Below are 137,215 nucleotides of genomic sequence, written 5' to 3' on the forward strand. Positions count from 1 at the left end.
TGGAGTTTATGTACCAGAAGCGCTGATACGAGTTAAGGAGGGCACTTGCATAACAAGTGCACTAAACACAACGGATGAGAGAATATCTACGAAGCGTCCAGTATTAGTGACAGAGAAAGTGCCACCTGAGGAGGTGTATAAGGTATGGCAAGTGAAGAGAGAAAAGCCTGAAGTCACGGGCTAGTAAGTTAAAGGAAAACCTGAGGGTTGAACATTTAAATAGCGAAGAAAGGAATGCCATTTTAGAAATATGCATGGCATATAACGATATCTTCCTCTTGCCAGGAGATAAATTAACATATACAGACGTTACTAAACATGAAATTAAATTAATACCGAAGCAGAAGGGCGAACAGTATGTTCAAGGCCCTACAGAATACCGCAGGCGCAAAAAGAGGTCTTGCAAGAGGAAACTGATAAAATGTTGCAAGACGATATTATAGTTCCAAGCAAGAGTGCGTGGAATTTCCCATTATTGATGATTCCTAAGAAAATGGATGCTAGTGGAAAATAGAAATGGCGAATTGTAGCCGATTATATGCGCCTGAATGAGATCTCAATTAATATTGTGTATCCTCTTCCAAGAACAGACAAGATCTTAGACAGACTAGGAAAGGCAAGATACTTTTCGACACTTGATTTAGCTAAAGGGTACTATCAAGTGCTATTAGATGAGCGAGATCAAGAGAAAACGGCGTTTAGTACGCCCTACGAGCATTATAAGAGGATGCCAATGGGTCTAAAAACAGCCCCAAATACGTTTCAAAAACTAATGAATTTAGTCTTAATGGGACTGCAGGGAGAAAAGGTATTTACAGATCTAGATAATGTAGTAATATTTGGATCCACACTGAAATAACTGAAGAAACATTTGAAAGACTCAGGAAATATAAGTTAAAATTACAAGTCGACAACAGCGTGTTCTTACGTAAAGAAGTGACATTTTTGGGGCGTATTCTTACAGCAGAAGGATTAAGGCCAGGTCCGAAAAAGATCGAAGCAGTGAGACAATATCCGCAGCCAAAGACTACTACACAGTTAAAAGGTTTCCTCGGACTCAGTGGGTATTATAGGCGTTTTATAAGTAATTAAAGTAAAATTGCAAAACCCCTTTACGAAGTGCTGAGGAAAGGAGTAGTATATAATTGGGGAATGGAACAGGAGGAAGCATTTCAACAGTTGAAGGAAAAACTGATAAATCCCCCAATATTGCAGTATCCATATTTTGGACAGGAATTTATAGTAACCACAGATGCTAGCCAAAGTTCCATCGGAGCCGTTTTGAGTACACGCAAAATCGGTAATGATTTACCTGTAGCATATATCTGAATAACATTGAGTAAGGCTGAGCGCTCATATAGCACCATAGAGAGAGAAATGTCAGCTCTATGTTGGGCAGTGAAATATTTTCGACTGTACTTGTTTGGTCGAAAATTCACAATTTGCACAGACCATAAGCCATTAACGTGGGTAAGCAGCGTTACCGATCCGTCGTCAAAGTTAATGAAATTCAGACTGAAACTAGAAGAATATGACTACCAAACTCTGTACAAAAGTGGTAATAGAAACCAGGTAGCAGATTCTCTATCCAGAATACGAAGTTTCAGGGCAACGACCGAGGTAGATGACGACAGAGACGCAACGGAAAGGAGTCAGGAACAGATAATCGGAACAGCTGAAACAGCTGTGGTGAACAGTAATTTAGAAGCGGTCTCTGAGGTCGTAAGTGGTGACGTAAAAGAGCCAGCTGCAGGAGGGGAGATGAGCAGGTCCAAACGCTCAGGCCATGTGGAAGGCAAAGATACACAGGCCGTCACGAAAAAGGCAGCCGTGCAGGAATCGGCCGCTAATTTGAGTTTAGAGGAGGAGAATACAGTCCTCAAACAGTTTCATGATTCACCAATTGGTGGTCATCAGGGGATAGGAAGAACTTATGAAAGAATAAAAAAACATTGTACATGGGAAGGCATGAAAGCCAATATAGAGCAGTATATTCGCAAATGCGAAATCTGCCAAAGGAATAAAATTACACAGAACAAAACTAATAAAGTGCCCATAGAAATTACGACTACCTCTGAGCATATATTTGAAAAGTGTGACATTGACATTGTTGGTCCAGTGGCCCCCACAGACAAGAGCAATAAGTACATCCTTACTTTTCGAGATGCACTAATAAAATTTCTAGTCGCGGAACCTGTTGAGAAACAAGATTCCGAAACAGTAGCAAGAGTGTTAGTAGAAAAGATCATTTTGAAGTTTGGCATACCATCCATATTAGTAAGTGATATGGGCAGCATCTTCGTGAGTGAAACAATGCGAATAGTATGCAAATTGTTGCGCATAGATAAAATTCAAACCACTTGCAACTATCTGCAGATTAATGGAGCTCTAAAAAGAACACACAGAACCTTAACTGAAACGCTCCGCCATTACATAGATCGAGCACAAACCGATTGGGATAAATGGATCCCATAAGCGGTCTTTGTATTCAATACAACACCGCATAGTGCAACTGGATAAACACCTCACGAGTTGTTCTTCGGGAGGTTGTGTAATGTACCGGGAGTACTACAAAAGAATCCAGCAGAAGTAACATATAATTATGACGATTACGTGCTCGAACTAAAAGAGCAGGTGCAGGCTATACACCAGTGTGCGGGAAGCTATAATGCCCAAATTAAATTGAAAAACAAGGAGCATCCGAAAGAGTTCCAATTCGGAGACAAAGTCCTCCTGTATGATGAAAGTGTTAGAAGTGGAAGTTCAAGGAAATTAGATAGTCAATGGCGAGGCCCATACATAGTAACACACTCCTGGAAATGGAAAAAAGAACACATTGACACCGGTGTGTCAGACCCACCATACTTGCTCCGGACACTGCGAGAGGGCTGTACAAGCAATGATCACACGCACGGCACAGCGGACACACCAGGAACCGCGGTGTTGGCCGTCGAATGGCGCTAGCTGCGCAGCATTTGTGCACCGCTGCCGTCAGTGTCAGCCAGTTTGCCGTGGCATACGGAGCTCCATCGCAGTCTTTAACACTGGTAGCATGCCGCGACAGCGTGGATGTGAACCGTATGTGCAGTTGACGGACTTTGAGCGAGGGCGTATAGTGGGCATGTGGGAGGCCGGGTGGACGTACCGCCGAATTGCTCAACACGTGGGGCATGAGGTCTCCACAGTAAATCGATGTTGTCGCCAGTGGTCGGCGGAAGCTGCACGTGCCCGTCGACCTGGGACCGGACCGCAGCGACGCACAGATGCACGCCAAGACCGTAGGACCCTACGCAGTGCCGTAGGGGACCGCACCGCCACTTCCCAGCAAATTAGGGACACTGTTGCTCCTGGGGTATCGGCGAGGACCATTCGCAACCGTCTCCATGAAGCTGGGCTACGGTCCCGCACACCGTTAGGCCGTCTTCCGCTCACGCCCCAACATCGTGCAGCCCGCCTCCAGTGGTGTCGCGACAGGCGTGAATGGAGGGACGAATGGAGACGTGTCGTCTTCAGCGATGAGAGTCGCTTCTGCCTTGGTGCCAATGATGGTCGTATGCGTGTTTGGCGCCGTGCAGGTGAGCGCCACAATCAGGACTGCATATGACCGAGGCACACAGGGCCAACACCCGGCATCATGGTGTGGGGAGCGATCTCCTACACTGGCCGTACACCACTGGTGATCGTCGAGGGGACACTGAATAGTGCACGGTACATCCAAACCGTCATCGAACCCATCGTTCTACCATTCCTAGACCGGCAAGGGAACTTGCTGTTCCAACAGGACAATGCACGTCCGCATGTATCCCGTGCCACCCAACGTGCTCTAGAAGGTGTAAGTCAACTACCCTGGCCAGCAAGATCTCCGGATCTGTCCCCCATTGGGCATGTTTGGGACTGGATGAAGCGCCGTCTCACGCGGTCTGCACGTCCAGCACGAACGCTGGTCCAACTGAGGCGCCAGGTGGAAATGGCATGGCAAGCCATTCCACAGGACTACATCCAGCATCTCTACGATCGTCTCCATGGGAGAATAGCAGCCTGCATTGCTGCGAAAGGTGGATATACACTGTACTAGTGCCGACATTGTGCATGCTCTGTTGCCTGTGTCTATGTGCCTGTGGTTCTGTCAGTGTGATCATGTGATGTATTTGACCCCAGGAATGTGTCAATAAAGTTTCCCCTTCCTGGGACAATGAATTCACGGTGTTCTTATTTCAATTTCCAGGAGTGTAGAAACTAAATGACCAATTGTGGTCATACAGATAAGAAAGAATAAGTACCTGATGGTACAAGCCAATGCTTGAAAGAATTTTTCTAATTACCAGATGGCGATGACACAGCTGATAATTGGACTGGCCATATTAGCCTTCAGGATTACTTCGGTCCAAACAGTGGTTCTTCATCCGGATTTTCACCTTACAAAATTCCAGTCATCACCAGGACTGTATTATGACAACAAGGGGAAGGTCAGTGTCGATAGTAAGACATGGAGAATTGTAAGTTATTTTAACTTGCTAGAGTTACAAAAGAAATTTGAAAACACCGAAACATTAACTACCAGAGCTGTGACATCCTGTCAGAGAAGACTCACTTTACTTAATATGAGTGCATCAGAATGTGCCAGTGTGAAACATGCATTAGAATGGCACATCGGAAAAATAGAAAAATCTCAAAGTCTAATCGGACAGTTAGCTCACCGTGAAGTGAGAATACGAAAACGGGGAATACTAAATTTTGTTGGAGAAATAAGTGAAGTTTATTTGTAACTCTAGAAGTATATGATGCATCATATTTCAAGTCAAAATTGATGTTTAAAGAGAGAACAGAAACAGCTGTTAAGATTAAGCCGAGAGCAAGTCACAATAATAAAGGCCACATTAACGAGTTTTAATTAAACTGTCACCTCAATAGCCAGAAATGAACAGGTAATTACTCAAGGAATGAAAAGGCTTAGTCAGAACGTTATACAGTTCGAAAATAGCACTGATAAGTGGCTACAGAGAGCAGTTATTTTGATAACCATTAATGAGCAGCTGATTCAGCTATTGTCTATTTTCAGTGAGCTTGAACAGGAATATGATTTGTTAATCACAGCAATTGTAAACACACAGAAAGGTATTTTAGAACCTCATTTGATTAATCCTGTGCAAGTAGTAAGATATTTGGAATTAATAAAGATGATATAAAAGACAAATGGTTATTAGTTACTTACAGTAATTGACTTTGATGTTTTTGTAGCTGGTAACATATTAAGTTATGTATTAAATATTCCCCTGGTAGACAGCAGTTTATTTGATATGTATAAAATGTGCCCCCCTACCAGTTGAAGTAGACGCCAAGAAACAATTGTTTACATATATATATATATATATATATATATATATATATATATATATCCAAAGAAAGAGATATTATTAATAGATGATGCGGAAAGTCAATATGTGAAGTTAAACTAAGAGCAATTGTTATGTAAAAAATTAGACCAAGTTCACAGAATATATAAGCAAACATTTGTTCTATTGTCTATTTACAGTCATGAGATGTGTGAGGCTAGAATGCTACAAACGGTTACCAAGATACCGAAAGACTGTAACCAGAGGTATATATGATTTAATGAAAGCATATGGACGCAAATCAGAGGTAACGAATGGTTATTTGCAGCACCTAAAGATGAAGGTCTTACAGTGTTATGTAGTGATAATGAACCCAGAGATGTAGTTGTTCATAGTACAGGCAAGTTAAAATTTCTTGAAAAATGTAAAGGTTATGGTGCTCAAATATTCATACAATCTGAGCACATAATTAAACAAATGTACCAAACGATGATATTGTTTAAATCTGAATTTGGAGATAGATTGTTGCATTGTTAACGAAGAAAACCAAAATATAACAGAGGTTACCTTAAATTTGCCAGTCGAACATGTTGTAAGACAGTTAGACGAATTAAATGCAGCTGGACATAAGTTAGATGAATTGGACACTGAAATTTTATACCAGCATACGACCACCTTCAGCGGATTTTCACTAAGCAGTATGTCCATCTGGAGTTATATGGGCCCAAGAATTGTAATTGTAATAATCCTTTTATGTATTTGCAGATACTGTAAATGTTGTAGAAAATGCTACAAATTTACGTTTAAGAGTATGAGAGACAATTGTTGTAAAAAGATTTGTGTAAGAAATAAAATTATAAATCAGTACCCAAGTAGAGAAATGGTTAGGTACCAACCTGCTCATAGGGAAGTTGGAGAAAATGATGAAATTATTTTAGAAAGAATGCCCATCAGATATGAGACAAGAGATAGGGCCATGTGAGTTATGAAAGAAGAATAATACCAACAAGATATTCGGAAGATATCGAAAGACGATGACCAGTAATGTTAATGTCAAGATTGGACAAGAGATAAAAGACTATGATTATATTAACATAATAATGGTATGATATGATGTGTGCCTCAAGATGTAATTATTTGTGTGCCCTTGAAAAGAGAGAAATTATTATGTGCACATGATTTGTATAGATACAAATGTATACAGAAAGTAAAATTTTCTGTTGTGTTAAGAATAGATATTGTGTGTACCCTTGAGAAAATATTGTTTGTGTGCCCCTTCAGAACAAAGAAATTATGATGTGCCATGGTTGTACAGAAAGTAGAAATTTCTAGTGTATTAAGACTAGATAATGTGTATGTCCTTGTGATAGTAATGTTCATGTGTTCCTTGAAAAGCAAAAACAAAAAATTGTGTCAATTAATTGTATACAAAGAGAGTAAATAATTGTGATGTGGAGACTAAATAACTATGTGTAAACTTGAAGATGATTTTGAATTGCTGTTGAAAAGAAAGGGATAATTGTATTAATGAATTTGTATATTCATAATAGGATTCTGTAAAATACCATTGAAACGTAAAAGTATCAGGAGCCTTTTGTTCAACAAATGTTTTTAAGAGACTTGAATGCACTTTAAAGAAAATTATGTAAATGTATAAAGAAAATGTAAATTTACAATTTAATAAAAAAGTCGAATGCTAGAGGCATAAGCTAACACATTGATAGCAAAATTTTTCAGTCTCTGAAGACAGAGAATACAACGTTTTCCCTCGGGGAGGGAGATGACGCGAATGGGTCGTGGATGTGAGTAGAAATGCATAAGATTGCATAAGATGAACCTGTAGGAAAGCAACCTAACGTCAGCCAGGGCGCTGGGAAGCAGGAGAGGCTGCGTCTTATAAGCAAGAGACGCTGGAGCTTTGTGACCAACTACCACAGAATGTTCTGGAAGGACGACAGGACACGGGAGACGCGCGTGATAGCGGGGGATTGCATCAGACGAGCCTATATAAGCAGGGCTGCTGGTGTTGCTAGGGGATTCCCTTGACAGTTGCCTCAGATGCTGGAGCTGAGATACTTTTCCCTCGGGATGGGACTTAGTTTCCTGTGGCACTTAACTGCACAGGGTACATGCAGGACTCCACAACTTACATTCAATGTGTTGATGCATCTTAGGGTTCGACAGTGGTATTATCCTACCCCGTGTTTCGTCTCAGTTGTTTCATCAGAAGGATACGTCCTTTATCCCACCGAGTTCCCTTATCTGCAAAGAATTTCCAGCTTGTGTTCCAGCACCAGGACTTCGAGTTGGACCAGCCACCTCATTATTGGATTTAGCGACCAGCTCCCATCCTGATCCGCTCGCAGGAAACTACAGACTCGAAAAGTATTTGATCAATATATTCTACCTGTGCTGATGTAAGATTGCGAGACACGGACACTGAACTCGTTTACAAAAGGGAAACTTCGGACAGCACAGAGAGCCATGGAAAGATCAATTCTGGGCTACACTAGAAAGGATAAGAAAAGGGAGATGACATCCAGTGCATGATGAAGGTTAAGGACATCTTAGTGGGCTCCTTGAAATGGCAGTGGGCTGGCCACATCGTGAGAAGAAAATGCAGAAGATGGACGAAGCTAGTACTGGAGTGAAGTCGAGAGACCGTCGGAGGCCTAGAGGGAGACCACCGGACAGATGGGACAAAGAGCTCACGAAGATTGCTGGTAGCACCTGGCGGAGAACTGTCCAAGACCGTTCCACTTGGAGAGGACTGCTTACGTGAATCCATGACTCGAAAAGACCACTTCAATTAATGATTGAATTGACTGATGATGATGACGATGATGAATTCCACTATCCAAACATTACCAACTACATCCATCCACATTTTGCAATGCATGTCCTACCAACACGGAGTTTCCATGAAGGACACATATCCAAGCCATCCGTTCACTAACTGGTAACTGCTAGTCCATCCAACCACAGAGTCTCTTACTGAGAACACAGAGCGCTGTCAGCGATATTAATACAATCCATAGCACTGCCAACATACAAACATATAAACAGGCTACTTACAAATTGAATTGCTTTAAATTCTCTCTTGATTTACTGGTCCCAGTGACCCAAGACACTTATTTACAACAGTTCTGTTCTCTAACTGCAAGGTGAGCCGTGCATGGCTCGTGTTTCCGCCATCACGCATCACTTTACATCCTGTTTTTAACGTTCTTCCACCGCACTACATTAATTTATATAATTACTACTGTCACTGAGTTGCTGCCTTGCCTGAGTGCGACCCGGGCTAGCAGCGAATATCGATATATCCCCTCTTCTAGTATCTTTGCTCGACTGCTATTACTTCCCAGTCGTTGTCTATCGTAAGGAGTTCGTCGCGAGATCGGTTCCGCTAGTTAGTTGGAACGAGTCTGGAGCGCAGTCCGGACCTGCCAGTCGGGGAGTTTCAATGCGGCACTAGTGCAGTCAAGTTGAAGCAGCAGTGATGTCTGCGTCGACATGGCTTGCCGGACCATTGCCACAACGCATCACTTGAGCCGGGCCACGGTCTTGGTGGATCGTCGGTCGTTCGTCCTACCGGACGACGTGTTTTGACTCGCCGATCATTCATGAGTCGGCTCTGTGTGTGCATCGACTCCCGATTTGTCTTCATGTGTGCTTAGTTACTGTTGGGTATCGCTCTGGTCTCTGTCCAAGTGTTTGTCAGGTTGTGTGTATGTGGCGTGATTTACTTTGACTATTTATTTTAAATTTTGTCGGCGTATTGGCTCTGAGAGGGCGGTTGTCTCATCGAATGATGTGTAACTGGTTCTCTGAGGGCTTTTGGGCCCCTTCAATTACCGTCTTGTGGAACTTGGGTCGGTCCTTTCCAGGTGCAGGGATGTCGTTTAGCCAGTGGACATGTTTCCTCTGCATGGTTGGGTCCGAGTCAGTATTTCCACCGTCATGTGTCTGGAAGTGAGTCGGAGACTCACCAGCAGTGCAGTCGCGACAGAGCAGCAGTCACGGACGGGTCAGCAGGCAGTCGGCCGGTTGGTGCGGACCAGGGAGAACATCTCCATGCGGTGCAGTCGCCTGGATCCGTTGCCAGTCCTGCACAGTGTTGGAGCGTGTGTGGAGCTGTCCAATCGCTACGAACTTCGTGGTTCACCGACCCACGACGTCAAAGTTGAGTAGAAGTTTCAACTACCCAAACCACGTCCATTAATGCCGTGTGCTTTGTAACTTTTGTGTGTTTGAGTTCTCACATACCGATTGGTGGCAAGCAAGTCGTTGTGTCGGTCGGTCCATGGCTGTCCCCTGGTTGGGTTCCGACACATCAAGTGTAGTTGGGCTCACCACCTGTCTCACCTAAGTGAATGAGGGCAGACCAACCTCCCTGGACGCTTCTGAGTGCCACCGGTGTTTAGTTATCTGTTGTCAGTTACTTTAAATTTAAGGCTAATGGTTCTTTTTTATTTTCTTAAAAATTTTTGCAAAATTAATTTTCAAATTCATCTTTCCAGGTAAACATTGCGGCCTTCTGCTTTTAAAAGATTATGGTAATATATTTTAAAATTTTGAAACTTAATTGTGGCCTTCAGCCATAGGTATTGCATCTTGCATATGTATGTTCAATCTGCTTAGCCTTAAGGCTTTCCATGTAGGCATGATACTTTTTTATTTATTTGATTTGCCTCTTTAATTGCATTTTAATCTTGTATATTTTTAAGATTTCTTGTTGTTGAACATTCTGGCCTTCTGCCTTTAAAAGTATATGGTAATATATTCTAAAATTTTGAAATTTTATTGTGGCCCTCAGCCATTTGTATTGCACTTTGCGTATGTTTGCTGGTTTTTTAAAATTATTTTATTGCTATCTTAATTGGATTTTTATCTTGTTGGTTTGCTAAGATCTCTTGTTTGGAGGCCTTCAGCCATGAAAGAGTTGCATTCAGTAAAGGTCTGGCTATGTGCTGCTTTGCTTGTAAAGGTTATTAAATTACAATAAACGATAATTAGAAGGAGAAACTGACCTCAACCTTTGGTCCTTTCCACAATCCTATTACCTGTACTGCCCAGCAGGTTTAGCGGGCTTAGAAGGTACAGTCCATTGAGTGCTTAATGAAATGCTGTATTATGTACTGAGTATACCATATTCCAGTAGAAAAGTTCATCACTCGTTTTCTTTCATCTATGTATTTCAAGCAGCACCACAATGGCAGACTCCAGGCTATAATTCAGACATGCCCCCTAACATTGCTGCAATGGGTTGATAATGTGGGATGTGCGCCATCAGAAAATAGAACACTGACACCCAATCCTGATAAAACACCCACCTGGTGAATGGATTCTTCATCTTCTTCCACCTGCGTATGTCACACAGCAACACAATGTCTGACTGTGACTGTGAGGCAGACACGCCATGTGATGGTGCTGCAGTGGCTGGTTGTACTAGGATGGCTCACAATGTGTTGCAGTTCCTTGTCGCCCTCAGGTCATGTGCACACAGTGCCCACATATTTTTTGACAGTTCCTCACAGCTCCATCAGTGGATCGATGTGAGTGATTCAGTCCAGCCTCCCCATCCAGACACGTGTATCTGAGGTCGCTGACACAGTCAGATTTGCTGAGGTGGGGCCGGTTCAGATAGCAGAAGCCTGATGTCAGGAGAGCTTGGGGCTGACACTCTTCCCTGCCATGTTTCCCAAACTGCCACTGATTGGACACTTCGATTCGCACCCGGCAAGTAACCAGAACTCCCACCTTGTCCTGCCACTATTGGTACTTGACTCAGGCTTCTGTGAGTGCAGTGCTGAATCGTGACAGTTGCAGACTCTTCGAATACTGGACTCGCAGACCAATACACACTGCAGTACATTCACAATGACAAATTACGAAGTCCATTTGGTTTCCCCATGAAGAAACTTTACAAGAGGGTTTTGTAATATAAGCGAATCTTAAAATTACCCTTAATTTGAACAATACACACTAATTTGTCCCAAAGACCTTAAAATATGGGACTCACAGAATGTAAAAATAATTTACATCAGTTATATTTTGAAATTGAATGAAATAACCAGAGAGAAACATTTACTTGCTTAATCGTAAGAAAGGAGACTATTCATTAAAATAATGGCACAGTAAGAATGGCATTCACAACAGTCCACATCCATTCACACAGCAAATCAGACACATTCTCATACAGCATAGGTGATGTTAGTAATAAAATACACACATTTTATACCTTCACTGGCGTCACAATTACCCAAAGATGTAACAAACTGCCTTCCACCACAATGGGCACATATACATAACGGAGTAGACTTATAACACTTACTGCAACGTTTGTCACGTCATTATGTAGTTTATATAGTGACGATAAGATTTTAGTCTAGTCACAAGGGAGCCGAATATAACACTTACTGCCCAACAGCGGGAAAAACCAAATACAACACTATACTGCTCCATTTGTTACACTGGCACATGTATTACCAAATATGGTATTATGTAGCAGTAAATTTTACCCCCTGGGAGGATTTAAGTAAATTGACCCTAAGTTACCTAATGGATTTGCATTAGCGAACGTGAATTTAATATAACAGTAGAAACCAGAACGCTAAAGATTGAAATTTGGAGAATTGCTTAAGCAACCAAGTTTACTTAAATGAAATAAAATACAGTCACCAACCGAATTAGGCACAGTAAAATGAAACATTACTTTTAAGAATCTGGATTAAAGTTTGGTAAAGGAAAGCTACCATTACTACTTTCCCAGAGAAGTGCAATGAACTCTACAATAACCAGACAATGGTACAGTGATGCTAGTAGCTATAAGTAGTATATACAAGTTCTTACAGTAACCGTTAATGCCTTATTTCCTCTCAATAGAAATTACTTTGTTATATATGAATTATGTGGTCACCAAACGTTATGAAAGTCAGTACTAAACCAGAAATTGGACATGTACTTAGTCCTCTTTCAACAGTTACTTTCCAAATAGAACAAATATAATTAAAAGTCACTTGCAATGTGATTTTTACATTCATTAAGAAGTAATATTGTTTCTATTTTTACGGATAAGGGCAATTACATTAACTTTATCTTTCATAGGCAAAGACTTAGGTGGGGGCCCTCAAACTGCCGTGCCAAATTTGACTGCACAAAGCAAACAAAACTATAGAATTTCTTCAAAATACAACTACACTCCTGGAAATGGAAAAAAGAACACATTGACACCGGTGTGTCAGACCCACCATACTTGCTCCGGACACTGCGAGAGGGCTGTACAAGCAATGATCACACACACGGCACAGCGGACACACCAGGAACCGCGGTGTTGGCCGTCGAATGGCGCTAGCTGCGCGGCATTTGTGCACCGCCGCCGTCAGTGTCAGCCAGTTTGCCGTGGCATACGGAGCTCCATCGCAGTCTTTAACACTGGTAGCATGCCGCGAAAGCGTGGACGTGAACCGTATGTGCAGTTGACGGACTTTGAGCGAGGGCGTATAGTGGGCATGCGGGAGGCCGGGAGGACGTACCTCCGAATTGCTCAACACGTGGGGCGTGAGGTCCCTACAGTACATCGATGTTGTCGCCAGTGGTCGGCGGAAGGCGCACGTGCCCGTCGACCTGGGACCGGACCGCAGCGACGCACGGATGCACGCCAAGACCGTAGGATCCTACGCAGTGCCGTAGGGGACCGCACCGCCACTTCCCAGCAAATTAGGGACACTGTTGCTCCTGGGGTATCGGCGAGGACCATTCGCAACCGTCTCCATGAAGCTGGGCTACAGTGCCGCACACCGTTAGGCCGTCTTCCGCTCACGCCCCAACATCGTGCAGCCCGCCTCCAGTGGTGTCGCGACAGGCGTGAATGAAGGGACGAATGGAGACGTGTCGTCTTCAGCGATGAGAGTCGCTTCTGCCTTGGTGCCAATGATGGTCGTATGCGTGTTTGGCGCCGTACAGGTGAGCTTCACAATTAGGACTGCATACGACCGAGGCACACAGGGCCAACACCCGGCATCATGGTGTGGGGAGCGATCTCCTACACTGGCCGTACACCACTGGTGATCGTCGAGGGGACACTGAATAGTGCACGGTACATCCAAACCGTCATCGAACCCATCGTTCTACCATTCCTAGACCGGCAAGGGAACTTGCTGTTCCAACAGGACAATGCACGTCCGCATGTATCCCGTGCCACCCAACGTGCTCTAGAAGGTGTAAGTCAACTACCCTGGCCAGCAAGATCTCCGGATCTGTCCCCCATTGAGCATGTTTGGGACTGGATGAAGCGTCGTCTCACGCGGTCTGCACGTCCAGCACGAACGCTGGTCCAACTGAGGCGCCAGGTGGAAATGGCATGGCAAGCCGTTCCACAGGACTACATCCAGCATCTCTACGATCGTCTCCATGGGAGAATAGCAGCCTGCATTGCTGCGAAAGGTGGATATACACTGTACTAGTGCCGACATTGTGCATGCTCTGTTGCCTGTGTCTATGTGCCTGTGGTTCTGTCAGTGTGATCATGTGATGTATCTGACCCCAGGAATGTGTCAATAAAGTTTCCCCTTCCTGGGACAATGAATTCACGGTGTTCTTATTTCAATTTCCAGGAGTGTAGAAAACTCATTGTTCAAGAATGTTTTCTCATATTAAGCAACATAAAAGTGAGGACCCTTAAACTGTCCATTACCATAAAGCAAACTCAACACACTTTTCTGAGACAAATTGTGAAATGCAAATTTTTGTATTCTTTCACTCATTTTACTCATCCTGCATGACTTTTAAAACAGTTAGTGTCTGTGATCTTATATACAGGTCCTTAAGTATGACTTTAATTCAGTTTACTTTAACTAACCACAAAATAATGTGCTTCCTTTTGTCATCAGCGCACCCAGTAATTTTCATTGACAGAATTAAATGCAGTTAATCTTTGAAGCACAAATACTTTGAACCAAAACAAATCAAACATTATGGAGTTTTTCATAAATGCAATATTAACTACCTCCCTTGATTTCAATGAACCCACAGTATTTCTATATATCTTGTTGCATTCAAAACTAAGCAACACCAACGATCCACTTATATTCAATCGTTTTTCACATACAGGAGACTCAGATGTTAGTAATTGAGTGGAATGGATCGTAAGAGATATGACCAGAGAAACCAATTCAAGGGTCAGACACACTGTTTACCATAATTTGACTTATTATTGCAAATTAAACAACACTTAAATGTACTGGTACATACTTTGACATAAATCTGACCTCCTACATTTGCTGAAGTTATGGCGCAATATTGGTGGCGAGTACATAGTGGCTACCTGGTCTTTCCTCTGGATGTAATTTGTCCTATTATTTTCTTCTCAGTGACGAAATTACCATCTTTAGAGCTTTTTCCAATAATAGAGCACCCTTTTAGAGTCATACACACATCTAAGGTCTTTCCATATTAATCCAGTTAATGGATGCTACCCTCGGCACTTGGGCTGTTCGCTCACTTGATGCTCAGACCTAACTTTCCAGTAGCTAGCTGCTGACTGACTGTGTTCTCTCGCTTGGCGCCCAGACTGAGCGCCACATCCTCCTTTTAGTCCGCACCAATACATTTTGGTGCACGCCAACTCACTTCTGTTTAAATGGGAAGTACTGTTGCTTTTCATTTTATACAATGCAAGTCCCTAGGTATGAACCAGCTTATACATAGTTGCAAGCAAACATATTTAATAAAATCCCAACATTTAAATGCATTAATAAGTCAAAATAAAATAACCACAGTTAAATACTACTTTTCTCCAATTAATGCAAAGAATTTAAATGGTAAAGAGAAAACATTTTACACAACTTTTCACTTCATTAAAATAGATCAAAGACATTACACAGTAAAAAAATACATACTTGACATTAAGCAGAATTAATCAGTGTGAATTATTTACAGAATTAATTACAGTGTTACACATTCCCCATGTTTCATTGAGGTTTCTCATCAGGGATACATCATGGAAACATCCATAACACCTAAACGGTGCTGGCTGTCAAAAAAAATTTATCCATCCAACTTCAGTTGGGTAATAAAAAATTACACATTATAAGCATACAATAAACACACTAAATACTCAAACACTTTATACACAACAGTCTCGTACTATACACATGCAGTATTATTCATTTTTGCATGCACAAAATAATTCATCCTCACATCACTTTAAGAAACAAAAGATCCAATTCATCCTTACTCTACCAAATAATAAACAAACAGTACACAATATAACTTACTTCACTTGAAAAATGGTATAGCATTCTAGAGAGAAGTATATATGCACATACAAGAACATTCATTAACAAAAGCACAAAACATTTTACCCTATCAGAGAATGTTGAAATACTCAAAAAAATTATCTCCAAATATGCCAATATATACAAAAAAATTTCACACGAAACCATCTTACACTGTACACTTCATCAACAGTAATCCAAGTTTTTGTTAATCACATAGCTAAAAAAAACATTTTTCATGAAGGTAGTGTTGTTTTTCACTGTCATCCTTCTAAAATAGATAGTCCACTTTAGTTAACTGCACTGGAATACATACAGCTACTTTGGGCCTAACATCGATTTTCACTGACTTCATTAAGAATAGTCAGCCCATTTTTTGAAAAATCAAACAAAAACGCACAATATTAATCAAGAAAATTCAGGTTATTTTGCTGCCTACAATAGCATTTGACATTGTATGTATGTATATATTTAGATACACTTATATGTAAAACACTCTATTTAAAAGACATTTCAATTGTATTCACTGCCTATTTGTAATTTAGGGCAGTGAATGGTTCACATATATTCTTGCCCCTGGTTGGCAATCCTTTGTTACGGCCTGCTACAGTTGGCAGTCCTCATTCTAGCACATTTTGTACAATACATTGCATTATTTCGTTAAATAGAATCTGAAACTTACAAACAGGTATTAGACACTTTGGTAATAGAGGGTTTCTTTTCATCATGACAATATGAGGTTGTACAAACATCACGAATTTTTAGATTTTCGTCATATTCGTGATAAAGTCATTACTAAGAGTTTACAAGAAAAGTCATCACGCATTAAAAGGTCCCAAAATTGCAATTTTCTCTCCCTAGTTTCTTGTCCAGCAAAGTATTTCCTCTATAGTTACTATTCAAACTTCATTCCTTTACACAAATTTAAGTTATCACATACATTAAGATTAGTACAACATTATTAAACCCATTGCAAGTGATTCCTGCCAACTTCAGTGGCTCTGGAAAAACATCCCACTTCTATCTCATACACATTTAGCATGTACATTTCCCCTGCCTTTGACACAAACATTTTTTCAACGCAATTTCTTACCTAAACACACAAAACTTCTGAACATCAGTTACATTATAGTACTCTTTTAATCTTACTTTCATTATTTTTTTATCATTTCTAATTCCATTTATTTTTCTATTTCATTCCCTTCCTACTGCACCCAGGGAAGAAGGAAAGATGATAGATTGAGTTCAGAGTGACAGAATAGGAAGATTGACAATACGAAAAGAAAAGGAAGTAGTATTGTCAACAACTCGAGCACCTGGTGTTCGACAAACACCTAGCATTGCATAAAGTGCAATGCCCTCTGAGGATTTAACCCATACACATCATATACTAAATTCAAAGAGAATACAAATTTTTGAAATTACTAATATTTTACTTAAGCCAATTAATGTAACACCTTCTGCAGTTTTTCATTATATCCTATAGATATTAAACCAAGGAAAAAGTTTACTATTGAAAATTTTGAACATTACTTATGCCAACAAAGAAAGGTACCTTCAGTATTAGAACAACTGTACTGAAGAAAACAACACATTTGTGGGGAAATGTTATTAAGATTTTATGTGTCTCTTATATTCACTTTATGTACTTCCTCTCTATTTACAAACATCTACTCTAATAGGGAAGAATGAAAGATGATAGCGAAAGTTCCGAATGATGAAGAGTCAGGTTAACAACACGAAATGAAAGGGAAGTAGTATTGCCAACAAGTTGAATACCTGGTGTTCGTCAAACACCTAGCATTGCATGAAGTGCAATGCCCTCTGAGGGTTTGTCAGATCATTCACTCCTATTGACAGATAGATTTAAGTCTACAGTGTTACACACTCCTAACACTTTTCTCGACTTTGGGTACACTAGGAAGCAAGCATTTGCATGTAGAGTTCCTTGCACTTCGAATGGGCCGTTGTAAATATATTTAAATTTAGAAATTTCATTATTAGTCTCACTAGATTTTTCTTCAGTTTTCATTAAAAATAAGTCACCAACTTTGAATTTAGTTATCTTATGTCCCTTATCATGTCTTTTAGATCTGGCATTCGCCTTTTCTTTCATTCTTTTTCTAAACAACTCTTCTTTTTTCATTTATGTCAGTCCCCACAATAGATGGAAATTGTAAAGTTTCTTCAATAACAAATTTACTTTTGTAATTTAACAGAATCTCTTCAGGTGTAAAACATGTGTATTTATGGTTTTCTCAAAATCTGTAATAAACCTGCCCCAGACCTTGTGATTATGATGGGAGTAGGTTCTAAACAACCTGCCTGACTCATGCATGTATCTTGCTACAGGATTACTCGCTGTGTGATAGGTTGAAATATATTTTACTTGCACTTCGTTCTGTTCCATGCCTTCTTTCCATATTTTATATATAAAGTGAGGTCCATTATCGGATAGTACTGCTTTTGGTTTACCAATTGTATTAAAATATTCAGTCATTTTGCTGAAAACTGCTTTCGCAGTAGTTTTTCTGATAGGGAACAGTTTAATAAATTTGGATAAGACTTCCAAAACCACTACAATGTATGTAAAATTTCCAGAAGTTCTTGGAAGAGGTCAATACAAATCTACTGACAACAGGTCAAAAGTATCTTCCAAGACAGTGTTCTCCATATAACCTTGGTTAGTTCAGTTAGCAACTTTTGCTCTTTGACAAACATCACATGACTTAATCCTATCTGTTATTTTCTTACTGGCACCCACATTTATCGTTATTACATCAATGAATTTTTCCATACATTTCTTAGGATCACAATGTCCCAAAGCGAGATGGAAATATCCTATAACTTCAGTTTCAAATTGTAATGGCCAACAAACTTTCCACTCCTCTGTACCTGTATTTTTCCTTCTGTTCAATATTCCATTAAAGATTATATAAAATTTACCAATTTGGGGGAATTTGGGATAACTCAAATTATGTTTACTGATATCCATATTTCGTCTTCATTTTGATGGAAACACATGCCCCTGCAAATTTGTTCAATTTTCTTCTTACCCTGAACTTCTTTAATATATCTCATGTGAAATCTACCATCTTCATCACTTTCTTCTGGTAAATTATTCATGCCTTCAGGCAATCATGACAAAGCATCTGCTACATAGTTATGACTACCTTTAATATACAAGATATCGCAGTCAAACTGTTGTGAGTATAGAGCCCATCGACTTAATCTGCCAGTAAATAGGCAACAGTCTTTCAAGAAAGTTAATACTCTATGGTCAGTATGGATAGTGGTTTTGTGCCCCCATAAATAATTCCGGAATTTCTTTAATCCCCATATAATAGTTAGTGCTTCTTTCTCTGAAATAGTGTAATTCTTTTCAAACTTAGTTAGAGTCCTGCTTGCGAAATCTATCAACTTGTGTTCTTGATTAGTTAATTCTGTATTTTCCTGGAAAATTTCAACTCCGATTCCATATGCACTACTATCTGTAATCATATGGAACGGTTCACTCAAAATGGGGTAATGTAATATAATCCTTCTTACTAATTCAATTTTTAACTCTCCAAAATCCTTTTGACATTCATTTGTCCAAATAAATGCACTGTTTTTCTTTCATAAACCATTTAAATGTAGACTATTAAACGCTTGTCCCTTTGCAAATTTATGGTAAAAACCGCAAAGACCTAGAAATGCTTTCAATTGCTTTTGGTTCTTGGGCAGTGGACATTTTTCTATAGCTTTCAATTTCTCTGCTTCCTTTGCAGTCCCAGTCATAGTTACAATATGTCCTAAACACTTTATTTCTTGTTTAAGAAATTCACGTTTCTTCAACTTCAGAGTCATCCCTCCTGCTTGAAGAGCAGCGAAAGTTTTATTCAACAGCTCGCATTGTTCTTCCCAACTCTCAGTAGTAATTAACAAGTCTTCAACGTAGATAATTAGTCTCGCACAAAGTTCCCTACTGAACACGGAATCCAATACTCTAATAAAAACAGAAACAGAAGTATTTAAACCAAAGGGCTCAACTTTATGTTGATGGCATTTCCCTGCAAATAAGAATGCTGTATATTTCCAGGATTCTTCATGTAGTGGGATCTGTCAGTATTCTGCAGTGGGGTCAAGGAGAGTTAAATACTTTACATTACATTATTTTTGTAATAAATTGTCTAAATTTTCTAGTCAGTCTACTTCTCTCCTGACAGTTTTATTCAGTGTCCGTGCATCAATGACAACACGCACGCCACCATCTTTTTTATTTACTATAATAAGTGGACTATTATATTCACTGTTGCTTCTTACAATCACTCCCCATTCCAACATTCTGTCAGTTTCTGCCTGTACTGCTTCTTTCTTTGCTAGCAGTACTGGATACGGTCTTATAAAAAATGGTTCATGTTCAAGTGCATCGGTACGTTATTCAAAGTACTTAATCATACCAGGATTATCAGAGAACACTTCCTGGTTAATATTTAAAAAGATAAATAAATCATCTTTTTGTTCAGGTGTAAGTTCTGGGTTTCTGACAACAATTTCCCTAAAACTTTCAGTTTTCACTTCATTAGGTACTAAGTTTTTCAAATGGTAAATTTCATACAAGTTGAACAACCCACCATTTCCATGTTCCAATTCTAGCAATATTGACTCTACATTAGTATCATGTTCAGTTTCATTTTCTGCGAATTTAATTTCTAAAGTATTAGGTTCCCTATTAATTTTAACAATTCCTTTCCCAAAACCTAAAAATACTCTTTCTTTGTCCAGCCAGTAAATACCTAGGATCATTTCTGCACTTAATTTAGGTACAACTAAGAAGTTATGTTCAAACTTTTGCCCTTCTATCTCAAATTCAATCAGTACCTGCTAATGAATGGGCTTACTGGATTTGCCAGTTGCTCTTATAATCGTTTCTCCATTCACGGACATTATGACTAATCCTGGTTTATTCGAGATATGCTCAAAACACGACTCTGAAATGGCACTAATTTGAGATCCAGTGTCCAACAGTACTTGTAAAACAATCCCACAATTTTTTATTGGGATAATGGTTTGTTTAATAACCCTATGTTCTGTTTCTTCCTACTCTTCTCACAACAAATCCTGTTCGACCATTATGTCATTCCAGGAAATGCTACCCATGGACCTTCCCTGTACGTCTAGTGGCTTTTTTGGTATCTTGATCTCTATGTCTTTATAGATCTATAGCAGTTTCTGTCCTTCTATAATGATATCAGGCGGTTGTTTTGGTTTCGGAATTTCAAATTTCTTCATAACAGTAAGTAAAGCTTGTCCCAGTATAGTATCTTCTGGAGGTTTCTGCAAATCATTCCCCAAAACTGTATTATTTGGTGGTTCTTTCGGTTTCTGTTCAGTTTCGCTTTCTGGATTTTGTTTCGAAAAAATGTCATCTCTTTTTTCATATCTATTTTTGGTAAAAGTGTATTCATTCTTGTCTGTTTCTATGTGCTCTTCCTCACCTGAACTATCACTGAGTTCTTCTTCATTATCAGATTCGAGTAAGAATGCAACTTTTAAGCAATGAGGTAAATCATCAATAGATGTTTTAATAGCTTCGGTTTTCTGATTACCTTCTACATATAGCGTTTGATTTATGTTCTCATGCACTTCTTCGGTACCGCTTTGAATGACATCTGTTTTTATTTCATATTTTGTATAATTGTCACGTACTTCAGTAACTCACATTCCATCTTTCTCCCCAATATTATTTACAAATAATTGTGCAAGATTCATATCCATTGGTACTTCATCTGTACCATAGAGGATCTCTTCCTCCACACTAAATTTATTTATACTGGCCATGACATTATTTTTCCTGTTACTCCCTTTAATAAAGGTTGCTTTCATGCCTTCCATGGCCTCTTCATTTCTTTATTTTTCTCTGTACTGCACATATACTTTATGCAGCACTTCCCATTTTCCTTTCATTTCTGCTTACCAAATTCTCCCCTTCTCTTACGCCTTCCCCTTCTTAAAGTCATTGGTTGCATAAATATTTCCATTTTCAATCACATCTTCCTGCTCCGTTCCATTCCCTAACAATGCCTTCTTGCACAATCCTGCTTTCTGATTACCCCTGTCAAATGTTGTTGTTGTTGTTCTGGTCTTCAGTCCTGATACTGGTTTGATGCAGCTCTCCATGCTACTCTATCATGTGCAAGCTTCTTCATCTGCCAGTACCTACTGCACCCTACATCCTTTCGAATCCGCTTAGTGTATTCACCTCTTGGTCTCCCTCTACGATTTTACCCTCCACGTGGTCCTCCAATACTAAATTGGTCATCCCTTGATGCCTCAGAACATGTCCTACCAACCGATCCCTTCTTCTAGTCAAGTTGTGACACAAACTCCTCTTCTCCCCAGTTCTATTCAATACCTCCTCATTAGTTATGTGATCCACCCATCCAATCTTCAGCATTCTTCTGTAGTACCACATTCTGAAAGCTTCTATTCTCTTCTTGTCCAAACTATTTATCGCCCACATTTCACTTCCATACACCCCATACAAATGTCATCAGAAACGACTTCCTGACACTTAAATCTATACTCGATGTTAACAAATTTCTATTCTTCAGAAACGCTTTCCTTGCCATTGCCAGTCTACATTTTATATCCTCTCTACTTCGACCATCACCAGTTATTTTGCTTCCCAAATAGCAAAACTCCTTTGCTACTTTAAGTGTCTCATTTCCTAATCTAATTCCCTCAGCATCACCCGACTTAATTCGACTACATTCCATTATCCCTGTTTTGCTTTTGTTGATGTTCATCTAATATCCTCCTTTCAAGACACTGTCCATTCCGTTCAGCTGCTCTTGCAGGTCCTTTGCTGTCTCTGACAGAATTACAATGTCATCGATGAACCTCAAAGTTTTTGTTTCTTCTCCATGGATTTTAATTCCCACTTTTTCTTTTGTTTCCTTTACTGGTTGCTCAATAAACAGATTGAATAACATCAGAGAGAGGCTACAACCCTGTCTCATAACATGTTCATATTGTTCCCAGTTTCGTAGTCATTTACCCTCACAACTGGTCTACTGAATTCCTCGATAGTGTCTGCCCCTTCCGCTACGGCTACCTTGTTTGCACTGTGGTCATTTGTCTGCCCCTCTGAGTGCAATGATCTGTGCTGCGTGGAGCTCAAGATCTAGCGCTTTAATTCGTCACAAGATTCCGACCTGCACACGCCACCGTCTGACGCTCTGTGTGCTCTGACTAATGGTGTGTTTTTACTTTCGGATACTCGTTGCTTGCATTCATTACTCTCATTATATCGGAATGATTTCTTTACCTTGGGACTGAAATCACTACCCGCGTGAATCTGGCCCTTAACACACGCTGTTTTTAGATTTCCAGTTCACCTCTACCTCGAAAATTTCGCGACATGAACCCCCTACCGCGAACCGCAACATTTCCTCTTCCCCTACCACGACCTCTCTGTACTATGTTTACTCGAAACCTTTCGTTTTCTGTTTGTTCCTTACGGTCTTTGTTTTCTCTCGATCGGTTAGTATTGATCGGACGGCACTCACGTTTCCCTTTCCAATGGTCCTCGTCCTCAACTCTTTCTACAAATGCTGAAAATCTTCTGTGGTTACTTCCTACGTATCTTATTGAATCCTCAGGGAGTTTTTCCAAAGTTCCCATACAATTTTGGATTCAGTTCGTCTTGATTTTAAATGATTTAACTTTCGATACCATGCTTCACAAAACTCTTTCATTGAATTTCTTCCCTTGGCATCATGCATCAAAGCCATAATAAATTCCCTCCATAGGTAATCCTGTTTCTGCTCTGGCCAATATTCTCCAATAAAATTTCGTTTGAATTCTTCAAATGACATCTGATTTGCGTCTAAGTTTAACCCCCATCTTTTAGCATCACCAGCTAGAGCACTGATCATTATATTAATATTTCCTGGTCTGTCAGACAATTTGGAAAATTTCTTTCACAGTTTTTCACAAAGTCAAGGGGATACCACCCATTATGCTTTTTAGTGGGTCAAACGTTTCTTAGCCATCTAATAATTTGCTGTAAACTACTTTCTCAGTAACATGATTAGGATTTTCTCTCATTTTTCTTTCCAAGTCATGCACTTTACCTTGGATTTGAGAAACGTTGTGCTCGCACTTCTTTTTGCAAGTAGCAATTTGTCTGCACAATTCCCTGCCTGTTGCTGTCACTGACTGTTTAATTTGGGCAAACTCGGTGTTACATTCTGTTAGTACTTCTGATTTAAGGGCGAACATTTTTTCGTCAACCTTCATTACAACTAGGGGTTCAACTTGGTCTTGAATTTTTAGTATTTCTGAATCAAATCTTTCATTGATGTCGTTAATCTGTCATTGTGTATTAGCAACATTACCGTTGATAGCATCAACTTCAAATTTAAGGTCTCTAATTGCATTACTCACAACACCTACATTCGCATCCACCTTTTCGATTTGCTTACTAATTTTTGTTCCTTGCATTTCGATCTGTTTACCCTGTGTTTGTTTGAGTGTCCTAATCTGTTTATTAATGTCACTGCTCTGTGCTGCAGTCTGTGCAGACAACATTTGGAACAAATTTGTCATATCTAGTGACTTTTCGTTTTTCTATTCTGCTACATATTTCTATTCAAATGCTACTTCTCGTGGCTCAGTTACTTCCCTTTTGACCTTTGGTGAGTCAAACTTGTCCCTTCACTCATTTGCACAACCACTATCTTCAGTTATATAGTCATTCTTATCTTCTTTTATATGTGCTACATTCTTGTTTTGAATATGGTCATTTACATTTGTGTGGTATTCCACATAGGCTTGTTGTCTTCGCGTAGCAGCATTTATGAGTGCACCTTGTGGAACTACTACCAGGCAGCGCCTTTGCCACACTCCCATCCTGCTCGTCTTGGTTCATTTCCAGTTTTTTGTCCATCTTAGTTATTGTTATATTTTTATATCTTTAACTTTCAAACTTAGCAAAATTTCTGTTACTTATTTTTTCTAATATGTTACGGATTCCTGCCACTGGACATTTCTTGTTTGATCTACTTCTGTTTTTCGCGTAATATTTACGTTTTTTACACACTCTAACAGTAAATCTCCAAGTCCTGTCACGCGGCGCCAAATATAACACTTGCTGCAACATTTGTTATATCATTATGCAGTTTATCTACTCATGATAAGATTTTAGTCCTGTCACAAGGGAGCCGAATATAACACTTACTGCCCAACAGATAGTACTGTAGCAGGAAAAACCAAAATGCAACACTATACTGCACCACTTGATACACTGGCACAACATGTATTACTAAATACGATATTACATAGCAGTAAATGTTACCCTCTGAGAGGATTTAAGTAAATTGACCCTGAGTTATATAATGGATTTAGATTAGCGAACCTGAATTTAACATAACAGTAGAAACCAGAACGCTAAAGATTGAAATTTGTTAAATTACTTAAGCAACCAAGTTTACTTAAATGAAATAAAATACAGTCACCAAGCTAATTAGGCATAGTAAAATGAAACATTACTTTTAAGAATCTGGATTAAAGTTTGGTAAAGGAAAGCTACCATTACTTCTTTCCCAGAGAAGTGCAATTAACTCTACCATAACCAGAAAAGTGGTACAGTGATGCTAGCAGCTATAAATAGTATATGGAAGTTCTCACAGAAACGGTTAACGGCTTATTTCCTCTCAATAGTAATTTCTTAGTTATATATGAATTATGTGATCACCAAACGTTATGAAAGTCAGTACTAAACCAGAAATTGGACATGAACTTAGTCCTCTTTCAACAGTTACTTTCCAAATAAAATAAATATAATTAAAAGTCACTTGCAATTAGATTTTTACATTCATTAAGAAGTAATATTGTTTCTATTTTACGGATAAGGGCAATTACATTAACTTTATCTTTCATAGGCAAAGACTTAGGTGGGGGCCCTCGAACTGTCTTGCCAAACTTGACTGCACAAAGCAAACAAAACTATAGAATTTCTTCAAAATGCAATTAGTAAACTCATTGTTCAAGAATGTTTTCTCATATTAAGCAACACAAAAGTGAGGACCCTTAAACTGTCCATTACCATAAGACAAACTAAACACACTTTACTGAGAAAAATCATGAGATGCAAATTTTGGTATTATTCATTCACTAATTTTACTCACTGTGCAGTACTTTTAAAATACTTAATGTCAGTGATCTTTTATACAGGTCCTTAAGTATGACTTTAAATTCAGTTTACTTTAACTTACCACAAAATAACGTGCTTTCTTTTGTCGTCACTTATTTTCAATCGTTTTTCACATACAGGATACTCAGATGTTAGTAATTAAGTGGAATGGATCCTAAGATGTATGATGAGAGGAACTAATTCAAGGGACAGACATACTGTTTAACATAATTTGCCTTATTATTGCAAATTAAACAACACTTAAATGTACTGGTCCATTATTTAGATTAGATCAGATTAGATTTACTTTCATTCCAATTGATCCATAGTGAGGAGGTCCTCCAGGATGTACAACATGTCAGAAAAACAACAATACATGATAAATATTTACAACTCAAACAAATAAGCTAATGTACCATTCCATATATCCCAAGTGGAATAATCGTCATTTTTAATGAACACTATATGAAAGAATCATTTTACAAATACTAATGCACTGAATTTAAAGTAAAAAGTTATTTTTATTTATTTATAAAGTAATGAACATGTAATACAACTACTATAGTAATTATTTACAATGAACACATTACTGTACTGAAATGGTGCAGAAGTTAGATTGTACTTAAACACACACACACACACACACACACACACACACACACACACACACACACACACACACACACACACACACACATAAAACACACACACACATGCACATACACATACACACTTATTTACAATGAACACATTACTGCACTGAATTTGTGCATAAGTTATATTGTACTTATATATATATATATATATATATATATATATATATATATATATATATATATATACAAATCAGTTGGTTCTACTGAGAAATTCATCAATGGAGTAGAAGGAATTGGCCACCAATAAATCCTTTAGGCTTCTCTTAAACTGAATTTCATTGGTTGTCAAGCTTTTTATGGCTGCTGGCAAGTCCTTGAAAATGTGTGTTCCTGAATAATGCACACCTTTTTGTACAAGACGAAGTGACTTTAAATCCTTGTGAAGATTATTCTTATTTCTAGTATTGATTCCGTGAATTGAGCTGTTGGTTTGCAAAAGTGATATATTTTTAATGACAAATTTCATTAAAGAATAAATATATCGGGAAGCAGTAGTTCATATCCCTAGTTCCCTAAACGGGCTTCTGCAGGATGTTCTTGAGTTCACACCACATATAACTCTTACTGCGCGTTTTTGTGCCTGGAAAACTTTAGCTTGGCTTGATGAATTACCCAAAAAAATAATCCCATATTACTTTATGGAATGACAGTAAGTATAGTATCCCAGCTTTTTCATTTTCATATCCCCTATGCCTGACACAATTCACAATGCAAATAGAGATTTGTAAGACGCTTCAGCAGTTCTGTGGTGTGTTTTTCCTTGTTGAATTTATTATCAAGCTGTAATCCCAAGAATTTAACACTGTCCACTTCTTCTAACTGCTTGTCATCATATGTTAGGCATATGCTCATGGGACACCCCTTACAAGTTCTGAACTGCATGTAGTGTGTTTTTTTCAAAGTGTGGTGACAAGTAATTGCCTATGAACCAGTGATTAATGTTCACAAATATTTTATTAGCTCACCTTTCTAAGACTACACTTGATTTGCTATTAATTGAAAGATTTGTATCATTGGCAAACAAAACGAACTTGGTATCTGCAATGTTACTGATGAGAGGTCATTGATCTACACAAGAAAAAGTAAGGGCCCTAAAATGGAACCTTGTGGGACCCCACATGCAATTAGTTCCCAGTTGGATGATGCCTGATAACTTGATACATGTCTCTTTCCTAATAACACCATTTGTTTCCTGCCAGTGATGTAAGATTTGAACCATTTTGCAGCAGCTAGCGGACAGAGCTAGAAATACACACCTGGAAATTGAAATAAGAACACCCTGAATTCATTGTCCCAGGAAGGGGAAACTTTATTGACACATTCCTGGGGTCAGATACATCACATGATCACACTGACAGAACCACAGGCACATAGACACAGGCAACAGAGCATGCACAATGTCGGCACTAGTACAGTGTATATCCACCTTTCGCAGCAATGCAGGCTGCTATTCTCCCATGGAGACGATCGTAGAGATGCTGGATGTAGTCCTGTGGAACGGCTTGCCATGCCATTTCCACCTGGCGCCTCAGTTGGACCAGCGTTCGTGCTGGACGTGCAGACCGCGTGAGACGACGCTTCATCCAGTCCCAAACATGCTCAATGGGGGACAGATCCGGAGATCTTGCTGGCCAGGGTAGTTGACTTACACCTTCTAGAGCACGTTGGGTGGCACGGGATACATGCGGACGTGCATTGTCCTGTTGGAACAGCAAGTTCCCTTGCCGGTCTAGGAATGGTAGAACGATGGGTTCGATGATAGTTTGGATGTACCATGCACTATTCAGTGTCCCCTCGACGATCACCAGTTGGGTACGGCCAGTGTAGGAGATCGCTCCCCACACCATGATGCCGGGTGTTGGCCCTGTGTGCCTCGGTCGTATGCAGTCCTGATTGTGGCGCTCCCCTGCACGGCGCCAAACACGCATACGACCATCATTGGCACCAAGGCAGAAGCGACTCTCATCGCTGAAGACGACACGTCTCCATTCGTCCCTCCATTCACGCCTGTCGCGACACCACTGGAGGCGGGCTGCACGATGTTGGGGCGTGAGCGGAAGACGGCCTAACGGTGTGCAGGACCTTAGCCCAGCTTCATGGAGACGGTTGCGAATGGTCCTCGCCGATACCCCAGGAGCAACAGTGTCCCTAATTTGCTGGGAAGTGGCGGTGCGGTCCCCTACGGCACTGCGTAGGATCCTACGGTCTTGGCGTGCATCCGTGCGTCGCTGCGGTCCGGTCCCAGGTCGACGGGCACGTGCACCTTCCGCCGACCACTGGCGACAACATCGATGTACTGTGGAGACCTCACGCCCCACGTGTTGAGCAATTCGGCGGTACGTCCACCCGGCCTCCCTAATGCGCACTATACGCCCTCGCTCAAAGTCCGTCAACTGCACATACGGTTCACGTCCACGCTGTCGCGGCATGCTACCAGTGTTAAAGACTGCGATGGAGCTCCGTATGCCACGGCAAACTGGCTGACACTGACGGCGGCGGTGCACAAATGCTGCGCAGCTAGCGCCATTCGACGGCCAACACCGCGGTTCCTGGTGTGTCCGCTGTGCCGTGCGTGTGATCATTGCTTGTACAGCCCTCTCGCAGTGTCCGGAGCAAGTATGGTGGGTCTGACACACCGGTGTCAATGTGCTCTTTTTTCCATTTCCAGGAGTGTATTTGTGAACCTGAGTTGCTTGACGCTGAGATGGAACATCTCCACAATGCACTAATGATTAACGGATATTCGAAATAAAACGTGCGTTGAGGCAGCCACGCAGAAATCATACTGAAGTACAGGCTACTGCAAAATCTAAGGTTTTCCTGCCGTTTGTTAAAAATGTAACGGAAAGAATAGGGAGGGTCTTGGCGAAGCGGAATATTACCGTAGTTTGCAAGCCCACAAGGAAGATACAGGAATACCTTAAGCCTGCCAAGGACGCTCGCAAACCATTGGAAAAAGCTGGAGTGTATAGGATCCCATGCAGCTGTGGAGATGTTTATGTGGGTACCACTAAAAGAACTGTTTCTAAACGTTTGGAAGAGCACAAGGGAAATTGTAGAAGAGGAGAAACGGAACGATCAGCTGTTGCGGAGCATGCTTTCCAGCCAGGGAAATATATTCGTTTCGAGGAGACGCAAGTACTAGCGGCCACAAGCGGATATTACGAAAGGCTCTACAGGGAGGCAATCGAAATCGCTAAACACCCAAATAATTTCAACCGAAAGGGGGAGGGCGTGAAATTAAACGGGATATGGATGCCGGTGTTAAAGAAGATGTGTACCACCTGTCCACTACTGGGTGATGGCAACGGCGATCGACGGCGACGGACAGCGGCCAATTGCACTGGCGTTTTCAAAACACATGACGTCACGCCGCTGCGTGGGAGCGCGCGGACACGGAATTTAGCGGCAGTCAGTAGCGAGCCAATGTGTGTGTTGGACCTTCCATCGAGCTACGGACCCACTTGAAGATGTCTCCCACAGTCGGAGACGAAACGTTGGGAGTTAACACAAAATTCATCAGCCGACCACGGCATAACAGCCCGGATAATTATAACGGACACAGCTCCACTGCTACAAAAACTTATGAGAAACCTGACCTGGTACATGTTATTAGCCCAAACAGGTCAACTGGAGCAGAGTCTCGCAATTTACTTGGTATGACTGGATATATAGGCACGGTAAATGATGTAGTGGGTGGCTTGGCCTCCTGAAAAGGGTTTCACACTCTAATAATACACTTTATCCTTTTCAATATGTTCTAGAAATAACATATCTCATGCAGCTTTTGGAAGCGCGTTTTGTCCCAAGCTGTCCATAACTCAGGTGGATATACCAAACTAACCTATTCATCACTTCTGCCAGTATCATTAATAACCACCTTGAGTCTTCTAGATTTCGTCTTCTGAAAAGAATATTATTGTTCTCCAAATAATATTGTCGATTAACCATATGGTTCCTATCCTTCCACCCTTCTTTTACCTCTCTCAGTATTATATCTTTGTCTTGTATGTGACCAACGTTTTGTAAGGAGGTGGTAATAAAATTCTCGAACCCAATACTGAAATCATTCTCCCTAAGGTTCCATCTCCTCCATGAACTAGGCCTAAAAGTGCATGTGAGAGTGCATCCGCGATGTATTATTTTCTCTTGGGATATATTCTTCATTCATGAATCGATATTGCTGAAGGTACAGTGCCCAGCGAGCCGTTCTCTGATGAGTCAATTTCGTCAACTTCGAAAATTTCAGAGTCTAGAGGCCTGCAAACAACCCAGCATTCCTGCCATATAAAAAATACCTGGATTTGGTTAACACCCAAACCACCACGAGAACCTCAAGCGCTGTTACTGAATAGCTTCTTACACAATGAGATAGGACACGACTTGCAAATGATACGGTTTTCCATGTGGAAGGATCACTTCTTTCTTCCACTTGAGACCATTTAACGAGCTGTTCGTCATCAAACAGAAATTCTGATTTAAATCAAGATGTAAATGAATGGGCACATTTACTAACGCATTTGTGAGTTTCACAAATTCGTCTTGTACCTGTGGACCCCAGTTCCAAACTCTATTTTTTCTCTGTCAGAGCACATAAGCATGGCGTGGACAACAAATTTAAATTCACAAATCTTTTATAAAAATTTGTGATGCCTAAGAATCCTCCAAGTTGCTTTTTCATTGTAAGCGTAGGAAATTCGACAATCACTTTAATTTTATTGAGGTCAAGTGAGATTCTGTGTGCCAAGATAATATACCATAAAAACTTTTTTTTTCTTCCTGTCAAACTGGGATTTCTCCAAGTTTATAGTCACACCTTGTCGTTCAAAAGCATCCAATAAACGATTTAGCACATAATTATGTTCCTTCCCGGATTTCGACCGATGATAGAACTTTCGCATCATGGAAGAGCTGCAGCAACTCGTCCAGGCTTTCCAGCCTATCTGTCTCTTGCTTAATAACTGTTTTACCTGCCTAGAGTCTGACACTAACCTCACCAATTCATCTGCTTTTACTTTCTCCTTATACGCTAGTGGTATTGGGAAGGGTTTGACAAAGAATTTTTGATGTTCCCATACCTGGAACTCATGATCAAAACCTTTGATCACACCAGATGCAGCAGAAAATACTTGTTCATCACCCTTCAATATATGACATGGTCTCAATCAGTCAGTCTCTGATGTGTCCTCACACTGACTACACTCTCTTCCATAATTTTAGCAAAAATTTCATTTCTTCCACACACAGTAAACAGAGAACCCACACCAGCTATGTAACTGAAAGGAATCATGGTTCCAGTCGCAATTCTGGTTGAACAAAAATTCTCAGACACCTCAATTCTGACCTGTCCCACAAGATGCAATTATTAAACATTAACTCAACAGGATTTCCCTCGATATTTAAAGTCATAACACCACCACCTAAATCCACAACTGCATTATGGGTACTCATGAAGTCAACTCTCATAATTGCTTCAACATTCATCAGTGGTGAAATTAAGAAATTCACTTCAAACTGACTTCCCTGATACTTAAAAGACATTCAAGTCTGCCATTTGACCTCTAAGCTCTGTCCATAAATTGCCCCCTTCATCTTCATTCCCCACAGTGACAAGGTTGGTCAAGCTCCCGTCTCCTCGCACTTCTGAAATACAGCCTCACTAACGATAAAGGCTACCAGTATCGATAATGCACAGCAGAGATACCTTCCCAATAGAGATAATAACAACAGGGCTAACAGCTAAAATTTTATTATCGTTTGGCTTTTGTAGTAATGTCTCTCTCATATAGTCTGGCAAACGTCCTGCACAGTACATGTCTCTGCTAGTGTTCATTGTCTGACAACACCTTCCTTGACGGGTACCAGTCTTAACTAACGTTGCTCTCTGTTCTCTGATGGATTATTTTGGGGGTCAACCAACCTAATCTCTACATCGACTATAATAACTATCCTACGATTACTGTAATCCTGCTCATCACGATTTTTCTCTCAATTTCTGGTACCACTCCTTTGCCAAGTTTTTACTGTTCTCATAATTTCGTCTAACGTTCTTATCATTCTCATGTCGATTATCGTTTCTCCCATGATTCCTACACATTTATTAAAGTATTCCCCATCTCATGATTTTCGCATTGCCTTTTCCTACGATGCTGTGACTACTACCTAGCTGTCACGCCCCATGATAACCTCGTACCACCTGTGTGTTATTCTGTGGGTACTCCCCAACGTTATGTTCTACCTCCTGTAGTAGCGACTTAAACGCTTCCACATCATTCTTGCACCATTCAGCCAGAATGATATGGCGAAGTTGTGCTGGAAGCTTTATTATACAAATATTAAAGTTTAAGAGAGAAAAGTTTTAAAATATAAGTATAAAAAGATGGTACATATTTAGAATTATCGCATTATTAGCAAAGCATCAAAAATAAGTGGGTGCATGCAGCATATTACTGTAGTCCTAAAAAATACAAGAACAATACAAAATGCGTTAATATGAAAAACGCTCATAACTGCTTACATGTGGATAATAGTGTGTGTATAAAAATTGTACCATGTAAGGAAATCAACCCATAAGTGTAGACATCCACCCACAAGGAGCTAATCAGCTTATGACATGCATTTATTAAGGTTGGTCTGGGGGTAAAAGTTTTGCAAAATTACTTTTGCTTCTCCCCCTTTCTGTGTGATTAAAAGCTTTCCTCCTCCCCCTTACATCCCCCCCCCCACCTTCCACCAGCTCCTCTCCCTTCTACCCTATATCTTTCACATTAGTTCTCTACTACAATTGCAGTGCTTTAAATCATTCTCTGGGGTATAATTAATTTTTCCCCTGGGTACAGGTTGGTAATTATAGGAATATATTGATTTTTGTGGCTATATCATTGACAAGTGTAGCCCTTCTCGTGATTTTCGCATTGCCTTTTCCTACCATGCCTGCAACTACTATCTCACTGTCACTCCACATGATAACCTTGTCCCACCTGTGCATTATTCTGTTACATCTGTTAAGATGTAGTCAGTAGGCTGCAATCAGTATATTACTTTCAATAGTTTCCAGAAAGTTATTATACAGTCACTAATTTGCTATTTACAGCCAGTAAACCATTAGTTGTATTTTGCATACTACAGCCTGGCCATTTACTATTGCAATTAGTTTGTGTTAGTTATCCATATTCAGCTACATTAAAACAGAGTTATCAGCTACATTTAGTCAAACTTCCACTGCTTGGTACATTTGTTGCATATAGTTAGTTTTTATCTTTCTTGCACAGTTTCTTTAGTAAATTATTCAGCAATAGTTACAGATTATCAGTCATCTACAGTTTCAAGTAGTTACCCATTTTCTAATTGTAATTGGGTAGCCAACTACACAGCCAGGCAGTTAAACATTTATTAGTACAGTTACTACATCAACAACAACTTAAAAATTACGATTCATCTTTGCTACAGGTGGCTAGCTATATAAAAACAATGGCCTACTGACATTCTATCATCACAATTACAGGTGCTTTGTATTTATAATTAGTATTTATGGTTAACAAGCTACATTAATCATTCAGCATCAGTTAGTCAAACGTATTGCACTTATTTCATACAATCAGTATGAATGTTGCTAGCTACACTCACTCCACAAAAGTATTAAGAATTTTTTGTACATTTATGAACCAGTTTTTTCACTATTGTATCACTGCTGTATCTCCTTCGATCATGCTACTGACTTCTCTGCACCAGCTCAGTGATGTGTTTTAAACCTTACCATACAGCTGGTATGAATTTCACTGGTTCTAGTCAATTCCATGAGTCGTAATTGTGACCTACATATATTCTTTTACTAGTTGTTTCGCTGTAACAGATGTACAGAATTGTGCCCACACCTCCTTTCCTCTATGGTTACTTTCTTACCCTTGATGTTAGCTACTGATCGAGAATTGATTCTCCACTTACTCCAATCACAGCTTCCGGCCCCATCATAAGCTTCACACTTTGTTTTTGCTGGCAGGTATCTGCTAGCACACTACTGACCTCACTAAATCTGATTACATGCACTTACATTATCGCTTTTGTTTTGTGGCAACAACAGTTGCATAAGTTTATGTTTTATTATTTTAATGTACTTTTCCCCCACACAGAGACTAAATTCTAGATATGCATGTCAGTAGCGGATTAGCTCCACTTCTGGCATAACATCTGCACTTGTTGTTTGCTTTCTTTATACAGTAGCATATTTGTATAAGCATTATTATCCACATATAAGCACTTATAAGCTCTTTTGTGCTAACACATTTTTGTTATATTACACATTGTTCTTGTACTTTTTAGGACTACAACAATATGCTGCATACACCTCTTATTTTTGACACTTGCTAATAATGTGACAATTCCAAATATGTATTATGTTTTTATCTTTAAACTTTTAAACTTTTCTGTCTTAAATTTAGTATTCTTATCTAGCTTATACTGCTTTGTGGAACATTATTTTGTACAGCTGTCCAAAGAAGGACACAAGGTGCCTGAAACAAATAATTGTGTAAGAGGATGCTGATTTTTTCAACAAGTCAGATAAAACTCTCATATCGTTAGGACATGGGTAAAATGAATGAGATGCACAACGAAACATGTATCAAATGGTTTGGCAATAAAAGTGTTCACATGATGTCTTTTTACATTGATGTGGAATCCATAAATGCAGAGAGAAGAAGGTCAGAGAAAGACAAAGAACACATCAATGTTTATCGACCTGATGTTGTTACAGAATACAGTATTTTGGTGGAGCAGACCTTCTGGACATGCTAGTTGCATTGTACAGGATGAATCTAGTGGCAAAAAGATATCTTCAGGTCTTTTTCACTTCACTGTTATTGTGTAATGAATGCTCAGCTTGTTCAAATAACTTACGGGTTTGCTGCCGGGTGACGTCGTCGAACACCATGGATATTTCGACAGGAGCACACCCTGCCATTCTCAAGGCACAAATGCAAGGCAAAAGAAATGTGCAAGCAAATTTAATACCTCAGTTCACAGAGGAAAAACAAGGAAGACACCACACACAGAACAAGTGTCAACACAAACAAAGATAACCAACATCAGAAATGTCGATAGTTACTATTAATCAACAGGTGAGGTAGCACTAATTCTGTCCCTCTGTTTTTTGATGAGAGACAGAGCCGGATTCCAAGCAGCATTTAAACAAAATCCACCATCTCTGTTAATAAGGTTGCTTGACAGTCTGATTTCAACAGCTTCCTTAATAACAATATCCCAATAGCTGGACGTGCAAGCCAGAATCTCTGTGTCATTGTATTCCATAGGATTACTGGTGCCAAGGCAATGTTCTGCAATAGCGGATTTGCTCGGCTGTTGTAAGCGTGAGTGACGCTTATGTTCAATACACCTGTCTTCCAGAGTCCTGATTGTCTGACCAATATACGACATGCCACAACTGCAAGGAAGACGATAGACCCCAGCCTTATGCAAACCAAGATCATCTTTTACGGACGCCAACAGAGCCTTAATCTTAGAAGGTGGTCGAAAAACACATTTCACATTATATTTCCGCAAAATAAGGCCAATCCTGTTGAAAATGCTTCCTGTGTAAGGCAAAAAGGCTGTAGACTTAGGTGCCACTTCGTTGCTATCGTCACTCACCCGTTGCACAGGAGGCTGATGGCGCAACGCACGTTTGATCTGCCTCTCACTATAACCATTCTGACGAAAGGTGACTTCGAGATATGATAGCTCAGCTGCCAAACTTTCAGGGTCTGAGATAACGTGGGCCCTGTGAACCAAGGTGTGAAGTACTCCGTCACGCTGAGCTGGATGGTGACAACTATCAGCTCGCAGATACAAGTCAGTCTGGGTAGGCTTCCTATAAACAGAATGTCCCAACGTACCATCAGTCTTCCTTTTGACCAACACATCAAGGAAGGGAAGGCATCCATTCATTTCCACCTCCATAGTGAACTGAATATTCGGGTGGATTGAATTCAGATGTTCCAAAAACCGGTTTAAATTCTCACTACCATGAGGCCAAACAAAAAAAGTAACGTCTACATATCTGAAAAAACACACAGGTTTCAAGGTAGCTGACTCCAATGCACGTTCCTCAAAGTCCTCCATAAACAAATTGGCCACAATAGGTGACAACGGGCTTCCCATTGCAATTCCATTAGTCTGTTCGTATTACTGACCATTGAGTAAAAAGTAAGTGGAAGTCAGCACATGTCAAAACATACTTTTTAACTCGACACCAAACTTAACCTCAATTAGCTGCAACGAATCAGAGAGAGGAACGCGAGTGAAAAGAGAAACCACATCAAAACTGACTAAAATATCAGTCATTCAAACGCAATCCCTGCAATCGACGTAAGAAATCTGCAGAGTTCTTAATGTGGTGTTCATACCAACCTACTAGTGGGCTCAACAAACTAGCAAGATGTTTAGCTACACGATATGTTGGAACACCAATATTAGAAACAATAGGCCTCAACAGGATAGCCTCCTTATGGACCTCAGGGAGGACATATAATCTAGGTGGTACAGCACAGTAAGAATTAAGACTCTTGATAGTCTCCTGTAACAAAGAACGTTTCTTCAGGAGGTTATTTGTCTTTCTCTCAACACTCTTAGTAGGGTCAGCACCGATTTTGCGATATGCCGAATCAGAAAGTAGACACTGCAACTTTTGAATGTAATCGCGCTTGTTCAACAAAACGGTGGCGTTTCCCTTGTCCGCAGGTAAAATAACAATATCAGGATCCATTCTAAGTGAACGTAAAGCAGCCGCCTTAGCTGCTGTGATGTTACACTTGGGTGGACGGGCCCTAGTCAACACACGACAAGCTTCCCTCCTAAACTCTTCCGCAGCCTTGGAAGGTAGTTTATAAACAGCCTGTTCGATACAACTAATAAAATCAACGACTGGCAAACTCTTAGGCGTCGGTGCGAAGTTCAAACCCTTCCTCAGCACAGACAAAGCTGCGTCGTCAAACGTTGAAATGAAATGTCGTGTGACGAGGGCCTCCCATAGGGTAGACCGTTCGCCTGGTGCAGGTCTTTCGATTTGACGCCACTTCGGCGACCTGCGCGTCGATGGGGATGAAATGATGATGATTAGGACAACACAACACCCAGTCCCTGAGCGGAGAAAATCTCCGACCCAGCCGGGAATGGAACCCGGGCCCTGTCGATTGACAGTCTGTCATGCTGACCACTCAGCTACCGGGGGCGGACGTCAAACGTTTTCTCCGTCAGATTGACCACAGAACGTCGAGAATTAGAATTAGACACTGAGCCAAGGAAACGTTCAAACTTCGCCGAATGACGAGCACTTACAGATTGAAATTCCCAGTCAGGCAGCGACCAAGATGCACCATCCACCCAATCCCAAGAAAATTCAAAAACATTAGACGCCATCATTAAATGAAGCTGAAATAATTCCTTAGAAACAAAATCTAATTGACGGCGAGTATAATGGATCCTTTCACGAACAAGAACTAAACCAGCATGTTGCTTGATGCGATTGGCGGCAAGCGAATTAATATGATGCATATTAGCAAACGTTGGAACCACACTATGATTTCGACACTTTAATAAAAAAAGATAATGCACATTCCAACCTTACTCTACTGCTGCGAAGTTTATCCAACCTCCGCAGGCAACGATACATTTCCTTCCCGTAGAGGTAACATTTGCTTGCACATTTCTTTTGCCTTGCATTTGTGCCTTGGAATAGCAGGGTGTGCTCCTGTCGAAATATCGGCGGTGTTCGACGTCTCCCAGCAGCAAACCCGTATGTTATTTGAACATTCAATTCTCCGGGAAAAGTTAAGGTCTCACAATGCTCAGCTTCTTTATAAGCGACATTGTTTGCAGCTAAAAGAGAAACCCATGCTATTGGTGTATTTCCGACTGCAAAACCTCAATGCATTGCTTCAAGCTGGGAACCTTTTCAAGAGGAAATGCGGTCACACATAAACTGAAGTAGGAACTATGCAACCTACAAGGAAGGGTGTTGACACCTGTCAATGATGTCAGATTCGACTAAATTGGATATTGGCCCATGTTTGATAGTAGCAAACAAAATGTAAATTGTGTGTACAGGCTAAATTACCCATTAGATATTGAAGAACTGTTTTGTAAAATTTCACAGTCAGCAAATAATGTAATTATCAACCAGTGAGGTCCCTTGTTTGTATTGGTTATTGTCATTTTTCTTATTAGTGGATAAAAAAGTATGAGAATAATAGAACAGAAAAGAAGTTTATTGTCTTGTAACATACAATTGCAAGTCATTGACTTAATGTACAGGAGACTCATCAAAACACAAAAACTGGTTTACAATTTTGCTTATAATATCATTAATTTAGTATATTGTATTGGATAATTAAATAATTAGGTAATTAATAATTTTTCTTAGAAAGTAACAAGCTCTTAACAATTAAAAGTCCTAAGTACTTGCTCTCTCCTGCTCAAATTTTCAGGTTGTCATTCATGAATTCATCTACTGAATAGTAACACTTCTGCACTAGTTCCTCATATAACGTTCTTTTCAATACTTATAAATTTATGCTGAGCAATTCTCTTCCTTTGACTTTGTTACAAATTTTCATATCCATATTCTGAGCATAAGGCTTTAAATGACAGATGGGCAGCACAAAATTATTTTAAATTCTGGTGCTGTAATCACGCTGAAAATGATTTGCTACAAATAAATCAGGGTTACTGTGTACAAAGATAACCAACTCCTAGATGTATAGTGAGGGAATGCTTTATATACTTAGATCTTTTTGGAATGGGTGACATGATTTTCTTTGCCCTACATTGTGCATATTTCTAATGATGGTTTTCTGATGTTTTGGTACGCATCCTTATGGTTTGAGTTACCCCAGAATACAATACCATACCTTATTACTGCCTCAAAGTAGCTGTGATGTACTACTTTGCTTACGTCCATACTGGTTGCATTGCGCAATATCCTCATTGCATATGCTAGGTATTTAATTTATTTGGAAGGCACTGTGTATGTGTACTCCATGATTTTTATCCAGTTGCATTCCTTGGGATTCCACACAGCTAGCTCCCTGCAAATCTTGGTTTCTGTGACTGATCTGAATATCATTTAATTTTGCTTGTTTTGTTTTAAACTATGTTAATGGAGTCTTTTCCATGTTTAATTTTAACCCATATAAATCATCTAATTTTTCTGAAGTATTCAATACAGTTTGGGGGCATTTGGTCATTACTGTTACTTTCAATGATTGCAGATGTGTCATCTGCAAGTAAAACTGAGTGACACTCAATAATAAGTGATAAATCATTTATGTAAAACAGAAACAGACAGACAGATGGTTCAAATGGCTCTGGGCAATATGGGACTTAGCAGCTGAGGTCATCAGTCCCCTTGAACTTAGAACTACTTAAACCTAATTAACCTAAGGACATCACACACATCCATGCCCCAGGCAGAATTCGAACCTGCGATAGTAGCGGCTGCGCGGTTCCAGACTGAAACGCCTGGAACTGCTCGGCCACTTCGGCTGGCAAACAGACAGACAGAATCCTGCGGTATTCCTTGTGAAATGGTTTTCCATTTTGAAGTAAGTTCCTCTCAGATGATATAAGCAGTCATTGTCTTCAGTTGGTTATGTGGAATTATACCATTCTAATACAGTGCACCTAAATCCATACGTTTCCATTTTACAGACTAGCAAGGAGTTGTTTGCACTATCAAAGTCCTTTAGTAGGTCACAAAAAAATTCTGTGGCATGCAGTGAGTTGTCTAGAAAGGAGCTAATTTAATCTACAAAATGTTTTATAGCAGGTACTGTGGTTTTGCCTTTCCAAAATCCATACTGATTTTTGGAGATTATTTTAAATGTTTCTATGAAATTTTGAATTTGTATGGTTACTGTTTTAGATAGTGATGGAAGAAGTGAGACAGTTTCCCATGTGTTATTTTATGCTTTTTGAGCAGTGGCTTAACAACTGCATACTTGCTGGAAAACAACATTCTTGGAGAGACTGGTTAACGATTGCAGATAGTGGCTGTGCAATTATTTTGGAGACTGTTTTCAACACTTTTGTTGGTATCCCATCCCATACTGCTCATATTTTATTTTATAGTGGAAATATACCATTTTCTGTATCTTTTTCCAGTAGTTTCAATAAATGTACTGAACACTTTAACTTCAAATTGCTCACTGCAAAGAAATTTACCTTATCTGCGAAATTTTCTACATTGATGTTTGATTTTTTCACATTTATAAATAATCCATTATATAACTCAGAAATTGAGAATATTTCCAATAGTTTTGTCCTCTATCTTGATTTCAGAAATGACATGGCCTCTAGCTGTGGCACCTGTTTCAGCTTTGAGCGTTGATCATAATGCCCTCGATTTATTTTCAGTATCCAAACTAAATATACTATTTGCCAGTTGTTTTACTGCCTTTACAACTCTTTCTAAAAGTATTTTTGTAGTTTTTATACAGGTAACAAAATCAGGACTTTTTCTATGTTTTAGTTCCCTATGTAGCTGTCATTCTCTTGCAGTAGAGATTTTTATTCGTTCAGTAGTACAATTTACTTTATTTCCTACTCTTCTATTATGCACAGAATGGGGACATTTCATTAAAAACGTGTAGGAAGTTTTCTAAGGAAGTAGTAAAATTATCAGAACATGAAATACTACGATCTACAGCCCACTTCACCTTGTTTAATCTATGATGAAAGAAGTTCATATTTTCTTTGTTGAACTGGCGTTTGGTGTAGATTTTGTTTCGTGTGAGGTTTTTTTTGGTATCTCCATAAACAGAGCAAAAGTCCTAAATCTAGACAAAATTTATTTGCGTTATTAAAGGTTGTTGTTGTTGTGGTCTTCAGTCCTGAGACTGGTTTGATGCAGCTCTCCATGCTACTCTATCCTGTGCAAGCTTCTTCATCTCCCAGTACCTACTGCAGCCTACATCCTTCAGAATCTGTTTAGTGTATTCATCTCTTGGTCTCCCTCTACGATTTTTACCCGCCACGCTACCCTCCAATACTAAATTGGTGATCCCTTGATGCCTCTGAATATGCCCTACCAACCGATCTCTCCTTCTACTCAAGTTGTGCCACAAACTCCTCCCAAATTCTATTCAATACCTCCTCATTAGTTATGTGATCTACCCATCTAATCTTTAGCATTCTTCTGTAGCACCACATTTCGAAAGCTTCTATTCTCTTCTTGTCTAAACTATTTATCGTCCGTGTTTCACTTCCATACATGGCTACACTCCATACAAATACTTTCAGAAACGACTCCCTGACACTAAAATCTATACTCGATGTTAACAAATTTCTCTTCTTCAGAAACGCTTTCCTTGTCATTGCCAGTCTACATTTTATATCCTCTCTACTTCGACCATCATCAGTTATTTTGCTCCCCAAATAGCAAAACTCCTTTACTACTTTAAGCATCTCATTTCCTAATGTAATTCCCTCAGCATCACCTGACTTAATTTGACTACATTCCATTATCCTCGTTTTGCTTTTGTTGATGTTCATCTAATATCCTCCTTTCAAGACACTGTCCATTCCGTTCAACTGCTCTTCCAAGTCCTTTGCTGTCTCTGATAGAATTACAATTTCATCGGCGAACCTCAAAGTTTTTATTTCTTCTCCATGGATTTTAATACCTACTCCCAATTTTTCTTTTGTTTCCTTTATTTCTTGCTCAATATACAGATTGAATAGCATCGGGGAGAGGCTACAACCCTGTCTCACTCCCTTCCCAAACACTGCTTCCCTTTCATGCCCCTTGAGTCTTATAAGTGCCATCTGGTTTCTGTGCAAATTGTAAATAGCCTTTCGCTCCCTGTATTTTATCCCTGCCACCTTCAGAATTTGAAAGAGAGTATTCCAGTCAACATTGTCAAAAGCTTCCACGCTCCAGTCCGTACAATTGCTTAAAGTATTACCTATACATGTTGGTGACTTTTGTTTACTAGAGTAAAATAATGAAATTATCACTGAAACCCGACATTTGAATCGCATCTATGAATTTTGTTCAGTTGTTGGCTTCACTAGCTAAATCTGTGTTGAAATCAGCAGTTGTCATGACTCTTTTCTTGGTTTATTTTTAAATTTTTTGCAATAGGCACTGACATTTCGACAAACGGTTTTCCTCATTTCTGCGCCTGGTATTTTATACACAGTCTAAATTACAATATTTTGCCCTTAATTTATGCAGCAGCTTTCAAATATACATTCTCCATTAAGAGAACCGAAATCAATCTTGCTCTATATCCCACTGATCTTTCCACAAGTATGCACGATTCTCCTAGTGCTAAATACTCCAACAAAAGCTTTTGGCAACATAAAAATTATAAAAGTTATTTAAGATCTTGATACTATCGTCTGTAAGCCAGTGTTCATTCAAGCATACAATCTTGACAAAAAAATTCGCAAGTCGGTAAATTTTGTTTCTCTGCCATTTGTGTAGTTTGAACTTAACCTATTTATGTTCAAATGCGTTATGAATGTATTGTTACTTTCTTCAATATTCTTAATGGCATTTGTTTTGAAATGCTGTTTGTGTATTTTCATTTCAACTTCGTTATCAATTTTTACATCCCCATCTCTGCATACTAGTTTCCCTTACTAATTATGATCTTACAAATATCATTGCACATATTGCTGAATGTAGTCGATCCTAGTCTGTTTAGATGCAGCCGATCTTGTTCTAAACATTTATCACCAATAAATTTATTCGAATCTAGGAAAACTACACCAAGTCTGTTGGACTGTTCTCTGACGCGTTTGTTTATCCTGTCTACGTATTTATCACTTATCGATCTTCTGTGCAGGGTACTACTTGTATTCAGCTTTGAGGCTGGGTACACGTTTTTCGCCATCCGGATTAAATATCGTGCTTCGTTTACGATCTCTTCTTCGCTGCTGTTTCGGAGTGAGTTCGCCCCCACGTGAATGAAAACACCTTTATAGTTTTCATTGCGATTTACCAGCGGGAATACATTTTGTTTCGTTTCTACTTGCTCTTGAAGTGATTATTTAATCGATCTATACTTATTAATTTTTGTGTTCGGTACTGCAATGTTTTGTATTGATGAACGCCAGTTATTAAGAGGCCATTTCTGGTCCTTTGTTTGTCACTATCTAGATGCTTTCTTCCTTTGCTTTTTGTAGTTACTGCCAGCCACTGATATTTATTTCTAGGTTCGACATATTTTGTATTTCTTTCTACGCGATCTTCGTCATTATTCTAACTTTTTTGGTTTGTATATGGCTTTTAACACTTTGAATTTGACTGGTTTTGGGACTGATGGCCCTGTAGTTTGGTCCCTCTCTCTCCAAACCAAGGTACCAAACAATTGCTTTTTTTTTCATTTTCCGTCACTGATTCACTGTTTCCACGAATCCATAAAATTTTCATTTAACAGTTTCGCGTTTTCTTACCTCAAGATTACTATTTCTTTTCTGAAAGAACTATTCAGTAACGCGTTAATTTCGTCTTTGGAATTTATCGTGTTGAGAAAATCACGCTCATCTGTAACACAGTTACGACATGACCACCTAATATCGACATTTACGAACTTGAGATACACATTCTCACATTTTTCGTGTAACCAGAAGTTACATTTTACACGGAGGATGCCTTTACTCACAAGTTTTTTACATTCTTTATACAATGAGTTGTTATGAAACTGTTTTTAACTGAGACTGAAGTGTCGCTGCACTGTTCTACCGGCCTAGTTTCTAAAATTATGGTATAAATATTATTGACTGTATTCAGATTCGTGACCTGTATTCACATTCAGTCCTAATTAAAAAATTGAAATCATGTTTAGTATGTTGCTAGAAGTGTGTACGAGGCGTAAATAATGTTTTAATTTTTTACTAACGCAACGTACACTTACTAGCCTGGCGTCTTCCAACATCAAAGATCTTAAGCGAAAACTTCTCCAAAGTACTTGATCAACACCTGTAGAGTGTAGACATGAGCGAGAGATGTCATGTTTGTTATGGCCGTTTGTTGTTAGCGGGTTGTTTGAGTTTTTGTGTATAGCAACATTGAATTCATTAGGCGTGTTATTTCAGGTGGTTTTTGTGTGTCACTCAGTAGACGGCGTAATTTGTTAAACGCAATGCTATAACTGCTTTGTAAAGCTACGTATATGAGGGCCAGGCTTGTTCAGGACAATTATTGCGGGAAAAGGACGATGATGTTAAGAACGTATACACTGCCTGTGCGATATGTTTGTGTGACCGGTTCATAAATAGAAAAACTACTTACAGCCACCTGGAGACAAATATTATTCTTTTAACGAGAATTTACTTAACGTGCAGGCAGCTACCGTTGTGCTGATTTGCGGTTATTGTTACCTAATTGACTTATTTGACATCTTGTCCGAATTGAAAAAGGTTATACTAGCTTCATCTGTATAGATCAGAATGCCACCTCAACGCAAATTAACGCCGCCTGCACTGGAGGAGCTGTGCATGAGTTTAATTTTAAGTCACCTAGAACAAGAAATAAACCTTGTTCAGCATATTCGAACATATCAGACAACCTCTTTAATTTTACGCAGGCGGGGCATCGAGGCAGAAGCCTTACAAGCGGAACTTGCTGCCCAGTTTGATTCCTTGCCACCTTTGATGGGTGAAATTGTGCGTCAGAGTATCACAAACAGGTTGGTTCTCATATATAACTAGTGTATGTTGCATATGCTTTCGGAACAGAATAATATATTGACTGTTATCAATAACAGTAGTACCATTACTGACGTTAAGTAGAAAAATAAAATTACAACCCCACAATTTAGTTTGGTACGCTAATATGACGATCATCAGTGCTATATTACCTATTAAGAGAGAAGTTCGTTTTTGCCATGTCGCAGTTTGGGATAACTTGTGGGTTCAGACTGTGCCTAGTAAAACTAGCCACAGGAGTGAATTGATAAAACATGACCTAAAAGGGCACCCTAGCTCTGCGGTGAGTGAAAGACTGCATTCTATCTTAAGTCATGGCAGAAGCCCATTCTGGTTTGAGTGCCATAGAGTTTACTTTACTTTTGTTATTCATTGGTTTTTGTTGTTGGCAGCAAATGAAAGCAATCACTTTGCTCTGTGCTTAATTTTCATTGTTTTCAAGCTGTGTTTTTAGCATCTCTCCATGCTCTTGAGTTGGCAAATCTTAGTTGCATCCTGATTGTTATCTATTAATTCTCACTTTCTTTATAATTGTGAGGTCAGAAATGTTAATGATACCTTTATCTTCCCCACAACCAAAACGAACCTTACCCATGTGCCACTTATAAACTGCTCAAAAAAAGTTGTGCAGCACCTGCATCTCCACGAATAGCCTATGTGCGAACTTTTATTTAAGGGAAGTTGTGAATTAGGAAATAAATCTTACGAGACATACAAGGACTTAAAGCAAAATAACAACAAAAATAAAGGAACTCTGTTTGAAAGTGCATTTCTTTGCACTGCCGTGAAATCAAAACAAAGTGGTCAAGGCAACACCGCTAAAGCTTAACCCAGTCTGCTGTGCTGCTATTCATGAGCTTGTCTGGAATGTGAAAAGGGTTCTTGTTATGACAAGTCGCAACTGGTCCCCAGCATTTTCAATCAGGTTCATGTTATCAAATACCACAGGTCATTCGGTTCTGTTTTTATGTCTCCTGGAAGGAGGTATCCGCAAGTTGAGCTCAGTATGCTTGTGCATTATTGTCTTGACAGGAAACCCATCAGCAGAATGTTGACTGTGGACCTGGACAAGATGTTGAAGGATCTTCTCCTGGTACTGTGCTGTTCCAAAATTATCCTCAACAGCAATGGGAGTCATCCGACATTGCTCCAAAACGTGTCTGATCCGCTCTTTCCATTTCTCTTCAATAATTCATGTAAAGTGTATAACCACAACTTGTCATTACACTATTCAAACTGATACCATAGCTTTTTCTGTTTCACAGAAAGTTTTTTTTCCTCCACAATTTCTTCATGATAGGCCTCATTCATAAAATATAATCCATCACAGCTGGAAGTGTGACACTTATTAAATTACTCCAGGCTGTTATGATGTGGTCTGATTTATCTTACCATGTCATAATAACCTGGAATATTTTAATAAGTGCAATCTTTAATAATCCCCCATCCAGAAATCCAAATTGAGGTATTTATTTTTAAAATTAAAAAAGAGACATATATTTCGATGAATTTGTTCCAGTAAATCTATAACTGCAGATTATGAAATACAATGGACTAGCCCTCAATTACTGTAGATATTCATTGCACCAAACGCAAGTTTTCAACAAGAAATAATATTGATTAGTCTACAGAGGCTTAAAGTGGATTTAACATTAGTACAGAAAAAATTCATGTATGTGAGTGAACATTAGGGTTACTCAGCTACAGGTAATTCTGCAGTAGGTAAAATTTTGCTGCTTCCATATCTTCATTGTGTCCCACTCAACAAAAAATAAGCCTGTGTAATATTTTAGCTCGATTGGACACCTACTAGGCAACAACCAAGCTCCTTAAAGTTACTATACTAGAAATTAGTGTCCTGCATGGAGAATAATTTTAAGATCTTATTTAAGACTGCAAAGGAAACATCTTAAATGTTTAAGAAGAAATGGCAGTTTTTCATACACCACAGAACTATCAGACAGCTGAAATACTGTAACATTTTGGACTTGAACAACCAAACTGAGCTGAAAAACTGTAGCACTTTGGCTAATTTTGATTGCCTGAACTTCCCCAATGGAACACTTTTATAATGGATATGTATTGCTGTTTTAAAACCTGCTTGGTATAGAAGCATTAAATAATCATTTGTAAATAATTTTAAAATATGTATATTTTAGTTATGCTATTTATACTTCCAGATTTATTTATTTAACCACCACAATGCTGTTTATTCACCACTTTCTATCACAACTTGATTTAAATTTATCGTTAAATCCAGTAATATGATTCCCAATTTCTGTTGTTTACCAAGTAAATTATATTCTGGTCGCCAGGCCCTCTCCATCTTGTGCGTAGTTAGTTTTCATTCATGCTGTGTCCGCTTAGCCCACGTTTGGTTCATATTAGTACCCAAACGTTTTTGACACTGAGTCTGTTATAACAGTTTTGGGGAGTGACATCTTTTCCCTAGGTATTTTATTGGATCATGGGTCTCCGTTGCCACTGGTTCTGTGCTATATGTTCTAATTTGCAGTTAATTGCTCTCATTCTGGAATTATTTTATTGGAGCATGAGTTTTGACAATTTCAATGTTCACCTTATGGTGTTTAAATTCCAAACTTATCCATTTGATGTTATGCAATTGATAGGTTACGGCTGGAACATTGGGAGATAGTTCATTCTCTCTTGCCTTACAAAGTGATAACACTATTAACAGCACCTCCTAATAAAGGGACTTGTGTAACACTAATGCAGCCTTGAAAAAAATTTCACTCTTTTTCAAAAAAATAAATTAGGCCTACAGGATTTTTAAGATTATTTTGGAGAATTTTCGGAAATTTCTGTTCTGCAGCAATGTATAATCCTAACCTATAGTTACCCTGACTACAAAATATCTTTTTCACTTTCATCTATAGTTACCCTGACTACAAAATGTCTTTTTCACTTTCATCTGCTTGCATAATTAGCAACATATTTTGCTTAACTGCTGTCAGAACATTGTCATCAAATTCGGAGAGAGTCATAGTGTCAAGAAGTAAGTACCGGAGGTGGTTCAGAGATTATGTCGTAGCAGCTGTGCTGTTTTCCAGATCAATATTTTGATAATGTATCAGCTAAATTTGTGAACAGGAAATCTTGAGAAGTTTCATTTGATGACAGAATACAGATCTTTACATAAATTAGGACAAGGAAATACATCCCCAAAGGAAATACATGTTCTTGAAGAGTTCTTGTTTTATAACTGAAATTGGTGTTGAATGCAAAAAGTGCACCTGTTATTCATCTGGCAGAACATAGAGCTCTTGGAATATGAAATGATATTGTAGTGTTTGTATTGTGACCAGTGAACTCCAAAAGTTCTTAGTAAGCATTATTCCATTGTTTTGACAAGGAATGATGATGCTCAAGAAATCCAAGAATGGTAGAGTGGACGTTACCAGGGACTTCATTGCTACCAGCATGTAAAATTTCTTGTCAGTTTCATTCAGGGTTCTCAGTGTCTTTTGAAAAGTCGAGACAGCCCCTTCAAAGTATGATTGACACCAAGGAAGATACAACAGATCACCGTTAAACAATTTTTCAAGATTTAATTCACTTATTCCCTACTTTTCTAGTATGTGGTAAATAGCCGAGGTTTCACTTCTCTAGAACATATTGGAACTATAGGGGCTATCAGTATCTGCTCATTACCTTGAAAACTTACAGTCGTTGCCAGTGTATCAACCTTTCCAACATCTTTGAATGCTGCAAGCAGCTTCCCATATCTGTGCAACACTAATTCTTGGCAGACATTAAGGTTAAGTTTGAACCATACTTCCTTTTCTCCCTCCCTCCCTCTCCCTCTCCCCTTTTATTTATTTAATACTTTCTATATGAACATACATAATAGGCTGCCAGATATGTGAGAGTCTCGAAGATTTCTTAACAATTAGAATCCAGTACATGGTCCTCAATGCAGAGTACTCATCAGGGACAAGGATATTGTTGGAGTGCCCTGGGGAAATATGATAGGACAGCTCTTACACTCTAAATACGTAAATGAACTGATGGACAGGGTGAGCGGCAATCTGTGGCTGTTTGCTGATGATACAGTCGTGTATGGGAAGGTATCATCACTGATGTACGGGAAGATGTCGCCATTGAATGACTGTAAGTGTATACATGATGACTCAGACAAAATTTCTAGTTGGTGTGATGCATGGCAGCTCAGTCTAAATGTAGAAAAGCGTAATTTAATTCAGATGAATAAGAAAAGCACTCCTGTAACGTTCTAATACAGCATTAATAGTGTACTACTTGACACTGTCATGTCAATTAAATATCTAGGCATAACAATACAAAGCAATATGAAATGGAATGAGCACGTAAGGACGGGAGTAGGGAAGGCGAATGGTTGACTTCAATTTATTGGTAGTATTGTAGGAAAGTGTGTTTCAGCTGAGTTGCTTCGTGAACTCAAGGCGGAGTTTCTGGGGAGAAGAAGACACCCTTTCCTGAAACATTTTTGAGAAAATTTAGGAAACTGGCATTTGGAGCTGGCTGCAGAACTATTCTACTGCTGTTAATGTATATTTCACGTAAGGACCACAAACATAAGATAAGAGAAATTAGGGCTCGTACGGAGGCACATAAACAATCATTTTTCCCTCACTTTATTTGCGAGTGGAACAGGACAAGAAATAACTAGTGGTACAAGGTAACTTTTGCGATGCACCATTTAGGGGCTTGCAGGATATGTATGTAGACGCAGATGTCTGAAATTTCAGTAGCAATCAAAGATGTAAAACTTATTTGTGTCACTGATTTTGCAGCTATTAATGATTTTAGAGGAAGTGCTTGTAACAAAGTGAAGCATGCTAGAATTGTTGCTGCTGCTGCTTCAGTTGTTGCTGTTGCTGGCCTTTACTGAACAGTAGCCGGTCGCTGTGGCTGAGCGGTTCTAGGCGCTTCAGTCTGGAACCGCTCGACCGCTACGGTCACAGGTTCGATTCCTGCCTGGGGCATGGATGTGTGTAATGTCCTTGGGTTAGTTAGGTTTAAGTAGTTACAGGGGACTGATGACCTCAGATGTTAAGTCCCGTAGTGCTCAGAGCCATTTGAACTGGACAATAGCAAGCAACTTATTACTGTCATCACCGGCAACAGCTTCCACTGCTTGACAGGGAATCGTCTCAGTTTTGATGCACCCCAAGGCGATCATTGATAATACAATTCTTCATAACGCATTTTTCCATTGGAGCCAGAGATCTAATTTCTGATTTACACTGTCTGTCTAGGCCTGTTGTCCTTTTTGCTTTTAAAGCATTAGGAAATTCTTATCCTCTTCCCTTCTTGTCTGTTCCAGAGCAGTTCTGTGAGCTATGTCATTTTGGCAAAATTGTCTCCTTTTCCATTTTGGTTATATGCTGTTATAGTCAATTGCTAATATAAAACTTACGTTTAATAATCATTTCTTAAAACAGTTCAAGAGAAAGTCACGGCAGTACATTGGAAAAGTGACTTTTATAAAATTCAACCATGAAAATCTAGCACCAGCTTCTCCTTCTGAAATTAAGAAAATTATATATTCTCTCAAGAATAAAAGCCCCCCTTAATTTGATGTTGTTTCCTCCAGGGAATTAAATGTTTGTTCCCATATAATAAGCCCTGTCTTACCTGAAATATGTAATGCAATACTAACTCGAGGGATTCTTCCAGAGACATTGAAATATACCATTGTTAAACTCTTGTATAAGTTGAGAGAGACGTCAGTGGCTACTAATCTTTTTAATTATTGACAAAATTTTCCTAAATTTTTGAGAAGTTGATGTATTCTAGAATAACATCCCACATACATCTATATCGATACTTTGTAGTCAACTGTACAGCACTTTGTGGAGGATACCCTGTACTACTGCTAGTCATTTCCTTTCCTGTTCCACTCGCGAATAGAACAAGAGAAAAATGACTCTATATGCCTCCGTATGAGCCGTAATTTCTTGTATCTTATCTTCATGGTCCTTGTGTGCTGGAGACAGCAGAATCATTCTGCAGTCAGTGTAAAATGCCAGTTCTCTAAACTTTTTCAATAATGTTTCTCGAAAAGAATGTCTCCTTCCCTCCAGCAATTCCCAGTTGTGTTCCCAAAGCATCTCCATAATACTTGCATGTTGTACGAACCTACCAGTAACAAATCTAGCAGCTCACTTCTGAATTGCTTTGATGTCTTCCCATAATCCAACCTGGTGCAGGTCCCAAACACTCAAACAGTACTCAATAATGGATCGCACTAATGTCAAATATGCAGTTTCCTTTAGAGATGAACCACACTTGCCCCACCCCTCCCGCCGGAGGTTCGAGCTCTCCCTTGGGCGTGGGTGTGTGTGTTGATCTTAGCATAGGTTAGTTTAAGTAGTGTGTATGTCTAGGGACCGATGACCTAAGCAGTTTGGCCCATTGGGAATTCACACACATTTGAACATTTTTGAACACTTGCCCCAAATTCTGCCGTTAGCTGAAGGTGACCATTCACCATGCCTGCTTTAATCCTTAAATGCTCATTTCATTTTGTTTTGGTTTGCAACATTATGTCTAAATATTTAACTGGCATGACTGTTTCCTGCAGCACACTACTAATGCTGCATCCATACATTATGGGTTTGTTTTTTCTACTCATCTGCATTTAGAACTAGTAGACAAATTCATGACACAACAAGAAATTTTGTCTACGAGGGTTGTTTTTTAAGTAAGGGCCGTTCGCACGTATAGTCCCGTAGTTCGCGCGGATGCCGCAACAAGCCACCGCGCCACTTGCCGGCATCCTTCCCGTTCACACTGATGCAAGTTGCAGCTCTGTAGCTGACGTGTACGCATCGCTGTGCTACTTTATAATGTTTACGATTATTGAATCACCTGCCGCGTGTGAGATACGGTCCGTGATACGTTTTTTGACCGCGAGAAGCCTATCAGCTGCAGAAATTCATCGTCAGTTAACAGAAGTTTATGGCTTGAATGCAATGAGTGAAGGTAAAGTGCGTCAATGGGTTAGAGAGTTTAAAAATGGCCGTCAAAACGACCATGACGAAGAACGCTCAGGCCGGCCCTCTGTGATCACTGTCTGATCACTGATGATTTGGTGGCTGCAGTCGAAACAAAGATACGTGAGGACAGAAGATTCACAATTTCCACTCTTTCTTTGGAATTTCCACAAGTTTCAAGATCGGTTTTGTACAAAATTGGGTCTGAAAACCTAAACTTTAAGAAACTGTGTTCTCGGTGGGTACCCAGACTCCTCACAGAGGACCACAAAGGGAAGAGATTTGCCACTTCATTGGACTTTTTGATTCGTTACAAGGAAGAAGGGGATGACATGTTGAGTCAAATTGTCACTGGAGATGAAACATGGGTATCCCATATCGCTCCCAAAAGCAAGCGACAATCGATGGAATGGCGACACACAACCTCACCCGTCAAGGTCAAAGCCAAACAGACGCTGTCAAAGCGCAAGATTATGGCAACTGGGTTCTGGGACCGGCGCGGTGTTTTGCTAGTGGACTTTATGCCACGAGGAACGACAATCAACTCAGATACCTACTGTGCAACTCTAAAGAAGCTCCGCAGAGCAATTCAAAACAAAAGGCGCGGCATGCTGACAAAAGGAGTTTTGCTCCTGCACGATAACGCTAGGCCTCACACCTCTCAAAAGACTCAGGATTTGATTGATTCTTTTGGCTGGGAAGTTTTGGACGATGCACCATACAGCCCCGACCTTGCTCCTAGCGATTTTCACCTTTTCCAGTACCTGAAACACCTTCTTGGTGGGCAGCGCTTCAATGACGACGACGAAGTGAAAGCGGCCGTGAACTCTTGGCTGTCGGAGCAGGTGGCCGAATTCTTTGAAGAAGGAATTAAAAACTTAGTTGTACGGTATGATAAGTGCTTAAATAAACAAGGCAACTATGTAGAAAAATAGGTAAAAGTGTGTAGAATCAGAAAATAAAAGTTTTGTTACAAAAGTATTTTTATCTTTTTTTTTTTTTAAATAAAAATGGCCCTTACTTAAAAAACAACCCTCGTAAGTCTCAACTTCGACACCTTAGTGTACACCTCAGCAGACAACTGCAGATTGCTGCCCACCCTGTCCACCAGATCATTTATGTACATAGCGAATAATAGTGGTCCTATCACACTTCCCTGAGGCACTCCTTACAATATCCTAGTCTCTGATGAACACTCACCGTCAAATTCTATAATTTAATAAGATGTTTTTTAGCCACTCACATATTTTTGGAGCTATTCCATATGTCCATACCTTCTTTAACAGCCTGCAATGGGGCAACATATCAAATGCTTTCTGGAAATCTAGAAATATGGAATCTGCCTGTTGCCCTTCATCCATTGTTCGCAGTATATCTTGTAAGAAAAGGGCAAGCTGAGTTTCACACTAGCAGTTCTTTCTAAAACCATGCCAGTTTGTGCACATAAGCTTCTCGGTCTCAAGAAAATTTATTATATTTGAACTGAGAATATGTTCAAGGATTCTGCAGCAAACTGATGTTAGGGATATTGGTCTGTAAATTTGCAGGTCTGCTCTTTTGCCCTCCTTATACACAGGAGTCATGTATGCTTTTTTCCAGTGACTTGGGACTTTGCGCTGGGTGAGAGAGTCATGATAAATAGAAGCTGGGTAAGGTACCATTGCCATAGAGTAATCTTTGATAAAGTGAATTGGGATAACATCTGAACCTGGTTGTTTTCAACTCCTTCGGTTGTTTCTCTATGCCAGAGATCCTTACTACTATGTCATTGATACAGGAGTCTGTTCAAATGTCATAGGATGATTTGTTTGTACAGTTCTCCTGCATGAGCGATTTCTTGAATGTCAAATTTAGAACTTCAGCTTAGGTTTTTCTGTCTTCAGCTGTCATATCAGACTGGTCAGCAAGTGACTGGATGGAAGCCCAAGCCTTAGACCCACATAGCTATTTCACATAGGACCAGATTTTTTTTGGGTTCTCTGCTGGATCTTTTGCTGAGGTACAACAGTGTTAGCAGTTGTATGTTTCCGTCATAAATCTTTTCACAGGCGCATGCATCTAACCTTTGCTTGTCATCAGTTACACTCTTTTGAACCGAGAGTTCAGCAGCCTCTACTTCCTCAGCATTTTCTCGTTATTGAACCATGGTGGGTCTTTTCTGTCCTTAATCCGCTTACTAGGTACATAATTCTCCAGACTGCAATTTACAATCTGTTTGAGCTTTGCCCGTAATTCCTCTTCTTCCAACTTACTAGAACTAGCTGATGTCAATTCACTAAGTCAGGTGCTAGCAACTGCTTATCTCCACTTTCTAGCAGAAACACTCATCTAGCCTTCTTAAGTGATTTATGAACTTTTGTAACCATAGTTGCTATAATGACATCATGGTAACTAATCCCCAATTCTATAATGACGTTGTTGATAAGCTCCAGCCTATATGTAGCTGCAGAGTCGAAGACATTTCTATTGCGTGTGGGTTGCCGAAGTAGCCGCTCAAGATAGTTTTCAGAAAACGTGTTCAAAATTACTTTGCACATCTGTCTATCTGTTTCCACTGCAAAGAATCCTTAGACTTCCCAGTCTGTACTTGGGAGGTTAAAGTCCCATCCAACTTGTATTGCATAATTTGGGTATTTACGCTCTACTGACCACAGACATTGTTTGAATGACCCTAGAACTGTCACAGCAGAATCACGCGACCTGCAAAAACATCCAAAAATTCACTTGGTTTCACCTACACCTGTTATATGCGACCAGATAACTTCACTGTCACTCTCAACTTTGACCTCAGTTGACACAATATTTTTGTCAAAAGCAATGAACACTCCCACTCCTATGCCCTCTAATATATCATTCTTATACATCTTCCATGACCCTTTAAATATCTTAGAGCTTTCCACTTCGGATTTCAGCCAGGTCTCGGTCCTGAGAATAATTTGAGCATGAGAACTTTCCTGGAAGGCAGTAAATTCTGGAACTTCGTTATGAATACTCTGACAATTTAGTGATAAAATTTTGACAGTTGACTTGTCTCTACTCTGAATGCCATCTGACTTTGCTCGCTGCGCATCGACTGGCAAGTGTTCAACGGAGTACCTCAAACTACCACGTGGCTTAAAAAGCCTCACCCAACCAATAACGCAGGTCTAGAAATTTGCAGCCAAGACCAGTAGAGAGTTGACAAATCCTTTGGTTGAGACCCTGCACTTGGCTCCAAACCAGAGGACTCCGATCAACTCTAGGAACACTGCTGCAAATTGCGAGGTCTGCTTGCACCCCACGCGTGAGGCCAGTAGTCTTCACCACTTCTGCCAGTCACCTGTATGACTTGAGGGTGGCGTCAGAACCCATGCGACAGGCGTCATTGGTTCTGACACAAGCCACAACTTGCAGTCGGCTGCACCCTCCATGCTTTATAGCCACAGGCAAGGCCATCTCCACATCTCAGATGAGGCCCTCCCTGGCAGTCATACTGAGTGCACATTGGCTTTTTTTCCAGCCCTGAACACTATCTGTCTAAGAGATTCAATAACACGCCCAATGTTGGAGTTCCCAACCACTAGTAAACCCCTCCACCCATGTGTATGCTTGTACCCTGCTGAAGGAATGGCCAACTGTCCTCTCACAGGGTGAATGGGCGAGGCCAGACGAGCAGTCTTCACATTGGCCCTCCACTTTGAGCCACACAAATGCATTACTACCTGCCACTCGCTCTGCTGTGAGGGCAAATCGATTGCGTCGGGAACCCTAGGAGATTCCTCAGTAGCAGAGCCCATGGACAAAACATGGTGTCCCATGTGATGTACCAGATTCTCCACCGTTACACCCCAAGGCAGCAGCCAGAAGGTGACTGACAGTAGCCAAAAGCGCATTCAGCTGTTCACAAGCTGTGGCCAGTTCCTCCTGCATCCGCACACAGCATGCACACATCCTACCCATCCTTGCAAAACTAACTGAAGAAGTAAACTATAAAAGCAGGCAAAATCTTAGATGTGCAACTTGCTACCTCCTGATGTGTCGCAAATGGGCACTGATGCCTCAGTGAGCTATGTAGCTGGCTGAAAACTGTTCTACAGACTGCCTGAATTTACACCTACAAAATGTGAGTCTACACCTCTTAAATGGACACACATGTGAAATTTCAGAAGTATGCTACAAGGAAAAGATAAACACTTAATTTGCCACTCTTTAGATGTATATCAGCTGAGAGCTTGGTCATCACTGCCTGGCTTACTAAATGTACAGATGCTTGTGTTCAGAACAAAACAAAGCAAAAGTAATGCCCTCAGTAAGTCAAAGTTCACATTTCAGAAGAGTTGTTCTACTGAGTATGCCATTTACACATTCAGTCACCAAATTTTACAAGCATTAAGTAATGAAACAGCACCAACTGGTATTTTCTGTGATCTTTCTGAGGCATTTGATTGTGTGAATCACAATTTCTCCTTAATAAGTGGAGATTTAATGGGACTGATGGTGTAGCCAACCAATGGATAATGTCATATCTAATCAAAAGAATGCAGAAAGCTGGACTTAGTAATTCAACCAATGTAATTCGGGAAGAGTCTTGTGACTGGGGAGAAATCATATATGGAGCTTCCAAGGATCAGTCTTAGGTCCGCTGTTGTACCTCATATATATACCGGTAAAAGATCTTCCATCTAATATACAACAACCCCAATTAGTTCTTTTTGCAGATTATGCTAGTATTGTAATCAATCCAAGCATACATACAGCAACAGAAGAAGTGCTAAATGTTGTTCTTGAAAGTATCATTGACTGGTTTTCTGCAAATGCCTCACCCAACTACTATACCAATGATAGCATAACACATGGTGAAGAAATAATAAACATGATAGAAAATTCAAAATTTTAGTTGTTCATATTGATGAAAATTTAAACTTGAAAATGCTTCATTTGGAACTCCTAAAACAACTTATTTCAGCTATGTTTGCATTTAGAATCTTTGCAAATCATGAGAAGAGAGAAACCAATGACATATTTTGTAAATTTTCATTCAGTCGGTAATGTCATATGGAATAATGTTCTGGGGTAATTCATCTTTTAAGAAAAAAGTGTTCATTGCTCAAAAATGTGCTATAAGAAAAATGTGTTACCCACAATCACCTTGTAGACATCATGTTAAGGAGTTTGAGGGATTTGGACTACTGCCTCACAGTATATTTATTTCGTGGTGAAGCTCATTGTAAATAATCCACTGCAGTTAGCTCATTGTAAATAATCCACTGTAGTTCAGAAATAACAATGGGGAAGCATAATTACAACACTAGAAGAAAAAATTACATTATAGCACAAAAAGGGATGCACAATGCTGCACCTAAAATTTTTGATAGGCTAACTTACTCATTGATATAAAATGTCAGACAGGTAGCAAAGTAAAATTTAAAAGCAAACAGAAAGTTTTTTTATTAACAACACCTTATATTATATGTGATTGCAGTCTTTCTCGGCATATTGCACTGATGAATTCTTCTCGAGTTCTAAGGTGATGGGTGTGAAACTCATCAAAACATTGCGACAAGACGACACCACCACTCGGCTGGTAACCTGAGAGGAATTCATCACCTTATATTATGTATATTTTAATATGTGATAAGTGGTGAGTAGAAATTACTACTCATATACATATACCTATAAAAAATGCATATGGCCAGCATGTAGCCATATATACAAAATAATTTGCAGTGCAATTATAAAATAACTCATCACACATCATTACAGTTTATCGTGTAAATGATCCATGGGATGTAAACCTTAACTTTCTCCTCATCATACGGTCTTAGTAACATTAACTCGCGGTCTCCATCCAGTTTGTTTATGTATTTAATTTATCTTTATTTGCCCAAGGATCGTCTCACAGTGATATAGGATCTGTCAAGGTAATACAATCCAAATCAGCAGGCCGAAATATACAACACAGCATACATAACATGCTTTATGAGGATACAACTGGTCATTTATGGGGATAGGACAAGTGAACAGCCATGGCTTTGATTAGGGAACCTTCGTGTGGCATTTGCCTTAGCAGTCTAGGAAAACTGAAATCAGGTTGGCAGAACATGGCAATGCCATCCTCCCGAATAGGTCGTCAGTGTCAACAGCTGCACTGCCTCACTTGGTAAACCCCTGTTGTATAATGTTCCTTGATTTACACAAAATTTGCTCAGATAACCTGTAGTGTAAAACATAGTTTGGCTTTTCATTGCTACACACACTGAGATCACCCAGTGATGACTCTGGAACTGTTTTTGGTTACTGTTTCTGTTTACTTGCAGTGTAAAACGTATCTTCACTACCACACACATTGCGACACCCACTAATGACTCCTGGACTGTGAAGATAATGCTCTGCTCCTTGCATTAACTCCAGACTCATTTCTCTTCATATTCAACTACATGTCACTGTCCACCTGAAAAGCTAAGCTAACAGACATTAGTAACATGTATTTTGCGTCTTGACAAATAATTTCCTTGTAAAAGCACTAAATCGTGTAGAAATGCCACAAGGTGCTGTAGTTTTCCCCTTTTGTTACTGTCCACTAGTCTGAGACCTCTAAGCAATGTCGAATTGTGTAATACGCATTACTTACAAAAAACATTTTAGCTGCCGTTTTAAGCACATGTATTTTAGTAATCATTTGCACTTCCATCGGCAGTTTATTATACTATTTTATATCATAATGTAAAATTTTGTTTTGAGGTTTTTACGTGGGTAAATATAACTCCAAACTAGTTCTTGTTCCACGGGCGTGTATAGAACAGGTAATGCAGCTTTTAGTAATATTTTCCCTGATATACACCACAGATTGGTAGATGAACTCAATTGGTGCAGTAAGGATGCCCAATTTTCTAAATAGCTCTTTTACCATAAGCCCGAGTAATACTTCCAGTTATTATTCTTATGCCTCCTTTCTGTAACTTAAAAACAGTGTCCATGTTGTGTGCCTTCAATCCCCAGAAAAGAATCCCACAGCAAAGAACTGAGTATATGTTGGTGTAGTATGTCATCACAAGACAATGGTTTTTACAGACTAATGCTAACACCCTAAGAGCATAACATAATGATGACATTCATTTTGCCAGCATCTTGGTATGTTCATTCCATGTTAGCTGACAATCAGTGTTGATACCTAAAAACTTTGTGTGCTGTAAAATTTTTAGAGTTATCATGCAAATGATTTGCTTTCCCTCTTTGTGCTGCAGTACGTTCTGTTTGTTTTCTTTATGTTCAACATTAATTTATTCCATATTGTCCAATATTGTAAACATCTGTGAGGGTTTACTTTCTCTAATAGGAGTCTTGCGAGGGCCGATATTGTACTTCTCCCAGATCTGAAGTGTTGTTACTCTTAGATTGTAGGGGGAATGTTTAAAGTTGGTTGGTTTAAAAGTAATTTGGCTATAATGATTTCATAGGAAACATAATCAACAAGAGAGATCTGCAACCATTCTCGTAATTTGTGCGCTGAGCTTCCGGAAGAAATTGATGCCTGTCCATAGGTCTAAGAAGAAAACATGAAGTCCCTTCGCACTGACACCACAAATCGTTTGAAACAATAATTGAAAGACTGTCCAAGAAGAGTAACTTTATTTTTGCTTACAAAATAAGTAAACCAAGAACATTACATACATCATGAAATAAATTTATGTAATTATAATCAAAAAAATGTAATAATATAATAGAAGGAAACATTCCACGTGGGAAAAATTATATATAAAAACAAAGATGAGGTGACTTACCGAACAAAAGCGCTGGCAGGTCGATAGACACACAAACAAACACAAACATACACACAAAATTCAAGCTTTCGCAACAAACTGTTGCCTCATCAGGAAAGAGGGAAGGAGAGGGGAAGACGAAAGGAAGTGGGTTTTAAGGGAGAGGGTAAGGAGTCATTCCAATCCCGGGAGCGGAAAGACTTACTTTAGGGGGAAAAAAGGACAGGTATACACTCGCACACACGCACATATCCATCCACACATACAGACACAAGCAGACAAGCTTGTGTCTGTATGTGTGGATGGATAAGTGCGTGTGTGCCAGTGTATACCTGTCCTTTTTTCCCCCTAAGGTAAGTCTTTCCGCTCCCGGGATTGGAATGACTCCTTACCCTCTCCCTTAAAACCCACTTCCTTTCATCTTCCCCTCTCCTTCCCTCTTTCCTGATGAGGCAACAGTTTGTTGCGAAAGCTTGAATTTTGTGTGTATGTTTGTGTGTCTATCGACCTGCCAGCACTTTTGTTCGGTAAGTCACCTCATCTTTGTTTTTATATAAAAATGTAATAAGTTTGTCTAAAAATATTAGTGAAAAATGCTATAGCATGACACAGCTCGGCAATGGAAATATTTTCTTAAAGGGAAAGGTTTTTTCTGCTGCATTTTTTGGCACTGATTTCAGATAAAATGTTTAGAATGTTCAGACACATTTAGTTTTGACAAAAATTTAGCTCTTTAATTGTTACAATAACACTTGTTTGAAAATATGCAACGGAACCTGCTACAAAAAGATGTTTAACTTCATAGTCTATAATACAGCTATTTATATATTTTGATGATATTGTAATGTTGAGGGCTTTTTTTTTTGTGTATCATTTTTCATGTAAACTTCAGCAATAAGTCATGAACTGACTGGTGCCTGCTTTTGCATATTTCAAGGCTTCAAGAGTTAGTATCATTCCACATCAAACCACATACTAATTCAAGGATTTGTAACCCCCTATCTCAGATTTTCACAAAACTTTGCGCGTTTGCTTATACTTATAACATAAGAACTATTGCAAAATCTTTTTGGTCTCAGAGTACAGCTTTAGTTTATATCAAATTTTAAATGTAGTGATATTCTGATAACTGGGCTCTGCAAGAATGTCAATGCAAAATTATACTTATCTACATAAATGCGCGTAACTCAGGTGTTTATGAAGCTTTTAATTTGGAATTTTTTCAGTGGTTAAGTAAGGCATATAGTTAACAGATATCCAATTATTAAATCAGTAAAGGTACAAGGAAAATTTTAAAAAAATGTTATATATTTTAATTTTCGATTTCAGAAAAATTGCGAGGATGTGGAAAATGCTTATATCACATTTCTCCAACATGCTGGGAACCTAATTTTGGTCTTAAATAATCGCCTAGATTGTGAGCTTTCTATTAAAATAAAAATTTTAATGGGTTTTCTGCTAATTGACTCACATATCTGAAATCAAAATTCTTTGTGCTGTGATGGAAAAGGGTCATGTTAAGTCAGTTCATTCACATGCTGCTTCACCAACTCAGATGCAATGGTATCAAATTAGCATACTTAAGTATAACTCATTCTAGGCAGGAAAGTTAACTTTAAGTGTGAAAATTTATTTCGTTTCATTTGACTAATTCAGTAATTTTTTAAAGATGATTTAATTGTTCAGCCTATCACCTGCTCACAAAGATAAAAAAAGTGTTCATAGACAGCAGTAGCTTGTTTGAAACTTTTATAGGCATAAAAACAATGCAACAATTGCTGAAATTCATTGTTGAGAATAACTGGTATGCAACAATTAGTCTGTTTGGCCTCAGTTCCTCTTTGTCTTTCTGTAAGACAGGTCGTATCTGCTTGTGGTGAGGCGTATCATTCCACTTGTATAAAGTATGTTTTAAGTGAATTAGTGCTCAGTTCCATAAAATTTCAGGCATGCAGCCACGTAAATTCAACTTCTTCTTCTAATATCTCTGCTGAATACTGTCCAGCCATCTCCAGAGTAAGCGGAGGTGACTGATGCTCCAGTGCTTACTCCGTCTTTTTAAACCTGCAGACCGAGAAGAAGAAGTTGAATTTATGCTTCTGCACACCTGAAAATTTTTAGGAATAGTCTTTGCGCCACGAAAATATGTAGATGCGTTTCTAGTGCTCAGTTAATTGCAATGGAAAATGTGAATTCATGCATTGTTGGAAAATTACTAAAAACACCATGTCATTTGACAATCTGTACCTCAGTAAAAACTACAAAAAATAGAAGAGCTGACTGTAGACTAACAAGATTTGAAATTGCTGTGATCTGATATAAGTTTTCCACAAGATCCAGAAAGTGCTACTATCTGTGGATGTCACAAATACTACTACTTAAAAGTTTTTGAAAGTGATCAAAGAATTTGTTGTGATCCTTTCAAAAAACACACACAGTTAAAAATATTTGAGTTCAGTTTGCTTGCCTTTGTCTAAAACATTAAGTGCTAAAAAAATGTATGTAAAACCAGGCCAAAAATTGTGCAGATTGCAGAGCATCTCATAAGATTTGTGAACAGAAAACTGACATCAGTGATAAAATCGAAAGTGATGCAGGTGACCCAGAGGTGACATTTCACGAGTCAGTACTAAAAAATCAAAGTATTGAGGATGCAAATAAAACTTTACATGATTTGGGGTGCTCTCCCTTAAAACTTCACTCCATTCCAAATCACAGCAAGGCTTCACATAGCAAAAAGAAGCTAGAAAAAGTGAAATATGTTTTGGAAGGAGAGCCAGCAATTAGATTGCAGTACTGAAGATTCTGACCGTAAAGAAGAAACATTTGATGATGAAATTGTTAAGAAAGCCAAAGATATTGATGCCATAATATTGTTAATAAAAAAAAGTGGCTAGTGTAAGAGCACCTGAAAAAATTCAAGTTTTAACTGTAGCTCCACCCTGTTGGTCAAAAGAAAACATAATGTCAGAATTCAATGTTAGTGAGTATTTGTTTTGACAAGCAAGGAAACTGAAAAAAGAAAAGGGTATTTTATCAATTCCTAAACCAAAAAGGGGGAAAGTTATTGCTGATGAAGTGGTAAAGTTTGTCACTGATTTCTACCCAAGGGAGACCAAGAGATGAATACACTAAACAGATTCAGAAGGATGTAGGTTGCAGTAGGTACTGGGAGATGAAGAAGCTCGCACAGCGGGCATGCTACTCTATCCTGAGTAGCCTGGAGAGCTGCATCAAACCAGTCTTCGGACTGAAGACCACAACAACAACTCAAATGTTACCAGGAGAAAAAGACAAAGTTAGCATTCAGAAGAACGTGTATATGCAAAAAAGACATCCTTTGCAACTTAAGAGAACTGTACTCTTGTTTTAAATAGGAGAATCCAAACATTTACATTGGTCTTTCTAAATTTGTTCGCTAGGGCCGAAGTGGTGTATTTTAGCTGGTGCTGCCGACACTCATTCAGTGCATGTGTGTGTTACCCACCAAAATGTAAGACTGTTTTTGGATGCGGAACACATTGAAGAAACATACAAAGAACTTATAAAATTTTCATGTATGTGACTCTGAAAACTATGACTGCATGTTTAACACTGTAATAATTGTCCCAGTGATGACAAACTGTCGGAATTGTTAAAACAGAAATTAGCTTACGAAGATGCTGATGATGAAATTGAGTTCAGCCAGTGAATAAACACAGATCATCGGGCAGTATTGGTAAAGCAGTCTGCAACTGTTGGTGATTACATAGGCTTGTTGATGACAAAATTACAGGCACTTAAACCACAGTCATTTATATCTAAGTGTCAGTCAAAATCATTGAAAAACTTGAAAGAAAATCTAACCCCAAAAAAGCAATTCTGTTAGTGAACTTTGCTGAAAACTGCAGTTTTGTAATTCAGAATGAAATTCAGAGTTACAACTGGACAAGAAGCAACTCTACACGCCACGGTAAATCTGTGTATGATGGTTTGGGAGGAACTATAAAATGTATATTGAGAAGAGCTAATCTTCAACTAGTAGATGATGCACAAATAACAGATGCATCTGGTGTTTACAGTTTCTGCGAAGCTAATAGTGACAATTTTTTCCCTACTTTTTAAAGAAAGTAAGTGCAGATTTCCTACGCAAGCACCTCAAAGGAGATCTTTGACAACCCGCACAATACCTTGCATCAGGAATTTTCACTATTGCAAACTACTTTCTTGTGATTCTTTAGAGATAAGAAGAGTAACTTCTTCTGAAACACCTTCCTTGATTTCTTTCATTCAATGAAAATGCCCCACAATGGACATGCACTCATCCTCAACAAAATTCTTTTGGAGCAGCTGTATATGATGACAGGTGGTACTTTGCCTTTGTCAGAAATGTCTGTGATGAGGTTGAACTACTTTTTCTCCACCCACATGGACCAGCATTGTCATTCTTTTGGCCTGAGAAGGAAGACTTGTTTTGTGCCTTTAGAAAACATTTTATGTGCTGCTGGTGTACCTAAATCAATACCATTAGGCAGAATGTATTACTTTAATGAAAAAAAATGTGAAGTTAACAGAATATAATTTGTCACTGTGGATGAAAAACAGAGATGCTCTTAAGAAGTTTTGTTGATAGATTCAAGAATCTGCACTGCTGAACATGTACATTTTAAATTAACATTAGTGTGGCTAGAATAATTGTTGTTTAAAGATGCTAATTTAACACCCTAAATAAAGTTAACCAGTGTAATGAAAATGTTTCAATTTATACCTTTTGTCTCTGTACTTTCATGAGGCAGTATTATTATAGGTTATCAGTTTACATAATATGATTTGAATGATCTTTTGAACAATGATGTGATATGTATTAAATAAACATCCAATGTCTATCAAAACTCAGGGTGCTACTTTTTTTTATCAAAGTTTTGATCAAAATAAATCTTGTATCAGCTGTTGGAAAATGTTTTACATAGTCTTCCCAACACATTCCTCTGTCCATCAGATGTGTGGAATACTGCTAATGTGAGATCATTTCACATCATTGGTTTATTCACCCACTCTCTGTTTTAAAGTCATGCCTGGATGGTTCAAGAAGCTGCCTAAAATGGGTGTTCTTAGTTATGAAATACTGTATTATATTATGTTCTGCTATTCAAAACATTTCGCATATTCAACATTAAATAGTGTTTTTATCATTTACTTCCTAATTGTACAAAAGTAGTGCTTAATCACATAATTTTAAATGCTTCGTGCCCATTATTATTTTTATAATTTTGCCAGTGTACTAATTTGTTAGATTTGAAGATGAATTATGTCTTTCTGAAATAAATCAATATTTAGTTATTTATCTTCTAGATGTACAAGTCACCGTATAGTGTGTGGTGGAAGGTACTTAATGGCAGCCCTAACATTTCCCACCTTTCCTGTTCCATTCAGAAATGTATGTAGGAAAAAAAACTGTTGGTAAGCCTCTGTATGAACTCCAATTTCTCTGGTTTTTGTTTTTTTTTTTTTCCATGGTCAGTTTGTGAGATGTATGTGAAAGGAAGTAGTACCCATATGCTGCCTGATCTTGGAACATACAGACCCAAAATTTCAACAGTCAGCCTCTTATTCACTGTAATGCATAATGCTTTTCTTGTTGCATTTGCCACTGGATTTTGTTGAGTATCTTTGTTGTAATACTCACATGCTTACTAAATTATGCTGTGGTGAAACATACCACTTTTTATGGATCACCCCTACATCATTTATTAGTCTAACGTGATAAGGCTCCCATAATGATGTTTCATAAACAAAAAAGATTCAACAAGTGGTGTGCAAGCTGCTGCTTTCATGGATGAATTATTTTCCATGAAGATTCTTTCACTGAATCTCAGCCTATCGTCGGGCTTTACTTCATTTAATTTTATGTGGTCAGTCTACTTGAGGTCACTGTGGACAATTATCCCTGGGTATTTTATAGTTGTTACTGATTCTATTTTATATTTGTTACTGATTCCAGCGATTTATCACCAATAACTTAACTGATCAGTAATACATCTCACCATCAATTCATGCGTGATACATTACACTGTGTATGTTCCACGTCAACTGCTGATCCCTACACTAGTCGGCTATCCTCTGCAGGTCTGCCTGTGGATAATTTGTTTCTCTTGTACAGTAAATGTGCACACATTTATTATCAGAGGTGCAAGGATTATTAATATTAACTTCACTCAAAACTTCCGTGCTTGTAGGCCACGGTCGATGTATAAAACTTTCTCATGTCATTTCATTTCTGACTGCAGGAGACATATTCAGAGATAAAGCAGTGAACTGCAATCAGAACTTGAGGGAACGCCAAATATAAAGGCAGTGTAGAGGGCACCACAGCCACCACAAGATGTCAGTTAAGAGTAATTCTGGTAATGCCAGTATTCTCAATTGAAAGTCATTGATCGTCATTCTTATGGTGACCGTTAACATACGGATTTTATCTAATCTAACACCTTCCTCTTTTCTGTTAAAATTATTATGGTGCTTATAAATCTCAATACCCTCTGTATACATGTGCACATGATAATGCAATGTTTTTTAAGATGTGAGATTTATAAACACTGTAATAATTTTAACAGGAAAAAGGGAGGTGTTAAATTAGATACAATTTGGGTGCCAATGTTGCACCATAAGAATGATGATCGATTATTTCATACTGAGGGTGTTGGCATTACCAGAGATAATCTCTTAGCCAATATCATGTGATTGACTGTTGTGCCCTCTGCACTGTCTTTATATTCGGCGCTCGCTCGAGTTCTGGTTGCTGGTCACTACTTTACTTCTGTAGATGTCTCCTGCAGTTGGAGATGAAATGTTAGAAGAACATTTTATGCATCAACCGTGGTCTGTCAGCCAGGAAGTTCCAAGTGAAGTCAGTACTAGCTGTGAAAGTCTACAGTGTATGATATTATTCTTCGGTTTTTCTTTTAGAGTAAACACATTTTCAAGTATTACCTTATATTGAACATTGGAGTCCTAACACACAAAAACAATATATCCAGTGGACTTGTATATACATCACCTTGCTTTAGAGAACATCTTGCAGAACACCTAAGTATTTACACTTCAAAAGTCTTCCTCATTATTGTTATGCATTTCTTCATTGGTAATGCTGAGCCACATGGAGCTTTATTATTCCCATAATGAGTTGTCTGGCATGGTAAAGAGGTGTCCATTTCAGTAAGGCTGGAGATTTTGCTGAATAGCACCCAGTCTAGCAACCTCGAAATTATTCATCAAAGAGCTGTTGCATCTGCATAACAAATTATGCTGGAGTGATGTCCCGCTGTAACCACATATAAACCATGATTCCCTGTTTTCAAGCTAAGGTATTAAAATTGTTTGTGATTACAAATAAGAATTTTCATCTACATACACTATGTGATCAAAAGTCTCCGAACACCTGGCTGAAAATGACTTACAAGTTCATGGTGTCCTCCATCGGTAATGCTGAAATTCAGTATGAAGTTGGCCCACCCTAAGCCTTGATGACAGCTTCCACTCTCGCAGGCATATGTTCAGTCAGGTGCTGGAAGGCTTCTTGGGGAATGGCAGCCCAATCTTCACGGAGTGCCACACTGAGGAGAGGTATCGATGTTGGTCGATGAGGCTTGACACAAAGTCAGCGTTCCAAAACATGCCAAAGGTGTTCTATAGGATTCAGGTCAGGATCGTGCAGGCCAGTCCATTACAGGGATGTTATTGTCGTGTAACCACTCCACCACAGGCCATACATTAAGAACAGGTGCTCGATCGTGTTGAAAGATGCCGTCATCATCTCCAAATTGCTCTTCAACAGTGGGAAGCAAAAAGGTGCTTAAAACATCAATGTAGGCTTTTGCTGTGATGGCGCCATGCAAAACAACAAGGGGTGCAAACCCCTTCCATGAAAAACACGACCACACTGTAACACCACTGCCTCCGAATTTTACTGTTGGCGCTACACATGCTGACAGATGACGTTCACCGCCATTCGCCATACCCATACCCTGCCATCAGATTGCCACATTGTGTACCATGATTCGTCACTCCACACAATGTTTTTCCACTGTTCATTTGTCCAATGTTTATGCTCCTTACACCAAGCAAGGCATCGTTTGGTATCTACCAGTGTGATGTGTGGCTTAACCATGAAATCCAAGTTTTCTCACCTCCCACCTAACTGTCATAGTACATGCAGTGGATCCTGATGCAGTTTAGAATTCCTGTGTGATAGCCTGGATAGATGTCTGCCTATTACACATTATGACCCTCTTCAACTTTCGGCAGCCTCTGTCAGTCAACAGACGAGGTCGGCCAGTATGCTTTTGTGCTGTACATGTTCCTTCACATGTCCACTTCCCTATCACATCAGAAACAATGGACCTATGGATGTTTGCGAGAGTGGAAATCTCGCATACAGACGTATGGCACAAATGACACCCAATCACCTGACCACGCTCGGAGTCCATGAGTTCCGCGGAGTACCCCATTCTGCTCTCTCACAATGTCTAATGACTACTGAGGTCACTGATATGGATTACCTGGCAGTAGGTGGCAGCACGATGCACCTTATATAAAATCGTATGTTTTTGGGGGTGTCCGGATACTTTTGATCACATAGTGTACCTTTCAAAAAATTGGTCCAAACACAAATCATGGTGGCTACCTGGCCCGTATCATAACATGTGGCAGTTCCTTTCCAGCTCGTCATTTCCAGCTCGTCACATAATGGGGCTTTCCTTAGACTATAAAACCACATTCCTCCTCTATGAAATGTGATACATGGTACATTCATCAGAAAGTAACACTCTTGAGCAAGACACAGCATTTGGAAATTGTGCCAACAAAGCACAGGAGACTACAATTTATCGTTCCATATTGTCATAGCTTAGTTCATTCACATACATTGGGCTAAATCCTTTAATTTTTAAATCTTTTTGTAATGTGATTATTCATGGTTAGCAAGGGTACTGAAGTTCAACTGCTGTTTTATGAATGAATGATTGATGGTGGTAAATGTGTTCTCTCATGCTTTTTGTTACCTTCAAAGCAGCTATACCAACTAAATAACTGTTTATTTCCTCAGTTGTACATAGTTACAAGAGATACTATGACTTCTCGGACACCCTGTGTGCATGTTAAGTTGGTAGAATTTTGTATTTGCTAAATAATTACTTACCTTTTGCTATTTGCTCAACTTTTTTCATTAGTTGAATTATCTTTTTCTGTAATCTTAATTGCCGGCCGGAGTGGCCGAGCGGTTAAAGGCGCTACAGTCTGGAACCGCACGACCGCTACGGTCGCAGGTTCGAATCCTGCCTCGGGCATGGATGTGTGTGGTGTCCTTAGGTTAGTTAGCTTTTAGTAGTTCTAAGTTCTAGGGAACTTATGACCACAGCAGTTGAGTCCCATAGTGCTCAGAGCCATTTGAACCATTTTTTGTAATCTTAATTATCTCAAATTTGCAACACTGTTTCCACAAATAATTACTTCACATTTCAGTTATGAATAAGAATATGCAAACTATATACTATGGAGTTTACTGTGTTAGATATAAACCGCTTTATGTTCTTATTATGCAACAAGTGCTCAGTTGCTGATAATGTACACCCTCTGTATATACCTCTTGGTAAATTTGTTTCTGTGTGAAAAAGTTCTGTACATGAGTGGTCACATTACGTGTGCTATGGAAACATTTATTATCCTTTCAGTACATTGGTTTCCACTGCCTTTTGTGCCCTGTGTGGGAGTTAAAATGGGCGAGAATGAAGGTGATCCTCGTAATGTTGACAATACTTACTTTCTAGTTTTATGCAGTTGTACGTCATTTGCAAATTATTGTGAAACCTTGCAATCTTTCATCTGTAGGTTATTCAAAAATGCATCCATTACTGGAGAGCCTCGCATTCTTGTTGGGATGCTGGATGTCATACTAAATAAAGATGTACGTAACTTGAACCTATCTGATCCAAAAATACGGCTAAGCAGAAAGTTATGGCCAATTATTCTGAAGAAATGTACAGGTTTGGAAAGGTAATTATTTTATAAGTGTGTTAAATCTTCCAGGATTTTTATTAAGAGAGAATTACAGATCTCCCTGTCTTTTTGCAGGTTTGAATTAGGGGCAAACATGCTCACAACAAAAAAATTGCCATCTTTTCAGTCATTTGTCAGCTCACTTGCAAAATCATGTCCATATCTGACAGAACTGATTCTGAAGGAGGCTGTTATAGGGTCAGGGGCATTGTCCACTATTGGATATAGGTGTCAGAACCTACGTGTGCTTGATATTTCGGGCTCAAAAGTCACATGCATTGATATGCTGCACCTGTGCCTGCCATTATCACACTATACACAACCTCTGGACAGCCTTCTGGTGAGCTTTTTATTGTTACTGTATTATGTATGCGCACGGCAACAATTACTTTGCTGATTCCCCACCACCACTCTCCTCCCCCCCTCGCTCTCTCCCTCCCCCCCCCCCTCGTTCCCTCCCTCTCCCTCGCTCCCTCCCCTCTCTCCCCCTATCCCCCCTCTTCACCCCCAGCTTCCCCCCCCCCCCATCTCTATCTCCCCACCTTTCTCTCTTTCCCCATACCCCACCTCTCACCCTACTCATCATTTTCAAATTCCTTCTGCATGTAGCTGAGATTCAAATAATTATAAGTATTATTTTATTTGTGATAAGAAATCCCAGTACATTGTGGTTTCCCCCCCCCCCCCCATGTCACATTGACTATAAATGTTTGCTGTAAGAAGGAAGATGCATGGAAGTTAAGATGTCTTCACAACAGATGGGTTCAGCTCATCTCATGTTTGAGTAATCTTCCCCAACTTCTCCCTCTTTTCTCCCTGAGGAAGAATCTAATAGTTCTGAAAGATAGGATAGTTTTTTTGTACATTTTTGTGTGTGTATCAGCAGTACTGGAACCTCACCTCCTACAGGTCAATACTGTCTCCTTGTAATTTTACAGTTTTCTAAAATGATTTTCCATTTTGATACAGTTATTGTAAGCACTAATTGTATGAAACTTTTTAGGATTTTGGTCACTTGTATGCTGTATTTTTTCAATTTGTAGATAAAGATTTTAAAAGATTTTCATTTTCTTTGCTTAAGTGAAAATGGAACCACTGATAGGCAGGAAATAGGTTGATGCAGTTTTAGCATCAAATTTGAGAGCTTAGAAATATTGAATGTATAGCTAGTCCAGCTCAAGGTTGTGATAAGTTTGAATATGAAAGGATACCATAAACTTGTTACTCTGAAACACATTGCTGCCCGCTCAGTTCTCATTAGCTATTTAAAACCAACTGTTGACACATCTTCATGCTGTCCCTTGGCAATTCGCGTAGACTACTCCCAATGTTGGTACATGAATTGTACAAGTAGGAATAAACTTTTACTGCAGCCAGAATTATGTGCTTAACTATAAAGATTCTGGGAGGTGCATCGAGTTATGAGCTCCCACTTCGCCTGCTTATAGTGTGGGTAGGCACCTATCACACCCTAAAATTGTAGGTGCCAATGCGGCCTCGTTTTTGAAATATTGCCTGTTAAAGTTTGGGCAGCTCTTTATATACAGAAAAGTTTCACTCTCGTGGCAAGTGAGTGAGTAGCTGAGTGGCAAGCGAGCGACACTCCCGTCCAGGTGACCTTGGTTCGAGACCCGTCTATGCTACTTTTGTTTTCGCGGCACTACATCCATCGCAAAAAGAAGTCAATGCAGTGGCGTTTCCTCTGGACTTGAGAAAATACAGATGAGATTGTGACAAAAATGAATGTGCATTCGAACAATGTTCATGGTGTTAAAGTACAAATGTTTTGATTGTTTTTATAACAAGTATCATCCATCGGAATGTACTCATCAAAATATAGGAAATACCAATTAACTTTCCATTAAATGAAACATATTTTTAATCCCCCATTCATTGTTTTTTTTAAATATTCCCTACCTCAATGGAACAAAATTAAAAACACAATGAAAACAAATTGAACAATAATAAAATATTTCAAGAAATTACATTAAGGTTAATTTCCTGTTAAAATACAAAAAACACAAAAGATTGAAACAAAATGTGACATTCAATTTGTAATTTTGATTTATAGAGGCTTGCATTCTTTTTAATCAATTCATTGTGGAATGTTCATGATTAATTAAAATTAAAACAGGCATTTGAAAAAAAAGGAAACAAAAGTAGCATAGACAGATCTCGAACCAGGGTCACCTGGACGGGAGTCTCGCTTGCTTGCCACTCGGCTACTCACTCACTTGCCATGAGAGTGAAACTTTTCTTTATATAAAGAGCTGCCCAAGCTTAAACAGGCAATATTTAAAAATCGTGGCTGCATTGGCACCTACAATTTTGGGGTGTGACAGGTACCTACCTACCCACACTATAAGCAGGCGAAGTGGGAGTTCGTAACTCAATACACCTCCCAGAAGATCCCCTCATTAGAGCGACGAGGAGTTCATTTCGTCTGGCACGTCCATCAGGGTCTGAGGGATAATAGGTTGCCACTAATGCCTTCATCTTGGCCTTCCTGGGTGATACATTACTCAAGAAGGTCAAGGTGATGGTCTACCGCTGTGATGTCAAGCCATATATCCGTCCCCCAATGCAGTACTTTAAGTGCTGGAAGTTCAGCCATATGTCTTCTCACTGTATTTCCAGCATCACATGTCGAGATTGCGGACGTCCATCCCATCCCAATATTCCATGTGCCCCATCACCCATCTGTGTCAACTGTGGAGTGCATCATTCCCCTTGCTCACCAGACAGCAGTATTTTACAGCAAGAAAGGAAACTCGAGGAATACAAGACCCTGGACCGACTGACCTACACTGAGGCCGAGAGGAAATTTGAGCGCCTAGATCCTGTGGCTATAACCTCCTTTTATGCTGCCGCTACGAGAACACTTGTAGGCCATCAGTACCGCGAGTTCCAGTCAGATCTCAGAGCCAAAAGACTACACCTGCCCCCTTGATGGTGGAGGGCACTTCCCTCGTTGTTGCTCCTGCACCACCTATCTTGGGAACACTGTCCCCCCAAGCATCAGGGACACCAGTCCCCACTTCTGAGCTGGAGAAATGTAAGTCTTCTTCGGCTCCTCTCACTGGGAAGGGGTCCCTTGGGTCACTCCCTTCCCGGGTTTCTGCTAGTGGGAAAGACGACACCTGCCAGTGGCTGAAGAGCCCAAAAGCAGCTGGTCGAAGGGCTTCACGATCATCCTCACTCCCGGAGACTGAATCAGTGAAGCCCTCCCAGCCAGAAAAACCCAAGGATCAGCAAGAGAAATCCAGAAAGAAGACCCACAAGACCAAGGGAATTACAGTGTCACCCACATCACCGCTACCTTCAAGTTCTGCGTCTGAGGATGAGGTGAAGATTCTGGCATCTGCTGAGGACCTAGATCTCGCCAGACCCTCAGACACAATGGATATAGCCTGTTCAGGAAATAAGTCTGTGGCAGCAGGTGACCCTGAGGAGTAGACTACCTCTTTGAGTGTTTCCTACCTTCCCAGTCTCACAATATCATCATCCTCCAGTGAAATTGCGGTGGTTTTTTTCCACCACCTGGCTGAGCTATGGCATCTGTTAAGCTTTACACCTGCTTTCTGCATTGCCCTCCAGGAAACCTGATTCCTGGCAATGCGGACCCCAGCCCTTCATGGCTGCAAGGGATATTACAAGAACCGTAGTGAATATAATAGAATGTCAGGTGGAGTTTACATTTATGTCCTGAACTCGGTATGTAGTGAACCTGTGCCTCTTTAAACTCCTCTCGAAGCTGTGGCTGTCAGGATAGAGCAACGCAGGAGATAACTGTCTGCAATGTATACCTCCCTCCAGATGGTGCAGTACCCCCGAATGTATTAGCTGCACTGATTGATCAACTCCCTAAACCTTTCCTGCTTTTGGGAGATTTTAACACCCATAACCCCTTGTGGGGTAGCACCACACTTACTGGCCATGACAGAGATGTCGAAAATTTACTGTCCCAACTTGACCTTTGCCTATTAAATACTGGGGCTGCCACAGATTTCAGTGTGGCTCATGGTAGTTATTCAACCATTGATTTATCAATTTGCAGGATTCCGCAAACCCAATCCCTTGTTCTCTAGGGAACAACGGAAACAGGAGTGTTGGGAGAGGTACGTCTCGACCATTGAGTGCCATACGTCACCTTCCCAGGTCTGGACGATGATCAGACGTCTTTTTGGGTACCAGACCCCAACATGTGTCCCTGGCGTTAACATCAGCGGCGTGCTCTCTACCGATGCAAACACTGACTACTACATAAAAGACAAAGCTAATAAGGTCTTTCTGTGCTGTGACAAAGTAAAAACAGATTATTAAATATTTTAGGGAAGGAGAGAAACTATAAGTGATTTAATCTTGAAAAGTGTAACATCTGTTAATATTCAGTGAATGAAGCCCGTCCAACAGGCATTACATGCATTGATCAAAAATGACAGTGCATTGAGGATGGCTAGTTTCTAGCTGAAATCTAGATTTGCCAATAAAATTTCAAAAGGACAACTAATAGCTGAAATCTATTATTTACAAGTTTGTCACGTGCTCTGTACAAGAAATTGAAACATTAAAGATTTTAAAAATAGGTATGTCATACCATATAGTGCCATATATCTATGAGAGCTAAATACTCACAAGTTTATTTATTTCAAAAAAAAAAAAAAAAACAGTCATGGCACAGCAAAGTAAATGCTACAAGCCAAGTCCCATTGTTCATTGTCAAGATTAAACCAAAGCATGCTATAAGTGGTTGTCTATGATCGAACTATCAGAGATCGCACCTTAAAACCAATTGTGACTTTTTAGTAAAAGTATTTTAACAAACAGTATGGAAGATGTTATTCACCATGTACAAATTTGGCTGCAGTTGCCCGACTTCTAAAATAATCTGTCAACAAGGAGTTTGCACATATGCAATACCCCAGGTACCCTTGTATTTGTCAGTAACTAATATGAGGTTCCTCTCCTTATATAGCCAGCATATTATAATCCTCTACTAGCCCTTAATATTTTAGCCACCTGTGACTTGAACCCTTCTGGTTTAGTAATCCTCATGAAATTTGCTATTCATTAACAACAAACAAGTGAAAAACCTTTGGTTTTGATGTTATACTTGCAGTAATGACAACCATTGCTAACATATTTGTTCATCGATAAGTAAAATAAAAGGAAAGGCAACCACTCATCTATAGCAGATCAATGTGCGGAGCGCAAAAACATGTAACAGAAAACAGCTTTCACACTAGCTTTTGAGCATTGGTTCTTTTTCTGGGAAAAGTACACATTCACACACACAACCACACAGACACCCAAATGCACACTCCTGTGGCCACAGCAAGACTGCTGGCCTACTGCTCTTCGCATGAGAATGGAGTTTGCATTACAATTCACTTACATCTTTCAATCCCATGATAAATATTCACATTACTCCTACAGTCTCTTTGATAATCTCTCTTTTCTTAGGCTTACGATTCAACATCTGTCAAGCCAAGCAATGAATAACATTGTAAATGCTGATATTGAAATTAGCAGTCAGTAAAAGCTTTACAAAAATATAAACTTGAATTTAGAGTTCAGTGACATCATCACATCTGTTTACGCTGTTGGTTTTAAATGCAATAAAACCAAGTGCCGTTATTGACTTGCACAATTTGTGTTATATAATCCTTTTACTTTATCAGTCATGTCATTGTTTGCTGTGAAGCACGCTGCATACAAAATGATTCTTGGTGTACTCCACACGAAAAAACTACCTGTCCCTGGATTTGGGCACGGGCACTAGACAAACATCAAATCTTTCCCTGCATCAATTCTGTTAAATAAACCATTATGTCCCATTACTTTCTAATATATACAATACATCTATGTAGCTTAGCATGCATTACACATCACTGGCCTCTCTATCGAGAACTGTCTCTCGTACATCTAAAAGCAATAGACATACAAGTTTACATACTAGGTATTCATAATTTAATTTTTCAGTTAAACATCTGTCCAGATTCAAAAATCTGTCTCAGTAAGCCTTTATTTTAGTATAACCACTGATAATCGATGTTTTTAAACTTAATTCACATGCACTGTGTTCGTAACATAAATAATCATCAAAGTATTCATTAAAGTTCATATCTTTCCCAAAATTAGTCTTGCAGTCATCATACATTCTAGTTCACCCAAGGAACACAGAAATTCATATCTAACTATCTTATTACTACACACTTATTCCTTTAGATCTCAGTAGTTGTATCAATATATTTATACATGTGCAATTTCGAGCCATTTAATTCATTAGTTACGTCATTTATGCTTCGTTTCAGTAATTCATTCTTCTGTCAAGATTCTCAGATAGGAATTCTGAGCTTTGTTGTTGTCACTACATGTTCATTACTAGCATTTAACTCTGTAAAATATCTTGCAACATTATGTTCTAATGTTTCAGTATTTCCCTTTCCATCAGCCTTTATTGGCTAGTTACTATTTTCAGAGCCTTGTGCAGCATTTCATTGATCAGTTTTATGTCATTTGACTTGATGTTTCTTATTTAAATGTTTCAATTTAAACAGTTACACAGGGTTTCCATAATTAAAGTTCCAGTATCAAAACGCTATAGAAAGAGAACTGCTACTCAGAATGGTGTCAAATTTGAACAGCATATTATTGCTGCAGGGAAAACAATCAAGGAACAGAAAAAGAAATTAATGACAATTTGATAAATAGATGGTGCTGTAAGGATCATAATATGCACACAAACAGATGTGTGGCAAGAGGCTGTTCCCCAGTATGTGTCCTAGATGTCCAGCATGACTGTCTTCGCGCAGGCTCACACACTGCTGGTAAAGCCCTTTTCAAGAACAGTGGCTGTGAACCAGTAGTCCTGCAGAAGTTTCAGATACTCAAGAGTATAAAAAAAAAGGCACTGGTCTGTTGTCTGCTAAGGATGTGGAGGAAATGATTACAAAATTTGGAAAGACAGTTTCTTTTGAAGTGCAATGTGCCAGAGAGAGGAAAGCAGTTGATCCGATGTTTGTCAAAGATCTGGTCACAGCATTGTAGGAGGGGTCAAGTGGTGGTATGCCAACAAGCAGGGCATGGGATTTGCTCAAACACTAAACATGCCTGCGAGCGCTGTGCATAAAATCCCTCAAAGTAGCCTGCATTTCTATCTATACGAAATCACCCGTGTTCAGGAGATGCTTCCTGCTGACCTGCCAGCAAGACAAATGTTTGCTCTGGAATTTCTTGCTTGCATGGAAGCGGACAGTGAATGGCCATAGAACATTCTGTGGACATTCAAAGCTCATTTCCATCTCCAAGGACATATCCATACACAAAATTGCAGAATACAAGTAATGGAAAATCCGCATGCAGATCAACCTCTACCACTTCATTCTGGTGATGGTGTGGTGCAGGTTGATGGAATCGTTTATCATAGGGCCACATTTTTTTCAAGGCGATGAGTCCTGCAGGTCCTGTTACCTGTACCATCACTGGTAAATGCCACAAAAGTCTTTTGCACACAAACGTCATTCCAATCCTCCAACAGCATTGAAATGTGGGTAGAATCATTTTTAAGAAAGATGGCACTATCCCACACATTTTACAGTCAACAAAGTGGCTATTGTAGCGGCATTTCAGAAATGCTAGACTTACGGTATTCTGCACAGTGTGGCCATCCATATCACCTGATCTTAATCCTTGTGACTTTTGGCTTTGATGTTATCTGAAAGATGTGTTTAGTGGTCCAGTTACACACATAGCTGAATTGAAGGTACGCATTCTGCAGCACATTCTAAATGCGAGCCCCAAGACACTCTGATCTGTTGTGGAACAAGCTGTTTCTTGATTTCTGCTTGTTACAGAAAGTGGTGGACGGCATACTGAACAGGAGAACTTCTGTGAAGTTTGGAAGGTAGGAGACGAGGTACTGGCAGAATTGAAGCTGTGAGGACAGGTTGAGAGTTGTGCATGGGTAGCTCAGATGGTAGAGCACTTGCCCACAAAAGGCAAATGTCCCGAGTTCGAGTCTTGGCCCGGCACACGGTTTTAATCTGCCAGGAAGTTTCATACTGAACATACCTTTCACCAGTCTCATGACAGTCAGAAAAGATGTAATTTTGCGTATTATACAGTTTATGGCCCCAGGACAATTAAAAACTGATGTCATTTTGCCTTTATGCAGTTTTTTACATAAGGACAATTAAACACAAATTTTTGCCCATCCAATTTGGTATGACCTTGTTGCGGTAACAAATTTGTGCAGTCATGCACACTGAACAATACAAATGATGTAACGCACAACTCAGACATAGCTGTTGTAATGCGATTCATCTGCCATTTTTAGCTGACCCCGTTTATGTTGAGAATGTACAACGCCATCTACTGGAAAAATTCCCCTCCCCTCCCCCCATGATGATTCCCCAGCTTCAGTAATGCTGTTCAAATTTGACATCGTTCTGAGCAGTGGTTTTCTCTCCACAGCATTTTGAAAATGCAATTTTAATTATTGACACACTATATTTAAATAAATCAGTTTTCCAGAAACAGTACTGTACAGGACTCACCATTCACAAATTCAATAGAGTATTTCATTGTTTGCACGGCCTCAGCTGCAGCATTGTTGAATTCGCATCTCTGCGTCTCAAAAGCGTGAGTGAAATCACCATGCACACTTCGAAGCACACTGCTGATGGTTGTAGGATCACTCCAACACTCTCCCCGTTCCCACCAGTAATCTCCACCCGTACATTAATCAAATCTTCTTCTTTTTCTTGAGTATAGCTTGTTCTCCTTGCGGCACAGCACGAACATCATATTTGTTCTGAATATATATTTAATTAGATAGTTTTTGCATTTTGACACCATAAGGCAACAGCTTCAGAATATTGTTTATCTGCTTTGCTGTAATTATCAACAATGTTGTATTGCAACTAACATTACTCTCTGTATTCAAACTGATAATTCCCAAATTTGTAAAAGTTATCATTATGGAAACTGTTTCACTATGAGCAGTTTGTATATTAACAGATGTTACAATTTTCAAGATTAGATCACTTATAGTTTCTCTCCTTTCATAAAATATTTAAGAATCTGTTTTTACTTTGTCACGGCACAGAAAGACCTAAAATCTTATTAGCTTTGTCTTTTATGTAGTAGTCTGTATTTCAGTCACTTTTTTCTCAAAATACCCATTTTTATTCAAACATTCAGGATAACATAATTGGAGATAAAAGTTCAGAATGCTACTTACTTTCAGAAAATTCGAACACTTTAAATACTTTCCATTCCATAACAACTTCTCACTGGTTTATTTTGTCACAGAATACATCACAGTGTACAACTTTGCCACAAAGAAACTTAAAGTCATAAGACTATAGGCAAGTGTGGCCAGACATGAATAGAACAAAATGTCAGTATCCTCTCATAGTCACTTGCTGTCAACTGATGTTCACATGCTGACTGATGTGACAGTGGCGCACTCACTGCAAAGTATATGTGGCTGTGTTCTCAGATCCCTGCTCATTCAACATGTAACATGTAATTATTTTTTTAGTAACACGGTTCAGGTTTTCCGTCGCACTTCAGAGTAGACCGGGAACTGTCTCATAGGCATGCCCGATGTGAACTGACTGGGCACGGCCCGTGCTAGCCTGAGTTATTGTTGTTGTTCCGCTGGCAGAGGTCGTGGCCGAATTCTCGCGTGCCCTCTGGTGGACAGGACTCTATTTGCGGCAACTACCGTCCGTGACGCGCCGTGCCAATGTGCGCCTCTCGCGATCTTTCTGGTGGCTACTGCACTCCTCCTCCTTCGGGGGGTGAAGCCACTGTGATCCACTGCGTCGGAAGGTGGAGCATCGTGCAGGAGTGATGACCTCCACGTCCATCGGAAGGCTGGAGTCGAGCGGATCTGCCAACCCTCGAGCCAGAACCTTCGAATACGGCTGGAAGTGACCCACACGAAGAGGCCCCCGTCGTCCCACCACCGGAACCCGGGACAGAACGGGAGACAGGCTGTCGAACTCTGGATCCTGGTCCACCCCGGGAGGGGCAAGACCCAGTGGCGGGGACAATGGGGAAGGGACGACCACAGGTGAACCAGCCTGCTGAGAAACCGGGCCTGCAAGGGGGGCCGGCTCTCGCTGGGGCATCGCTAACGATGGTGATGCCGGTGCTGGAGCTACTGGAGGCTGCCAAGGCTGAGAGCCATCGCAGTGCGGCGGAATCACAGGGGGCAGGGGTGGTAGTGTCCCCTGAGAAACCAACACAGGTGCCGGCAATGGGAAGCCGGTGCCCGAGGGGTCGGAGGATGGGTGCCCAAACGTGGACGTAGCTGATTTTGGTGACGATGTACCTCCCGGTCCCCCGTCTGCAGGGTATAGAGCCGGCAGCCATTTCGGCGCAGGACCACCGCCGGTATCCAACGTGGATTGCGACCAAACGCACGTGCCCAGACCGACATACCCGTGGAAAGCCGGGTACTCCGTTTTGCGAAGACTGGCGAGGACCGGGCTGAAGGAGGTGCAGCAGAGTCCTAGGTTGGCGCCCGTGGAGGAGCTCTGCGGGGCTGCGTTCTCCCATAGGTGTGGTCCGGTATGCCTTCAGGAAAAACGTCAACGCCTCCTCCGCAGGAAATTCGTGCACATACTTTTTCATCTGTGTCTTAAATTTGCACACCATGTGCTCGGCTTCCCCATTCGATTGTGGATGAAAGGGGGGAGAGCAAACGTGCCGAATACCGAAGCACCTACAAAAATCCTGGAAGGTCTGCGACATAAACTGAGGTCCATTGTCCGAGACCAGGGTGACTGGCAGACCTTCCACAGAAAAGATTTTTGCTAGTGCCTGGATTACAACCTCTGAAGTGGTTGAGGAGCAGCGAACCACATATGGAAATCGGGAATAAGCATCAATGACAATGAGCCAAAAGCCATTGAGAAACGGGCCCGCAAAATCGATGTGAACACGTTCCCATGCCTGGGTTGCAGGCAGCCATGAAGAGAACGCTGACCTGGGAGATGCCTGTCGGCTCGCACACTGGGAACAGGCGGCCACCAAGTGCTCAAATTCTCTGTCAATACCGGGCCAGTACACATGTCTGCGAGCCAAGGTTTTAGTACGGGAAACACCCCAGTGCCCCTCATGTAATAACGTGAGGACTTCCCTTCGCAAACTTGCAGGAACAACCACGCGAGGAGCTGTATCATCGGTAGCCAGGAGGAGGACTCCTTCCAAGACAGAGAGGCGGTATCGTAGAACAAAATAATTACGAAGAGGATCCGAGGCCCGGCCTGGAGGTCGGGATGACCACTCCTGCTGCATGAGGCGAACTACTTGCCAGAGAACTGGGTCAGCTGCTGTTTCCCTGACGACTCTAGAACTAGTGATCGGGAAGCCATCAACCGCTTGGCGGGACGCCACATCCAAATGAAAACATAATCTCCTCTCGACTGAACTTACGATCCGGGGCCACCGGAAGACGGGAAAGAGCGTCTGCGTTGGCATGCTGTCCGGTAGGGCGAAAATGAATGTCATAATGGTACTTAGAGAGGAACAAGGCCCAGCGCTGTAGTCTGTGGGCCGCCCTATCCGGAATCTGAGAGGTGGGGCCAAATAATGATATTAACGGCTTATGGTCAGTGATTAACTGAAACTTCGTGCCATACAAGAAAGGGTGAAACTTGGTAACAGCGTAGACAATGGCCAAAGCCTCTTTTTCCACCTGGGAGTAATGGGCCTGTGCGGGACTAAGAGTTTTAGATGCAAACGCCAGTGGCTGCTCGGAACCATCTGCGTTGCGATGGGCCAGGACCGCCCCCACCCCATGCTGCGAAGCATCTGTAGCCAGGACCAACGGCTTATGGGGGTCAAAAGTAGCCAAACACGGCGCTGACGTGAGGAGGCCTTTCAACGAGGTGAACGCTCGCTTGCATGCAGGCGACCAATCAAAAGGAACACCCTTGCGCAGAAGGCAGTACAGGGGGCGGGCGATGGTGGAAGCCCTGGGAATGAACCGGTGCTAATAGGCAGTCTTGCCTAAAAAAGCTTGTAACTCCTTCAGTGAAGCAGGCCGCGGAAGGTCAACGATACCTTGGACCAAACTTCCTAGCGGCTGGACGCCGTGCCGAGAGATTGTGTAGCCCACGTACTCAATGGACGGTTGGAAGAAGTTTGACTTACGCAGGTTGCAACGCAAGCCCACGGACCTGAATTTGAGAAAGAGGGTGCAAAGGTTGTGCAAGTGTTCCTTCGTGCTGCGGCCCGTGACAATTATGTCGTCCAGGTAATTAATACAATGAGGGATTGTCGACCTGACGTGCTCAAGATAACGCTGGAATATCGCCGGGGCACTGGATATTCCAAAGGCCAACCGCTGGTATTGGTAAAGGCCAAACGGGGTGTTGACAACCGCCAGCCGTTTGGAGTCCTCATCAAGAGATATCTGATGATAAGCCTCCGAAAGATCGATTTTCGAAAAATATCGGCCTCCCGCTATGGTGGAGAACAATTCATCAGCACGAGGTGAAGGATAGGTGTCCACCACCAATTGGAAATTAATGGTGGCCTTGAAATCGCCACAAAGACATAATTTTTCCGAGGGTTTCCTGACAATAACAAGGGGCGAAGCCCACTCACTAGAAGAAATGGGAAGAACGACCCCTAGGGCTGTCAGCCGGTCTAGCTCTTCTTTTACCTGAGGGCGGAGAGCCAAGGGGATCTTCCTCGCGCGTAGAAAACGCGGGCGAGCCAACGCCTTCAACATTAAGTGAGCTTCAAAGTCTGAAACACTCCCCAGGCCCTCCTCAAAGATATGCGGAAAGTCAGAGATCAAAGATTCTAATGATTGATAGGGAACATCTTCAGAGACCAACTGTGTGGTGTCAGTGATAGAAAACCCGAAAGCTTGAAAGGCATCCAAGCCAAAAAGGTTAGCGGAGCTCGCATCACTGACAACAATAAAAGTAATAGGCCGAGTGACTGATTTGTGAGTCACGTTGGTAGAGAATTGACGCAGTAGGGGAATGAACTGTTTACCATAACCGCTTAGACACCGGTAAACTGGCGCCAACGGGGGCGACCCAAGGTCGGAGTAAGTTTGTGCATTCAACAAAGAAACTGCCGTGCCCGTATCTACTTGCAGTTGTAATCGGCGCGACCGAACCGACACCTCGATAAAGAGTTTGTGGGCCGATGCGTCGGGAGCCTGGCCCGATGAAACTACCTGAATGTCAACGTCCATGTCCTCTGTAACTGCTTCCTTCAATTCTTTCGAGGCTGAGCGGCAAACTTTAGCAATGTGTCCTTTTTTATTACATTTGCGACAAACGGCCCAACGCTGGGGGCACTCCGACCGATCATGATGTATATAGCACGACGCACAGGACGGTAACAGGGCCCGGCGGCCGGAACTCTGTTTACGTGCCGTGCGGGAGCGGCCGGAACGGCCGCATTGTACCGCTTGCATGTCGTCCACCCCAGACGCAGTGGACGCGGCCGCGCCACCCTGAACCGCCGCGACATCGCACCACGCTTCCAGCTGTTGACCGGCGGCTTGAGAGACTTCATACGATTGAGCAATGGACAGGACTTCCTCAAGGGAAGGGTATTCTAACTGCAGGGCCCGTTGCCGGACCTCCCTATCAGGGGCCGAACGAACAATGACGTCGCGTACCATAATGTGGGCATACGATTCTCGCGACTGCTCCGTGACAAAATGACACTTGCGACTAAGACCGTGCAGGGTAGCGGCCCACGCCCGGTAAGACTGATGGGGGTGCTTCTTGCATTGATAGAACTCAACCCTAGCCGCCACAACATGCGTGCGGCGGCGATAATGTGAAGACAGTAATGAACACAATGTGTCAAAAGACAAGGATGAGGGTTCCTGCAACGGCGCCAGCTGCCGCAAAACTTGATACAGCGAGGGAGATATCCAAGACAAGAAAAGAGCACGACATACCTCCGCATCGACAACATGAAACGCCTGGAAATGCTGCCAAAGGCGATGTTCATACGCGTCCCAATCCTCCGCCGTCTCGTCATACGGGGGAAAGGGAGGAGGGAACGGTGCTGGAGCAGACGGCGTGGAGAGCAACGCCGGAAACACTTGTTTCATGGTGGCCATGAGCTCCGTCTGCTGCTCAACCAAAACCCGCACTAAATCCTCCATGCCGCGGATAAGCTGCGAAACCGGAACAACGACACAACACACGAATGACGACCCTACTCGTCGCCAATTGTGTAGTAGCACGGTTCACATTTTCCGCCGCACTTCAGAGTAGACCGGGAACTGTCTCATAGGCATGCCCGATGTGTACTGACTGGGCACGGTCCGTGCTGCCTGAGTTGTTGTTGTTCCGCTGGCAGAGGTCGCGGCCGAATTCTCGCGTGCCCTCTGGTGGACCGGACTCTATTTGCGGCAACTACCGTCCGTGACACGCCGTGCCGATGTGCGCCTCTCGCGATCTTTCTGGTGGCTACTGCAATTTTCACAAAATCATAATGTGAAAAAATTCTTTAATTACATTTTTATATATATATATATATATATAAATATCCTTACATTGCTCAGGCGGTAGAGGCAGCAGTGTGCACAAAAATTCCATCACACTTCAACTTCCATGCAGTTAGTATTTAACATATGCTGCATAAAAAGAACTCATTTTCATACATTGTATTCTCTGGCATCACAAGAGTCGTCATGCGGTAGTCTACGGAGTATGCCTGTAGATGTAGATGTGTGATGTGGCTCATACTGACAGTATACATGTAATTTACTAACACAGCAAAATCTCATCTGTATGAGATACTCCCATTTGTGGAAAGCCAAAACTCATAGCGTAAGCAAGATCTTAAAGTACACCTGGCACATACAATTCTTATACTGATTTCATTAGTTCAGAGCTTCCACAAATGTAGGTGCTCGAAGTAACAAATCTTAGATTTTAGGGAAAAGACTGCGTCCCTGTCTTACATCTTTTTTTGTGTGTGAGCATTTCATTCTTGGTCTTCCAGTCTTATTGTTTCCTCCTGATTCTTGTACATACAGGGTTTTCCAGAAATGTTGTGACAAACTATGAGGGGATGTAGAGGCGATTGATGAGGAACACATTGAGAATAGGGCTCTATGTCTAGAATCAACATCCAATGATGGTACAGAGTGTCGAAGTTATAGCTGCCACCACCTGCCATTAGGCCACCCCTTCAGCAGCAAATGTGACTTCGTACACAGATGACCATACATGAAATGTCTTACAATGTTGACTGTGATTCAGTTATCATGACTTGATTGCCACAATCACTAGTGGAGAAGATGGAGCTAGCTGCTGTGTAGAATGGCTTTGTCTCCTATGAATGTGATGCTCTGTTATCTCCGTGATAATGGTTTCGTGCATGTTTTAATGGTTTCATGCATGTTTCCATCTGCAGTTTATTTTTCTCCTGAAGCCCTCTAAAAAATTCCAGTGTTTTTCAATATACAGGAGAAAAATAAACTGCAGAAACAAACCCATGTGCAAAACTGTCATCCACCCAGGCAACAGAGCATCGCTGTCATAGGAGACAAAGCCTGTCTACACAGCAGCTATCTTCATCTTCTTCACTGGTGATCATGGCAGTCGGTCACAAACACTGAATAACAAGCAATGTTGCTATCTCATGACTTTCTTCACTTCAGTGTATACTGACTGACAGGAAGCCCTTGATTTAAATGAATACATGTCTCTGATTTTACCTATTGACAGAATCAGTGTAATGTATAAATAAAAGTTTTATGTATTGGCCATAATTCTCTTTAAAACAGTGGAAAGTAAATATAAACCAATTTTTTTTATGAGGTTGAAGTTAACTCGTCCGGTAAAAATTATGTACAGAAGCAATGAGGAGTAGAAGAAATAAGATTTGTACAATCACTGGCTAGATGTTCATCAAAAGTTATTCAGTTTTAAGTAGCTTTAAAAATAATCCTCTTATGAGCCCTGTAGTTCTTATTTATGTGCTTGCTACAAAAAATTTGAGAGGAATTTCTCCTAATGCAAGACACTGTTTTGTGCTTTCCATTTCGTCCAGATGTTTCAGCATTTTTTTCGCTATCTTCCATAGGTTTATGTGTTTATTTTCTTTCTGAAAAATTGTTGTTACATGTTAACGTCTTGTGTGGGTTATGTGAACTACTGACACAAAATATGTACATTTGTAAAACAGTTGATTATTGGCAAGTATTTTTACTAAAGTTTGCATACAGAACAGAGTTTTTTTAATGTATGGACAAGTTATACTTAGCTGGAAATAATGTATTTTTAGGAGAAAACAGAATTTGCTAACAAGCACGCACTCTGCAAGACAATGGAGATTCTTTGTCTTGGCAATACACAAGTAAAAGTAAAAGGTGCAGCTTTTGTTCTACGAGTTCTGCCTTATCTTACGTCACTGGGGAATTTCGTGTTCACAGCAGCTGGTTTGAAAAGGATATACGGGATAAAGACCCGACCAAAAGTTGGTTCATTCCTGAAACAGGTTAGTGGTTTTACATTACCTTTTTTACATAAATTTCGTATGCAGATTAAATATGAGGTAACAATAGTGACAACCGTGAAAGAAAGCAACTGAAGTCTCTTGAATGTAATTCTTTATAGACATTACATATACTCTGAAGACAGAATGGTTTGAAGAGCTATCTGTGAAAGTCACAGAGTGCCAAATATGCTGAATGATCCAATATTTCATACTTTGGTTGCTTCCTTTTGGACGTATATCGCTGTCATCCAAAATTCCTGAAGTGACTACATTTCTGCCATTGACTGATGGAAAAGTTTTCATTTCAAAAGTTTCATAAACACCTCGGTTTTCCAGTTAACAAAACACCTTTGTGAGCTGATGTTCTCTCTCTCTCTCTCTCTCTCTCTCTCTCTCTCTCTCTTTGCAGTCAAGTAATATTTTTTCATCCAATTAGTCCAGAAGATTACACAGTGCACAACCTCCAGATTCCGTCCACTGATTAGATTACTGATTTGTTTATTTTGCTTTGGCCATTGTAAGGAGAAGAACAGAATGTTTTGAATTCAGACACCTATTTCTTAACTGCTGAAAATTAAGAACCAGGCTCTTATAAGTCGTCAATAGCTGTGAGCTAATTTATAAACCAACCAAGACAAACTATCTTATGATGGTACAGTAATCCAGTGTATCTATTTGAACACCTAACATGGCTACTTTCATATGATGGATCAAGTTGGTACTTGATTTACATTATTTCTCAATATATACCATTTTATTGCTGTCATTGTGACGACTGTACAAGGCCAAGAAATTGGTCTTGTTTCTCTTTGTTTAAAAGATGTCACTTATCACTTGAGTTAAGCAGTTAAATATGAGAGTACTGTACATTTTATGTTTCCTTTGGACACTTTTAATAAAATAGTGTAGTAGTAAATGTAATAAGAGCATTTATGTGTAACTTTCTCAGTAAATAATATATTAGATGCAGTAAAAGAGTGTCTTCTTACAAAGTAGATGTTGTTATTAATTCATCTCTTTGCCATCCATTTGTTTACCAATATTTCAATTTATATAGTACAGTCATTTTAGTTTTCTTGTGAATCGGCAATACCATAGTTGTTAGGAGCTAAGAATACTACTGCCAGCTGATTGTAGTTAAATGGACGTCCTATATCTCTTCACATAAAACAAAGGACTTGAAATTATTATTTCAATCATTCATTCAGTCATTAGTCTAACTTCATTTTCCTGTACAGTACATACCTCTTGCATGTGGGATTGAAGTCATATTTTATTCCATTTGTCTGTGATTGAATGTAGGTCAAGATGGCAGAGACGTTGTATGTACAAGGGAGTGGTGGTCTTACAAAAAACGAAAATATTGTGAGTAAAAATACAGTGTGTAGGGATGAAATTATGAAGCCAAATGAGCGTATTTCTAGTCTTCAGCAAATCATCAGTGTATTGAATAGTGAGATATCTAAACTTTGAAAAGAAATAAGTCAGCCATTAGTCAAACAAAAGTTTCGAAAAGAAAAAGTGAGCCATAGTCAAACAAAAGTCCATTTCTCTTCCGCAAAAAGCTCTAATGAGTGGACAAAAATACATATAAAAACAGAGATGTAAATAAGAAAACATCTCCAGGGAGTGAAAACACCAAACAGTTGTCAGTTAAAAACAAATTTCATGTTCTTTCCGTGAGCGAAGAGGCGGGTTTAGGCCTAACATCGGTAACGGGAACATGAACTTTTGAACAAACCTTATCAACAGAATGGTGATACAGGCTCAAAGTTCGTGACGGTGAGAAATTGAGCATGCCATCTTTTGCACGAAGTAATGGGATGAATGAGAAAGACAACATCAAGGAAAACGTACATGAGTGCAAACACGAAAGTAGTGTATTATTTTTAACGGACAGTCATGGCACAAAACAAGATGAGACTTTTCAAAGAAAACAAAAAATACAACGCAACAGGTATTATGAAGCCAGGAGCAACAACGAAAAACATTATTGGTGTCGACTTACATGATAATAAATATTGGGAAAAAATGACTATGTCGTGTGTATAGCGGGTGCAAATGCTATTGCAAAAAACCAAGCAAATAACTGCCTAATGGAACTGAAAAAGTTCCTGAAATGCAATAAATAACGAAATACAATAGTTGCAACTCTACCACACAGATATGATCTAATATATCGCTCATGTGTCAGCAAATAAATTCGAAAAACTAACATTAAAATAAAACAAATGCGTTCTTTGTTTGGAAAATGTGGCGTTGTTGATATAGGCGAATTGGACGGGTGTCAGCATACCAAACACGGTATGCATCTAAATTATGAAAGAAAAAACTTTGTGTGTAAAATGATAAATGAAATCATTGCGAACAGGGAGAGAGCGAACAGCAAAATTCCATGTACCAGTATGGGACCAGTGTCAGCAGCAGAAGCAGCAGCATCATCAAAAGCAGCAGAATCATCAGTGGCAGGACCAACAGCAGAAACATCAACACATGCAGCAGAAACTGTTGCCCGTACTACACGCAACAGAAAGCAAACCTAGTGTTTTTTATGGTGAGTAACACGAGAGAAAAGGATTCGTTGCGTGAAACATTTCTCTCGTGTGTTCAATATGAGTCTTCCACACCTCAAGCAATACTATCAACTAGTGTTCTGGAAAAAGCCACTCCTAAGAAACATCATGCAAATGCAGGGGTGAGCAAAAATCAAACTTTGTCTTTATTCCACCAAAATATATATTCAAATATAAAATAGACCAGTTGCTAATAAATTTAAAAGATGAGTGTGAAAGCGAGCCTGATATACTGTGTTTCTCAGAACATCATGGTAGGAGTGGAATCCACATGCTACAGACTGAGAACTTTAGTTTAGCTGGACATTACTGTAGATCTATTATGAGAAAAGGTGGAGTTGCAATATGTGAGAAGCAGTGATCAGCATTTTGAGGTGTGTGGTATTGAGTTAACAGCAGACAGCGCAACAGTCACTGTACTGGCTATTTACAGGGCACCTGCTGGGAATCTGAATGTATTTCTGAGACAAATAGAATCATTTCTGTCCCATCTATGTAGGAAAACTGACTCAACCATTGTTACAGGTGACTTCAATGTGTGGACTTCTTAACAGAAAATAGAAGCAAAATGGACTTTGAACACCTGATGTACTGTTACAACTTAGTACCAGTGGTGGACATTCCAACTAGCGTAACAGCCGGTTCTAGCACTTTAATAGATAATGTATTTGTAGATAAGGATAGAGCCAGAGACACTGGGCAAGTTTTGAAGATATGCAGGATAGCTGCTGCTTTGAGAGTGGCATTAGCTCTGAAATCAGTTACCTTCTGTAACCCAGGTGAAAAGATTTGAGCATATCCATCACAGAGAGTCTTCAGGGTGGTGAAGGCTCTTTGAATTGCAGGGTGTGTACTGTTTCATGCACAGTAAATCCAAAAGTGTGGTAGGAGCCCACCTCAAAATTTTTATTGACTTTTGGTCAGCTACCACAAGAAAATTTACTGGATGAGAGTCTTTTTTGTAAATGAGTAAAAAGTGAGTAAAACTGGAAGTTTTCTCAGCAAGAGCACATGATGCCATCCATGTGTCCAAAGGTTTGTTTTGACTGCGTGCAGGGGAGGCAACCTCAAAACTAGTATGTGTTGGTTTAGCACATAGAAGCATTGTTGTTTAGGATGTCCTATAAAAACATTTGCTGGGTTGCATTCTGGAAATTCTGCACTTCCATAATTTCATCACTTACTTGATTATCTTCCACAAGTTGAGACATATTTGCACTGGAATGCTACAACATACCTCTTGCAGACGTCCCTTTTTGCTGCAGCATGCTGCACGCCAGTGGGGGCACATGCTGCGTGTGTGACAAAGGAAACAATGTTTACAACCGGACAGGGCTCTCACTGCAGGTTTAATTGCTTACGGGTTTGTCCAGGCTGTGGTGCAGGTGAGGTTCCCACCAGATATGGCATACAGCTCGCACTTCAGGTGCCACAGAGCTGACTGCCCTGATGCATTCTTCCTTTATAAGCAAGCTAGGCTGTGTGGACAGTTTATTCACATAGCTCCCATCAGAGAAAGATCAGATTTCCTCAGTGCATTATTCCTCTCTTTTGAATTGAGGGTAAAATGCACAATAATGTCCCTGATAAGAGGGTCTGCATAATTCTGCCCACATAGTTACTTAAAATAATAATTTCTTCTTAATCCCATTAGAAGGAGCCCCAATCTGTGTAAGGTTGATTGGAACCCTTTTTCTGCTGCCAAAATTCTCACCTGACTGTAATAACAGGTTCTTTGTCGAAAAATGTTTTTGCAATAAAGAAAATCTTCCATGCAACTCAAGTTCTGCCGGATTTTAATGGCTGTAGCTTGTGCATTGACATTTCCTGACAAGAACATGGCTTTCCATGTCAGAAGTTTTGCAAGCCATAGAATATAACTGCAATTATTGGTGGTAAGCATCGCACCCCTCACATTGTTGAATGGTGGAAAAGCATTAAACACAAATGTATCAGAGACATATTTAGTGTACGACATTTAAGTACATTTCAGTATTGGATCACATTATTCTATATTCACAGACAAACATCTAGTCCTTGTATATATTCAATGGATTTTTGGGATGCCATGAGGAATTCTTCAAAGTCCCCACTGAATGCTGTGGCACTGCATTCATCTCTGATGTGTTGGATGGTCTGCTTAGGCACGCCGCAGTCACATGCTAGCGAAGACAGCAGTCCTCATTTGAAGGGTGAGTCAGCACATCTTCCATGCCCAGTTCTTAGTTGGTTCAGAGTTGACCAGATCTTACGGGGCAGATCAAACCCATGAATTGCCTCAGTAATACAAGGCATTAGGTGGCAAGTTGTTGGGGCATTTTGGAGCCATTCTCTTTTCCAAGAGTTGATGTCAGCCCCAGCGAAGTTGTCGAGAGCGAGAGGAGGATGTCTTGAATGAAGCCTCTTGATAGTGTGGTCAGGTATATCGATGTTTACCAGTAGTTCAGGGTTTGCTTCAATCGTGTATTCCCTAACCAAGGCTGCTTCTCGTCGTATTTCTAGGGGTGGTATATGACTCGGGGCAGGTAGCCATGTGTTAGGTGTAGACCTAACGGTTCCTGAAATAATGTGCATGGATTTTGTTCACATGACTACTGTTTAGCAATATAGGTGCACAGTACTCCGCTGCAGAGTACTCCAGGTGCAGTGCAGACGTCCTCAGAGATGTTGCCGTTGGTCCCTAGGTGGTTCCGCAGAGTTTATGGATGAGGTTGTTTCTTGTTCTCACCATGGCAGCTGCTTTTGTAAGGTCTGATATAAACGACAAGGGTCTGTCTAACGTGACCCCTCGGTACCTTGGCTCCTTGTTTTGGTTGAGGCATGTGTCATCAAAATATACTTCCAGAGCTCTGTCGGCTTCTCTGTTATTGAGATGGAAGCAGGTTACTTCTGTCTTCGTGACGTTAGGCCTAAGCCTCCGTTTACGGAAGTATGCTGCCAGTGCAGACCGATGGGATGTCAGGGTTTCTTCCAATGTATCAAAATCTGTGTGCCTTGTTGCAATGGCCCAGTCATAAGCATAGCCAAATTTCCTAGAAGCTGTTTCTGGCATGTAGCAATGTGTAGGCTGAAAACCAGTGGGGCTAATACTAAGCTTTGAGGTAAGCCATTTTGAAGGAATTTCTGGCTACTGACTTTGTTTCCCATGATGACCTGGAATCCTCTGTTACCAGTAAGCTTTGTCATTTTTTGGCAGGGAATTATTTTCATCAGTTTATATAGTAGACCTTGTCTCCTGAAGGTATCATAGGCTGCTGACAAGTCAATGAAGGCCACAGATGTTTTTAATTTCTTTTGTAATCCTGCTTCAACATGTGTTGAGGGCCAGGGCTTGGTCTCCACAGCTTCGGTTGGGACGAAAGCCGGCTTGTTCTACTGGGATGGCCGTGAGTATTGTCTAACAGATCCTGTTGAGTTGTATTGTTCCAACAACTAGAACAGCACAAAACCTGTTACATTTAGACAACCAGAGTTTCAGTCAACTTATACTAGCCAGAGACTGAATGATCAGGACCAGTACGAACACAGTATTCTATTCGAGGATGCAGCCTCCTACCACATGAATCAACAAGAAACACGGGTAGAACTGCAACTAAGAAACTCAGTGTTGTGGCCAAACCAGAATATTTGCAAAACACCACCATTTAAACATACTCCTGTGCCTTGCCACAGCAAAAAGAAAACAATTTTACAAGGCCTTTACTGGGATTTGGAGTCCGCAGAGCCGTTCACCCGCAAGAATATTACCATCAGTCTCTGTTAACAGCTGTGTCCTCTTTAACTTGCTGCCACTCCAGCAGCAAGTAAAAGTCACTTATTGAACAGCATAGCTCACCACCAATGCACCGCCTTTGGAACACAGCCCAGCAGTCGAGAGAGAGAGAGAGAGAGAGAGAGAGAGAGAGAGAGAGAGCTGTATAGCAGGCACACAGTAACTGCCTGTCTTCTCACTGCACAGTGTTGCTTCCTTGTTGACCCTCCACTGACCGCTCACTCCTGCTCAGAGTATCCTCTTCAGTTTATCATTGGTTAGAGAGAGGCTCGTCCTTGATCCCAGGGCTAGCAGTAAGTCAATTGATAGCTGCAGCCATTGCAGTAGTGGTTCAACCAGTACAAGCTATCTTAGAGTAAGCCACATAATCCAAGTCCAGCTATTCACTGATCACATTACAACTATCTCAGACCAAACCTGGATGCACTTATAAACTGGATTTGAGCATGGTCTCATCAGAGGACACACCTGATGGAGAGTGCTCTCTGGATTGTGGCACCAGTTAACAGTAGTGTTGTGCCAGCTATTTGGTTTCCTTAGTGATGTCGGTAGTGTCACTACACCACCCAAGTGATGTTACTCAGTAATGCGCCATGCTGTGAGCCACAGGAGTTAATAATATAGATTATTCCTCGTGTTGTTGTTGTTGTTGTTGTTGTTGTCTTCAGTCCTGAGACTGGTTTGATGCAGCTCTCCATGCTACTCTATCCTGTGCAAGCTTCTTCATCTCCCAGTACCTACTGCAACCTACATCCTTCTGAATCTGCTTAGTGTATTCATCTCTTGGTCTCCCTCTAAGATTTTTACCCTCCACGCTGCCCTCCAATGCTAAATTTGTGATCCCTTGATGCCTCAGAACATGTCCTACCAACCGGTCCCTTCTTCTTGTCAAGTTGTGCCACCTCTTCTCCCCAATTCTATTCAATACCTCCTCATTAGTTATGTGATCTACCCATCTAATCTTCAGCATTCTTCTGTAGCACCACATTTCGAAAGCTTCTATTCTCTTCCTGTCCAAACTATTTATCGTCCATGTTTCACTTCCATACATGGCTACTCTCCATACAAATACTTTCAGAGATGAATTCATGACACTTAAATCTATACTCGATGTTAACAAATTTCTCTTCTTCAGAAATACTTTCCTTGCCATTGCCAGTCTACATTTTATATCCTCTCTACTTCGACCATCATCAGTTATTTTGCTTCCCAAATAGCAAAACTCCTTTACTACTTTAAGCGTCTCATTTCCTAATCTAATTTCCTCAGCATCACCCGACTTAATTGGACTACATTCCATTATCCTCGTTTTGCTTTTGTTGTTGTTCATCTTATATCCTCCTTTCAAGACACTGTCCACTCCATTCAACTGCTCTTCCAAGTCCTTTGCTGTCTCTGACAGAATTACAATATCATCGGCGAACCTCAAAGTTTTTATTTCTTCTCCATGGACTTTAATACCTACTCCGAATTTTTCTTTTGTTTCCTTTACTGCTTGCTCAATATATGGATTGAATAACATCGGGGACAGGCTACAACCCTGTCTCACTCCCTTCCCAACCGCTGCTTCCCTTTCATGCCCCTCGACTCTTATAACTGCCATCTTCTTTCTGTACAAATTGTAAATAGCCTTTCGCTCCCTGTATTTTACCCCTGCCACCTGCAGAATTTGAAAGAGAGTATTCCAGTCAACATTGTCAAAATCTTTCTCTAAATCTACAAATGCTAGAAATGTAGGTTTGCATTTCCTTAATCTATGTTCTAAGATAAGTCGTAGGGTCAGTATTGCCTCACGTGTTCCAACATTTCTGTGGAATCCAAACTGATCTTCACCGAGGTCGGCTTCTACCAGTTTTTCCATTCGCGTTAGTATTTTGCATCTGTGACTTATTAAACTGATAGTTTGGTAATTTTCACATCTGTCAACACCTGCTTTCTTTGGGATTGGAATTATTATATTCTTCTTGAAGTCTGAGGGTATTTCGCCTGTCTCATACATCTTGCTCACCAGATGGTAGAGTTTTGTCAGAACTGGTTCTCCCAAGGCCGTCAGTAGTTCCAATGGAATGTTGTCTACTCCCGGGGCCTTGTTTCGACTCAGGTCTTTCAGTGCTCTGTCAAACTCTTCACGCAGTATCGTATCTCCCATTTCATCTTCTTCTACATCCTCTTCCATTTCCATAATATTGTCCTCAAGTACATCGCCCTTGTATAGACCCTCTGTATACCCCTTCCACCTTTCTGGCTTTCCCTTCTTTGCTTAGAACGGGGTGTCCATCTGAGCTCTTGATATTCATACAAGTGGCTCTCTTTTCTCCAAAGGTCTCTTTAATTTTCCTGTAGGCAGTATCTATCTTACCCCTCATGAGATAAGCCTCTACATCCTTACATTTGTCCTCTAGCCATCCCTGTTTAGCCATTTTGCACTTCCTGTCGATCTCATTTTTGAGATGTTTGTATTCCCTTTTGCCTGCTTCATTTACTGCATTTTTATATTTTCTCCTTTCATCAGTTAAATTCAACATTTCTTCTGTTACCCAAGGATTTCTACTAGCCCTCGTCTTTTTACCTACTTCACCCTCTGCTGCCTTCACTACTTCATCCCTCAGAGCCACCCACTCTTCTTCTACTGTATTTCTTTCCCCCATTCCTGTCAATTGTTCCCTTATGCTGTCCCTGAAACTCTGTACAACCTCTGGTTCTTTCAGTTTATCCAGGTCCCATCTCCTTAAATTCCCACCTTTTTGCAGTTTCTTCAGTTTTAATCTACAGTTCATAACCAATAGATTGTGGTCAGAGTCCACATCTGCCCCTGGAAATGCCTTATAATTTAAAACCTGGTTCCTAAATCTCTGTCTTACCATTGTATAATCTATCGGATACCTTCTAGTATCTCCAGGATTCTTCCACGTATATAACCTTCTTTTATGATTCTTGAACCAAGTGTTAGCTATAATTAAGTTATACTCTGTACAAAATTCTACCAGATGGCTCCCTCTTTCATTTCTCTCCCCCAATCCATATTCACCCACTATGTTTCCTTCTCTACCTTTTCCTACTCTTGAATTCCGGTCACCCATGACTATCAAATTTTCGTCTCCCTTGACTACCTGAATAATTTCTTTTATCTCATCATACATTTCATCAATTTCTTCATCATCTGCAGAGCTAGTTGGCATATAAACTTGTACTACTGTAGTAGGTATGGGCTTCGGGTCTATCTGGCCACAATGATGCGTTCACTATGCTGTTGATAGTAGCTTACCCGCACTCCAATTTTTTTATTCATTATTAAACCTACTCCTACATTACCCCTATTTCATTTTGTATTTATAAACCTGTATTCGTCATGTCCTTTATGAAACAGTTGTTAACTACCACTCTGTTCCATCTTATTTTTCGTGGTCTTTAGTGGTTGTAAATGACAGTAAGAATCCGTTTAGTTGTGGAGTAGAACTCACATATCGGTAAGTACAAGTAAGTTAAGAACTGTGATCCTGTGCCTAGTATCCATCCCCTGTTCCTGCTTCAGTGGAAATACAGCTTGATTATTATTCATTTCTGTTCAAATAGATAATTGTATGCATCTGGTTCATGTTTTGTAATACAGAATAAACAAAATATAGCCTGTACTTTTTGAATCTAGTCACTGTCTATTTTATAAGCAATATGGCCCTAACCGTTCCAGTTCTCATTCACATTTGTCACTATTGTTACAGCACCATTTTGACTGTATTCAGTGTAATTCTCAATTATTCTTCATAATAGCCACAAAATTTTAGATGAAACATCGGTACGTGACAATTACCGTATTTACTCGAACTTAAGCCGCACTTTTTTCTGGTTTATGTAATCCAAAAAAACCGCCTGCGGCTTAGAATCGAGTGCAAAGCAAGCGGAAGTTCTGAAAAATGTTGGTAGGTCCCACCACCACTAACTTCTGCCATCGAATATATGTAGCGCTACACACGCATGCTTTGTAGGCACGAAGATAAATACTGGTGCCAAAACCTCTGCGTCAGTAAATAAATTCAAAAGAAAAGGTGGAAGACGAGCTTATTTTTCTCCGCCCCGAGTTTCGACCACTGCATTTTCATACATTATCCAACGAAGTAAATACAAATTCCGTATTGTTCATCTTAGAATATAGCAGAATTTCAATGTACTATGAAAATCCGACTGGCACGATTGTTTGTCAATATGGCCAACTCTATATTCTGAATTTTTTCCTACCAGTGAGAAGAGATGGTTGCTAATAGGAACCTGATGAAAGGTGAATCACATGCAGTATTCTCTTCACCATAAGAATAATACGAATATAAACATTTTGCCATGTATTCTTTCGTGTTTACTGCTATCTCATTTAAATCCTGTCTGCCTAATAAACTATGAAACTAGAGTGAGACAACAGCAAACGCAGAAGAATATACGTATCATGTCATGTTTATATTCGTATTATTCTTATGCCTAATAGTGATACAGTCAGAAATGAAGCAAGCAACTGATTAGATTTTTAAATCTAGGATGACTAATTTCTGTGCAGAATGTGATGTACTAAAGAAGCGGCCGCAAAGATTTTCAAACGGTGAAAAATTTTCGCCTAACTCTCGTTCAGAACATGTTCTATGATACACAGTCTATTATTTGGTTCTTGTTGATCATTATCAAAGAAAGCAGCAGTGTAAGTAACAACAAATAGCAGTCTCTTGCCATTGTTTCGCTAATGAGACGATTCCTCTCTCTTTTTTTTTAACTGTAAGCGACGGTAGCACGCACAAAAGCAAGCCATGCCGCGAGCGGCGACAGGCCGTAAACACGCACTATCAGAATGCGACAAACAATGCATGACACAGTATAGTAATGCATCTTCAGCTTAGAGCGACGTAAACACCTATAATAAAGAAGACGGCACTTATCAGATCAAAGGAAAATAAGCAATCGATTCAAACCAGACGAAGCACGTGAAAAAGGAAGGGTACCCGTATAAATACGGACGGAGCGCCTGATGCGTAGCAATGGCTACCTGGTAAAGCTTAACTGCTAAGCTTACGACTCGAACCAAACTACTGTAGCTGTATCGTCATTCATTCGACCTAAATTGTGTCTCATATTACAATGGACCAACTTTGTTTCGATTTGGAGGTGCGGCCTAAAACTTTTCTCTCCCCTTGAATTTCGAGTCTCAAATTTCAGGTGCGGCTTAGATTCGGGAATTTTTTTTCTTTCTTTTATTTAGAGTCTCTTTTTCAGGTGCGGCTTAGATTCGAATAAATACGGTACGGTTTCGTACCTTTCATGTGATTGTTGGCTTTAACCATGTGAAACATTTTAAATAAGGACACTATTTTAAATAAGATGGGAATGAACGCTCAAACAATTCAAGAGAGTTGGGTTATTCAAGAGAGTTGTGTTAATAGCTTCACCTTTGAAGGGAAATTATACAAACAAATTTGTGCACAGCCGTGGGCACACGCTTGTCACCCTCATGTGCCAACCACATGGGCCACCTAAAATAAACATTCCTAGCTTTCCAAAACCCCAAACTTTATTGATGACATCTTTCTAATTTGGACCCTAGGCCAGGACAGCTTATCCTCATTCCTCCGTAATCTCAACACCTTCTCTCCCATCCACTTCACCTGGTCCTCCTCCACCCAACGTGCCACCTTCCTAGAGGTTGATCTTCTCCTCTCAGTGGCTCCACCCACACCTCAGTCCATGTCAAACCCACCAATCACCAACAGTACCTGCACTTTGACAGCAGCCAACCTTCCACACAAAAAAATCCCTCCCATGCAGCCTCGCCAACAGTGCCAGATTCATCTGCAGTGATGGGAACTCCCTCGTCCAGTATGCTGAAGGCATCGCAAAATCTTCGCAGACAGGCAAACCTCCCAGTTCTTCTACACAGAAGATCTCCCATGCCATATCTCCACGCACAACTGATCCTCACATCCATCCCAAGCACCAACCACAAAGAAGCGACTGCCCTTCTCACCCAATGTCACCCGGGACTGAAACGACTGAACCATGTCCTTCGTCAGTGCTTTGATTATCTATCATCGTGCCCTGAAATGAGGGACACCCTAGCCAAGGTACTTCCATCCCCTACCTAAGTGGTATTCTGCCACCCATCCAACCTCTACAGCATCCTAGTCCATCCCTATTCCACTCCCATACCCAGTCCCCTGCCACAAGGATCATACCCTTGGGGAAGACCTGCCATATCCACCCACCCAGCACCTCCTACTCTAGTCCCGTCACAGGCTTATCCTACTCCATCAGAGGCTGGGCCACATGTGAAAGCAACCATGTTGTACGCCAGTTGTTGCTGCAACCAGTGGACAGCCATCGTCAAATTGTTGCAAAAAACCAGGTGGACCACCCAGTGGCACAACATGCAGCAGAGAACAGCATGCGATATTTCAGTGGCCGCTTCACAATCTGTGCCATCTGGATCCTCCCCCCCACCACCAGCTTTTCTGAGCTGTGCAGATGGGAGCTATCCTTACAGGACATCCTTTATCCTTTGCTTCCGTAACCTCGCTGGCCTAAACCTAAGGTAACTCACTGTCCCACCACCAAATAGTGTGTGTGTGTGTGTGTGTGTGTGTTTCTCTTACCGCTTGAGAAAGGAATTCCATTCCAAAAACTAGCCAAGTAAAGCTCTGTACCTTTTGTGTGTGTATCTGTCAACAACGCAGCACTTCTGCCTTTAGGTGTCATCTCCTATATTCTTAAATAATTCAAAGTAACAGCATGTATATTTTCCTTTATATACTGCAAATGTTGAGGTTTGCAACGGAAACAGGAGATGGATTTGTTAATTAATATTACCGTTTTTTCCAGGTATTTTACAGAGGCCCTTCAAATGTAAAATTGAAAGTAATTGCAAACTGCTGCCCAAACCTGGAAAACTTGTTCCTGGGCTCAGAGTTTGAACGACGTGTGGAATATCAAGTAAGTATACTTGCATATGTGTTTATCCCCCCCCCCCCCCCCCCCAAATCTATGTTCATGTGTACGGTGTATGTATGTGGGGGAGGGAGATTTATATGCCTATGCTATATGGAGAGTGATTGTTTTTCATCATGCAGTCATTTATACTCCTTTCACTATTACCCATTATCATATTAATAATAAAATTCTGATCTATTGTTTTTCATCATGCAGTCATTTATACTCCTTTCACTATTACCCATTATCATATTAATAATAAAATTCTGATCTACCACATTTATTGTTTACATTTTTTAAATGTAACCTTTCTCGCTTTTTAAATTATTTATGCTCTATCAATCACAGGTTTGGAATGCATTTGAGAAAGTACGCACATTAACACTTGAAAATATTATTGCTGAAGACATTACAGCAGGAATGAAGCATTTCTCTCAGCTTGTTGAACTGCAGGTAAGATATACTTTAAAATTATTTTAATGGAGTATATGTTCTACATTAATGCATACTGTTAGATCTTTAGGATAAACATAAATAATAATTCTAGAGGCTTCTTCCCTCTACCCCCCCCCCCCCCCCTCTCTCTCTCTCTCTCTCTCTCTCTCTCTCTCTCTCTCTCTCTCTCTGTGTGTGTGTGTGTGTGTGTGTGTGTGTGTGTGTGTGTGTGTGTGTGTGTGTGTTACATAAATTTCAGACTACTGTAACAATTTAAAACCTAATATTAGATTACAGATAACACTTAACTGTCCTTCATCTCCATGTATACTCTTCAAGCTCTCATATAGTGGATGGTAGTTCACACAATTTTGACCTCTTTTCTGTCCTACTCCATTGATGTACAGAACAGTGGATAATAATGGCTATACATGCCCTACTCTCTCTTACCTAATTTTCACTGTTCCTATGTAAGATATACAGTGAAGGTAGCATGATTTTTGTGCAGTCTTCCATGAACACTGGTCCTCTAAAATCATTTAGTGGGGTTTCATGAGAATGTCATTTTTGTTTCAGACTTCCACATTTAAGTTCCCTTAGTATTCCCCTTACAATCTGTAAGTATTGCATTACACTTTCATAGCCATTGCAATCCTAGACATGTGTCCTGTAATCCCTTCACTGTTTGGTGTCATGCCTACTTGATAATGACCCCAAATACAAAGTCTTACTCTGGAGTAGGCACACTGGCATTTGGTACCCGTAGTTGTCACCAACTTTAGAACAAGACCAGTTTACTTGTGTTTCAGAACATAAGAAAAGACCATTGACAATATTAGGAAAAGGATAGATTGTGACTGACCATAAAGATGACTCGATGAGCTGCAGACAGGCATAACAAAAAGACTGTTACACATTATAGCTTTCGACCAACGCCTTCTTTACTAAAGAATGCACACCTCGTGCACACATGATCGCTACCACCGCAGCTCCAGCTGGAATACAACTGTCATGTGAATAGCAATTTGGAGTGAGTGGGAGTAGTGGTAGGGATAGCAGGATATAGATTGGGAGGGAGAAGAGCACTGTCTGGTGGGTCATAGAGAAATAGACTGCCAGCTGCCAGACACAGTGTTGGAAGATGGGGAGGGGAGAGTGGGAAAGGAGAGGAGGGGAAAGGACAACAGTTGGGTACATTGGCAGAGGGCAGCACATAAATGGAGTGAGGAAATGTGAAAAATGAGGAGGTGATAGGGACGGAGGGGCTGCAAACTGTTGTGTGGGGGTGTGCGGACAGTAGGTTCTGTAGGTTTAGGACAGGATGATTTTGGGAGTTGAGAATGTGCTGCAAAGATAATTCCTGTTTGCGCAGTTCAGAAAAGTTGGTGGTGGAGGGGATCATCCAGACGATGATGATTAGGATTGTGTGTTTAAAGGGACCAAACAACTGTGTCACCTGTCCCAGCGAGGATCGTTATGGTCCAGATTGTGAAGCACCATTGAAATCAAGCATTTTATGTTCAACTGCATGTTGTGCCACAGGGTGGTCCAATTTCTCTTGACCACAGTTTGGCGGTGATTGGTAGTTCGGACAGCTGCCATCCCTTCCACATCAGAAAATCCCTTTGCCACCTGGGGACAGTGTATCTGCAGTGACAGGAAATCCCTTGCCCAGTATCCTAAAGGTCCCACCAAGGCCTTCACAGGCAGTCGCTATCCCCAGGACCAAGTTCGCAAACAGATTTCCCGTGCCATTATCCCAACACATCCCCAATCCTCCCTTCACCCTTAAGAGCAAGCTGCAAAAGAGTGCCCCTTTATCATCCAGTACCACATCAGACTGGAGCAGTTGAACCACATTCTTCATCAGGGCTTTGATTATCTATCATCATAGTCTGAAATGAGGGACATCCTTCTCACCCCTCCTAAAGTGGTGTTCCATCATCCACCCAACCTCTACAACATACTAGTTTGTCTCTATGCCACTCCCAATCCCAACCCCCTTGCCACAGGGATCATATACCTGTGGAAGCCCCAGGTGCAAGCCTGTTAAATCCACCCACCCAGCAGGTCCTATTCCAGTCCTTTCACAAACTTATCTTACTCTATCAAAGGTCGTACCACCTGTGAAAGCAGCCATGTCGTATACCAGCTCTGCTGCAACCATTGCACAGATTTTTATATTAGTATGAGTACAAAACAGCTGTCCAACAGGATAAATGGCCACTGCCAAACTGCGGTCGAGAGCAAAGTGGACCACCCTGTGGCGTAACATGCGTTGAACATAACATACTTTATTTCAATGGCTGCTTCACAACCGAGGCCATTTGGATCTCCCCAACACCACCAGCTTTTCTGAACTGTGCAGATGAGAGTTATCCTAATAGCACATTCTCCACTTCCAAAGTTATCCCGGCACACCTTCCACCCAACAGTTTCTGCCCCCTCATCCTTTAATCTCCTCCCTTTTCACATTCCCTTACCTTCATAGTGTGCCACCCTTTTTTCCCCTCCCCTGCTCATCTGCTTTTTCCCTTCCCCATTTTTCCCCCGCCGTACCCCACCTCCCTGTGCTGCACCTGGCAGTCTCGAGTCCCTGCAAGCACCACCAGACAGCGATCTTCTGTCCCCCATCCATATCCCACTCTCCTGCCCCATTCCAAATTGCTATTCAAGTGACAGTTGCAATCCAGTCAGAGCTACCATTGGCAGTGGCCACGTATGCACGAGGTGCGCTTGCTTGTGTGAATATGTGTGTGCTTTCTTTGGTGAAGAAGACTTTGGCCGAAAGCTATAGTGTAACAGTCTTCTCGTTGTGTTTGTCTGCAACTCGTCGAGCCATCTTTATGGTGAGTAGCAATCTATTCTTTTCGTAATAATATTGATATTCCAGCCTGGTGTTTCCACTGTTAGTAAAGATATTTGGTGCAATTTGATGAGCTATGGACCATTGTAAGTGGAAGGAAAGGAAGTATAAAGTAGCCAAGAGGAAATGATTCTCCACAGTAGTGCCCTCCAGGAGTAGGCCTTGACATGTCCTTATAGTGTCAAATTCACTACCGTAATGGCACACAGGGAGGGGGGGGGGGGGGGGGGGGTTAAAAAAAAGAAGAAGAAGACAGTTTCACAAAACTTTGAAAAGACACTGAAATGACATAGCAGAAACAGCAAGGTGCTACAAGACTAAATAACAAGATGTATATGATCAATCATTGAACTATGAAAGTAACGTGGAATTATACACAACTGGATCCTACGAATCTGGGCGAGCCTGAGCAATGTCTTGTAAAGCACAAGCAGTAATCCAAGAGGAAAAAATTAAATTGTTTCTCACATGATCATGTGTAAACCTGATAGCAGATTTATTGGTGAAGCCACTGATATAGAAAAGAAAGCTGTGCAGTTTGTTATGGAAGTAAATCATTTCATTGACAAGCATAATTTTACACAATTGTAGATAATTAATGCAGATCAAACAAGATTTGCTAAAGTGTTACATTCAGGGAGAGCCTTTGCTGTTAAGGGAGCAAACATGATTTTTGGTGTCATAGGTTCGCTTGCAGCAATCACATATTCACACATGATAATGTCTGTTATTGTAGTTCTGCCATACATGTAGGTACTTGTCATGGAACCTATTGGGAAATTTCTAGCAGGTGTGACACTTAAATTTTCCAGTGTGAAAGCATATACTGGCAAATCACCAAGCATGACAAAAAGGGACTTGACAGTGTTGCTGGAACAGTTGTTATGGCCGGATTTGCAGGGCAGCAGTGAATTCTTGGTTGATTCTTGGGCAGCAAATAAAGATGATGCTCTATACAATGAGGCAGTTCCAGTAGTCATTTAATTTCACAAGAAGCTGATCCCTGCAAAATGTACTGAATATGTTCAACCAGTGGGTATTTTCTTTTTGTATCCATTCAAAAGTGTGGTATGATACATCACAGATGTGGTAGTGTTGTTAACCACAGGTAAAGTGTGGCAAAGTGTACTATTTATTTACATTCAGTCTTTTGTGCACTTAAAATTTTCGACAAATAGATCGAAACAATTGATCTAATATGCTTTCTTCAAATGTGGTTATCCCAAGGAACATCTAGAATCATTTCAGTTGCCCTCCAAATATTGTTTTGAGAGTCGTTTAGAAGAAGAATGTTTCAAAGGAGATTGTGTTCAGCTTACCTTCATTCAGCTTACCTTCATTCAGTGTGCTCACTGTGAAAGCTGTTTATTCCTAGCCCGTGGATAACTTACCGATCTTTATGTCTACTGCACTTGAACTGCCCTCGGTGCAAAATGTGTGAGGGCGTTTTGAAAAGTAATGCCTCTGAATTTATCTTGTGAGAGCTTGTAGAGTTTTATAAATAAAGCAAACATTTATTCACATTCTACATGTTTATTCTTCATGTCTACATATTTGTAAACCTCTGCCACTAAAAGGGCTTTGGATTGTAGAGTGTAATGTGGCAGTATGTAACATAACTATGTTGGTGTGTGGGAAACAGCTTGCTGTAATAGAGTTTCAAATTTGAAGAGTTTGTCAACACATGGAGTACCCTTTCCTTCAGCATGACGATGCTAGACCACACATGAGCAATGCAACATATACAACAATCTGGTGGCTTGAGGTCACCGTCATCGATCATCCTCCGCATAGTTCTGACTTGACCCCATCTGTTTCTAAAACTTAAAGAAAAGCTTCGAGGACTTCACTTTGATTTTTATGAAGCAGTGCAAGCAGAGCTGAGGTTGTGGTTCCATTAACAAAGTCAGTCATTCTACAGTGAAAATAGTAACAAACTGGTATCTTGTTGAAAGAAAAGTGTTCATCATTCTGGTGGCTATGTTGAGAAATAAATACTTAGACCTGAGGAGTAACGATATAGAACATATTTAAAAATCACGCCCCCAATGTTTATATTCATCACTTAAACATTACTGAGTGTGTTTGCTTGTCCATTACAGTATTCAGCTGTGTTTGGACTGATCTGCCTGAGGATTCCTCTGTTTACATTTATTCATAGTCTATATTTGGCAGCTCACAACTCCTGTGTTTCGTGTCCATAGCAGCCCTAATTTGCATGGTATGTATATTTCAATATTGGCTATTCAACACACTGTACAGATTCAGAGTGTGCATGACAACAGTTGGGTACCATTCCTTGCTAGTACTGAGTGCACTTACTCACCCAAGATCATATCACTTTTTAGTGTAGCAGTAGATATTTAAAGAAACAGTGGGAACTCCAAGTAGGAATATCAACAATGTAGGAAAAGGCAGATTGCTACTCACTGTGAAGAAGACACAGCCCCAATTAAGAGACACTTGCACAAAGCTTTCGGCCACAGCCTTCATCAGCATAGGAGAAACACACACCATTCATACACACAAGCAAGCACACCTCGTTCACATATGAGCACCAACTCAGGCCAGAATTCATTCTGTACTTAGGATTTCTCTATCAACTGGTAGAATTCATTCCTTTCTTCCTTCCTTTCCAAGCCAGTTACTGTAACATTCTGTGATTTTTACAGCCATTTTTCCTCTTATCTTCTTGTCTCCTGTGAATAAAAGAGCCGGATGTGCCCCCAAAGATTGAAAATTCTTTCAGTTTTTGCTGATAATTTTGGTGTTTTTTTGTCAAGATGAAGTAAGACTTTTCTTTGTTTTCTTCTTCCATACATTACAATCTACTGGTTTTCATTTGTATTTTATGAAGCCTTTAAGTGTTTGGTGAGTGAAAAGTTTCAATAACCACTAAATTTCATTTAATTTTTGCAGTAGTTACCAAATTTTACTCCAATTTCAGTTTGTTGTATGAAAGGTTACTATATTTTTCTATGTTCTTTTTACTAGAAAATAGTGTTGATTTGTAATGGAATTTCCATTATTTTATACACCTAATTTTTATTTTATTAATTTGTGTTGCTGTTTCAGCTTGCCAGTGGTGGTGTTGATTTGGGATTAGTAGCACAGTGTTGCCCACTGCTTGAAAAGCTAACAGTTACTGCAGAGCCACTAAGGGCTTGTACTATACGTGTCAGCCCTATATTTCCAAAACTTAAAGATATTAAGGTCATGACTTTTGATATTGGCATGCTCTGAATTGAATTGTTGCAAATTCTCGTATATTGGTTCCTGTGAATTTTAAGTTTTCAGATGATTTTATTTCTTTTTTTCTAGGTTACCTGTCCCGTCTCCTTGGAGTGTGGATCAGTGCTTCTTAGGTCCCAGAATGTTACCCATATTGACATTGTTCGCATAAGGGATCTCACAGATTCCATCTTTTCCTTGTGGCTGCGGCGAAATCCAATGACTTACTTGAAGACAGTGAGTATTGTTGTAAACACACACAGCGTTATGTTATTATTCTATTTGTAGTTAATATTCACCCATAATAATAACATGGTTTAACAGTTTTAATCTCAGTGCTATTCTATGAAGAACAAAATGGAGGAATTGCAGCAGAAGAGAAGTATGAGGTCACCACTGTATGAGTGAGAATGATGCCTGCATTCAGTGTACATGTGGTAATGAAACAGTGCTTCACAAGAAGAAGATGAAATTGAGAAGAAAATATTGTGGGTAAACAGTTGGCTGTGGAAAATGGAATTGCTCTTCTGAGATTCAACAGAGAGGCTTAAAAAATATTGCAGTGAGCATATGGTATACATATAATTCTGTAATTTTTTGTGGTTTGGCAAGTCACCAGTTTAATTAAAGCCATTCTTTGGTTTGAAAACAATGTGAATCATTGGACTAAACTGCAGTCAATGCAGCTGTTACATGTAAGAAAGGTTAAGTTAAGAATAGCTGAAACAAAGATTTGTAGGATGTTAAACAAGAATCGGACAGGTTTTTGAGTTTAAAAAAATGAAACTGCTTGCAAGTAAGCTTTCTTAATACAAAAGAGGCAGTTTTTCTGTGGAAACCGTTAATAATACTGTATGATATCTCCTAACATATGATAATGACTATGATTTTTTTAAAGAACTTCATTAGCAGTAGTGAAAACCTCAGGCCAACAAAACTAACTCTGTCTAGTGGCAAGGATACATTTTGCAGTTACAGGGCAACTAATCATGAGTTCACTCCTGTTTATTATGCAAATGGATTTCACACCTGTTAATGTCAGGATTCTTGTAAATGTCCTGATGAATATGTGTGACATAGGATTGCAACTGTATGCAGGAACTTAACATTCTTAAATGATAATTTAGCTTATTTCACCATAACATGGGAGAGGAGTCACATCACAGCACTCTTAAGATTGGCCACACTACATGTCATCTTATGAACTGGAGGGATGGATTATTGGCCTGACCTTGAGCTAGTCAGAGTACGGAGAAATGCCTGATCGAGAGTCTGCCACAGATGAGCTCATTTAACACAGTTCTAGCAGCAAGTGTTTTGCCATCATCATCCCACACACCACTGACTGTGGTTGTAGTCACAACATTTTTAACAGACTTGGTTCAATCTCTGTCAAACTATTTTTACAAAACAATGACACTTTTGATCATGTTGTAAATTCAGAATCATCTAAAACAGTGCATTGCTTTGATTTCAGAATCATCTAAAACAGTGCATTGTTTTGCTTTGCTTCACCTTACAGCGGAGAACTACTTGTTTTTGTGTCACCAAATTCTAAGAAAATGGAGTACATAACGGTTCTTTTCTCTCTCTCTCTCTCTCTCTCTCTCTCTCTCTCTCACTAAGTGAAGAAAGGGGTGTGTGTGTGTGTGTGTGTGTGTGTGTGTGTGTGTGTGTGTGTGTGTGTGTAAAACATTTTTGTGTTGAATTTCATTCCTGGTAACAGCCAAATTGTAAATGTCTGTATCTATATATGTGTGGGAAAGTGTTGCAGTTGTAACTAAATACGAGAATTGCTTTTTTACAGCTACTTCTGGGATACGTGGAACTGACAAGAAAGAGTGCAGAACTGCTACTGGATACTTGCCCACAATTGACAAGGCTTGGTTATCTTGGCAGTTGGGACATTAGATCCTGGGAATGTAGACGACTTAAAGAACGAGTTGTGCAGGAGAATTATGATGTCCACCTGCTTCTGTACTCACGGAGTGGAATCAGTGTAAGCACAATAGTTGAAGAAATGAGTACTGATGAGGAACGTGCCATTGTGGAGCTGTAGCAGATACAATTATACAAAGAAAGCATTTCTATTTACATCAAGTGCTTTAAATTTTGGGGAAGATTATAAGCATTCCAGGCAATATCATATAATTTCTAAATTCTGAATTTAATATGTTGTTCAAGGGAGAAGCTTTCATATAATTATAGTGTTGGAGATACTGTTATTTAAGTCACCTAAATGTTTTTTGGCAGCAGTATGCTCATAAGACTATAATTTAATATGCCAAGAACAACATAATTTAAATATCTGTTGGAATTTCCTAAAATGGCACCTGTTCTCAAACAAAATATTATTTTGTTTTCTGAGAACTATTTGATCAGTGAACAAAATGATTACAGGTTACTTGTTTTCCTCAATGTATGGAAATAGTAATCAATCCTGAAACTAAAGGTACTATTAGATACACATTAAAAAACTGGAGGAAGGCAGTTAAAGTTACACAAAATAATGTGTATCAATAGGTTTTACAAAGGAGTTTTGGTTTTCATGGCCATCATCATTGTTAATAAAGATGTTTAATTTTTGCACCTCAATCTTTTACAGTTAAATCTTCTTATCCAAACACTTCAAGGGAAGTACCTTTTGAGTGTTCATCATTAACATTGGATAGCAGTACTGGTACAAAAGATATTTACCAGAAAACTATCCAAAATTATGACCAAAAACCTTAGCTCCATAGATTGTACTCGTGTTCACCATATGAAGTCATATTACGATGGTCAGATATTATGTATTTGTTACATTGTTAACTAAAAATATTTTAAATGAACTTTTAGTTTGCAGGAAGTATTGCAAAATATGTAATGTAACAAAAATTTTTCTTCAGACATTTTTTTAAGAAATAGTAATGAAAAATGAGAGGATGAAACAAAGCTGAAAGTTTACATTCTCTAGTTATCAATGTGTTGAGAAGAACAGAAACTTCAAAATATTCTCTTAAAGACCCCCTGTAAAATTGTCACATTTGGAAAATAGATGTTAGCTGAATACTTTTAATCATTGTGTTTAATGCCCATCTTTAAAAGTTGTGCAGGAGCCTTTAGAAACGATGCTATGAATGATTTTGGCTCTCGTAACATATCGTCTAATGTAACATTGAGATATTGCTTTGTTGTGAGTCATATTTAGAACTCAAAACGGATACTTTAGAAATATATCCCCAAATCAGGGCCCTTGAAGTCAAGGGCATAAATCAGCTGACATTGATTCCACTGCTTAGTGCCACATTCTAATGTTTATATATTTCATGTTTGACAGGGCATATTTTTGGCAGACTGGTAATATTGACATACACTTCCTGCTGTTGGCTGTGGAGGTGAACGTGTTACTGCATAATCAGTGCTGCTTCATTTGTTGAACTGATTCATAATTATGACACCAACTTGTGGATTGACATAAGAGTTCCAGAAATATATGATATCTCAAGATTTACGATATCTGTATTTTGCAGCTTATTTTAATTACCAGTGATTTTTTTTACCTTAAACTGATGTTTACAAACTCAAGGGTTTGGTTTAAGCAGGATTATTTAATATGTGCTGTTATAATGCACCCTTCAGTTTATCTTTTTAGCATTATCAATAATATAATATCTCCCAGAAGGAATTGAATTATCATTTTGGTAGTTAAAAGTTTGACGATAAATCCAAGCATGTGGTGTGTGTCTTCAGCAGTTGCACAGAGAGATGTTGTGTAACTGTAAAACTAAATAGTACCCATCTCCCATCACATAAGATAAAACAGGGGAAAATTTTGTATGTATGGTATCACATGCACATTTTCTTTCAGAACATCTAATTTAAAACCGCACTGTCCTATAATCAGGTCCATAACATCAACTTTCCTGATCTGTCATTATGTCTCTGAAACCAAACAATTTGTAGCTGCCTTGCTTAGGCTTGAATATCACTAGGTATGTCCAGATGCACTTTAAAATGTATATTCTTCTGTTTTAGACTTAATGAAATCAAGAGAGAAATTTGATTGAAACTGACTTTGTATGTCTGCCATAGGAAACTTGAAGAGGATGCAAGGATTCTGCTGGCCCCAATAAGAAATTCCTTGTTATGCCATCATTGTGACACACTTTCCATTATTGTTTTTCTGTGAGGAAATAAAACTCTGTTACCTACCACATTTATGGTGTCCTTTCCTTCTAAGTTATTTAAGTGATTCTTACAAGAATAATCTCAATTATCTGCTAAAAGTAATAATTACAAGGCCAAGAGAGCACAGTACTCACATTTAAGACAAAGTACTACTTTATCAAAGGTGCATCCTCCTCCCCCCCCCCCCCCCTCCTCCTCCCTGCGCGTGCACGTGCTCGCGCGCACGCGTGCACACACACACACACACACACACACACACACACACACACACACACACACACACACACACACGCTTTATGTATAGAACCAAGATGTTACTGAGAAGCAACTATGATGAGTGGAGAAAGAAGGGGAAGAAAATGAGCCAGAAACTTGACAGCTTAGGTTCTACATATCTAAACTTGTAGCTGAACACAAACCACCTATCCAATTTGTAGGTGACGTGACTCATTGTCCTCATCACATAAACTTTATGTTTTACTGATGACTTTCCATTATCCACTGATAAGAAGTTTGCATGCAATCGTAGTTTGGCCACCTTCCTTCATGTGTCACTCAGTGTATCTCAGATATTTGATATACTAGAATTTGCCAATTTGTTTGTAAAGATTCACTAATTGTTATCATATTCACAGAATTATTTTAAATATTTGTGACTTTCTACAGTTCTACAGCCAGGAAACTACAGCAAGAATTGATATCAGGCAAAATTACTACTTGCATTTTCCATTTAAAAAAAGTATAGTAAAAAATTATACAATCTTAATCATATGCTTTGCTTTATGATGTTCCTTGTCCATTTTAACTATGTTGTGTGGAGCATTTTACAATGCAGCAGTAGCATATAATTACTCACTTGAGAGACTGAACTGCAATCAGCACAAAGAGCAGTAGGAATTCTTGTATCATGCTCCTCATGAATCTACAGAACAGAACATAGATAAATTGCCACTGCAAGGCTACCTTCATTTTGCCCTCCCATCTAATGACTATTATTTCCTTACATGTTCTTTCACTTTCTAATTTGTAATTGTTTGCTATCTACAAAGTTATGCTAATGCATCTTGTTACACATAGTAATATATTGTTCTGGGAGTACAATTTACCTAGAAATGAAGAACATTGTAATCTACAATTTAACCCAGTCTTTATTACTTTTTAGTCTCAATATGTATTCAACAGATTTCATACTAGACAAAATTTTATCTGTCTTTTACTGCAGTACACTTCTGAATCTTTAACTTTAGGTAAAGTGTTTAATTAAAACAATTTAAATTTGTTATAGTAATAAATGTTGAACAAAAATTGCTATCATGATGCATGTTAAGAAAATTTAGCGACATTTTAATGTTGATGACCTCACAGGTTACAGTTTTCCATAATTTACAATGAGAGTGTTCTTACATTTTTTAAAAATATAATTTACAGAAATATGTACAGTTGCACTGTTGTGTGTCTTGTTGGATATTTAAATAAAAAAAATGTTGTTAGAAATAAGAAAGTTAGTCATAGAATCACAATGCACCAAAACCTCAATGATATGATTAAGCAGGGTTGCCCCAAGTTCTGGAAATCAGGGAATTTCAAACATGTCAAGGAAATTTGGAAGAAAACCCTGGAAAAGTCTCATTTTTGTCTCAGTAAATGAAACGGTTTGTTTACTGAGATGTCATGCATTGTCACTGGCTGGGTGCAGCTGAGTGCCATGTACTGCTTCCCTAATCCCTCATTCTTACTGCATCTCCTCCTGCTGCCTTTCTCCTCAGCTTGCAGTCGGTGCTGCCACCACTTCTTGCTGCTAGCCTAGCAGCTACCAACGAGAGGCGTCAGGAGTGGTGTGTTTGGATCTGATTCTCAGAAAGTGTTGATGGAGCGGCCAGAGATGGCAACCGTGTGAGTGCGGGTTGTGTCTGAGTGATTATGTGAAAGTGTGTGCGCTCTCATTTTCTGACAGAGGCTGTGGCCAAAAATTTAGTTGTGAGAGTGTGATTGTCTTTTCTACGTCCCTGTCAGCGGCTCAATGATCATCTTCACGGTGTGTTGTTACCTATCCTCAGTAGAATTGATTCTTAAAGTATTCACACAAGTTATCTATTGCGTAGGCTGATCACCGCGGTCTCGTTTGCCACTAATGTGCAGGCCCTGCCCATCGGATCTGATCTTCCCACAGGCTGGGTCTGTATGTGTGTCCTATAATGCAGCAGATTTTCGGGATTTAGCCATGGACCAAGGACTGCGGTGCTCCTCAGCAGGCCAGACGCCATGGGTGACGGATTTCAGGAATTGCGACTGTCTCACCACAAGTACATTGTACAGTGCATCGTTTTATAGACATTGTATTTATTCTAGTACATTTTGTCACTTTAAAGTAGCTCATATATTAGCAAGTATGAACAATAAGAAGAAGAAAATTGTGGCAGTCACTGGCGGTTTGTACACTATGTACTCGAAAGAAAAATCAAACAATACCTGTAAAATGAAATGATCGAGTGGCATTGATGGCCAGGAGACCTCATATAGGGAAGTTCTGCTGCCAGGTTGCAAGTCTTCATGCAGGTGACGCCACATTGGGCGACTTGTGTGTCGCTGATCATAAAACGATGATGCAGAGAACACAACACCCAGTCCACGAGCAGAGAAAATCTCCAATCAGGCCAGGAATCAAACTGCTGGTAGGCACACATGTTACCACGCAGCTAGGCATGTGGACACACAATACCTCTAAAATAATAGGCATAACACAGTGGGTAATACCTGACAATAACCAACGTAGTAGAACCAACATGTTATTGGCGGCCGCGTATAGTGTTGGTTTACACAACTGTTCCCCACCTTATATACTTCATTCAAGAGGCCTACTTTTTTCTGAGGTTACTTCTGAAATCAGTGAAAGTATTTTAAATATGTCTTTTGTGACTCCAAGAAAATGCGTATTTTTGTCATCAAATGTCTTTCGTTTCATTGAAATAAAATAATATCGGTGGTCTTGATGAAACACACATACCATTTGGCTTGCTTTCTCCATCTAAAAACATTTCATTACAAAATATGTTGATGTTAGTACTTAATATTTTTGCTCAAATGTTTAGAAATACAGAAGTTCCTACATTTTTTTCTCAACTTGTGTCTTTACTCAACCCTGAGATCTCAAAATTTGTCAGGGTAAAATGCTAAAACTTGTCTGGAAACCAGGGATATATCAGGCAATTTCACTTGGGGAAACTTGTGGCAACCCTGTTAAGTTACCTGAGATATTAAACTACACAATGTATGTTTTGAAATGTCAGTCTGTTAGTCAATACTTCTTCCTCAGGAGCTGGAGATCTAGACAGACAATGGATGACTGATGGGAGTCTGCAGGTACATATGGCTGTGACAAAAAACATACAGACAGACTGCTGAAGAAAACCAAGAAGCTCTTTCCTTCCTCTCTTTCCCTTTTTTAATATTAATTTGTGATAAAGCAGATTCATTTTTTGTTTCAAATAAGATTCTATCATGTATATGATGGTAATAGCATTTATAAAATTAATAGCCGTACATTGACTGAACAAATGTGTATACCAGCGCCACGTAAAATAGACAAATGACTGGCAACTAGTCATGGGGATAAAGATGCATTGATTGAATATAGAACATGTTTGAATACTTGAATAACACTTAAGAGACACACAGATAAATTTGACAAAGGAAGCAATGCCTCAGAACAGCTACACTTTCAATACACTCCCTAAAAGAATGTCTGTCATGTATGCAGATAGTGGAGTGTAATAAGAAATATAAATAATGTAATATAATGAGTTCGGTGTACCTTCAAAACCAAACTACTGGTGACTGAAAGAGTGAAATGACTGCCTGACTATGGCTCACTAACTGACTACATATAACATAGATTGAACAACTATTTGTCACCAAGTTTACAGCCTCACTGATAAAAATCTGTCACTGAGTGGCTCTCTCACCACCCATCATTGGCTACTGACACAAACGGATGTCTTCTAAGAAAGTGCTCTTGCCATTATCTGGCATACACTAATGGTAGTCTTCTATTTAGGTATGCATAACAAGACAACAAAGTGCTCGAGATTGTGGTGGCAGTGTTTCAGGAAACTACGTGTTTTTCCAACTAATGGCTTGTTTTGACACCCGTGGTTTCTTGCAGAAAGATCTACAAGCTGGCAGTTCCTGGTTTGGCATTAAAATATATAAAATCAAACCCTGACATTATCAATCTCATACTTCGTATCAACCCAATTGAGGTAGTGGGCAATCTACAGATATCATTGATTGTTTTGAATATACAACACTGTTGTGCATAATTAACTTCTTAAAGTTGAGTGTTCAATTAGTGACACATTTATTTACATCAAAAGATATGTCATTCAACACTCATTCATTTCTTCCCACTATATTACAATCCTAATTGAAATGTTGGCACATTAGAGATTGGATGACACCTGCAATATCTGACCAAGTCTTGGAAGCAGTATGCTACAGTGTCTATCAACAGTACTTGCAGTTTTGCTTCCTGCAGGTAAGTACTGCCCAACCATTCTGTCTCCTTGTAATTTTACAATATTCTCAAGTGAATTGTCCTTTTGATTAGAGTAGTCGAATGCAAGTTTTTTACTCATTGTGTACCTAATTTCCTCCTGATAATCACAATATCCACAGAAAGCATTCTTTCTCTATTACAGAGAAGATCATTTTCTCAATCTCACTGTCAGAGATGATGAGTCGTGGATTCTGTTTATGAACTATATGAATGTTGTGACATAACACCAGTTCACTCTGAGAACTTTTGAAACTCTATCACACTTCTTCCAAGAATGTTATTTTCAGTGTCTTTTTATGCACAAATGGCAGATTACTGTTTGAGTTTATACAACAGGATGCAATAATAAATTCAAAAGCACACATTGAAACATTAAGAAAGCTACAAAAACTTGCCACAACAATTTATGTGGCATGTTGAGTTCCAGCATGTTCCTACGAAATTTTGACAAGTTTCGGATAGGGGACATCCTATTCACTTTTCACTATAACTCACTCTTTGACCTGCCTCCTTATTCCTAATGAATCCTACTCCTGTTATACCATTTTCTTCTGTTGCTGATATCACCTAATATTTATCTGACCAGAAATCCTTCTCTTCTCTCCCTTTCTCTGACTCTACTGTATATAGATTGAGCCTTTGTACTTCCCTCTTCATATTTTCTAGTTTCCCTTTTCCCATTCAGATTTCTGCCATTCTTCGCTCTGACTTATAAAATGTGAAAACTTCAGTAGTTTTTAGTCTCTTTCGTGCGATCACCTCCCCCTTGGCACTACCATCACAGAGATCTGAACAGGGGACTAATCGGGAGTCTTTTTGCTAATGAAGAGATCATCATGACTCATTTTTTCAACTAGTTTTGTTCTCATTGTGTACCTAATTTCCTCCTGACAATCACAATATCCACAGAAAGCATTCTATTCTCTATTACAGAGAATGATCATTTTGTGTGGATACACATTATATGTCTTTAATGTAGTGGTTTCCATTACCTTTTGCATCCCGATACATTGCTTGTTCTTCTGTTTTTATTGCTATGTTCGTACCCTAAAGACAAGAGGGTGCTGGAACGTCTAATTTACGCCTGTGGCCTAATTGACAAGACTGTTTGGCAGAATCAAAATGACCCTTTATACTGTAAATCTCCCACCAATTGCTCATTGTCTTCATTCAGAATCTGATCAGTGGCTGCGATCAAACCTAGAATCCATGACTTTTGATTAAGAATCAAAGAACTACCTCTAGACCACGTGGGATTTAAGATTTTCATGGAATAGGCAGAGTTCAAATCTTTCTCGCATATTCATCCAGGTGATAGCATTGAGAAGGCATGATATTTCAGCAAGCTGGTTTCTTGCCATCAAGCTTTCCTGATGACATTCTGTTGGATGGTGCCTTTTCAGTTCAAGATACTAATGTAATGCAGAAAATTCTGCTGTGGTCTCTGTTTGCAACTAGCCTTAAAAACATTTTCTGATAAATTACAGGAGTGGCCAATATCAGTAGATTTTCAATTTCCTGCCTGAAGTCTACCATGAACTGAAACCTGTTACTAATTTTTGCACCAGAATATGAAACTGCTGTCAGGGTCAACATTTCGCTCTGTTCAGTAACACACATATACATATGACTTTGGCTATGGGTAAAGGAAGTTATAACATGAATTGGTTATTAAAAATTGAATTTTTTGACACACCATCCTGTCCAACAATAGTGGTAATATTGTCTACAATAAATTACCTTTGAAATCATCATTATTAGTACAATGAGAACTGACACCAATATTTCACTCATTGCTTACTGAAATCCTTATTATTCATACCAAAATAACTATTTCTCCTGCTCAGTAGAAGGATTTCTATCATTTTAATTTGTAAAAGGTGGTAGGTAGGAATTATTACTAGCTCACATCTGCATTGTTTTCTTTTCTTTTGTGTTTCTTTATTGCACAGAGTGTGAAAGTAAGTAACTAATCATACAAAGTTGAATGTGGCGCTGATGAGTTAGCAGGATAATCAGTCGAGTCAAATCGTGCTCAGAAAGGCCAAATAGCAGAAAGTTTTGTACAAGGTTTTTTTTATTTATTTAGATGAATTAACATGTTTTCTTGGATGCTGGATCCGATTTTTGAAAGTCCCACCACAGTTTCGGCCTGGAAATGGGACAAAAGAAAAATGGAAAAACTGGAACTTTTTTGTTTTTGTTATTTGTAACTCTGAGATGACGCAATTTTCGGCAACGTTGAGTACATTTGAAAATAAAGAGAACAAGAATTTCCCACAAAATAGGTCTTGGGAACCTATTTCGTCAGGCCAAACATATTGAAGTTAGATTTTGAAACTGAGGAGATGGGCTGTCTCAAGACTTTTCCCTAAGCGCCTTATAAATGAAATGTTGCATCTGAAACAAACCAAGAAAAAAGATGTGATGAACGCTGAACGATTCGCATAACAAATAATAAACTATTCGAAAGCGTATATAGTGTTGTTCTTTTTTATATTAATATTCTTGTCAGTGTTTATTTAAGCTATGTGCCACTAAAAATTGAAAGTTACAAAAGCACCGCTAGAAAAACAAAGTTGAATAATTTTGGCACGAAATGTTGTATTAACCATTTCAAATAAAGTATGATTGGCTGACATAAACCAAAGAACTGCAAAATAATGTATGTACCAAAAAATACTATCTACTTTTCGGCCCCATATGAAAACTGCCGAACTTCTGCATGTTTTGTCAGAAAACTAATTTTCTACGAGACAGCATAACGTTCACGAAGAAAATGCAGTAGAACATTTTCTACTGGTTAGAAATAAGGTGACCTATTTTCGGACAATTATTTTTATAGCAATTTTCTGATTAGTTTAATTTTTGTGTGGTCATTGGTAGATGGGAATGGGGACTAATGTTTTAAAATGCAATAATTTAATACAAAAGTAATGTTAACACACGTAGTTAATTAAATCTTCAGTAAAATGTGTGGTACACCTGCTACAGTGGTTAAATTATAAGTACTTAAAGGGTTACAGATCTGTTAAAGCAAAGTTCCCAATCTAAGTCCAGGCTACTTAAATCATTACATTAATCACTGTGTTGTCGTGTTACCCTGTAAATTGCTGTTATTTGCCACACTGAATGTAGCTAAAATTTAAAAACAAAGCAGATGTGTAAACTACAATGGGCCTGACAATCTTAAATTCACAAGGGGAGGCCGCCAATTGTGAAATTCAGATTGGATTCATACTGCGCATAATAAAAGCTCATGGGCAGAGGTGTAATGTGGCAAAGCAGCAAGATGCACTTCTCAGCCATTGTCGAGAAAATCGACAATTAAAAGAAACCGTTGCGGTGAAATACTCTCTACGATTAATAAATTTCTACAGCGGTAAATAATGGAAATGTCGTGTGGCTATGGCCTCCCGTCGGGTAGACCGTTCGCCTGGTGCAGGTCTTTCGATTTGACGCCACTTCGGCGACCTGCGCGTCGATGGGGATGAAATGATGATGATTAGGACAACACAACACCCAGTCCCTGAGCGGAGAAAATTTCCGACCCAGCCGGGAATCGAACCCGGGCCCTTTGGATTGACAGTCTGTCACGCTGACCACTCAGCTACCGGGGCGGACCTACAGCGGTAAGCGCTCGGGTTCGTAATCCGAAGGTCGCCGGATCGAATCTCACGCCATGCAATTTTTTTTATTTTTAGTTTTTTGTAATTCAAATATATATATATATATATATATATATATATATATGTATATATATATATTAATGGATTGCTTATGCATGCTGGTGAAGGCGGATCGCGTCTCCAATTGTACCGCCTCCATTTTTCCGTTTTTTTTAACAGGGTGTACCAAAGCTCTCCCGTCCTCACTGATTTTCGACGACGTTATAAGTTGCGCTAGGGACCGCATCTACCTTCTTTCGAAGTTAGCAGGCAACTACGCTGTTATGCGGCGTCTCGTTTCGGCCCATTCAACATCTGTCCGTCAAGTGTTACGAGCGAGTAACGGAGTTTATATTTCATACCTGCCACAGGGAATTTGTGTTCGTGGGGTCTCTATTCTAATTCGAACGTTTGACTTACGCTATACGTATTCGTTTCGGAATATCGTTTCTACGTCTTCCGTTAACTATACGTGGTTAACATTATGAAGACAATTAATAACATTTGTGAAATACAACTTTGTTTGCGGAAAAAATAATGATGTTCGAAGTCGCCAGTTTTTCCACGACAAACGACTTTCAACAACTTATTATATGCATAATTGTTGCAACTGATTGCCGGGAATTATATATATATAAACACACATTTGAATTACAAAAAACAAATACTAAAAAAAAATTGCATGGTGCGAGATTCGATCCGGCGACCTTCGGATTATAAACCCGAGCGCTTACCGCTGCGCCACGACGCTGTGGAAAATTACTAATTGTAGAAAGTGTTTCACCGCAACGGTTTCTTTTAACTGTCGATTTTCTCGACAACGGCTGAGAAGTGCATCTTGCTGCTTTGCCACATTATACCTCTGGCCATGAGCTTTTATTATGCGCAGTATGAATCGAATCTGAATTTCACAATTGGCGGCCTCCCCTTGTCAGTTATATTCCTTCGTTCAAATGGCTCCAAACAGAAACTTACATATGACTCAAATCAGCACAGCACTGTGCCAAAAAGGTACTTTTCACATGGAAGTTAAGCTTTATAACAAACTTCCTGAAAACATAAAAGCTATCACTGAGGTCAATACATTTGGAAAATCTCTAAAGTCATATTTACAGCATCACTGCTTCTACTCCATTGAAGAATATTTATATTTATGAAATGTGTTATATAAATACTTACGTGTAAAGTGTATTATTGTAAGCTTAAATATGTATGCCTTGAAATTACTTTCAGACTGTATATTTATAACTTGACTTGTCCAATGTCTTATGCATAAGCTGCTATGTAGACAACAGGATCAATAAAATACAATACAACACTATGGGACTTAACATCTGAGGTCATCAGTCCCCTAGACTTAGAACTACTTAAACCTAACTAACCTAAGGGCATCACACACATCCATACCCGAGGCAGGATTCGAACCTGCGACCATAGTGGTCGCTCGGTTCCACACTGTAGCACTTAGAACTGCTCGGCCGGCTATTCGTAATTTAACGAATCTTTCACTTTGTTGACATGACAGCTGGCTTGTTTATATCATCCCTACGTACATCTGTGGGACACCAAAGGAAATAAGGTAAGTTTCTGGCAAACTTGAACATTTTAAATTTGCATTTGACTTGAAAATGCAACGACTACAAATCGTTTTGTCTAAACTATCTATCATTGCTTTTGGAGTTCCGGCTTTATCAATTATCGACACAAACACAATAAAAGTGAATAGAAATGGATTACGAAAGCACGCTTTTCATAGCACGTACTTCTCGTCTCAGTTATTCGAAGTGTATAAACAAAAAGGAATTACAGTACTGAGGCCAGAAGCGTCATACTTTCGTGTCGTATTACTGTATCGAATGCGCAATTAAGACCAGAAGAACGTTTGAAGTTGCTGTGTTGTTCACTAAAACAGTGTAACATTTACTATATAAAACAAATATCGCGTGTACACGACAGAAATAACGAACAAGAAGCAATTGTAAACATTCGTTTGCTAATGTTCTGGGGGATCCAAGATGGCGGCAGGCCCCGCCCACTGGCTTCAAAACAATGAACAACGGAAGTCTGTAGCGCCATCTCCCCTTAAGGCCCGTCCACACACAACGATCTGTCTGTGCACATCACATCTGCGCAGACAGATCGTTGTGTGTGGACAGAAGATTGGCACCAACCTGAGGTGTGTGCAAACCTGGAAGTTGGAGTTGGAGGTTTGAGCGAAACCTCTCAAATCTGTGGGTTCAAACCACATCTGCGCAGACAAGTTGGAGCGTGTGGACAGGAGATCGCCGCAAATCTGGCACGAAACAGCTGTTTGCTCAGTCTAGTGTTTGTATTTTTGCGCATAGGGCATTAAAATGGCTGATACTCGTCAGTGTTCTCGAGAGTTTGTAAGTGAATTCATTGAAATATATAGAAACCACCCATGTTTGTGGAAGATTAAAAGTAAAGAATATAGTGACAGAGACAAAAAGGCAGCAGCATACAATGCTCTAATTGAAAAATTGCGTGCAGTTGACGCCTCGGCAAACAGAGAAACGGTAATAAAAAAAAAAGATTTAAAAAAATTCGCTGCGAACTGGCGAAATTATTTGCGGATGGATGTCGAAACTTATAATTATCTCTTAAAGCTTGTAACCCCTCATATTATGAGAAAAAATACTTGTATGAGAAGGGCAATTTCTCCTCATGAACGGCTGGCGGTAACATTAAGATTCCTAGCAACAGGAAGGAGCTACAAGGATTTGGAATTTTCAACTGCAATATCGAAACAAGCGTTGAGTAAAATAATACCAAACACATGTGAAGCTATTTACGCTGTCCTGAAGGATGAGTTCATGAAGGCAAGCTAAGTAAATTTAAGTCTGTCAGTGAACTGTTTACCGAAAAGAGTTATCCAAAGTTCAGAAATCTAGAAGATCTGGTGTAAGAGTAGATCAAGTATACCAGCCAACATTATGGTATTTTGATCTGCCTGGCTTTCTTAGTGATCAAGAAACGCCGAGACCAAGCAGGAGTACAATTGAAGATGAAATTGGAGTGTCAATGTGCCAGGAAATGGAACACGAGGTAATGTGAAACAAAACAGGTTCGCCCTGCAACTCTCGCAGTAAATGTACGTGAGAAAACTGCTTTCGCTTTAGCAACCACTGTCTACACCATTTTGACCGCCTTCTCTGTTTCCTGCGGTTGGTCTGAATGTTTTTTGCAACACAAGTTGCGAACACAGACGACAACAGAAATTCCTCCATTTCTATATTTCAAAATAACTGAATTAAATTTTTGACGTTTACGGGGAGCGTAGTCGCTTGCCACGGATTTTTCTTTTCTACACCGACAGATGGCGGGCGAGTAGTAGATTGGGGTTTGTGTCGTGTGAACACACCACATTTGCAGCGATCTTTTGCATGTACAGACATCTGCGCCAAAGTCTGCGCAGACAGATCGTTGTGTGTGGACCGGGCTTTATTCTACATTCATGGTTTTTGCAGCTAAAACCCGAGCAGTTCACTTGCAAATGATACCATTTTTAGTTGAAGATTAATTTCAGCCCGTTGAAAATCTTTTGCAAAAGGAATCGATCGATTAGCGCCAGTTGCTGGGGCGCCAGCTTCAGTTCGCCTTTCAAACCTTGCTTAATATTTTGGAATATAGCTATGGGAAGATGTATGTTCGAGTGGCTATGGAAATGATCGCTTTTTACCCCACGTTCCTGGACTCAAACAGGAACCAATCATGAAGACAGACCTCCCAAACAAACCACACTGAGGTTCTGTGTGTGGTCTTTTCATACTTATTTCTGAAGCGCTTCCGTAATTAGGAATATTATTACCATATGACAATTAAAGCATAATTATTACGTCATTGGTCTCAGGGACTTCTCGTAATTTTAGGAGTGATGAAAATTTTCATTTTGCCGTCACAACGAACATCATTACGTATTGAGAAATGAGAAGTTAGGTTTAAGTGGTGGAACCTGAAATCATGACAACTTCAACACACGACACGCGCTGTTTACTTGGTCAGAAGAAAAAAGTCACTCATACCTAGTTTTGTAGAAAATTTTCCTCTTTATTTTCGTAAATAGTCAACTTAGCCGAAAATTCCGTCGTTTCCGAGTTGTAAGTAAAAACCCCCCCAAAAAGTAACATTTCCATTTGTGACCCATTTCCGATCCAAAATTTTAGTGGTAATTGGAAAATTCTGATTCAGCACACTCGAAAACATATAGAAGAAAGAGAGTGTGCGCTGATATCAAACTTCCTGGCAGATTAAAACTGTATACCGGACCGAGACTAGAACTCGGGACCTTTTCCTTTCGCGGGCAGAGTGAAAATTTCATTCTGGAAACATCCCCCAGGCTATGGCTAAGCCATGTTTCCGCAATATCCTTTATTCCAGGAGTGCTAGTCCTGTAGGGTTTACAGGAGAGCTTCTGTGAAGTTTGGAAGGCAGGAGACGAGATACTAGTGGAATTAAAGGAGTGAGAATGGGGCATGAGTCGTGCTTAGGTAGCTCAGATGGTAGAGCGCTTGCCTGAGAAAGGCAAAGGTCTCGTTGTTGAGTCTCGGCCTGTCACACAATTTTAATCTGCCAGGAAGTTTGATATAGAAGATAGCTACTCAAAAGAACTTTTCACTAAAATCCCTCATTTGACTGGATTATATGTCTGAACAGCTCTTTAACCTTGTCACTACATCATGCTTGGAATAATATTTTCTGTATCTTCCTATTTATTTGAAGATCATCTTTTCCTCTTACTAAAGTCAGTTGCTCTGGTTGTCAGCGATAAGCTTATGTTGACATTACTATGGCATGTCAAGTAGACAAGTAGTTCCATATAATTAACAGCTATCGGTTTTTGTTACTAATTAATAACAAGTGTTGGCATTTTGGCTCCCATTTAATAAGATCTCTCCCACTTAGCACAATCCACTTTCGTTATCACATCTTCAACTAGGCCCCCATTCCATAGTCGGCTAGTCAGCTGACAATTGAATTATGTGTGATTCTCTTAACATGTGAATGAACAGAACCGTGCTGCTGATACACCATCCCAGATGAGTTCATTAATAATGTTGTATTAGCTGTACTTAAGGTCCCTCCTTGTGATGTTGTTGTTGTTGTGGTCTTCAGTCCTGAGACTGGTTTGATACAGCTCTCCATGCTGCTCTATCCTGTGGAAGCTTCTTCATCTCCCAGTACCTACTGCAACCTACATCCTTCTGAATCTGCTTAGTGTATTCATCTCTTGGTCTCCCTCTACGATTTTTACCCTCCACGCTGCCCTCCAATACTAAATTGGTGATCCCTCGATGTCTCAGAACATGTCCTACCAACCGATCCCTTCTTCTAGTCAAGTTGTGCCACAAACTCCTCTTCTCCCCAATTCTATTCAATACCTCCTCATTAGTTATGTGATCAACCCATCTAATCTTCAGCATTCTTCTGTAGCACCACATTTCGAAAGCTTCTATTCTCTTCTTGTATGAGCTAGTTATTGTCCATGTTTCACTTCCATACATGGCTACACTCTATACAAATACTTTAAGAAACGACTTCCTGACACTTAAAACAATACTCGATGTTAACAAATTTCTTTTCTTAAGAAACGCTTTCCTTGCCATTGCCAGTCTACATTTTATATCCTCTCTACTTCGACCATCATCAGTTATTTTGCTGCCCAAATAACAAAACTCCTTTACTACTTTAAGTGTGTCATTTCCTAATCTAATTCCCTCGGCATCACCCGACTTAGTTCGACTACATTCCATTATCCTCGTTTTGCTTTTGTTTATGTTCATCTTATACCCTCCTTTCAAGACACTGTCAATTCCGTTCAACTGCTCTTCCAAGTCCTTTGCTGTCTCTGACAGAATTACAATGTCATCAGCGAACCTCAAAGTTTTTATTTCTTCTCCATGGATTTTAATACCTACTCCAAACATTTATTTTGTTTCCTTTATTGCTTGCTCAATATACAGATTGAATAACATCGGGGATAGGCTACAACCCTGTCTCACTCCCTTCCCAACCACTGCTTCCCTTTCATACCCCTCGACTCTTATAACTGCCATCTGCTTTCTGTACAAATTGTAAATAGCCTTTCGCTCTCTGTATTTTACCCCTGCCACCTTCAGAATTTGAAAGAGAGCATTCCAATCAACATTGTCAAAAGCTTTCTCTAAGTCTATAAATGCTAGAAACGTAGGTTTGCCTTTCCTTAATCTTTCTTCTAAGATAAGTCGTAGGGTCAGTATTGCCTCACGTGTTCCAACATTTCTACAGAATCCAAACTGATCTTCCCCAAGGTCGGCTTCTATCGGTGTTTCCACGCTCCGATCCGTAGAACTCCAGTTTTCTTTCTCCTGATAACAACGTCCTCTTGAGAAGTCCCCTCCCGGAGATCCGAATGGGGGACTGTTTTACCTCTGGAATATTTTACCCAAGAGGACACCATCATCATTAACCATACAGTAAAGCTGCATGCCCTTGGGAAAAATTACGGCTGTCTCCTTGTGATGTCTCAATAAATATAATGAATGTGTTAAACTAAAGACAGAGATCTCACAGTATTTTTCAGGAACCACCATAATATTCTCCTAGCTGTATATCCAGAATTTTTTCAACTTTGTCCAGAAGAATTTCTGGTACTATTTTATATATCGTTCAAAGAAGTGATACTCTACCGTAATTGTCAGCAGCTTGTTTTTTATTTAGTGGTCAAAACAGTGCTTTCTGCTCTCATCTCACGTTCTTCATAACTTCTAGGTGGCCTTGAAAAGTAAATTTGGCCTTTTGTAATTTTTATTTTCAACAATTTTAGTAGTTGTACAGCAATCTAATCTTCACCATTTACTTCATTTGTTTTTAGTACTTTGATGGCTTTATGAATTCCTAGCTCTGTTGCTATAAACAATTCTTCATGTATTTTTTAAAATTCTATAATAATACTCAGTTATTACAGTTCTTTAATCCTGTTTTACTATTTTCACCACTGAAGAAGTATTTATGAGCTTTTTTATATTTAAAGTTCTGGTAAAAGCCTCTTCCATTATTTCAGTGAAATTTTCTTGTAGCTCTGTAAGCTCAGATTTTTTAAGTTCTCTTTTCAATTTCCAGATTATTTTCGATCCTAGTTTCCTTTGCTGTATGAATTGTTCAAAATTATCTTCTTTTTTTAACATTTTGATGTTCTCCATTTCTGAGTCCATTAATGTAGTACTGTTGTCATTCCATAATGTCTTATTTTTATTCTTGGTTGATATTTTTTGTCACTTTCATAATTTGATCTTATAGTTCATGGTAGTCACTAACTTAAGTTGTTCCAAAGTCTTCTTTCTGTATTTCTATACTTTCTTAGTGTTGGTTTGTTTATTTTGTACGTAAGTGTTTTCTGTTTTTTATATTAAATGAAGGTAATTGAATTTTAACTTCTGAGGGATACTCATCTCACCAGTTTCGCACTTTCTGACCACTACACTGTCATTCATTACTTCTTTAAACTTTATTCTCGTTATTGTTACATCGTCTGGCTGGAAACCTCATAGATTTTAATTTGGAGACATCCAGGTTTTGGCTTTCCTTTGTGGTTTTTGTAAGTGTTGGATATCAGTTTTAACTGAAATTGTCTTCATGTGGTAATCTATCTTAAACCATTATCTTAAACTGTTACTATTTTTTTGTAAATATGTCCAGTCTTCAACTTCAACATTTTTATTTTTTTCTCATTTTGTGTAATAATGTTACTGAGGAGTAAGGATTCTGGTTATTTCAGATTCTGAAATATACTATGACTAATCGATTTTCTGTGAATGCCATCCATTACCTCATTAAGCCTATAAACAATAGGTTATTAGTGTATATTTCTTTTATTCTTCCATTTATTGTTAAATGGGAGATTCTTTCTGGTTTCTGACTGAAAGCTGTTACTCTATAGTATTGTTATTACCATTTACTTACATATTGCTACTATGCTATTCATACCATTAATAAACAAATGAAAACCTTTATCAATTTATCACTTACGCAAGTCCCTATAAATACCTTTGCAGTTGAGCTATAATTTCCACACACCACATGTTGAGAAAAGATATTGTTAGTCCTACAAACATCTGTGATTTCCAACTTGTAGAGTAAGGATGGAAAGAATATTATATATTTGAATGTCTTGAAATTGCCAAACAATGGCAGAGGGAGGCAGCAGGAGGGGGAGGGTTTAAGCACCCAGCTGTTATGGGAGTATGCAGAATTTAAGAAAAGTGTCATTTTAGTGAAACAGTCCACTGATTTCATGCAGTAAGATGGCCGCCAACTCGAAAGTTCGTCATGTTTCTCTGTGGAAAAAAGCTAATTCTACCAGTAAAAAGAAAGTGTGTACAAATTGCAAGAAGGTAATAACAAAGTTAAAGGAACGTATATCGAGCATACAATTTTAATCAGTTCTATGAAAGAAGATATTTCGAAATTTCAGTGCGGAAAAACTGAGCCGAATTCTCTAAAACTTCCGAAAAACATGGCTGCTGCCAGTGACAAATGGACTAAAATCACATACAAGAAAAACACTCAAGAACTGCAAAATCGTGTGAATAGTAAATGCAACGACAACGCAAGCATTGTGCATGAAAACTCTTTCGAAGTCCTCTCAATTATAGACAGTGATACTACAACGAAATGTGTCGAGCCACATGTGAAGACAGACGACAGAAGCAAAGCACAACAAAAAAGCTGTAAACCTCAGGGAAAATACAATTCTACCACGAGTGTGGTCGCCGACAGTGTTTCAAAATCAAGAACTTCACAAGATGGATTATCGACTACTGTGGACAAAAGACAAAAAACAAACTGTGTCATCACGCAACACAAAATTTCAGGTAGGCCAAATCACCATCAAACAAATTCTGGGAAAATAAACCTGTTTGCGGACAGTCAGGGGCGGAACGTAACAGCTGAATTTCAGTGTGGAAGCATTCACAGCATTACTAGTACAGTGACACCTGGCGCAACGTTTCAAGCAGTGACTTCTACAATTCATGTTGAGAAAACAGCATCAACAAACAAAGACGTTTTCGTGTTCTTAGCGGGAACGAACGATGTAGCAAGAAATGATACGAAATGCCTAATGATCTCACTCAAAAGGCAGCTACATGAACTTAAACTCAAATGTTATCGTCTTCTCGGTTCCCCATCGACACGACTTACCAAATTGGTCATGTGCAAATGAAGAAGTGCGGGAAGCAAATAAGGAAATACAAAATATATGCTCAAGAATCGAAAACGTAATATTTGTGGACATAAGCAGCATAGGAAGAAGATTCCACACAATCCGTGGTCTGCACTTCAACAAACTAGGAAAGGACTTAGTCATAACACGGATCGAAGAAATAGTAAACAACAAACTGAATGTGGAGTGCTATGCACAGTAGCTATCCCTCGCAAGAACAAAAATCACGAATTCACGGATGAATCAACCACGAAATACAAGGTCAGTGATACAATACATCAGCAGGACAAAAGTGGTTTTTTTTGGGCAATAAAACTTTCCACCAGTGCAACACCATATGCAAGTGTATGTGATCCACATTACCTCAAGCAGGTCTCAGATCAAACGAGTGCAATTTATCGTTTCTGCATTATAATGTACAGGGTTTAAACAAAATACATGCATTTGAATCATTCATCACAGAGCTAGCTCCACATGTAGTGGTAGTCACAGAACACCAAAAACCAGTAGACAACATTAATCATTTCAAATTAGAAGACTATTACCTAGCAACATTCTACTGTAGAACACAAAATAAAGGCGGTGGTGTGTGAGAAAATATAAGTTAATAACAGCCATAGAAAAAGTGTTATGGACATAAAAATTCAATGCTGACAAAGATTTCATGACTCAGCATGATGTAGCACTTACATAGCCATACTGTTGACACGTTTAGGAAAACTTACTCAGGTGAGATATTACTTTTATCACATGCAGTAACTTGGGAATCACCATATAGCAGAGATGCCAAGTCGCAGATAGACACAACAAAAAGACTGTCACAATATAAGCTTTCGGCCATCAAGGCCTTTTTCGAAAATAGACGACACACACAAATGCAACTCACACACACATGACTGCAGCCTCTGGCAGCTGAAGCCACACTGCGAGCAACAGCAGTTGTGCATGATGGGAGTGGCAATTGGGAGGGGGGGGTTAAGGAGGAGGCTGGGGTGGGAAGAAGAGGTATAGCAGTGAGGGGTGGGGGACACTGAAGTGCTGCTGAGGAACACACAAGGACAAAAGTGGAGAGAGGGTAGGGCAGCTAGGTGCTCTCAGGAGGTTAGACAGAGGGCAGGAAGAGGTGGGGGGTTGCAGAAAAGGAGAGAAGTAGTAAGACTGGGTGTGTTTGTGGAATGAGGGCTATGTAGTGCTGGAATGGGAACAGGGAAGGGGCTGAATGGGTGAGAGAAATGAATAACGAAGGCTGTGGCCAGGTGGGTTACAGGAATGAAAGTTATATTGCAGGAAGAGTTCCCACCTGCACGGTTCAGAAAAGCTGGTGTTAGTGAGAAGGGTCTATGTGGCATGGGCTGTGAAGCAATCATTGAAATTAAGGATGTCATGTTGGGCAGCATTCTCAGCAAATGGGTGGTCCACTTGTTGCTTGGATACAGTTTGTCGGTGGCCATTCGTGCAGACAGACAGCTTGTCGGTTGGCATGCCCTCATAAAGTGCAGCACAGTGGTTGAAGCTTAGCTTGTAGATTACTTGACTGGTTTCACATGTAGCCCTACCTTTGATGGGATAAATGATGTTTGTGACCGGACTGAAGTAAGTGGTGATGGGAGGATGTATGGGACACATCTTGCACCTAGGTGTATTACAGAGATATGAGTAATGAGGTAAGGGGTTGGAGCAGGGGTTGTGTAGAGATGGACAAGTCTATTGTGTAGATTTGGCAGACAGTGGTATACCACTTTGGAAGGATAATGGACAGGATATTTGTCATTACATACATAAATTGCATAAATAAGGCCTCAAATTCTGGAAATTGGAAAACTGTGAGACATAAATAATTGGAGAGTTAATTAGAAATGTAATTACAAAGAATATTAATTAAAGAGGAATACATAAAAGTAAATAACAAATGAAAATACATCACTTGGTAATAACTTTTAAGCTGTTTCTCGAGATAGTGAGATCTTCTGTTACTGGAATTTGTAGGTTACCGTTTTGTTAATTAGAAACATTGATTTTTCATACCAATATCTCAGCTGTCTCTAGTTATTTATTGCTAAGGACTTATTACTTCAATTTCTTGATTAATTACTTAATTTAGTATATGCATATAATTTTATCAATGACAACAATCCACGCATAATTATGACAACGCACGTCCTTCCAGAACATTCCACACACATTCGCAATGAATATCAGGTTTTTTGTCAAATAGTACAGAATGATATATATAAAGACACACATACAAGGCCTTAGGAAGCACGGAATTGTCTGATAACTATCTGGATGCATATAAAAAAGGTGATGTCAGATATTTCATATGAGTCCTGGGGGAGGCTGTACCGTTATAATGTGACTGTAATACCAGTGTGTCATAGTTGGAATCGGCCAACTCATGCAAATACCATGGTGTAACACTTCTTAGGGATATGAAATGGAATGCTCACGTAGGCACAGTCTTGGGTAAAGCAGGTTGTAGGCAAATCATTTGCGCGACCCATAGTGGAATATTGCTCAAAGTGCGGGACCTGTACGAAATATGACAAAAAGACAATATTGAATGTATACAGAGTGCTGCAGCACGAATGGTCACAGATATGTTTGACCTGTGGGAGAAGGTCACATAGAGGCTGAAGAAACTAAGCTAGCAGACTCTTGAAGGAGAAATCATTCTTCTCATGTGTGGAACAGGGAGAAATCACAAGAACTGGTACTGTGGTACATACTCTCTGCCATTCACTTCACAGTAGATTGAGGAGTATAAATGTGGATATAAATGCAGACAACTGTTCACTCGTGAAATTTTACGAACATTAAATAACAAAAAAGCAGTAGCTGTTTTTTCTGCTACCAGTCTAAGGTATTTGGCTGTGTGAATCACAATATTCACCTACATAAACTATCCTTTCGTGGAACTGCTGGTATAGTCAACCAATGGATGATGTCATATCTAACCAAATGAACTGTTAAGAGTTAGTTATATTTTGATGTTCTATTGTTATTTGTTGTGCAAGTGCTTCTGTAATTATGCTTCATGTATTTCTTAAAACTATAGTTTATTAATTACTCTTTGCTCAGCCAGTTGTTTCTTGTCCAAGCATGTTGTATGTGAGTAAGTTAAAATAAAATTTACTCTTTTAAACATAACCAAACAATTGCATATCCTGAAAACTACAATTTATCGAGATGTTATGGACTCAGATACATACAAGTAGAAAACTGGACATGTAACTATTCATCAGTTATTACAAAGGACCCCAAAAACAGGTCAGCGACCCATTGCATATCAACAAATAGTAAGCATCAACTAACAAATTAGTGTCAGTAAATGAAAGACATGGAATTACTTTCTTAATCATAGATTGAAGATTTTTGTCTCTTATCAATGGATTCTATTAAGTCATAGCCATAACTTTTGTCAAAGGATGATCGCAGAAGTGTCAATTACAAACTGAAGTGTGTACTATAGCGGTGTGCAGTGTAAATATATTGGTGCATGAGAAACAGCATGCTGTTATTGAGTTTCGAATTCGAAGAGTTTGTCCACACATGGAGCACCCCCTTCTTCATCATGACAATGGTATATTACAGACACCTGCCTTGGGTTCACTTCATATAATCCCACATTGCCTGATCTGATTTTCATCTGTCTCCAAAACTTAAAGAACACCCTTGAGGACGTTACTTTGATAGTGAGGAAGCGGTGAAAGCAGATGTGGGGTTCTTCCTCCATCAACAAAGTAAAAAATTCTATAATGTTGGTGTTAATAAACTGGTTCCTCATTCAGACAGATGCGTTCTTTGCCAGGATGACTATACTGAGAAATGAATATTTAGGCATGAAGAATAAAGATTTAGAATGTTTGTAACATTTGTTTTATTTAGAAAGCTTGAAGAGTATTCAAATAAAAAATTTGGAGGCGTCACTTTTCACCATGCCCTTGTACTATCGCCGAAGATCCTGGGACATGTAATATAGGATTTCGTCAAGCTCGTATTTGGTGTGCTACACATTATACCTTATTCCTACGAATAAAAGCTGTTTCAGAACACCACCACATTGAGGTTCTGTCGAGAAAACATCTTATGGGAACAGTTTGTTGCAGTTAAATGTCAGCTAATCACTTATCAGCAATTAAAGCTTTCATGTGCACTGTGAAGCAGGCCAGAGTTACAATTAGTATGTCAGCATTAGAAACCGGATTCTATGCGTTTGCATGTAGCATATGCATTTGCAAGTTTGAATTATTTTCACCAGTTATGGCATATTTTAATTAAAAACTACTGACAGTGCATATTTTCGCTCCATGTTTACAATATTTTAAAAATTTAGACGGTTGGTCTCTAGCTTGATCTAGTTTTGATGTCTCAAAAGATTGACCGCGACCTAAAACTGCGTGCAATCGCTAACCGAGAGGCCACTGCCACGCAAAGTCATTACCGAAGATGACCAAGAACAGGCAGACAGAGTCAATGTTCCTGCCCCCCCCCCTCCAGTTAATCCTCTCCACTGTCATACCGTAGGCGTCGGCAACAATAACGCAAGCTTGTAGTCTCAAGTTCATTGTTTTGGTTCAACTTTTTATTTACTTGTACATAGCTGAACGTGTTTACAACGTGTAGTGTGTAACGAGTTTTGAGCCATGCTATCAGGAAAAAGAAAGGTCGTTTCGTGGATGGCTGGCCATCCTGGAACCTTTACATATGACGGAATTGTTCTATATCGTCGAATTTGTATCAGCAAAAGAAAGTTTCAAATAGACCAGTATGTCAAGACAAGTCTTCACATCGCAGGAGTGCAGAAACAGTGACAACGACAACAATTTCTGACAACAGCAAGTTGCAGTAGCAGGGATTTGTCCAAAGCTAACCAAAAAAGTCAGTTTAACATGGATCTATGTGAAGCACTCATTGGAAGCAATATTCCTGTTCACAAACTTACAAACCCTATCCTTAAAGGCTTCCTGCAAATATTGCTCAAATGAAAATATACCAGATGAATCAACGCTGCGTAAAAATTACATACCGACAATTCCAATAAATGTTCTGGAAGAAATATGCAATGAACTCAAGGATAACAGTATCTGGATTTCAGTTGACGGAACTTCAGACACTTGTGGCTGTTACATTGCAAGTTTAATTGTTGGTGCTTTAAAAGAAGAGCCTTCTTCTTCCTATTTAACGGCCTTCAAAGATCTTGAAAAAGTAAATCATTCTACGATCGCCAGACTTGTGAATGAGAGTACTAGAAAACTATTTTCCAGAATCTTCTGCAGCTGAAAGGGCTTTTGTGTTTATTTCAGATGCTGCTCCCTATATGATCAAAGCAGGAAAACCCCTCCGAGTATATTGTCCCAGTTTGAGTCATGTGATGTGCTCTGCTCATGAAGTACATCGCCTTGCTGAAGAAGTACATTCCACGTTTGTTAATGCAAATAAACTGATTTTATCCACAAAGAAGGTGTTTCTAAAGCCTCCTGCTTGCATCAAGACCTACAAAGAAAAACTACCAAATGTGCCTTTACCCCTCACAAACCAGAGACACGTTGGAATGAGTGAGTCGAAGCTGTGTTGTTTTACAATGAACTGAAGCCATTGGAGGGGTTGTGAACGATTTCAGTAGTCCAGAGGCTTTGGCAGTTTGCCAGTGCAAGAAAGCTTTTGATAATTCCATTATTAAAAAAGACATTGCTGTGATTAGCACTCATTTATCCCATGTACTTGCAAGTGTGTATTAAAAGGCTTGAAACTCAAGGTTTGGCGTTGAATGAATCTATGCAGTTAATGAATAAAATTATTCTAGTGAACTCCTCATTGCCAGAGGTATTCCCAAGAAAACTCAAAGAAATGTTTGAAAACATTTTAAACAATAACCCAGGCTTTGAACCCTTGTGCCAATTTTAATAATGGGACAGGTGAACTTTTACCAAAAACAATAACTGCCAGCATTGCACCCAAATTCAAATACTGCCCAGTTACCTTAGTTGATGTAGAACGCCCCTTTGCTGCTTATAAAAATATTTTTAGTGACCTAAGACACAACCTTACCAATGAACATTTGGAACAGTACTTGGTTGTTTATGTTTACAATAGTAGAAAAACGTAAAATAAATCGTAAATGATGCTGTGGTCAAACAGCATTCATTTAAAGTCAATGCTTTTCAAAAATATTCATGACTGTGATTGTTTTTTAAATAAAATATTACGGGTTTTTTGAGTGTGCGCCTCTGCATGTGATATATTTCGAAGTTGGTCCTGTACATATCGAATGTTTCGCTGTGACTCACTCGCATCGCATCCTCTTGTTACTGACAACAATAGCAAGGAAGGAACAATTCTTGAGACACAGTATGCGTCCCCATTTTGCAAATTTTTAGAAAATAATCTCAGAAAGGTCTCCTTCCTAATGTCTACCAGAAAGTATTCAGAAAATGATACCAGCGTTCTAAATGTACCGATTTTTCATGTGGCTGGCGCTCTTCCTCGTAATTGATATGCACAAATTCGACTTTGAGATGTAATGCATGCAGTAACCACTATGCATTTTTATTATTTGATCTTGTGTATTTCGACACTTTTCATGAATTTTTATGCATTTCTCATGCATATTTGTATGCATGTTTTAAGGTTTTTATGGTGCATATAATCCAGTCTCTAGTTGTCACTGTGGTGTCGTGGGTATGGACGTGGGGTTATGAAATTGAAATGTGTGGTTCACATCCTCCTAAGTGCAAAAAATTTATTATTCATCTTTGGTTTCTGAAAAACTCGGGGCTTTTAAGAGAAATTCTTGTATGTTCTGTAATATTCGATATTATATACATATGTAGCCTATACAGATGCTCTACGACACTGGCCAAAGTCCAGTGAGTGCAGTAAAATACTGGAGAGACTGTTACATGAAGCAAAGCTGTGATGTATAATGTCACAGCTGCCATGTTAAACCGAGGCAAACTCAAATCATTCTGCTATATGGAGGACATACAGTTATAATTTATGGATACTATGTGATGATACCTATTTTTAGTTTACAGTTCACTGTTAATTATTACACTGTACCTGCAACCATTCCCAGCAAGATCAATTTTTCAAGTATTCTGCTCTATTTACACATGTAATTTTTGAACCATTGCTAAAGATCGTTAGAAATTATACTTCTCAGAAATCTTGTCTCTGTGCAATAAATGTTTTGCTTTCATTTTTTGCATCTCATTTCATTACTGACGAGACTATATAGCGATATAAAATAAGTCAATCATTGGCAAGAGCTATTTATTATTTTAAATATCTCTATTGATCTGTAGCCAACTTTCAGGCACTAACTCATAAGAAATGTTTCTCTCCACGTACCTAACAAGAGAAAATGTTGTCCACACATCATTAGTCAACAAAATTGCTAAACCATTTGCTTTGTTCCCCATTGCAGGTAAACTAGTAACAACTAGAGGAAAAAAGCTTTAACTTTAATATAAATCACTCTGCTGCCACCCAGAGAAGTAGAATCGACAAAATATCTGAAAGTAGAGCAGAATAGCTAGAATATGTACAAATAAGAAATCTCAAAAATATGGACAATGGCAGGTAGTGCCAAATAAAGTGGTGTATGGCAAACTGGAGCCCATTGCAGATACTATACAGAAAGTTGACCTCTTTTTTTTGGTCACATTATGAGGAAACCAGAAACGAGATTACTAAGATAAGCTTTGAAGCATGAGGAAACAAGTGGGATGGTTGAAGAGAATGAGGGAGGATATGAAGAGCTAGAATTAATCCTAGACGATCAACAAAAAATTAGATATAAATCAAAAATAGACAAACAACAAAGGATGAATGGGGTATTTACAGTTGTGGAACGACAAAAAAGATCAGAACGAATTTAAAGATACTGGGCAACTCAAAAGGAAAAACTATTGAAGAAGATGACCAGAAAATGACTGACTGAAGTGATCCAATGAGGCTGTAAAGGCAGAAGAAGAAGAAAAATATCACTCAAGAGGTTGCCATGTCAATTTACAGACAAGAATATTTGGGAAAGGGAGGAGGTGATCAAATTAGTATCGTGTAAACGATTAATTTTATGTTTTTTTTATTTTATTTCATTCAGTGTTCATTTATGTTTCACACATTGGCAAATATAATAAGCTAGCCCAGTTTTTGTATCATGCCAGTGTAGTTATCCTATGCAGCAACTGTAGCTTCCTTTGTATGTACTTTTTAATACAATTACGTTGTATTAACAGTGAGTCACATGTGTCTTCACAATTAAATACATAGATAAGTGTGTGCGCTTCGCCAAACACGTTCAACAAAAAAAATCATACAGAATTAGTAAGCCTGTTATAAAAATAGTTTGAGTTGAAGATAAATCTCAACAGAGCAGGACGAAAGCATTTTTCTGTATGCTGTACACTACTTCAAATAGATGAAGCAGACCACCTCTGTCAACCTTAACAGTAAAGGTAGCTAGATTTGCAACAGGCATCTTACAGTACGTGTCATTATTTGGGCACATGTAGGGACAGTAATATCTCAACATCTAAAGAATTTTTTACACAACATATCCCTATATATAATAAATAATGTTTTCCTGTATTCACTTAGTGTTGACGAATCAAGAGCCTTAAAGAAACTAATGTCTTTACTATTGTAACTGAACTCATCACTGCTCATTTGGCACATGAATTCATGGGCACAGAAATAGCTCACTTTCTCAGGGTCATCTATATTACTCTTATCACCTGCAGTACATTATTATTGAGCAACATTGTTCTTGGAGCAGCTGGAAAGCGTAATGTGGTGGAATTATTGTTCCAACGAAATCTAGATTTGATGCAAGAAAAAAAGAGTTCTAGGTGATCTTGAGAGAGTTTGTATGCTTTAGAGGTTTCACTGTCATGATACAGAAACTTCTGGGAGAGACCTTAAACTCCATGTATGTGCATCAAAAATCTCTATACTTTTTTTGTGAATGTACTAGTGCACACATATAATTAATCCATAATGTTTAAAGGAAGTTTCCATTTCACAAATAAAATCTTTCCAGTAATTTGCATTTTCAGCTCTCAGTAATTGTTTGAAGCACTTAGCATGCACGTTCCTTGTGATGCATATATGAAACAATATATTAATTATTCTGATGCATTCTACAATGGCAGAGGAGTTTTGATAATCTGGGTGCTGGGACGTCACTATAAATCCAATGGCATCAACAACACGGGAGGTCATTGTTTGAGCTGATAATGAGACCTTCATTTTCTTGTTATAGTAATTCATATACAAAGCAGAGAGTGAACTGACAAATCATAAAGATTCACGTGTTTGAAGATAATGCGACTTCAA

At 39.7% G+C, this 137,215-nt stretch overlaps 1 protein-coding gene across 2 annotated transcripts; it reads left to right on the forward strand.

Moving 5' to 3' along the window:
• Positions 1-44,430: 44,430 nt before the first annotated feature.
• Positions 44,431-111,781, forward strand: LOC126458604 (uncharacterized). 2 transcript variants are annotated; one of them, XM_050095760.1, is made up of 10 exons: positions 44,431-45,135; positions 69,756-69,920; positions 69,999-70,263; positions 86,217-86,429; positions 99,624-99,734; positions 100,080-100,184; positions 106,108-106,245; positions 106,354-106,500; positions 108,071-108,262; positions 110,338-111,781. In XM_050095760.1, exons 1-10 carry the CDS (start codon positions 44,897-44,899, stop codon positions 110,344-110,346), a joined length of 1,584 nt encoding a protein of 527 aa, XP_049951717.1. In that variant the 5' UTR covers positions 44,431-44,896; the 3' UTR covers positions 110,347-111,781. The 2 variants fall into 2 exon arrangements, with proteins under 2 accessions (XP_049951717.1, XP_049951716.1); XM_050095759.1 differs by lacking the exon at positions 110,338-111,781 and adding an exon at positions 109,583-109,757.
• The last annotated feature ends 25,434 nt before the right edge of the window (positions 111,782-137,215 follow it).

This window comes from Schistocerca serialis, chromosome 2 (assembly GCF_023864345.2).
Source record: "Schistocerca serialis cubense isolate TAMUIC-IGC-003099 chromosome 2, iqSchSeri2.2, whole genome shotgun sequence".
Lineage (NCBI taxonomy): Eukaryota > Metazoa > Arthropoda > Insecta > Orthoptera > Acrididae > Schistocerca > Schistocerca serialis.

Excerpts from the sequence above, each read along its gene's own strand:
- LOC126458604 (XM_050095759.1), top strand. The coding sequence starts at position 44,897 with ATGCCACCTCAACGCAAATTAACGCCGCCTGCACTGGAGGAGCTGTGC. Across the intron at positions 100,185-106,107 it reads CTCAGCTTGTTGAACTGCAG|CTTGCCAGTGGTGGTGTTGA; the intron begins GTAAGATATACT and ends TTGCTGTTTCAG. Across the intron at positions 106,501-108,070 it reads CAATGACTTACTTGAAGACA|CTACTTCTGGGATACGTGGA; the intron begins GTGAGTATTGTT and ends GCTTTTTTACAG.